The sequence below is a fragment of the Caloenas nicobarica genome, chromosome 4 (assembly GCF_036013445.1).
Source record: "Caloenas nicobarica isolate bCalNic1 chromosome 4, bCalNic1.hap1, whole genome shotgun sequence".
NCBI classification, from domain to species: Eukaryota; Metazoa; Chordata; class Aves; order Columbiformes; family Columbidae; genus Caloenas; species Caloenas nicobarica.
In genome coordinates this window covers 53,133,321-53,277,499 of record NC_088248.1, presented here as the reverse complement: position 1 = coordinate 53,277,499, position 144,179 = coordinate 53,133,321, and the positions used below count along the sequence as shown (strand labels likewise).

The 144,179-nt window shown below is 37.5% G+C and overlaps 1 protein-coding gene across 1 annotated transcript; it reads right to left on the bottom strand.

Annotated features, from left to right (window-relative positions):
- Window positions 1-33,202: 33,202 nt before the first annotated feature.
- On the bottom strand, window positions 33,203-126,210 carry KCTD8 (potassium channel tetramerization domain containing 8). Its single transcript, XM_065634466.1, has 2 exons — window positions 125,367-126,210; window positions 33,203-33,663 (listed from the first exon to the last, which is right to left on the bottom strand). The coding sequence occupies exons 1-2, from the start codon at window positions 126,208-126,210 to the stop codon at window positions 33,203-33,205; spliced, it is 1,305 nt and encodes a 434-aa protein (XP_065490538.1).
- Between the last annotated feature and the right edge of the window lie 17,969 nt (window positions 126,211-144,179).

Below are 144,179 nucleotides of genomic sequence, written 5' to 3'. Positions count from 1 at the left end.
GGCGGGACTGTAGAAACTCAGTTTTTACTGTTAAATATGTACAATTTAAACACAATTTTTAAGCTATAGAAATGGTTTATAAATAAACTGTCTTTTTCCACTTAAGCTATTGAAATTAATGGCTCCATGTATACCTGGAATATCTCAGTGTTAAGAAAATAAATACTTTAGTTTCTCAAACAAAGACATTCTGGAGTAAGTAAGAAGTGGATATATCCTGTTAACTTAGTCTCATGTTCCCAAATTAACTCAATCACTTTCATAAAGCTCAGGCTCAAAGAGACAGTGAACAACACAGAGACAGGAGCAAACTGAAATGGAAAAAAAATAATAGCCTAGAAGACTACTGCAGCTGAATGCTCCATTAGACCTGAAGTCCTCCAGAAACTCAAAGCAGCTGGGAAAGATTTAAGCCATGCAAAGGGTACTGGTAGGAAGACAATCAGAAAGTAGCCTAATTTCTGATAATGGAAGGTTCTGGTACACTTAATGCAGCTAGACAGATAATTGTGCATGTCAAACCAATTTTGCTGGAGATGGGATACTAGCATAGTAATGTCTGAAATGATTGATAGTTTACCTACTCTCCACTTTCAAATGGAGTGGTGGGCTTTGGTAGCGAAGTAAATGGCTTTCTTACAGCACTTGGTAAAAAGTATTATGTGGACATGATAAAAAGATAAGGTAAGTTTGTTCTCCTCATCCTCAAAATGCTTCTAAATAGTGCTCTTGCTTTCTCTTCTGAGCTGTTCTATGAGTATTTGACAAACAGAACATGTCAGGTAATAAAGTTGTGGAAAATTAGAGGATATTTTCCCAGAAAATTACTCTTTAAGGTTATTTTAAGTTTTAAATTATGTGACCCAATTTAAAATTATTATGATTTAAAAACTCTAGTCATAAGGCTACAATTAGCTGTATGAAGATAGAGATATGTGCCTATAGAAAAGCTGCTGGTAAGCACCTTCTGAAGATAATGAAAACTATTTCAGAGGTTTACAACTACTAAGTGGAAACCCTGATCTTCAGTTCTGTAGGCCATAACAGTTGTGTTACTCCGCTAAAACAGTAAAGGTTTGTGGCTAAATCTTCTAATGGAAAAATAAAAATGGTTATTTCTCAGATTAGACTAAGGGATGCGTTGTGCACTGCAGGTGTAGGAGAGATAGGGGACCATGTTCCGAGAAAAATTTCAGATTTATTCACTTAAGCTTGCTTTGAGTGCACAGCTAATCATACATGAGCTAAACACCAATACTGAGAGTCTTTCCTTGTTTCAAGAACTGGAAGATGCTGATTGTCATGTTCTTCTGAGCTTTGTCTTACTCTCATGCATTTTTTCTTTTCCAACCATCTTCCTGATCTTGATTCTTTGCTCTTTATCATCTCATTCATAGCGGATTTCCTATGCATCTAATAGACTCGGATCTCCATGTTAATGACATTGGTGACTGTCTTTTTATTTTAAACCAAAATAGGGTCAACATTAGACATGCTATAGAAACTAGATTTTTGTTTTTGTTTTTCTTCAAGTACAGTGGATTTGTTTGCTTCTGGCTAATAATATAACTTTTATAAACTCCTAACATTTCTTTAAAATAAAAGGGAAGAAAGGAAACTGTACTAAAATCAGCAAGCACAAGTATAAATCACCATGTTTCTGTGGAAACTTTAAAAAAGATTTTGTCTGTGCTGAAAGAGTAAATGTTAAAAAAAAAAAATAAAAACATCATCACAAGTTTCAAACATCCTACAAGACACACAAGAAGAATCTTTCATTCTCAAAACCAGCAGTTTTCTTCAACCATTTGAGCAAGTCCAAGATCAAAATTCGCTTACTTACTCAACTATAAAAATTTTTTATCTTTTTAACATCTTTTCAGAGTATGTTCTAAAAATTAAATTAGACTGACATAAAAAGCTTTTACAGCTCCATTTCAACAAATCTTCTTTCAAAAAATACCACACAGTAGTATTTTGGGAAGATAAGATTCACTTTTGCACTTTGAAAACAAACCTCATAGTGAAAAATAGAATATTGGATATAAATACACAATTGTTTATTTGTGACTATTTTAATTGATCAGTCAACAATTTAATATTTTTTGTTTCAATGTTGAATGGAAAATTTTTAAAAATTATGAAATTATGTGCAATAAAGAAATTCCTGTTTCTACAAAATAGTAATTTACTGGGTGTCAAGGTAATAGCTGAGTTGAAGCCATTTCGAAAAGGCCAGCATTTTCCAGAGGTAAAAAAAAAGTGTGTGTGGGGGGAGATATGGTGCCACAAGTGCATCTAGGAAAGGATGAAATTCAAGAAATCTTATTAAAAATATGGAAGAAAAAAAAAAAGAAAAAGCGGTAGAAGAAGGTATTTTGTATCACAGCTTTCAGTATGACTAATGAAGCTTGGTATACCTGTGTACTGAAAACAGAAGATTTTACTTTATGTAATATTTTCTGGTCTGGTAAATTTGGAGAATGATTTTTAACATAAAATTTTTAACATAAAATTTTTTAGTTCTCCCTATTTTTTTTTTAATCCAATGGTTAGTTCTCTTTTGGAAGGAAGAGGGCATGTGTCAGTTGAAGGGACATGGCCACTTAACCTTTCTTTTTCTAGCACCTTTTACCTTTGAAAGGAAATCTAATGCTGTAAGTTTATTTAAAAGCAAGCAGGTTTCTAGAAATAAAAATGGAAATGTGATCAGATCTATTTGTGTAAGTTGTATATACTTTACATTTTAAAAGACTATAATCCTCTGTGTACTATTGTTGTTTCCTGTATAAAAGTACAACTTGGTGCACAATTAAATCATGCAAAAATACATTAAAATCTCTAATGTTGCCTTGTATGGTCTGTGAAATAATGAACATGTTCTGCTCACAGCCTCAGCCATTATAATGTTGTTACACAGTCATTAAATTGAAGCTGTTATTCCACTGCTAAAACAACTGATCAATATCCATTACCATTCAGTGATGGTTGGAGCCAAAATGAGATTATATTGCAAATGAGCCACACACAAGGTAATGATCCCTCCACTTTGATATATTTAAAGGCATTCCCTAAAGCAGATAATTTCCTTAAGAGAGAATACAACTTTTCTATCACGTTTCCAATCTAGGCAAATAAAAATGTGCTTTAATTATGAAGAGCCTTATGTAGTATAGTTTATAATAAAATAATAGTGTCCTAGACAAAGATAACCACAGCTGGATCAATTAAATTGTTTCTAGTTTCTACCTATTGAGTTTTACATGTTCTTTAGTTATCAATGCTGTGTTACGTTGAGCCTGTGCCTTACCAAAGAAATGAGCTCACTGATGTTGGCTTGAGGTCACAATGCATCTTAGTGAGGTAAATTTTAAAGCTAGTCTAAAAATAAATAAATAGATAAGGTAGAGACCTCCTTAGAAGGATTTTAATGTCCCTTTCCCATGAGAGCCCATGATAACCTTGTTTTCCCCTTTCTTATAACTTACAAAATCTGGTCAAACCTCTTCCAAGATGTGCTTGAGTGGGTCCTTCAAGGCCCTGTCAGTCATTGACTTGAAGGATCCAGTTTTTGCCATAATCTCTGTTATTTCTGGCACATTAGCATATCTATTTGTTTATTATTTCATCACGATGTTTGTCTGTTTGGTTTTTTTTCATGTTAACCAGATATCCTCACAAGACAGATGTCCTTACACCCAGGTATTCACATCTTTACATTCCACATATCCTTCAAATATACACAACACACTTTCCAATTGCTCTACCTTGCATCTCTTTTCAGCTGTTACTGCAATTTCCCTATTGAAGCAAAAGGCTTCACAAGGACATTAAACAGATTTGGACAATTTACTAATATAATATATAGCATAGTAATATATTACTATATTATAATGTAGTAATGTAACATAGCTTACTACTATATCTCAAGTTCAGTTTCCCATTCCCACTTGTTTTTCTTCTATATTTGCCAGATTTCATTCATACTTTTTCCCAGAGTGGTGGTTGTTTTATCGTACTTGGACAAAATGCTCAGCTTCTTCCAAGTAGCCCTTTTGGAACTAGAACTTCTATTTCTTTTTCTTTTGAACTCAGTCTTCCATGATTTTGAATACACTTCTAGAATATTACTAACACTGTAGCTCTCATTCATGCAGACAAGCTCCAAAAATTTAGCTTTGCTTTTGACACTGCAGTGACTATTTGGAAGGAAAAATTATCAGTAATTATGATAGGATTGCATAAGCATTCATACAGTAAATATAAATACTTCCTATGGCAGAAAGAATTTTTCCAATACTAAAGTAAAAATATTGGAAGTTTAATATCTCCTTTTCACATGCCTACACTTGATATTCCTGTGAGTCTTACTTATTGTGATACTGTTCAATCTGATCTCTGCAGCAAGGGTCTGAAAATCTTTTGTCCAAAAATCAGTATTTCTGCAAGTGAGCAGAATAATAGAGGCAAAGCTCAGTTCCTCCATGGATATAAATTAGGCTATTCTCTTTGTAATCCTATGTGGCCATAAAAAAGCAGCAGTGACTTAATTATCTCCAAAATGGAAACATTGCCCACCTGAACTATTCAGCAGAAAAATCATGTTGGATATAGGCTGGGTTCTGATGGTAATATTTGCCATTGCTCTCTTCTTTCTCATGTAAAGCTAAGGACTCTTACACTTTTTGTGAAATTCATGTTTCTAACCCATTTCTTTGGACACGTCATCCTCAGCTTCTCATCTGGCTTGTTCTCAAAAGCTTTTCACTTTTACTGACTGTATTTGACATCTCTGTTTAGCAAGTAAAACTTGTTTTTCCTCACCATTGTCTCTGAGGTTTGAAAGGACTCTGCAAGAATAACCACTTCTCTGCAAAGCCGCCTCCTTTTCCCATAAAACCTCAGATAAAGGTGTTACTTGACAGGCGGCTGGTGCCCTAAGACCACTGTGCCTGTAATATTGGGCCTCACTTCTTCCTCCACTGCCTGCCTGCCTATCTCACTTTCACCTTGTCCTGCATCTTGTTTGTGATGCCGCTGCACAAGCCACAAGCACTAAGCTGCCCAGCTTGGCCACCACCACCATCACTGTGGTACTACTGATGGCAATGGGGGCAGCACAAGGCCACACAGAAATAAGATCTTAAGATCGTATCAGGAAGGGCCTGAGGCAGGCACAGTGCTGCTGGGGTGATTTCACTGCTGTTGTTAGCCACGCCAGAAGAGGTAAAGCTGACCCACTGTGCCACATCCCACCTCAGGTTGCCCTCTAAACATACTCTTGGTTATACATTCCTTGGCAGAACTGTGTGCAACAGCAAGAACAATTGGATCATAGTCCATGGCTCCTCCAAGGAATGATAATAATACCAACGATAAATAATAAACAACAGCAATAACCCTGCATCATCTGACAGCTCAAAGGCATAGTTAATCCAAAAATAAATAAATCATTGTTATGAAGAGACTATTACAGCCCCTTCTGTACTACTATATTCTGCTTCATTTAATGTAAAGTACATATCCCAGTCTGACAGCCCTGACAGCAGAACTGTCAGAAGATTTAGTGGAATTGTATGATTTTCTTTCTCTGATCAAACTGAGAACTGACTTGTCTTGGCAAATCTGTAATGAGGTTTTGAATGTTGACAGAAGAAGGGCATGTTGGAGAGAAGCGCAGGTTATAAGAGCTATCTAATCTATAGAATATTATAATTCTTAATGAGTTTTGTCTTGTTGATTTTTTCCTACACAGTTGTTCGTAGGCAGTCTTCTAGTCTTAGTTCATGTATTCTATATGAATACATTAATTACATCTTAGCTTTCAGAGATCTGAGGGTTGGCACTGGTAGCAAATCTAGATGCTCCTATTTATAACAACTGTTTGATCAATAATGCATTACAAATGCACAGCCCATAGTACGTTGTTACAAACATAAAAATGGGATACCATCCTACTGCACATGCTTGGGGTAGCTTGCTTGCAGTACCTAGCACTATACTACTCAAATAGAGGCCAATGAAAATCTTGCTGCTTAATTGCAGGTGGATTAGAACAATAAGGTTAAGTTATCACAGTTACTGATATTTAAATGGTAAATAAGCAAGGCCTGAACAGGAGAAAGGAAGTGGGATGCTATTTTTATTGCATGAAAGGAATAATTTTGCTGGAGTCATAAGGACACTTCTGTTGTTATTTGAGAGCTGCATTATTATTGGCTTTGGCTGAATATAACAAAAGCATGCAGAAAAAAATAATTTTAAAACATTGAAGTGAATTAATCCCCTTTTACTTACACTTGCTTCATCAAGACTTACTGCACTGAAGGAAAAGTGTAGGTAAACTGAATCTGGTGGATTGATTCTCTCTGTTATGACACAAATGCCAGCTGAACAATATCAGATTCTGTCTGTATTATTTCATTAAGTTCAGTGGGTACAAATAAGAATAATTTCCAGTGTAATGCAACTTAATATAGACAGCAGGCCTATTTCTATTTAGATTGGATGTTGTTATAATATAAAATGAAAATTACTGCATTCTATTCAACAAATAATAATAAAGATTAACTGTAGTCAATAAATGCCTCAGCTTATAAGAATGGCTTAAATGGCCCTAAGGTAGATACATATTAATGAAAATGTTTTTTCTTTCATAAATAAAAATTCAAAATGTTTTTTCCTACCCAAAATAATAACATTGTTCCAAAGAATAACCTGGCTTCATCATTACTTTGAGGGCTTAAATCAGTATTAAAGGTCTTTCTGTAGATGTTAATCTGTAACGTCCTGAGCTGGATGTAAGAACTGTCAGTTAAATTCTACTGCTTTGGTCACACGGAAAGATGTAACTGTGTCTTTTAGCTTTAAAAGCTAATAATATTACCTTTCATGACATTACATACATAAGCAGCACAATCAACAGCTGTGTGCTGATTAGTTGCCAGCTGGGGTTAAACCACGATGCATTTTTAAATTCTAAAGTGTGTTTGTCATCCAGTCAATTTTGTTATGTGTCTTATTATGCACTATCTTGTATGACTTCCATTGTCTTCACAAATTTTCAGCCATTTCATCAGAACTTTGCATAATCTGTTTTACTGGACAGATGGTAACTGAATGACCAATGGCCATTTTGGTGTTTGAGAATAATTTAGAAAAGAATTGTTTTCTGATTATTTTCAGGTATTTTAAAGTACACCAGATTATCAGATCTGTCTTATGAACTCTGAAAATTACGTCGGTAGTGCTAGTCACCCTTCTCAGGAAAGTCAATATATTAATGGCCAATGTCTGTTACATTCCATTTAACGTGTTCCTTTCAGAACCTTGAGTCACTCAGTTTCTATTACAACAAATACACCTTCTGCATTGGGGTATATAGAGTTTTTTCTATTATATACAAGCAAAATTTCATTGCCAACATCATTCTATAGACAAAATGTAAATTAAATTTTAATGCCTGGCTGCTAATCATAATTCTATCATATTAAACTTTAATTCTTTCAATACTGGTCTCATATTTTCCCTGTAAAATTATGTACCTTTATCCTTTTTTGTTTAATCCTGCTTTTTTCCTAAAAGGTCTTTTTATATGCTTGAGTTTAACAATAGAAATGATAGCTACATGGTGTTTTGTATCTCTGCATCACTTTAGTTTATAAACTGAAAAAAGCAGACAAACTGTATCAATTCATCTGGATCTTCCTGCCTTCTGAGCACATCACTGATGTGTGTAGTGTTGTCTGTGGGATAACATCAAGTGATTGATGGCACTTTTTTCCTATCTAAATACTGTGTTATAAATGTTTAGAATAAAATTAGTTATTCTAATGGAGTTTACTGGAGTATGAACATCACACGGGAGGGCACTAACAGAGTTTTTCAATGGTCCAATCCTTCTCCAGATGAAGTCATTGAAAAATGTCCATTAATTTTCAGAGAGGCAAGCTTAGGCTACAGGAAATTCAGGATGGAAAGTCATATGCATGAAGATAAAGCGGCTGGAATCCAGTATTCTTTATACCAAACTTTTACAGGTATAACTCCGTCAACATCACTGCATCTGCTCCCAAGTACTTTGGTATATAAAAGTAGAATTGGGTCCACTAATATTAGATTAAGGCTAAGATTTGAAGCAGTCACATGGAGCATTGTTTGATTCAGTAATTCTCAGTCATCAAAATATACAGTCAAATTTCTGCAGGACTACTTACATAGCCTAACAGATACAAAGCTTAAACCAAAGCACTAGGAGTCTACAGTTTTTTCTGTGTCATTGGTATAATCATAGTGGAAGAGACCACGTTATGGTTTTATGCATCCATATGTATATTTGACATGTCTCTGAGTAGCTGGATGTTTACTACTTTGACCCTAAGTAAAATGGCAATAATTCTTCCTTTTTTTTTTTAGGACCTTGATCCTCTGTAGTGCTGAGCACATTGTGGAAATGTCAAGGTCTTTGAATTGCCATTAAAGTCATAAGCTTGAAAGGCTGAGTCATATAGACATTTATTTTATAGCATTTCATAACCTTAGAAATTAATTCACTAATATACTATACATCTTAATTAGAAGCCGCATCTTCAATTAATTACTTTCCTCTATCATGACTCCAGTTCAATTTCATTCCTTTCCCTTGCAGCTTGCACAACAAAAGTGCAGGTTCTATGTAAGATATACAATTAATTTAATTGTTGTTTTCTTGTTTTCTTATGTGAAACTTGATGAGAAGAAAGAAGAACACTAAGTGATCTATGTTTAGCCCTCAGTAGACAAGCACAATTCTCCCTCATACTGGAAGACACATCAAAGAGAATACTCTCCAGTGCTTTTAGGAAAGTATTGAAGCTACCCTGGATTTTAGATGGCTAGCTCTTTTTAGTTTATACTTTCACTTCTTTAATTTATGTCATAGTTGATCTTGCCGTGTGTCCAATTACAATTAGAGCTTCAATATAGTGAAAAAAATAGAAAAGAAAGGGCTTCCTTTAAATAAAAATTTCAAAGCAAATCATGGATTAAAACATATCCCTCAACTTCTGAAAAAACAAAACCAAAACCAACCAACCAAACAGTATTGGGGGTGGGGGAAGGAGAGAAACAAACAAAACAACAAACAACAAACAGCAACCACTTCCCCCAGTGTATTCTAATTAATTGACTAAATCAATTCAGCTTTTTGGTCTTTGCATAGATTTCTTCATTTTTTCACTAATACTACGCATCTAACTACCACACTCACTTTAAACCACTTTCACACCTTACCACACCTACCTAATTCTGCCTTTACCCATCTCGTATTCAGGTTACATAAAGCAGCTTGCACGTAGCCGTTTTGAATACAATATAATCTCAGCTGTACATCTGGTCCACTGGAATATGGGGTCAGATTCCTCATGAACCCAGTTGTTTGAATTTATAAGAAATAGGAGACAGTGAGCTAGTCTTTCTCTGCTTGTAGGCAAGGAAAGATCTGTGCATAGACACTGAATTTGCTGTCAAAGGATCAGGCACCAGAATTTCCAGCCCCTCTAGAGTATGTGAATGTTACCTCTGACATGATATACCAAGAGACCAAGATTTAGACTCAGTATAAGGAAGAAATTCTTCACTATGAGGATGGTGAGGCACTGAAATATGTTGCCCCGAGAAGTTGTGGATGCCTCATCCCTGGAAATGTTCAAGGGATAAATACAGATCACTGTAAGAGTTGGTCTGAAGAACAGTATTTGCCTGAACATTGCCATCAGGGACTTGGAGAACAGATGCCCTGATAGAGAGAATTGTACAATGACTTGGAGAGAGGCCTGAGGAAAAGAATTGTGTTACAGGTCTGTCCGACCTGAGGGCTACAGGTAACAATAGCTGCTGTATGGATTTCAGCCAAACTTGCCTCCACCTCCTAAAAGGAAATGTGTTGTACAGGTCTCTCTGACCTGGGGGCTACAGGTAACAATAGCTGCTGTCCAGAAGATGGATTTCACCTGCTGCCTCAGCCAAACTTGCCCCCACCTCCTCCCTGTTACTAAGGCCAACGAAGAAGAGCATGCGTGGAGGCTCACCAAGGGTCTTGAGGTCACCCAAGGGACCAGAAAGAGGCCCCTGAATGCAAGGTGATGCAGGCGTGGACGGGTTCTGGCAAGTGAAGCGGGGACTCTTCGGGCCTGCACAGTTAAGCCTGGATTGTGAAACAAAGGCGGAGATTGGCCTCAATCCATGGGAGCGAGGAGGGGTGAAGAAGCATGAAAGACAATTCTGGACTGGACATTGTTGAGATCTCCCCATCAAAGGATCTTGGATCATGACAGAGGACCGGCAGGACTCTGCTTGCGGGACCTTAGACCAGAGGGACGCCTTGGGACTTCTTGGTGGTAGCCAATCCGTTTTCCCGTTTTCTGGGCTGCACTTCTTTCTCTCTATTTTGCAAAAGGAAGCGAAGGTCCCTAAATCAGGGCCATAGGTCCTGCTTCTAGGTGCCAACTTGACTTATCCAAGTTTGGAAATGTGTTGCTATGGGATGTTGTGGAACTAAACATACAAACAGGTTAACAGGCAGTCTTAGAGAACAGGTGCTTGAGAACCTGTTAAACTTCATGATCCTTCACATAAGTCAGGAAATCCCCCAGCTACTGACTTGGGGTTGTGGAGGGGTTTATGGGGACAAGGATGTTCTGTTTCCTACGTCATCTCCTGAGGTATCTGTTACTAATCACTTTCCAGTACCAGGCATCGGAGTGGATGGGTTTCGTTGTGATCCTGTAGGGTCGTTCGCACACAGTGTAGATGTTTAGACTAAGATATGTGTGGACTTAAGATGCTCAGGACGTCAGAATAAATTCAAATGAAGTGACAGTCATAGGTGTCTAAAAGGAGAATAGTCAGCACAGCGATATTAATTTGTGTCATAAATACTATCCTGGAGTAAAGGGGAGAATTAGTAGCGATGAGTTTTTTAGATGACAAGGTTTCTTCAGGACATAAAGTAATCTTTTTTGTCTCGGTGAACTGTACATTAAAAAGCTTAAGCTATTTGTATCAGAAATCTACAATAATGACAACTAAAGTTAAGCAAATGCACACACGTGTGTGTGTATTTCTGCAGATTAAAACTGTGAAAATATTAAGACATGAAGTGTTGATGCTGAGGATTTACAGCTAAAGCAAAAAAAAAAAAGAAGATAATACTCTTTAACAGTGGCTTTAATTATTTTTTGCCAATATTAGCAATTCTATAAATACACTGAGTCACTTTTATCCCATGAATCTTCCTAGAGTTGATGAGGTTTTTTTCCCCTCTGATCTGTTTTGCAGAAAACTGATAAAGTAAATCTACCCTCGTAACCTTCCAAAGACAGTTGCTTTCTTTACATTTTAACGACCTCAGTTCACACCAGACTACCATTGTTGCAATGTCAGAGCCATTCCAAAAAGGAGTGTATTCCCTGTAGCCATGTATCTCATTGCTCACAAATGCTAGGCCACTGATTTTTAAATAAATACGTTGTAGAAATAGTGTTTGGGGAATGTTCTTTTGATTCTTCACCTCTTGAGTCCCAGACTGCTAGATTTGTTCAAGCTAGTAAAATAAATGGGAAAAAAAATCCCTAGATTCACAAAAATATGTGCTTCACTTTTCAAATATCTACTTAGTGGAGAGTCCTCTACTGGAAGATTTCTAAATTATCTTTGGCAGGACAGACACAGACTCCCAGAAAGTAACAGGGCTATAATAACCATTCACCTGACTACAAGAAAAGATTATACATGGTTGAGTGAGCTTTCACCACCTGGATGAGAGCATCTGTCTTCCAGCTCCCAAACAGATCATTCTATGTGCCTTTTCAGCAAGTGGCTGAGGACATGGGAGGGAGGAGGTCCAAGCACATAGGTAGGCACATGGTGGTCATCCTAGGGGAGAATGACATGAAAAGGAAAGATAATTTGGAATTCCTGATATCAAACAGTAGCACTGTGAATGACCAAGGCATACTACTGACCAAAACAAAAGGAAATATATTTATATATATGTATATATATATTTCTAATTCAAATATATTCTCCAATGTCTTCCTTGGACTAGCCCTAAAAGAGGATTTGCAAGCTGCTCTCCTAGAAAATTAAAAGAAGTAGCATTATACTCTCTGCAGGGGGTGTGCAAAGGTCTGCCTGGATGACAAGGCAGTGTCCTGAGCAGCCAAAGCCCAAAACTGTCCTTCAAAGATGGCCTCAACAGAATTCTTTCTGGAAGACTTCTCTTTTACTCATTACAGGAGGTGGCCAAGTATAACACGATAATTTATTTCTCAGAACATCTCGTGCCCTCCTTGGGTCTGTTAGGTTCAAAATGGCATGTTGTTTCCTTCAAGAGCTCTTGACTTAAACAGATCACCATACCTGAACCTGCCTCTTGTTCTTTCTTGTCCCTATATTTCCTAGCAAAAACCTGAAGTAATAAAGCTGGTTCATTCTGCAACAGAACATCGCTCTGCTGAAATCTTGCTGTCCCTTGTACATCTCAGCCAGCTTCTGTGTTGGCACTGATTTCTCAGTTTTGTGCACAGAGGCAGAAGAATAACAGAGTATATCATCTCGGCATGTCAGCTTCTACAAATATAACAAGAAAGGTTTTTCTCTCAGTTCAGAGCTGCTGAGCACTCAAAAAATGCCATAGCTGAGAATGCATCCCCTTGTCCCTTCCTCTGTTTGAACACTTTTTAGAGGGCAAGGGTTGCTCTTTGTTCCTCACTAGGGCAGACCACGAAAGACTGTATCCGGCATCTCTACCACAACATCATTTGTTCACTGCATCCCATGCCTAGAGTAGTCCTACCAGTTGGAAACACTTCTGATTCAAACAGTCCAGCATCTCTGATCCAAGTAGCAGCAAGTTGCACTCCACTGGGTACTTGCAAATTAACGGTGCCCAGTCCTTCCTACAGGCTGCTATAGCATCTCACATGAAAAATCACTTTGATCTTGGAACTGAGAGCAGATGCTTGGGTATGTTAGCACAGATCTGGCTGATATTGACCCCTACTGCTCTCTGAATACCTTTAGACCATAAAGATGCTTTTCTTTCTTTAGAGTATCTTTTCATGTCATCCAATTCAGCCTGTTACGTTCTTCATATGTCTTATTTTTGGATGGTTATAGTCCATTTCTCTAAATTTTAGGTAGTCAAAACATTTGCTTTAAACCCATTTTTTATCAGTAAATTAAATGCTGCACCAGGGAACTCAGGCTCTTGGAGGTGATTTAGCCTCTTATCCTTTCTGAAGACATTAAAAATCACAAATAAAGACACAAAAACCAGGAGAAATTCAAGAGATAATCAAAAGCATCCAGGGAATTATATCCAGTACATTTCACGTGTTGTTACAGAAGAGAGAGAGATATATATGTATAAAAAGCTAGTGTCACAGGTTCCTCTGTTGCTATCCTACGAGAGAGCGAGTGCACCTGTGTATGATGGAGGGAGTGGGGAAAGTGGGAAAAAGCCACGGTTCAAGCTCAGGAGCAAGAAAGCTCCCCCCAAAAACAGATTTTCATTTCAAAATTTACAAAATATGGTCATGATGGATATTTGCTCAAAAATTAGGATTTGTGTATTTAGTTCCATGAATGTGACATCAGTCCTAAGAAAAAAAAAAACAAACAGTATGCCTCCAATAAGACTATCAAAGGTGTTTGTGTATTTTTTAAATACAAGGTGAAACCAACGTTTCCTAGATTTGCAAGGACCGACCTTGAAACTTTTACCAACATTTTTCCAATGCAACCACTTTGATGGATAAAGTAATAGGTGAGTTCTGTGGTGTGTCCTTAATAGACCTCTGGAACAGAGTTTTAAACTTATCTTTATTTGTTGCTATTTATTTACAATGTAATTGCTTTTACTAAAGACTACTCCCAGAGATCTCAAGTGAATTGATTGCATAAGATGGACTATTTTTAACACAAACTACCATCTCATTCTTCTTCCGGTCATATTGTTGCATTTCTCACCTTTCTCTTCTTCAGGTAGGTATAGTATTATACCTAAAGAATTATTATGCCAGCAATATATAAAATGAAAATTTTCATGAGAGGTCTTTCACAGAGAAATAATTTTATGCTTAAATACAATATCTGTATTAGAAAAAATGGTCCATACTAGAAAAATTATGATAAATGAATGAAATTCATATGTATGAATTGTTCACCATCTGTTTAAACTGGAGACCTCTTAACAATGATAATAAAAACTAACAGAATAATATAATAGAATATTATAGACAAAATAATCTAGACTAAAATCAGCCTTGTACCTAGATGCAAAGAATTTGCATCTCGTTTTACCTGCTTTAATTTTAGTGTCTTGTTATTTTTCTTCACCTTAAAAGCATTACTTAAAAAATGTTATTTTGAATTATTTTCTGTGGCTTTAAGCTTGAATAGAGTTTTCTCCTTCTACTGACAGATCATGAAACAGAAACTTTTTTGCTTCTGGCTCATAATAATCTCATTTTGCTAACATATCCATGATGAAACCATTATATCTTGATCCCATAAAGATAGGAACATAGGTGATTTCTAGTTTTGGCTCCCAAGCATGCAAGTTTTACATCAGAAATGGTTTCAAGCGTTAACCATTACATATCTGTTACCCCTTAATTTCCCCCCCCTCCTTTTTACTATAATGCTCATCTGTAATAATTTCATTCAGGTTAACAAAAACAAAGCTTTCCCTGCAGGACTTAAACTGAATTTTCCTAAGGCACTCTGGGCTCTGGATAAGTAAACATTTTATTTTTATCTCGTATAAGATGGCTGCCTAGGAAAAAAACAAAAACAAAACCAAAACAAACAAACAAAAACCCCAAAATGAAACCAAAAAACCCACCAATGAACAAGGTATTCTCAAGGTTTGCAGAAGTGCTTGGGCTTTAAGTGTTCAGTGATGCAATCTAAGCACCTTTCTGACATCCTAAGCAAATGATTTATGGAAGGTGGGGGGAGAAACTCTTATGGCGAAACAAATAACACCCAGGTCTGTGGCTGTTTGTGTCTACAGAAATACTGTTTGTTTGTTGCTGCATTGTTCCATCAAAATTTTACAGTGATTTAAAATCATTATAACTCACTTTTTTGTTTTCAACTTAAGTCTTTTCCAGCATTTAAAGAAGACAACACTTCTTAGCCTTTACAAATGTCTACAATCAAGAAAATTTCAATTTCTCAAATCTAAATGTATTTAAGTATCTGATACTGGAAATAGCTGACAACAGAGCAGATGCTCATCATGTGCAGTAGGACACTAGTTTTTCTTATATCATGGCAGATGGAAAATTTTTGATACTATTCAGTAGAGCTATCTGAGGTAAAAGAAATGTTTTCTTGTGCATCTCTGAGAAATAATAGATTATAATTAAATGCTTCTTATGAAATAAGCTCTGTCCTAGGACAGGAGGAAGAGAAGGCTCATACAGAAGGTGAAGAATTTCAAAAAGCTCGAACAATCAGGGGCCTCAATTCTTGAAGACTCCCAATTTCAGTAACTGACTTTTCAAATTATGAGTAGATGGAAATCAATAGAGCTAACAGGGGCCTGGTCACAGCCTTAGCTGTGAAGACCTGGCTAGTTTCCTAGCTGATTTGAGCCACCAGAACGAAAGCAGATCCACTGTACTAATAATTCTGTTATTCTGTTTTCAGAGTATACTTGCAGATATGAGTCCTGCAGATAAAATAAGAGCTCAAATACTGTCATATCAAATCAGGACACCAGTTGCAATCAGGCTTACTCCACACAGAATTAATAAAGAGAGAAACTCGGCTAGCTTTGTGTTGCAAGATATTGCCAAAGTAGAAGCTGAAGCTCCCCAGACTAAAGCTGTTGTTGTTTCCCCAGTACTTGTTACCTAAATCAGCCAAGTCTTGTTAGAAAACAAAGATCTGATCTAAAACCTACTAAAGTTACTCTGCATGTCCCCAGTAGTTTCAATTAGCAACAAGAAATTTCAACTTAGAAAGTATTGGGCTAAATTTGTAATTTGAAAGGGACAGAAGAATATTCCCAGGATCTCTGGGTCACATATGATGGCTAGAGGTCAGATTTCATTCCTAAAATTCTTAGTTTGAAATTGTAGTCTACGGCTTGCTTTTGGTAAATGGTTTTTACAAAGCTGTGTGTTTGGTTGTGGGTTTTTTTGTGGTTTTTGTTGTTGTTGTTTGGTTGGTTTTGTTTTTGTTTTTGTTTGTTTGTTTTCTTGTTTTGTTCATTGTTAATTTGTTCCACCAGAAATGATACAGAGTTTGCTTAGACTCATTATTGAAACTGGTGCTGTCTTAATAACCTTTCTCACATTTCTTCCTCGTTTTTTTCCTTACACTACAGAAAACAAATTTGCAAAGACAATGCCCCATTAATCAGATTGATTTTAAGTCATTAATGGCTGTTAATTACAAAGCAAGTATAACGAATGTACCCCCTCAACCATTTTGTTTCCTGCCCCAGACCCTTTTACAGTTTTTTGAAAGTTAGATCATTTCTAACATAAATATGCTCCATCTCATCAGAAATATAATTTTAATATAATATAATATGATTCCAGATCAAAGTTCTTATAAAACAATAACATTATTTTACTATGAGATATGGTTTGCATTTCTGCTCTAGTCATATTCTATTTCTTTTCTTCTGATTTTAATATGGGGCAAGCTACATAATTGTTCACTGAAACACAAATTGTTATTCCAGTCAGAGTGTCTGCTTGCCCTATACATCGAAACATTAAAATCTTTTAATTACTTGATGGAAACAGGCAGCTTCCTTTCCTCAGCACTTCCTGAATGCAACAACATAAAATCTTTATTTCATGCCAGTGTTTTGTATTACATTATTAGAAATCTGTCAAAGAAGTAAGGACATGTAATTTTGATGATGGTAAAACTGGCAAGTAAGAGAATCACCAAATTCAGATATTATTGCTAAAAAAGGGGGGAAACAATAACTTCCACACAAATATCTTAGATATCTGTCTGCCTATTACAGTCCCAGAGGTAATGAAAAACCAAGAAGACTCACAGTCAAAATATACTTGCCAAATTTGGTGATTCAGGATGGGCTCAGAGGAAAGTATATCCTTAATCCTTTTAAGAAATGGATAAAATAATTTGCATTGTAGGCTGCTTACATGTCTTCATTCATATGTCTACAGTCTAACTGAAAGGTTAGAAATTTATTGTCAGCGAATTAAGCGGGAATGGTCCCCAATCCTTGTCAGAGACTTTTAATAGCGCACTTTTCAATCTTTCCTCGCTTAGGAATAAGCAAGCAAAAGTAGAGAACTTCTGACTGCAGGTTACTGCTGTAACTGGAAAAGGTATTACTTAATGCTATCAAATATGCAAGTTGTTGGTTTTTTAATATGATGGATGGCAAAGAAGTGGATGTTTAATGACAGTGAACTAGTTTTCTGAAAAGTAAAATAAAAAACGCTGTAGGCTCTTGCATCAACAAATTCAAAAACTCATGCATGGATTTAAAAAAAAAACCCACACACCTGCATTTTTCATTTAAAATCATAGAAAAGAAAGCTGACAGGACCTATGATGTGGGAGGAAAAGAGTTATTGACTGTGAGATGAACATCACAGAGGGAGAGAGATGAAAGAAAAATTAAATGGAGAATTTCCCTTGATAGATTGGGTAGTTGTCTACATTTTATATATGCATAAATAAATTGTGTGTGAAAAGAAGTGGTAGTCTGAATTGTGCATCCCTGGTAGAGTGATACGTTATCTTTTGTTTTGAAATATTGCTTACTCCTAAGGATATAGTTCAAAGATTATTCAATCAAAGTTTCGTTAATGCATGATGGTAACTGCAAATAGAAAAAATAGGAGCAGAGAATGATAATTAAAGTATTTTGAAAAAATGCAATGTTCAAAATAAATAAAGAATGGTAGTCTTAGAGGGGCTGGATGGGGAGCAAAGTCTGTGTGGTGTTTATTTAGCAGAGCATGTCTGTTGTAAAGACTGATGTGAGCAGTGAACAGGAGGGAACTCCAATGTGTGGCAGTGAGACAGACAAGAAATTGTGGGCAATGGGAACCGAATTTAATTGCAGTACAGGTAACTGAAATCACACTGATTAACAATGTGTGACAGGAGAGCGGAGCGCAGTTCTGTGGAGAATGATATCTGCATGTCCTTGAACTCTAAAGGGTGAGTGCTACAGTATTTCAAGTATTGTGTCCCAGTCTAAACTACAGAGAGAAACCGGTGGGAAAGTAGAAGGGAATTAGATGCCACAGGTGGCACAGACAACTGTTTATAGATACAATGATATATATTTGCATTAAAACAATCCCCAAGATATATCCTTTCTGGGCAATATGAAAGAAAACATCTGTTGCAGAGAGCGCAGAGGCTTTGCATTCCGAAGATGTTAAATCTTTTATGTGCAATTTGGTCTTTTATGCATATTATGAGACATTTATAGTGGTGCCTCACATAAACTGTGTCTCCCTTGTGGAATCTCACATTGGGGTAGGTTATTGGAATCCAGTAGCCATTACAGTGGTAATTTGAGCTGGGACAGAGTAATGGCACCACATTATGAACCAATAATGGGATACTAATGTTTGTAGTGTGCTCTTGCAATGCATAATAATGAAGGGGCAGTATAAGTTTAAAATCAATCCTTAATTAGGTGGATGACTTTCTGATCCTGACAAACACAGAAATGTGCCCAGAACTTCAGTGCTGACTCACAGCGTTCGCAGTGTTTCTGCCTTAGCGTGCACAGGTCCCTACCAAGCAATACTTCAGGGCCTGTTTGCTTTAGCTTTTATTGAATAAAGCCACCTGAGCCCCTGAGTAGCTTTTCCAATCCTTTAGATTTGCATACACTTTTTTTCCTGTAGTGCAAGCGATCTTATGCTATTTGGCAGCACCCAGTGCTACAGTAAACACACTACAATTTCAGCAGAATGAGAAAGGCAACAAAAAGGGAAAACGCTGGCATTTCAGCAGCAGTCAGCTTGCATTTGATCAGTGTGAGGAAAAAGACACTTAGCTGTTGAAAGTTATTTCAGTAAATATCCTCCAACATCTTCGATGGCAATGGTTGTGAACCTTCCCAGCATGGCTCATGGCTGGCACAGGACACCTTACATCAGGAGGGCAGCAATTAAATCAACCTGTTGCGTTAGATCCAGTGGGAATGATGTCCACAGGGAACGTGTGGATGCAGCTCTTTTCGTCTCCTGAAAGACCTGAATATCGTGCGTTAGTCATATGTGGAGGAGGAATTGATAAAATAAACAAACATATGGCATGATTAAGTCTGCCTCAGTACTTACATGCTCGCCTAAATTCTCTTCTGGTGCATGATGACATCAGAGTTTATAGTCATGTAAATAGAGAGTGAAGTTAGCTCCTCAAAGCCGAACTACGGAGCTTCTTTTTTTTAATTTTTATGTTTGTGGTTCTGTTTTAATAAACTTTTTTTATTTAGGAACTGGGTTTTTTTTGAGAATAATGTGTAATGCTTCTGCATGTGCCCTCAGATTAAGCTGTACCAGCTTCATAGTCCGTTGAGTTAAACACCCCTGCCACTTTTGCTAATTTTACAGACATGGTGTAAGGGATAGGCAGCTTTGCTAAATACCTGGGAAACACATTAAAATCTGAAGAGCAGAGATAGTGTATATAGAGCATTTTCATCAATCCATGTCTTCAAACACCTGTGAAAGCTGACGGGTTTCTTTCCGGGTGCTCACAGCACAATGGAGGCAGGAGTTCAGTGAGGTAGGAAAACACAAAGAAAATTGCCCATTTGGCATCTGCTGCTTTAAATGCTTATATTGGGAACTCCTTCATTCAAAATATTATTTGAAGTCCCTCTGCTGAAGCCTTTGGATCTTCCTAGAAATGAATGGAAACATTTAAAATGGCAATCTTAATGGGCCAGGAATTATTATACAAATGAACTTTATTTTCCTATAGTCATGCATTCTTTTCCTCTCAGAATATACATTTGTTATCAGTCCCTCCTCAGTTAGTTACTTACTGCCTGCTCACAGGTCAGGTTGACCAATTCGATTTTTAATGTCCAATGAAGACTTTAGGTCATTTAATTTAGGGCAATTAAGTAAGTTGCTAGAATTTTCAGCACATTCCAGGTCAATTCATTAAGTTTTATAATTCTTCTGAAGTTTAAATTTAACACTTTTCTGCTGAACTACAAGTCAAATTAATTATCTTCTATGTTACACATCAAAAGGACTCTTCTTCTCCTGTCTTAACCTGCTAATAAATGGCAGTGTTTATGAAGAGGAGTGTGCCAGATTCTTTTTTGTACTTGGGCTCTTCACAAGAAACAACAGTAAAAGGGGCCTAAGAGGGGAGTAAGATGCTTTCTTTCCACTTTTAAAGACCTCTCTCTACTGATATAATGGACAGTTATTTTGACAGTGTCTAAGTAAGCAAAGATCTAAGATTTTGTCAGTGGAGAGGCAAATAGGGAAAGAATGACAAATGCTAGGATTTAGAACCCATTATATTTATATACACCATTTTTTGTTTGCTACACTGTTCATATATTACAACAGGAAGAGATCTTTTCTCAGTATCCCTAGGGACATGTCTAAATCTCTCCCTGTTGATAAGACTTCTTAACATTTGTATTTTTTCTTCTACCAGCTCCATTGTTTTTAAAAGTCAGTCTTAGCCGTTACATAAATTGAAGGGAGGGGACAGACAATGAGGTTATTTTTTCTGTTTCTCTGATAAACAGGCATGCTGACATTTCATCATTCTCTGGACTCTTTTGTTCTGGAAGAAGGGCTATATTTTGTGGGTGATTGCTTCCAATACACAGAGTTACTGCTTTATTCCTGTCCTGTATTAGTTTAAGCACATAACCTTTTTTTCATGAATGAAATTATCATGAGCTGTTTTGAATGCAAGGAAGGGGAAATGAGCAGTGAGCAGAACTGTCCAAGGCAGGTATTCGCACAGCTTCTATTCCTTGACCTGAAAAATACAGAAAAATTATGGGAAACTGATTGCTTTTAATCAACCACAATTGTAATACAACAGAGGCATTGTTGCCGTTCCTGCATTTTTGTAATTTTGGGGTTTTTTACTTTGATATTCCAGTCTTATTTTTTCTCCTAAGAATATGTCTATCTCAACAGCTCCTGTATGCATATCTGTTATCAGGGACCATGGGGTCTCCCTGGGGAACAGCAGGGCAGGGCCTGGCAGTGGGGCTGGTCCAACCAGCCCAGACTAGGAGTAAGGCAACCAGGGCACCAGGGGCAGCCTCGGCCCTCCTGAGCATGCGGATGGACAGGGGCCAGGACATCAGCTCATGGGTAGAGGTTCATAAAAAGGCAGATTGGCAGCTTTGCTTACAATCCAGGCATCCCAGACATTTGTTAAACTGTAACTCATCTGTTGCCTAAATCTCCAGGTATCTGCCCATCCATCATCACCTAACTACCCAAATGCCTGCAACCTGAGTACACACCAAATGGTTACACCCCAGGGCTTGTATCCAGGAACAGTCTCCAGCACATCCAGCAGAACATCTGGACAGCCACATCTGCTGCCTCCCAGAACCCCTTTGCTTTTCTGGATTTCCCCAGAAGTCTAATTTTTTTTAATGAGGTGAGTGACACACCTGTCATGCTGTTGGGAATGGCTCAGCTAGTGATGCTGGAGCTGAGCAGTCATTCACCATCACAGATCTGTGACCGAGACGCAGCACTGCTGCAATGCAATTGGTTGAAACGCAGCTGGTGAAAAAAGAGCCATGAGTAGATGGATAAGGAGAGGGAAGCAAAAGGCTGCACTGGGAGGCAGTTATCAGTTCAGTGAAAGGGTGGATTGATAAGAGAGAAAGTTTTCTGGGCCAGACAAGGCTGGCAGAACTCAGAAATGCCTCTCTTCATTTCCCTACTATTCAACCTTATTTCCTGCTGGAGGCAGGTTTCTACCCTCTGCAGCTTGCAAGGGAAGAAATTGCAGTTTGTTTCCCATTCCACCCTCATCATCCACCTATGGAGCAGTCACTGCTTATTTTCATGCCCTTGACTCGAGCCTCAATCCCTCTCACAGCCTCTTCCAAACAGCACAGAGGTGCTCTTGGCTTCCCCCCAGTGAATTTGCTGATGATTCCTGCCTCAGCCTAGGAAAATCACTCTCTCTGAGCACACTACACCTGCCTCTGCTCCCTCCAGGGCCACTTTCCCACCTGGGTGTCATGGCAGCACAAGGAGACCCCAGGTGCAGCTGGTGCAGGGGGCTGTAAGCTCTCTTCTCCTGCAGCTCTGCACCCTGCAAGTCCAGGAGAAGCTGAGATCAGCTTATTGCCATCACCACCTGGGCTCTGCTCAGCCAGAGGCCATGCATCTCCAGGTGCCTACCTATCTATATGGACATTGTTTAAGACTCCTTCTCTGGGGCAGGATGTCAGCATCTTGCTGTGGCTTGGGCAAATGTCATGTGGTTGATACAAGTAGCTGTGTGATCTTCCGCTGCCCTCTCTGCATTTCACACTAGCTCCATCTTATTTTTATTCAAGGAGAGACAAAGTTGGCTGAGGGCCCAGATTTGCAGCTGGTGTCTCTAGAAGAAAGCTTACAGAAGGGAAAAAAACATAGACCAATAAACAAAATAACCCAAATTCCATGCTGAATTCGCAGTCTATGCAGTTGGCATCATTCAGCCATGTAAGACATTGGAGACAGAGAAGGAGGTTAAGGCTGTAACTACTTTCTCCTCTGGCAGAGACAGTAGCAGTCATCTCTCTCTTCTAGTGGTGTCCAATAAACTGAAAATCTCAGGTGGGAGCAATGCTTTTAGTTACATGGCTCTGCTGTGCAGTCCAGGAGTTACAGCCTCAAAAAGGAGGAGGAAGAAAACAGGAATTTACTGTTGATGGCTTACAGAGAATACGCTATGCCACTGCCAGAAAATATCCCCACTGCCAGAAATAAATAGCTCTCTTTTTCAAAAAAGAAAAAAAAAAGGTCAAAAATGCAGCTTATTTTCCTACCTGGATGGTATACAAAACAGCAAAGCACAGAAAGTATAGGACGAGTGATTCCACAAGGAAGCAAACATACCTTTTCTACCATTCAGCTTAGTGTTTGGGTAATAGACATGAACTTGCAGATGTTAAGAGTTGCAACTGTTAAAGGCAGTGATGGGCCAAACACTTGTTTCAGACAAGTGCCTTCCACGGAGGCTGAGCAGCCTCTTTTCAAGTTTACCTTTGGGAAACTTTGGGTGGAAGGTCCTACACAGTGAGCAGAAAAATGCGCTTTGGCCACCTACCCCTATGCTTCTGCCTGGTGGAAGGGGTTACTTGGAGAATTCAGCTGTGCGTCATTAAGCTGAAGAGACCCTGCCCTGAGTCTCTGGCAGGTCTCCATTATTTCAGGTAACTGAGTTTGCAAAACTGATAAAAGTTAATGTTTTATCTGTTTAACCAGTTTTTCCGAGGAACATGATGTTCTTCCAGCTAACAGTCTTCGGTGAGGTAAGATCTCATGGCTGCGAGCGGCATCAGAATATTGCTCTGCACTGATAGGACTCGAGCAGATGGGAAGCTTAAAGACTCAATTTTGAGGCATTAATCCTGCAAATGGCAAGAACCCTCTTCATACCAACAGACTTTTGCCCTACCAGAGGGTCTTGCTTAAACATTAGGCTACATGATCAAGGCCTATGAAAAACCATCCTCATCCACTCAGGATCTTTCCTGCCTAGTGACATGTGATAAAACTTTTCAACTACGGCACACCACCAGAATGTTCAGTAAGGGAAAAGGTTGTACATAAGTGCTTTATGCCTCTATTTTGTATTTGCGTGACATGATTTCCAAGTTACTTCATCACACAGCTGATGAGCAAACAATAGAGAAAAGTAATTTGATAACTCTTAAAAATATGAAAGTGTCAAAGAGGAAGACAGGTAATTAGGAAGATTTGGTGTAGGAAAGTGTGGTCTAGACAGGACTTGATTTAGCTTATAAGGAGATTCATTGATTTAAAAGCAAAAGAGTATGAAGAGATTGTGATCTTACCCCACACTGTAATAAAGTTTAAACAGAAGATTTCTAAGGAATACTAATAGAAATTCCAGAGAACAAGCAATCTCTTTGCATTTATGTTACATTCATTTCAACAGTCCCAGTTCCTGTTTTGTCATTTTCAATTGTCTTGAGGCAGGAGACAAGTCTTGATGCTTAACTGTAAAGCACTAACCGTGCATTTCATGCAAAATAAATAAACAATGAATAATCATAGGCATTCCAGGATATTAAGTAAATCAGCACACACCTACTGCATCAATAATAATTCTTACTGAATATCTTTGGGTGACTGAGACACCAGCAGGGAAGAGGAAAAAGAAATAACACATCTTCAGAACTGGGAGGAAGCATCAACCAGATAATCACATAAGTAGGTATACAGCTTGAAAGTCTGGTATCTTACCAGCTGAAAATAATCCTTTAATAGTTGCAGTAAAAAGAAGACATGATAATTCTGGACACAGGTCTTGCATAATATTGCAGTTTTACTGAGATGCCCTGAAGTCAAGATCATGATGGGATATGGCACACATTGAAAAACATAATTCCTCAGAGTAGTATTTGGTGCTTGCACCATTTTTAAAGCATAATCTACTACCTCCGTGTTTTCCAAGATGGGGTATTGACAGTGCTTGGGAAATGAGGCCCATGATAGCTGCTATGAAGTCAAGCAGGATCTCAGCTCCTGAGCACAACCTAGGAACAATTCAATAATCTGGGAACCTCCCTCCACAGGATGTACCTCAGCAGACAATCAAGATAATAATGTGGAGAGGATGAATTTAAAGCACCTAAAGATCTCAGTGCTCCCCAAGTTCTTGGAGCCTGGAGATAACCACCTGAATCACTTTCAAAGCCATGGAGAAGCTTTTTGTCCTGTTCTCAGTCTTTTTTTTTTTTTTTTTTACCCTTTCTTTCCCTCCATGACAGCTTCACTGTGTGTAGACTTACAAAGGAACACAGAAATCTTCTGTAGATTTTCAGAAACACTGATGTACAACTAATTTATTAGAAGCTTGGATGCATAAGAGTTCTTCTCATTTCTGAACCCCACAGAGCAGCACCATTGCTTGCTTCCTGCTGAGATGCCTATCACAGGCTGGTTCAGGCAATTGCTGTTTACCACAGTGTGAGAATGAGACAGATTCACAAAGAGTATTAAAAAAATACCTCTTGTCAAATAAACTTGATTATTCTTTTCAGTAAGCACTACAGAATTAGTGGATGAAGGGAATGGGACAGTATAATAATTCCTCATTTCAATTTCAAGAAATCTTACTTGTAAAATTAATTCAAATTGACTTGGAGTGGAAGTAGAAAGCTACAGTTAAAGATGATTGACAGGTCCTAATGAAATGAGAGGAAGGGCATAAAGATCACTGTAGAGATATTACAAGTTTTTTAGAGACGGGAAAAAAAAAGTGCCCAAGTCTCAGTAAATGCCACAGGGAATTGGGAATCTCTCACCTGTGTGCCTTTGAAAGTCTCTCTCATGTTTTATTTGCCATCTTCTCTAATTATCTAAGCTAAAGTAAGTGGGATGTTCACGAAGTTTAGTTAAAAAAGGAAAAAAAAAGAAAAATAAAAAGAAAGACTCATGAGTAATTAGAAACATAGAGAATGGTAAAATGTGACTGAACTTTTGAAGAAAGTGGTCTGGTTAGAAATAATTGAAAATCTGTGCTGTGTAATTCCAAAAGGCCGAAGTAACCAGGGGAAGGAGATGTTAAAAAAACAAGTCAAGAGAAGTGATTTGGACCAGACATAAGTTTGCAATATAAGGAGGCAGCAAAAAAGAGCAGGTAATAATGAATTCTATATATGGAAACATCACAGTGCAGGAAGGGAACAACCTTTTTTCCTACCTCTGCCCTTCCATTACTGACCAAAACTAGAATATGTGCATACCTCTTTCCCAAAAGAGTATTGAACAGTTGGAAGAAGGTCAAGAAGAGTAACAAGACGTTCAAAAAGGCACACTTACACCCTGTATCAGCAGAGATACTTGCCAGGGAAGTTCCAGGCAATCATTCACATATATTTAGTGACTGTAGTCACAAAAACAGAAGCCAAGCCTCCTTTCTCTTCAAGGACCAAGAGGGCTCTACTTAATTTTTCCACAAGGACATTCTGGACTAGCATCAGAAAACCTGTGAAGGAGTAACTGCTTTTTTCCCAAAGACCAGGCTTAGTGAAATCAAGCTTTCCCTTGGGAAAGGGTAAACAAGGGCTTCCCATCCCTTCCTGTCTGGAGATGGTAGCACCACATGTCATGCCCTGGAGGTTTCTAAGCCTTTGGGATGCTTTCAAATTCAGACTGGCATGGAGGAGTATTTTTAACCCTGTCTTCTTTAAGCTCATTTCTCCAGAGTATAGCAGGTGTTCAAACATTCAGCAGTCATCTCAACAGCTGATGTCAGAAGCTTACTAATGTAAATTAAATTAAGGGTAGGTATAAATCAGAACAATTCAGGGCCAAAGTGTCAGTGACTGTTTTGTGCTGCATTGAATGTAATGCTACCTTTGACAGAAAAATGATATCACATGAAACACACAATTCACTAAAATACGAAGAGAAACAGAAAAAGAGCTTTATATGGTCATTGACTAATGGTTTCCACACTTTATCCTAGGCCAAACTAGCAATCTAGAAGGGATGACAAATATTCCATCAGGTGTTGCCTGCTGTCAAAATTTCCATTTAAGATGTACAGTATACATGTATGAAGAAAACAATCTTACAGAAATTTATCATGAGGAATCTAAGTGTTAGGCACATTATGAATTGATCAATATGAAACTAATTGCATAGATATTAAGCCGATAATATATAAAGTGATAGTATTTCATCATAAAGTGCTGCTTCAGAATCTGGAAAGATTATTTATTGCCTATTTGTGCTCTCCCTTTTACGTTAATTTAATTTACTTCTTGTTACTGGCGTTCATCTGTTCTGGGGTGACTTCTTGGTAAAAATGATACTGCATTTTAAGAAACATATAACATGCTCAATACTAGAATTCCATCTAATATGTGTATGAAAGATTATATGATCTAGGATCTCAGAACTAATCCCATCAAGCTATTTCTACAGTCCGTTTTCCTGTATATAAATGAACATAAAGTAACATTGTGAAGAAATACAGGAATTTAAAAGGCAATGCAACACAGAGACACAGAAATTCCCACTACTTCCATCTGGTCTATTATTGTTTTTCACAATCCCCTTTCCTTTCTTATTATCTGAGGAGAAAAGACGGCCCAACAGGAAGAGGAGGAGCCCTTAGGAGAGGAGAAAAATCCCAAGTAGTTATTCTCTTATATTTATCATTGACTGCACTCACTCCATTTATGCTTTTCCCCAACGTGTCTTATACAATCTAATGCCTGCAGCTGAGGATTGCTAGGGTGCCAGGCTGCAAACAGATGGGAGCACAGTCAGTGCTGAGTTTCTCTTCTGGGCACCATTTGTACTCTGTTTTCCCAGCATCCCATTTCACACTGTCACGAGCCCAGTTTCGAAGGAACAGTATGCTGTAGCAAAAGGGATCTTCTGCTGGGAATGTAAGGATGTCAGGTTTTGGTCCCACAGGACAGCTGTTTTCTGTGCAAACAGTGATGATCCAGCAGAGTAAAACAACCATCCCAGTTCAGATGCAGTGATGCAGGGCGTACCTCTGTAAAGGCAGGTAGCCACTGCAGCAGCCTGCAATAAGTAGTATGTCTCCATGAACAGACATACTGTGTGAGTAGTAGCTCCTACCTACACCAGCCTTGTGCAACCCAGCATGACCATATCTGAACTGGGGTGGCTGATTTAGCTGCAGTACCAACACACAGCAGGTGTGGAAGGCAAACTGGATGCTGGCAAGATCACTGGCTCATTTATCAGTGAATAATGTCTTTGTGGCTCACTTCACTGGGTGACTGGGCAGCGCTAAAGACATTTGATGCCTGACAGTCTGCAAGAGAGCACGAGCTGCAAGGTGGCGTGACTTTGCCTTCCAGCTTGTGCTTTATGATGTCTTCTGGCCAGCACTGCTGAGGTTATTCAAACCAGCAACACTCCCAGTGTGCCCAGCTTGCCTCATCATCTTCCAGTGTGAAGACTGCAGGAGACCATAGCAACAATGCAAAAAGAGAAGGGTAGAGCAGAAAACATGAAACAGGCTGAAAATTACTTCTAGATAACAGATCCTGGAAAAGAAGAAACTACTTTACAGCCTGAAACATATAAACCGAAGTGTGCATGCTATTTTTATGGTGGGCCATACCAGTAGTGTGATTATGGAAAAGCTAAAGGTTTCTTGAGAATTTCTGAGCACTCCAAAGAGCTTGGTTCAGGACATGAGACTCTCATAGAGGGAACCCAACATTGCCCTCTCGTTACCAAGTATACTAAATTGGATTTTCCACCTCTAGTAGGAAGCATATTTTTGAATATCATTGCTTGAACAAAGACAGAATTTGCAAGTCAAATGATTTTGCATAAGCACTTTTCTTTTAAAGAAGGCCATAAAATTATGCTTTTTATACAATTTAGTATTTTTTATTAGTTCAAAGTGAATCAAAATGAATTCTAAAATTCTATTTCAGAATTAATTTCAATTATTCTAAGACTTCTAAATTTCTGTTAGTGGAAGAAGGGCTCAGAAATGTTCCTTCGGCAATAGATTCTGATATTTCTTCACATATTTTAAAGGTGTGAACATCATTGTATGGCAAAACTGTATCTCTATTCCCCATCTGTTCAGTTAGAACAATAAAGTATATAAAAATTGGCACATATAACATCCATTGTGAGGTCCTAAAATTAACTTTCATAGTGAATAAACATGGGCAATGATAACAGTATTTTTGCAGCAGATTCTCATATGTTAATCCTGTGAAATATTAACCTAACTGGGAGACTGCTTGTGAAGGAAGATTTGTTTTGTTTTTATCAGTTCCAAATCTTTAAATATAGTCTAGAATATAGCTTTCTATATTGCTGAACGTATTAAAAATTAACAATTAAACTAAAGGCTGAAAAGCATATTGAATTCCCAATAAGACCATGATTTAAAGGATTGTGTTGATTTAGAAAAAAATTCTCAAAAATAAATAATTCATTTTTATAAGAATTACATTCCTTATAGAAATATGCTTAATTTACGTTATATTACTTCTTTGTGTTCTATTTTTTTAATAGATTTTATCAAAGCAATTGTCAGTTGCACTTTATAATAACAACTGCTGCCTAAAAACTACTTGGCCCTTAATGACACTAAACTAAATTTGTATCTGTTGCACGTGTTTTTAAAAAGGGTAGAAAACAGGACCCTGGGAAGCAGTGACCCGTCAGCCTCACCTCTATACCTGGGAAAATCATGAAACAGATCCTCCTAGAAGATACACTAAGACACATGGAGGACAGAGAATTCAGGTTCAGCCTGGAGAGCAGAAGGCTCCATGGAGACCTCATTGTGGCCTTTCCGTATTTAAAGAGGGCTTATAAGACAGATGGAAACAAACTGTTTCATAGAGCCTGTTGTGATAGGACAAGGGGCAACGGTTTTAAACTAAAACACGGTAGACTTAAATTAGATATAAGGAAGAAATTCTTCACCATGAGGATGATGAGGCACTGGAACAGGCTGCGCAGAGAGCCTGTGGCTGCCCCATCCCTGGAAGTGTTCAAGGCCAGCTGGACAGGGCTCTGAACAACCTGATCTTGTTGAAGATGTTACTGCTCATTGGAGAGGGGGTTGGACTAGGTGACCTTCAGGGGTTCCTTCCAATCTAAACTCTTCTATGTTCTGTCATAAACATGTCATAAATATAATAGTAAAACATAACTGTATAAAACTTAAGATAAAAATCATAATTGAAATATTGAAAGAAAAATACAAACTTTATTATTTACATTCCTTTTTTTTAATTTAAGATTGACAAATGTCGATATCTCAATCTTTCCTTTCCAGAAAAGCATTCTGTTTTAAAATAATAAAATTCTTATGGAGTGGAATTTTAATTAACTGACCACATCCACTGAAGTCCAACGAAAGGCACAGATTCCCATGGTAGACTATGCCTTTGTGTAACAAAGCGATTAGATGGAAAGAAGAGAAAAATGAGACTGAAATGGAAAAAAGAAAAAGCAGCTATCACAGAAAAATAAGAAAAACAGAGGAACGAAGGGTAACAATCAAACCCCCCAGCCTTTACCCTTTTCTGCCTCTAATACACAGTTCTCTTTTAACACCAGGGAATTTCTTACCAACCTTATCCATCCAACCATCCACAAGCTCTCCTCTTCCACCAAGTCTCTCGTTTTGCTTTCTACCTAATCAGAGGCCGCAATCTGAAAACCAGATTCATAACCATGTAGATAGGGTTGGAGCTCCCACTGGGCGAATTGGATGAAAAGTGCAATGGGAATTAGAGAACATGATCAAAGGATTCACAGGAGCCATTGTTTTCTCCCACTTTCTCTCTGACTATTACACATTCCAGTTTTTCACTCTGAAAGCAGAACAGCGTACACTGTGCAATTCCGAACCCAAAACACTTAAGAAACCAGTGTGGTTGCTAAGTGACAGCAATGTAGTTTATCTGTCACATCACTCACATGCCTCATGAACACATGGAAAGAGGTTAATATCATAAATTTTATGCTGCCCATGTAGTAAGATATGTATTAAGATAATATTCAGTTCTGCTCAAGAATAAATTAAAAATGATCTGAGAAATTTTAGGTAGTATGTTAAAAGAAAAAAATTAGGAAGCTCATAAAAACATCTATATACAGACAAATTAAAATAGATGGAGAGGTCAAACACCTAAGCGTACCGCAAACGGGTACTGCCTGGAGTACTAACTTAGAAGGCAAACTAATATCCAAACTCGTTGGCAAGGTTTTATGGGGAGGTTCAAGAGGCTGTCTGAACTTAAAAGGTATCATCCCAGATGGAAACCTAGCCTAAACAAAGGTAACAGAAAACAGCAGAAGGTGTGAGAAGTGCAGTGAAGACAGACTCAAAAGGCTAGGTGAAGACTCAGTGTGAGATTTTCAAGAGCTCTCAAAAATAGTCTAAATTTGGACTAAACAAAACACGATTTTATCCACTGTAACCATGACTTACTAACCTTAGTAACCTTGGTAAGTTATGGTTAAATAGTTGGAAATTTCATCAGGTAAAGACTAGGAAGCCAGAGATTAAAACAGAGAGAGAAATCAAATGCTAAATATGCCTAAGAAGCAAGGAACTTTCAAAAGAAGGAATGGGTCTTTTGGACCTCAGAGAAAGAAGCAAGCAGGAAACGTAAGGGTAGATCTGAGAAGGCAAATGATTTCATACTGAACTGCACCACTTATCCCAGACAGGATCTTTCAAATTATAAAATTGTTTGCAAAAGATGAAATGTTGGAGCCAACTGATTAACTGAATAGGAGAGTAACTAGCCCTAGATAGGTAAAAAAAAAAAAAAAAAGTGAATGAAGTTGCTGAGCTACTATCAAAAGTATGCAGTCTTTTCTTAAAGTGGCCTGTTCAAGGACTAAAAAGTAATACAGACATTAGGAATAACCCTGGAAATTACCACACAAGAAGTCCTCTTTAGCTAAACAATTAAAATTACCATCAGATGTAAAACATCTCTTCTGACACAATTGTACAGTTCGTGCTGTATAATACATACAGTGATGGACCCTTCTAAATGTGTGTGTGTGCACAGTAATAATTGCAAGTCTGTAAGAACTCAGCAGCTCTCTTGCAAACTACAGAGGTCCTTACCCATTCTAACTATGGCTGGCTGAACCACAGTTGTCTTTTTGGTGGTGTTGTAATGAGAAAGGTACTGATTTTCCTGTATCTGGGCTGCGAAAATAGGTTTGTCATATACAGTTGACTATTCATAGAAAACATTTCATTTGTAAATGTAGCACACTATGCTGTGATATTTTAAATCTTCCATTTCTAAGCTGATTTTTGTGAACTTGTCAAATTGGAACTGCTTTCAGCTCTGTTAGTAAAACCACTCAGGTTTTTAAGTTTTTTTAGTTCATTCCCTGCTGCTTCTTATTGAAACTCGCTTCCTCTTGGAAAGTCTGTATGGTGGTTCCAATTAAATGGCACTACCATAAATATTTTTCACCCACCCTTGAAACATGGTTGTTTTTTTTTTTCAGAAGAGTAGTCATGAAAACATTAAACAAAGTAAAAATTTGCTTGATTCTATTTTTAGAAAAGAGAGGAGATAACAGCCAAGAAAATCTACCAGATGGTTCTTTTAATAAATACATTAAAGTCTCTTTTATTTTTCTCCAATTTTAGTGACTAACATAACAGAAACTTTCAGACCATCAAACCAGTTTTCACAATCTGCCATAAGTTTGCATTTCACAGAAATAATCCTGACAAGCACTAATAGATGAACATTGTTGGTGCAATAATAAAACAGTATAAGGCATATTTACACCATCCTTACATACAGAACACTGTACACACAAAAAAATCACAGATCGAGAACATAGTAAATTCAATCCCTTAGACATTTTACATTTATAGGCTTGGCATCAAACAAATAATTCTCCAAGCAACAGACAACCTCTTGTTCTTGTGTGATTTGTTTGTAATATTGTGCTCATGCAAAATAGGTATTTGCTTTATTGCATTAACATTGAAAGAACCTTGGGAATTAGTTCTGAAACCAGTTCCATTGAATTTTAAACCCTGTTTCTCTTCATTCATAGAAAGTCTGAGTCATTTTTATTGGTGACATAAAACAAGGCATTAACTGATGATTGAGACTTTTATTTGGTAAGTTCCAAAACAACAATGAAGCTCAACAGACTACAGTTCGAAAACCATCTTTCTTGACCATGCACATTTTTCTATTAAGAGGTGGTTTAGATGAGACTCCTTTTGTATTTTTAAAGTTTCTATCTTTTTATATATATTTTTAAAGAAACCACTTACTATCCAACATCCACTGTTCACTGAAATAAATAAGCAGCAGAAATAGCTCTGGTGGCAGAGTTGGCCAGAAGGAGGACATCAGTAAGTTAGTGGTAACTTAATAAACATCAAATGCCCCAGAGATATGTCATGAAAGAGTTGATTACTATAACCCATATTTCTGTAAGAGTTCAGACTGCCAGGGACGTTTGCGCTCTGGAAAGTAATCTGGAATGTGGATTTTTTTAAAATCTTGGATACATTTTCTCATTTCTTCCTCAACACTTAGCTTCTCACATACCTTCTTTTTGGAAAGATTTGTTTCTCTGGACTTGCTAATGAGAGTTTGAAAGAGTTCACTGTTCCTGCGTTTATCTGGTGGTGGCATCCACTGCACTGGGGCTTTCTTAGATGGACGATCCAAAGTCAGAGTATTTGGCTGGTGGGCTGTGGATGGCTGAGTGCTGCTGGCATTTTCTTGGGGGGTGCTCGCTTCCGAGTGGCTGTCACAGCTCGAGGTGGACAACTCGTTACAGGAAGTCCCACTTTCACTGCCCTTGTCCAAGACTTTGTCATGCTTCCTTTCTTCATGGTCTTGCTTGGGGGAAACAGTTCGCTGGGGAGGCCCTAATACAAGGCAGGAAAGAAAAAGTATTAAGCAAGCACTGGTTTACACAGAAAATTGATCAGCTACTATTTAGAAAAAAGTGACTCAGTCTCAGATGGGATGAATTGATGATGTTGCCTTTCAGTCAAAACAACTATACCAGACTGGTACACGGTTTGAAGATTTGGTCCTACAGGTGTGTTCAATTGTCAGAATTCTCACTCCTAAAAATGTTTACGGCAAGAATAACTTTACTGCCTGTCTAAGAATCCAGATAATGAAACGCGCATAATGCTCACTGTATTGGGTTTATATGGCAAGGTTTTGGTAGCAGGGGAGACTACAGAGCTGGCTTCTGTGAGAAGCCGCCAGAAGATTCCTGTATATCCAACAAAACCGATGCCAGATGGCTCCAAGACGGACTTGCTGCTGGCCAAGGCTGAGCCCATCAGCGATGGTGGCAGTGCCTCTGGGATAATGCAGTTAAGAATGGGGAAAAGTTGCTCTGTAACAACAGCCAGGAGAGAGGAGTGAGAATACGTAAAAGAAAGAGCTCCATGGACACCAAGGTTGGTGAAGAACGAAGGCAGGAGGTTCTCCAGGCACCGGAGCAGAGATTCTCCTGCAGCCCAAGGTGCAGACCATGGTGTGGCCTGCTGTCCCCTGGCAGCCCATGGAGGTCCACAGCGGAGCTGAGATCCACCTGCAGCCTGGGGAAGACCCCACACCGGAGCAGGTAGATGTGACCAAAGGAGGCTGTGACCCCATGGGAAGCCTGTGCTGGAGCAGGCTCCTGGCAGGACCTGTGGCCCTGTGGAGAGAGGAGCCCCCACTGGAGCAGATTTGCTGGCAGGACTTATAACCCCATGTGGGACCCACACTGGAGCAGTCTGTTCCTGAAGGTCTGCACCCTGTGGAAGGGACCCACACTGGAGCAGTTTGTGAAGAAATGCAGCTCATGGGAGGGACTCACGTTGGAGAAGTTCATGGAGGAATGTCTTCCATGGGAGAGACCCCACAATGGAGCAGGGGAAGAGTGTGAGGAGTCCTCCCCCTGAGGAGGAAGGAGTGGCAGAGGCAATGTGTGATGAACTGACCACAGTCCCCATTCCTCATCCCCCTGTTCTGCTGGTGGGGAGGAGGCAGAGAAAATCAGGAGTGAAGTTGAGCCTCGGAAGAAGGGAGGAGTGGGCAGAAGGTGTTTTTAAGATTTGGTTTTATTTCTCATTATCCTACTCTGATTTGATTGGTAATAAATTAAACTAACATCTCCAAGTCAATTCTGTTTTGCCCATGGTGGTAATTGGTGAATGATTTTCCTGTCCTTATACTGACCCACGAATCTTTAGTTGTATTTTCTGTCACCTCTCCAGCTCAGGAGGTGAGTGATCAAGTGGCTTTGGTGGGCACCTGGCACAGAACCAGGGTCAACCCACCACACTCACAGATTATCTGTACCAGAAATCCCTGCATGCAAGTTCAAATGAGCTCATTTGCTGTTACAGCCCAAGAAGTTCGTTATGATAAATTAGATTTTGTAGCATTAGGAAAATACTACCATAAAATTTGCAAACTCTTTACTTAAATAGAAATATTCCAAGGGCTTCAGGTTTTTTTGGAAGCTCTTAATTCACCTTCCCAGAACAGTCTACTATCATGCTCTGCAGATGTCAACTCTGCAGAAGCCCTGGACAGAAAAAGGAGTATTAATCTGGGGATAACAGAGAGATTGCTCACTACTGACAGAGTCCAGGCTTTTTTTATTTTATCCCATAGTGATTTCACTACACTTCCTACTGTCAGTTATTATCCTACACTTTCCTCAGCACAAGCTCAGAATTCAGTTGTACATCTCTGACTGCACAAAGTGGCAGGGAGAAGAAGGTTATGAAGTTATCGGTAAAGAGGCTTTCTGCAATGGCAGGGAGAGAGCTCCAGTGGCCCATCAGCAGGCACTGCTCAGCACTTCACGCAACTGAAAATCGGATCTAGGCTGTTATTCTCTCCAGATATCACTTTTGCTTTGAAGTTTTAAGCAGAATATGAATGTGAAAATTAGGTGGTAGCTTCTAAATCTGTACAAGCATTTTCATTTCTGAAGCCTTATTTCAAAACTCCAGCTGGGAAGTGAAATGATGCTATGCTGGCATCATATAAACGTCACAATCTTAATTTAGGACACTATCTAAAGCTGACAGAAATATCTACAGAGTTCAAGAGGCACTGGATCAGACCAAAGAGAAAAATTTTAAAGATGTTTAAACACCAAAATGAAAATGAAGAGTGGAACTTCAGTGGCAGTTTTGTGTCTGCTACAAATCCTGAAAGAATCCAAAGAGTTTAGGTAACTAAATATCTTACAAAAACTAGATTACACTTACAGTTTACCCAAACACCACCAGCATCAAGTAACTGCCTTTGCAAGTGTCAAAACTCAGGGTATGACATCTCAGTCTTGAGTTACTGGGACAGATTTGCAAAGATATTTTTGAGCCACATAGTATTCTGTTTTTCGAAATTACAAATTAGAAATAGAATTACAATTATAAAGAATGCAGAAGCAATATGAACACTCTTAGTGTCTTTTTGACAGTACAGTTCTATGATTCAAAAGAATCTAAGAAGATTTCAATATTTTATATGAGGCACAGGGGGAAACAAAACAAAGGAAAACACAAAAGCCAATAAATAGTAATAGAACAACAGCAGCACTCAATAGTCTGCTTCTCTTTTTTTTAGCCAGCATCCCAGGATGCTGTGTCACATTCCTGTAGTCCACCTAGAGAAACCCATGAATAATCAAGATCTGAAGAGACAACAATTCGTCAGGACTTGTACTTACATTATTCTGAGTGAAAACCACAAGCAATTTTCTACTTCATTATATTGAACTCAAATATTTAGCGCATGGATGCAGCAACTTCCCTTCGCTTTCTTTTCCAGAAATATGTTCACCTTCTTAAATAGATTTATGTGAATTCCTTCGGTTGTTGTATCTGACATTTTGTGCCTCAAAATCATTGTATGATTATGCTAAATCTAGAGAGTCAGCTGGCATTAAGGAATTACTCTGGTTCTGCACTATGTGATTATAAAACCAGGTTGTTAATTAGTCTTGTTACTCTGATTTTCAATAACATGATTAACATCAATATCTAATCTAGTTTACAGTCTTAGCTTCAAATGTAACAATGCTATCTATGACTAAGAAACTGAAGTTTTCTGTTATCAACACCCTGTAGTCTTCAACTCTGTCCTGCCTATTTTTTGCTGTAACCTCATAAATCAAGACATTATTTCTAGTTGGTCTTTTTATACTTACTGCTTTATTGGTACTCCTTGCTTTCCACGGGCTCAAATCTGCAATGTGCTAAGTATCTATTTCAAAAAACCACTGAAATACAACTTCAATAATATAAAAAAATCCATTTCCTGCTACAAGACTATTCAGGAGTCTGACAATAGGCAGGTATTTAAATGATTTTTTGGATCAGAGCCCTTAGGTTCAGTACCTTACAGCACTGAACTCTGTATGCTTCACTGAATCGCCTAAATTCACAATGACTTTAATCCAAACACAGGTTTCTCCCACACCTCTCCTTTTAAAAATTAACAAATCCTCCCTCACAAAGAATTCTTTATATGCTCCTGCACTTCTCGCTCAATAGTGTGTTATTAACAGAAGTGGCAGTTCTGCTAGAGAGGTTTTTCTAGCAATATTTTCCGCCTGATGAAACCCAAAAGAACTTGTAAGAAAGAATCCTCAAAATATATTTGTTTAATTTTCAACATCGAGAATTATAAGATAAATTTAGCTACATCTCTAATTCAGAAAACATCTTATTACCCTCTATGCTGGCACACTCATCTGTGGCTGGGATTGTGTGATGGGATTCTGTGTCCACTGCACCTCCTCAGGCCTTCCAGAATAACACCAAATACCTTCAAATAGCTCAGTCTACCTGAAACTACTTATTCCCAGGAGTGCAGAACAATTCTTAAAAACCCAGAGAAAGTGTATTTGCTCCACTGTGCATGTAATGCTACAAAACTTCACTGACTTACTACCTGTCCCTCCTGCTCCTGTCCTTTCTAGGATCTCCCATCTGTTGCTGGTTCTCCAGCTTCTCCATGCAGTTCCAGTAGACACTGAATTTCCCAATTTTTCTTTTTCCTTTATTGCTTTTAAATGGCTTCCATTCTCCAAGAAAGCTAGAAAGTAATCTCTCCATTTAACTGGACTTACCACTTCTACCACAGTGGCTACTAGACTCCCAAGTCCAGCAGACCTGAGAGAGTATTTCAAACGCATTTATCTAATCTGGAAGCCATATTACATTTACTTTGACTATATTTAGTGCTCTCTGCACATATTTTAGCAAATATCATCTGCCAGAACTGACTGAAAAAAGAATCGGTTTCAAGCAATTACTACAAACTATTCATGGAAAATGAACTAGAAGCTTATAAACCTAATTCTCTGCAGGGAAAATCTGCTTCTACCAGTTACAGCAACCAAAACAGGAACCAGAAGAAGTCCACTCTGACTTCCATGTCAAAAAATAACGGAGCATCAGAGCTCCAGTCAGGAACAGAACACAACGAATACTACAGCAAACCATCCACTGGCCAGTAACTATTGGTTGAAAAGTGTAGCCATGAACTTCTGGAAGTCAAATAAACCTTAGATAAGACTAAATTGTTTGTGGATGTTCATAAAGTGCAATCTGAATAAGTACTTGAAGATTTCTTTAGCACTACCTCCTGCAACAGACAAAAATACCACACTGGAAACATTAAAAGCATAAAATAATGATATTCTGCTTATCTATATTGCAGTTATTGTATGTACTTATTTTCTTAAATATTAGTACAACAGGCTTAAAGTAAAGGAAATCGTATCCAAATCCAATTAACCTGCCTACTCTATTCTCCTCTCTCCATAGGTCAAATGTCCAGTTTATTGTATGTGCAGTGGCAGATGCACGAATTAACTTCTTCCTCACCCAGTTACTTCATTCCTACAGTGTCTCAAAGATCATTTGTTTTTATAAATCAGTTTATTTTTACTGCGGAATGTAAAATAACTTGTGAACATATGCTTAGATTGCTGAGGTTAGCTATTTTAATAACAAGTATATTGACATGAAGGATGGAAAATCTTAGCTTTGGAGTAAAACAGTTATAGCTGGATGTAAGACACATAGATAAGAGTTTAAGTTGATATAAAAATAGCCATTTAGAAACAAAACAAAACCAACATTTTAAATGTGTTTAATATACAGTACCTAAATCAGGAAGAATGGAATCTGTTGAAGAGTCGCTACTTTTTACTGTTGGTCCAGAAAGTACACATGAAAAAAGTGAAATTATTTGAGTTTTACCAGTCCCCTTACCACACTAAAAAATTAAGCCTGTTTATTGATTTAAATAAAAAACTAAACCATTAAAAAAGACAAACCAAACAAACCCAAAATCTTGACTTTTTCTATGGTGCAATTTTAGTGAAAACAAGGTTCTTGGGGGTATTTTATCTTCATAATTTTCTGTTTCTTCAAATGTATTTTTAATGGACTTACCCATCTTAAGTATCTAGGGTTTTTTATTACCTTTCACCAACTTTCAAATTATTAAACTAAATGGAATCCTTAGAGAGAAGTCACCTGTGAAATCTGATGACAGGTTATGGCTACTGTGGGAACATTTTCATTACCAGACTTTTGAGTACTTAATCATTTACCATTGAAGTGTGGTATTATCTTTTATGTCTAATTTCACTTTGATTTTATTTTCAAAAAGATTATTTTTAAGAGCTATAAAAGGATAGCTCTAAACCCCTGACGTTTTCTGTGGCATGTTAATGATATTTCCAGTTTTAGAAGCAAGATCCTGTTTGTAGACTACAGCTCAACACATACATTAAATACCTGAGACCAGCAAGGGATTCAGCTTGCCTCTTACCACTAGATCTGGAGGTTACAACCAGCCTTATGGGAGGCAAAGGATTTCCTGACCACTGCACTCTGTCTTCTTTAATGCACTGCAGAATCAAGCTAAATCCACTGCTTGGATTTAGTAGTAAGAATTTATGTAGGTTTTTTTTTTTAACTCCATATAGTTTGTCGAGGAAACTTTTGTCCTTATTTTAGGTATTGCAATTTACATCTAACTTAGTCCTGTTGGGAAAGTAGGGAGAGGGGAGGCCACGCTTCACCTAATTTCTATTTTAAGGCTAATAGGCAGGCCTACACAGGAATTAAGTGGTATGCAGTCCTGAGCTGCCCCTCTGCCTATGGATGACTTTTATCCATTCTGAACACCCCATGCAAACAATACTAATACTACCTTGAGAAATATCTAAGTGCTTTTGATAAGCTCTGAGCTTGACAGGTTGCATTTACAGGAAGAATTGAAGAGTTCACCACAGAAATTTCAGTGGAACAAAACTTTGTGTGGGAGTCTTTATGCTGTGTGATTTCCAATCACTTCAAGTAAAAAAAAAAATACATATATATATATATATATTTTTTTTTCGGTTTCCAGTTTGGGTCTCATCTGGTACAAAATTTCAAACCACTTTTCGGGTAAAAGGCCCTTAAGCTTAGTGTGTAATAGTGAAGCATTTTTCAGAAAGGAGGACTGAAACTCAGCATTTCCTACTTTCTTCATCCTTTCAGATGAGTAACAAATCGCTATGGATAGCTGAATGTTCACACTTCCATCTTCTTTGACCCAACACAGGCTTGGCTTTAGTCAATGCAAGGTAGAATAACTTCAATAAAGTGAAGAGAACATTACCTTCACCTTCAATTACTTCAGGGTAACATATTCATTTGGAAGAAGTGAGTTAACTTCCCTCAGGCACAAAAGAGAATTAGTATTCGGGAGGCTGTGATTTACTGGGCAAAAGGCCAGCACTGTTGACACATCAACTTCAGTAATTTGAGCAGAATCTGAATTTTATGTGACCTAAGAAAGCCAAGGAAGTCAGCTTGCAGATGAGACTGCCACAGAGACGTCTTGTGAACCTCAGCAGGGCTTCCCTAACATGAAGAACAGCACTTGGGTTACTCACATGTTATCAAAACAGTATTGCAAATACACCCTTTGCTCTGATAAAGCTTCTAATTCTTATCTACAGGCCATATAAACAGGTTTGGCTCTAACAAGCTGATTCTAAGCTGTGATTCTGGGTCCAAAACTGCTTTCATTTCAAAAAAAGGTTTTAGACTTAAATGTTGACCCCATTCAAGTCAAAGACAACACACTCTGAGACCTCCAGTTACAAAAACTTAATTCAAAAATAAAACCTGTTCTTTCTAGTGAGAATGCAAAAAAAAAGGTCTTAGAAGGAAAGCAATATAATAGTGAAAGCAGAAATGGTGGAAAAATACTGTCTCTTATTACAGGGGGAAAAAAAGGAAGTTAGAATGATTTCTATAACTTTTCAGGACTTTACTCAGAAAGCATATTTTTACTGGCATCCCTGGAAAATACATCTTTAGGTGAAACCAAACAAAATTATGGCAGATAATACTTTAGCCCCTAAATATTTGAGCAAGAACATGTGAAAATACTATGTTCTAAATAAAACCTCATCATCAACTTAATTATCATCTTTGCTAGAATATAGAACCAATAATAATAAGGTGTTCAATGAGTCATTGTAGAGAAACTAAAGAAATGATGAGAAATTTAAAAAAAATCATGGTGATTATGAGAGATGAAGGCAAAATATATTCCTTGATTATTCTGAAACATTTTGCTACATTAGGAAATGCAATTTTTCCCATAATATTTCCTGTCCTCTACTGCCAAGACCATGAGGCATCTTACATGCTCTGATTCCAACACAAAATTTCAAAGCAGGAACTGTATGCTGAAATCTTCTTGGAGTTTAGGAGTATTAAGACTGTGTAGTAGTATTAAGACTTTTAGGAGTGTTTATTTGGTATTTCATGGATATTTCAATAGGAAGAATATGTCTGTGATTGCACTCTTGACGAAGCCTTTTATTTAGGTCTCCTTACCTGCCACGGAAAGATAAAAAGACACTGTGTAGAGATTGCGGCTGTATTGGGCATAGCTCCCACAGGGGAAATTACCCTTTAATAGTGTTAAGCTCGATGGTGTGTGAATGGTTAAATGGTACTTGAAGTGAATGAACCAATTCATCTTTCAGATTAGGACCACATGCCTGAAAGTGATATGTTTTGTCTCAAAAACAAAACAACAAAACAAAACCAAAAACAAACAAACAACACAACATAAAAAATATTTTTCTGTCACATTTACTACCACCTGATGTTAAACTAACTTCCAGAAAGGGTACAGTAGAATGAATTGAATAAACCAATGAAGAAAATGTATTTGCTTATTTCCAGTTAGGCTGTATTTTGAATATTAAGATTATTCACAATATAAAAAGACTAATTAATATATAGAGAGGGAACTATTTTTTTTTTATTTGGAATGAGAGAAGATATGCAATAAACAGTCTTATGCCCCACTTGAATTCCTTAGGTACTTCACCCTAATCTTGTTTTGAACAAATAACAAAACCACACTACTTTCATTTGTTACTTTTCCAACTGGGTTTTGTGGTAGGCAACAGTACTTAAATAGGGGACAGCCAGTGAAATTCTGATACAGACAATTTGTTGCATTTCAGTAACACCAATGAAGAATCCACAGCTTTTTATTAAATATATTAGTCTGAAAAAACTGTCATCATTCTGAGAAGTGTCTTTTCTTGGCAGATAAGCTAAAGATAACAGGAAAGATTGTTATTTTTCCATGTCCAACTACAAACAAAGTCAAATATTGAAGAAGATATTTTTATTTTGTGCAGTTAGAAATGGCTACTGCATTGATGCTTTGTTGGAGATACAAGAATCAAATGAAATGTTTGGAATAGATAAGATACAAGCTGAATCAACATCCAAAGACTGAAAGTCAGAAAACCACCAATATCCATCCACTGTGTATAATGCATGGCAGATTTTGTCAATTTCAAGACTACAGTTCTAAGTCAATACTTTACAGCCAAAGATTATTCTTGAAGAGACCACTGTTTAGCAAACAGATTGCAAGACCTTTTGCAAAACCCCAGAAGCAAATTTTAACAAGTCTCCACAAGGTTCACAGCAAAAGGAATAATGTAAAGTTATCTGACAAGTTCCTAGCAGACAACACAAACTCCCAGAGTCAACCAGATGCTTCACATTTTGTATGTAAGCTAATTGGAGTAAGAGGACTCAATGAAGCAGTAAAGAATTTTCTTCCTGAAGGAAGCTCCAGATAAGTCATCAGATTTTTCCATGATGGTCACATGCTATATTAACCTCCACTAACAGGGGAGTAATAACAAAAAAAGACAAACATTATACCAGTAGCAGTAAGACTGCGCGTGATCCTGAGGTTGAAGGGTTTTGGATATTTTAAAAATGAATTATTTTGAAACAAATGCATTTTACATGTAGAATGGCAGGTTTGTTGTTTCTCCACCCATAGAAATATTTTACTCTTGCCCCAAATCTGAAAATGTCAGTACTTAAAATAATGTTGGTGCTTGAAGAAAATCTCAGGAATGGATGCACTAGTATACCTGACAAATGACAACAACTTTCATAAAAATCACCTCTTCCACAACTTTACTTCCTACAGTAAGCAGTTCAAACTGTTTGTATATCTCAGAAACATCTGGTATATAGGCTTGCCATTTATTTCCAAACTGTCAGGTAGGTTTGTGCTCAGCTCTGTGTGCTGATGTTATTTGATCTTTTTTGACTGGCTATTTTTTAGTGGCTATCAGTTAAGAGCTAAAATCTTTTATTCTGTCTGTGAAAAATGCTTATTAGTTGCTTATTAGATGCAATGTTTTCCCTTAATGAAATAGCTAATTGATATTAAAGTCCACCAAATTACTTTCAAAGTATTAATTTGGCATTTGAAAGTTAATAAGAGTTATCTAGAGGTATATTCTCAATTTACCACAAAAAGGAATCAGGAGAATAGTATCAAAAGCAGGACATTTTAACATGTTGCTCTTATAAACTCCCTTAAGACTTCAGTGTTTCTTTCCCCTAAGTGGTGCTGACAGAAAGTTTACTTCATTAATGCTGATCACTGGAAGGGTGACCCAGACCCCAGTCTTCAAGCTCCAACTCCAGTCCTTCTGGTTATAAGGACAAAGACATTCTTATTCTTTCAACACCACGATACCAGGCACTACAAGAGAATCTCAGGGTCAAGGATGCAAATGTATTTTAAGTTGTTCTTTCTTCAACATTTTCTTGAAGTTACCTCTAACACAGGATTAAGTTACAAGAAGAAAAAAAAAAAAGCCGACAACACACTTGCAAAAGCTTTATAAGTGCAGAAGTGACAGAAAAGAAAGATACTCACTCCATCGTCACACTGTAGAAACACATCCCTGATGCGTTTCCCTCCCAAACTCATAGGTCAAACTGTAAATGACTGCTTACCCTGTAGGTTTAGAGGCTCAGTTCTATTTCCTCTTTGGTGTCCTCTGACAGCAGTCAGAGGAAATAGCTGTTGGGCTGGGGAAGATCGCTGACTTTTAAATCCCTATTTATCCCTGATACAGCTTCCTGATCCTTGGGGCTCCTTCTACAGTTGCCAGATATTATCATTCCCCTTTCTTGTTCCCTTCCAGTTTCTTCTAAGGACATATTTATTTGAAAGTCAATCAGGAATTTCTGTCTGTTTTCAACCACCTTGCTGGCAGCTGCCTTCTGCTTTGTAAATATTAATACTGGTTGGGCATCTGCTCAGCTGTGAAATAGTCTTTTAGCCACCGGGTCTGTGTTTGGCAAAGCCCTAATCAGAGTTTTAGGCAATGTGAAGCTGAGTCTCTTTCCACTCAGATAAGCAGCATTATTCTTTGAATCACTCACATTTTGTTTGTCCTATATTAGTTTTAAGTTCTCAGCTGTCAGATGTGGCTCCGTGTGTGGCCACATAAATGCTTGTGCCAGAAAAAAGGCACCAGAGAGACAGGAAAGAATATTCAAGAGAAGGGACTGCACTTCTCAGTGATGGCTTATGGCAATCTGAAACATATGTGAAGCAATTACTTGCCTTCTTGCGACACACACATTAACTATATTGACTTAATAATGTCCTCATGAAAATATAGTTTACTTTCAATAAAAGTATACAGAAAACATTAAAAAAAGCCATATCAGATAAAGTCTATCAGTCAGAAGCTTATTTCAGTGGAACTTCAGGGATTTGCTCACTTCCAAAATCAGTGCTTCTCTCTTACATGCTCCAACATGAGTTTAAAGGAGAGGAAGAGTGATTAACAAAGCAATTTCAGTAATCTTTGTTTTGATATTTCCTTTTAAGAAAAGTTCATTCACAATTGATGGGTAAGAACTCTCTTATTTGGGGATTGTTGGTGTCCTTAGTCTAGGTTACATTGTTCTATCAGTATAAGCAACAGAAAAAAGCAAGTAATAAAAGGGGGCAGAATTGTCCTTCAACTTTGTGGCTTGCTTCCCCATTTGATTTCAGATACTAAAGCAAATTTTTTCATTGATAATTTCTATTTCTGTTTGTCTAGCGTCATCTCACATTGCTTTGTCAATTATGTTGTCAAATGCTTTACATAAAATGTGTAAACTTCATTTCTTCCTTCCGGCTCTTTCAATTTTACAGGTTTCTTTCCTACTGGCATGTAAAATAAATTAATGTTAATGTGAATTTACAGAATGCTAGCAGAAAGTCAAAAAAACATGCACTGGCTTTGGCAATAAAAAAAGTCTCACATTGAAGAAATATTTCAGACACCAGCAATCTTGTAGGCTTACATGATACTTCCAATCACACTTTAGGTGATAAGCAAGTGCAAAACAATGGGAAATGCACATGAAAATCAAGTCTGCATTTTTGATTACTGAGAATGGGCAGTGAATTAAATGAACCGGGTAAGAGTCCACAGTGAATCATCTTAGGTGTTCAAGAACTAAGAGGGCAGCAATTCAGAATATACTCAGATTATATTTGTATAGTTTTATGCCTTTCCTTACTGGTCCCCAGGGTAATTGAAATGTCTCAATCTGAAAGAATTCTGTGAAAAGACCAGGAATGTTTATGGAAAGCTTTCCCTAAGTAAAAGTGATGGTCATCTATGAGGTTTTTCTCACCCTACGTACACAGCATGAAGTACATTTCAGACTAACATTTCAACTGCAGCAGTGCCATTCATGTATTTTATAATTAAGGTCTGGTACACGAAAAATAAAGTAAAACAATATGAAATTAATGGATCATTGCATCCTAAAATATGTAAACACATGCTGATAATAACACACTATCTTTAGATCCAAATTCCCAGATTGGCCTTACGGAACATTCACGGCATTCACCCCAACTAAATAACTACAGAAAATATATGCAGAAACACAATTATATTTATATGGTATATATTTAAGTAAAATAGAAGTTATTGAATATGTAAAAGATAATGAATTCTCTCTGTACACATCTTGTCCTCTGAAAAAAAAAAGCAAAATAGTTTGCAAATCATTTGCATCTAAATATATTATATATCCATACTCACACAAACAAAATATTATGACTATATGACGTAAACCCAAAAACAGATGAAAAGACTGAAGGCTGAATTCATTAAAAGAATTATTCTTGGGAAACAGTGAAATGACATAGATTAAAACTACAGTGAAGACAATGTGAAGTTCTTAACAGAAATCCTGAGTATTTGCAGAAGAAGAAATTGTGGTTTTGACAACACAGATCTGACAGCATTTAAGGGGCAGGACTGCACTGGTCACACTTAAAAATTCAAACCATACAGCAATATTTGAAATATTGCAAAATTTCCTCATACACTTCTTAGATAATACTTGAGGATAAAAGTGATGTTATGTATCCTGAACTAACCTAAATGTTTTGTCATCATTTAATCCTATAAAAGTAACAAAAAGGAAAGTCTAAAAATTATTTACTGCTATTACTGAGGTGGTTGTTGTTATTAATATCAATTTTATTTTCCTTGCAGATTTGATGTTCTAGTAATGGGCTACACTGTGCATAATGTGGTTGGGCTGCATCATCATTAATTAATAGATGACCTTTGCCCTGAACAGGTTAAAACCTAAGCACAAGACAAGATACAACAGATGGGAAGAGACAGACAGATGGGAAAGTATCAAAAAATACAGTATTGGTCAGCACGATAGGCTGGTTTTCTCAGACCTCCTGTTGTCTCGTCTTTTGTCAAAATTTCTATGAGCAGCACAGAAACAGAGACTTTTAAGGAGGATTTAGAAGTAAAATAACACAATAATTTTGCAGATTCCAGTGATATTGTCTCCCTCAAGTCAGAGGCAGCATTAGAGATGACATGAATGTGAACAATAAAGTCACCATGATCTGCTTGGGGCTGTTATCACTGCAACAGCAAATGGTAGGGGCTGTGTGAGGAATGGCAACCAAAGGCCTTAAGTGTGAAGGACAGGCAACCCAAATCTGACACAAAACTGAGATATTTAATGTAGAGAGTGAGAAACAAAGACCAAGGCAATAAACTGCAAAAATGATTTTTTTTAAACAACACAAAGCAGATGCTCTGGCAGCAGATACAGTATTTTCCACAGCTAGATACTTAAAGCTGGGATGGGAGAGGTGGAAAACATGGAGTCTTACTTAGAAATATAATTTAATTCTTCATACTTCTAGGCAAGCCCATGTAAAGCTAAAAATCCATGTTGCTTTTAATATAAACAAAAGCATCCATAAGTAATTCCTATTGAAAATATAATTTGCAAGAAGACTCCTCTGTCCTTGGTTAAGCAGCTATTTAGGTCTATGAAGCAGACAGGTCCTGGGTGACTTTTCCATGCTCTCCTCAAGACTTTCTATAACACTTTCTTGCCTCATCTTAGATCTTCCTAATGAATTCCTCCCATCTCTTGCAGCAGAACTCAAGAACTCAAGAAGCACCAGGATTGTTTTGAACTTTAGGCTTGCAAATTCGCCCTGCAGAAACTATATAATTTGGTTACATGTTCAACATGATGTGTAATTTGTTAGTGGTGAAATCTTCCCTGAAATATTTATTTATTCCTTAAATCCCTCATTCCTTACAGAAATGTCTTCTGTGCAGTGACTGCTAGTTGCATCCAATAGTTGCATTAACATGCCAGACTTCCATTCCAGATTAAGTAAAAAAGGCTGTAATTCCTCACCCAGGTAAAACCAGCACTAGAAAGGGTAAGAAGAATTCATCCTCCTCTTATTCCAAATGTTTCAGATATCTATCAGGAAATGCATCACTGAGACATTTAGTCACTTGCTACAGTTTGCAGTGAATAAATTATGCCCATCTCAGTCTGAAATGTCTTTGTTTAAACTATTTTTTTCTTGAAATATTGACTATATTTGCAAAGTTTTTTAATAATAACAATGTTAAATAATAAAACATGGACTGATTTTCTACTATCCTGCAAATTGAATACCAAGTGAGTACAGAAGTCTATCTAAAGAAGGTGACAGTGTTCTTGAGTGAAAAATTAATTTCTTACATTATTCTTAGATTTTTAGAATAAAGATACCAAATCTTGAGATATTCACAAAACATTTCTTAGAAGTACCAGAAGATAGACAGTATTAATCAATATCTAATTTAGCCCTAATGGAGGCAAAGAAAACAACAAAAAAGTCCTACAAGAAAAAGCAACAGAATTTTAGAGGAGAAAGATGCATTTATTTATACATTTCATCACCGTCCTACATTCCAGTGAATTCTCTGAAAAATGTTTCAATTAGGAGCTTTTGTAGCTTTGCATAGTAACAAAAAGAATAACAACAGGAAGAAAAAATACATTAAAATTCATCTTGGGAGGGTAGACAGAAAGCGCTATTGAAAATTTTTACATCAAATTTAATTTGTCAAAAAACCCCGTTCATTTCATCATAGTAACCTACATTATAGTAAAAACATCATAGAGAAAGTAGTAACCTCACCCTGATTATCACTAATAGTTCTACCTCAGTTTGACCAAAGGCACAGCCAATAATGGTTTTACTAGAGTTTCGTTAAAGCTAAACTAATTTACTTTGCCTTATTTTATTTTCTCACTTTTGACTGGCTCAACAGAGGATTGACCAGCAGGTGGAAAAATTACTTTGGAATATTATCACAGAAGAAAAAGTCACTGAGTTAGAGAAGTAACATTCCATGCATTTTAGTAAGTGATCATTTATAATAAATATAATATTATTTGATAGTAATCGGCATTTTCATTGCATTCATGTAAGAGCTATCATATCTTAGTTGTACAAAAAACTAAACACACAAAATGTGAAAATTAAAAAACCCATGAATGGCAGGGATACGAAAACACATCTTTCTTCTAATAGCCATAAGGCTTGAGAATATTTACTCTTTCGGAATATAAGACCCATTTGAGGCCTTACAGAGGTCAACATGAGTCAATAATAACTGCTGCAGTTTTCTGCATTTGGACGTTTCCAACAGCAACCCAAACTGAAACCTGCTTCTGATGACAGCTGAGATGGCGCTTCTTTTCTGTGACCATCCAGAGCTGGCAGAAAAGACCAGTATATATACATAAGGACTATCAGGGGCCAATGATGTAACTTCAGTGACTCAGATTTCCAAGTGCAATCTGTACAGTTATTAATCAGGGAAAGGGCAATGTGTGCCCTTTCTTCTCACTTTTTGTTTTCCTCAGAAAGGAACCCAGGATCAAAATACTCCTCTGTTGTTACATTCATTGGTCTCAGGCTTCTTATAGTGAAATATTTTGCTTCCTACATACTTGTTTCTCTTACTATTACTATTTTGATTCCCTTATATGGTAGTGTAATTTATGCAAGCTTTACCAATGGTAGTATATCTTTCCTATTCGGCTGTATGTTGAGCTTTCAGGTACAACAAGGCAGTTACCCTGAACAAATTTGTTTTGTGCCTGAAAATGTAATTTTCTTCTGCTTCTCAACATCAATATGAAAATCAGGGTGCTTCTGCCTCAGTGCCTGAGTTTCTCCATCTGTGAAATGAGAGTCGTCCCTCCTGAAAAATGCTTCAACATCTACTGGTGAAAGTATTCTATGACAACTGGATAATAATAATACACTAGAACAAATCCCACTGATTTCTTACAAAAGATATTCCAAATTTATTTTGGGGTTACAAAATAAAGTACAGCTGGGCAAGAGAAAGTAAAATCAAGACTGTATACTAGATAAGAGGTTTATTTCATGAGAGTCTAGAAGAAGTCTCTCTTGTACATTCTTACTAGTGTCGCTGGTCTGCTGATGCATGGTATGTCACAGTAGTACTGTGGTTTGACAAATTTAGGAAAGAAAACGAAGTCAGAGGCCTTAGTGGAAAAGATGAATGAAGATCCAGTGATCGCAACATTGGTTCTTCTGGCTGGTTCTGGTTGACTTTGTCCGATTTTCATTCTGCAGCCAAAAGTTTACAAAATTATTCCTTCTTATTTGTTTTTTATTACTCTTAGAGACTATAAACAAATGTGGAAAAGAGGAAGAAAACTGTGCTGATATGGAATCCAACATTCCTCACACCAGATAACATACTTAAGATTCAGCTTTTGTGTTATCTGCAATGTGCATGAATGGCAGAGTTTTAGAGCTGCCTGTATCCCAGGAGAGGTCACAGATGGGAGATGAACACTGGCAGGGAATGTTATTGACAGAACAAAAACTTTTAGATTTCCTTTGAAAGAGACTGTCAATTTAAAACAAAACAGAACAAAGTAAGGATACGGGTAGAGTGAACTCGCTTTCCTGCTATGTCCTTCCATTTACCCACAACCACATCTTAGGGACTTAAGAAACTGGGAATGGTGACTGCAATACAGAGGTATTTCATTATCCTAGCTGGATATGTTCTTCCTAATTATGCTAACATGAAGCAAGAGGCACAATCTTGGCTATATGTTCTATTTCTTTAGTGAAAGTCTTTAAACCAGATTCTTTCAAACAGCCATGAAATGCTTTCCACCATTACTTGTATAAAAAACAAAATAAAACCCCATTCTTCACACTTCTTTGACTTTTCAACCTTCTGTCAATGATATTGTTTATAATTTATCCTCCTCAGCAGATCCTCATAATAAGAAAACAGAAAACACAGATATCTGTGATATCTAATCATAGTGTAGGTATTGCATTTTTAAAAATACATAAAGGTCTAGAATGGAATTACTTCTTGTCTTACTCAGGGTGGTTTTTGAATTTTGTCTCTTGCTCTAACACATAAGTTCTCTCATTTCAGCAAGTAGGATGCTTGTTGTATTTTTGTACAATAATGTAAAGAAAGCGGGGAAATCCACATAAGTAAAATAAAGAATTCAAAGTTATTAAATTAACTTCCAACACTTTTGGAAATAATCTGGTTTTCTTCTTAAAATTACTTTTTCTAGGAAAAAAAACCAACTTAAATCCATGTGCTTAAAATATTGTAGCTTTTGATAAAACCTGTATTTTTCACAATCAGTGCTATAAATACGTCCTATCTGTGACACAAGTGAACCAATAGTTCCGCAGATCACTTTTATGATATTTTTACTGAAGCTACTTAAGGTCTTCACATGAAAGAATAAATGGGAGAAAGGGACAAAGAATAAGAATAATTTTAACATGTATGGTAAAGTAATTAGAAGAAGAGTTATCTCCAGATTATGCAGTATCTACGGATAATGCAGATATATTACTAAAAATATAGACATATTATAGAAATACATTTCTACTAATGGCAAGACATTATATAATATATCCATATAACACAAAAAATGACACTTTTTTTCCTCAGCAGGTGGAGGCAAGCAATTATTTTACAATCATCTTCTCCTTTGCTTCCTACTTCTATTGTTGTTCTCAATAATAAGAATTTCAATTCTGGCACATTCATATGGATACATTTCCAATAGCATGGCTCAGATTATGAGCAGAGTTACACCGCTGTGAATCCACTTCACGTTCACAGTTCTGATGGAGTTGCTCTGGTCTTCCACCATGCTCACAACAGAAGAGCAATTAGGCTCAGTGAATGCATCTCCTTTATTCTCAGGCATTAATCTGAATATGTGCAAGGGAACCACACTCCTATATTCAGCAGTATTACAGTTGTACCTGCAGGTTCTCAGCTTCTCTTATTTTTAGTGTGTTCTAAAACCTTTTGATTTCCGAAAAATCATGAATATTTTAATTGCCATCATCAAACAGCACTGTTAGGATTATGTTCTGTATTGGAACCATTGTGTTGCTCTTGCAGTTAGTTTTTTATAGCTTGTGTATTCAGATATGTTTTTTAAAACATAGCTGCTAGTAAAGGATTCATCATTTTTAGATGATGAATTATTTTCTGCCTTGTGGAACAACCTCAGTAGGCAGTCCAGGCACATGTACATGGAAAGCTAAAAGACTGGAAAATGGGAAACTCTGCTGGAGATTGCAAGTGTTTCCTGAGCAAAATGACATCTGAGTCAGGTTTGCTAGGATGACATTGTGGACCTAGGTGTCTAAGTTCCAGCATATATACCTAAATCTTCTTTTTTTGATGCAGCTTTCAGTTTTCCAGTAGCTGGAACACAGTGTAGAGATATTTGCTACTCTCTTGCCATGTAAGCAATGAACAATTTCAAGGAGTTCCCCCATCCCGTTTCTTTGCTAAAGACTTCACTGAGCACATTGAGCATTTTAGTTTAACAAAAATACAAGTAAAAGCTTATGGCTGGGAAGTGAATGAGGGAAGGATGTTTGGAAATGGTAGTATATGCAGTAGCTGATCAGAAACAAAGCTAACAAAAGTAACATGGGATGAAATCCATCAAAGAAGCCTGCTCTTAACTGGGATGTAAGTATCCACAAGAATGCTCCATGTTCCTTTCCCATCCTGCCCATCACTGCAGGTTCCTAACGTCGTCTGCTGCTTGTCCAACCCTGCTTTGAAGCACCCACATAAAGAAAAAGTGCCTGCCTCCCACAGAGAGGTTCACTGCAGTGCTGACCACATGGACAGTGGGGCCAGTTCTGCTCAGCATGATCGACAGGCAGCTGGATGCCCTGATGCTCACCCAGCCCCACTGTCGAGGCAGGGTTACCCAAGGCAAGAGCCCTCTCAGGGCCGAGCTGGGAGCTAACGCTCTCTGAGGAGCAGCATTGGCGCTGACCTTCCAGACGTGCTGCAGACCTGCTTCCCACTCACTTTTGCTCAGGGACACAAGCTCGATAACCATTTCAGTTAAATCTATTGTTTTCACTTGAGCTTTTTTTTGAGAAATAAGTGAAATTCTTGCTTGCATCAAGGGACACCCTGAGAATAGGCTCAATTTATGGAGAGGCAAATATTGCCTGATGTGCACAATTTCAGACGTAAGAAACAGCGACAATCACTGAATGGCAGGCCACAGCATTAAACTAACCCCGCCGTGAGCAGCATGTCTTTTCAGGATTAACAATTTATGAAGTTAATGCACATCTAAGTATGCAGCTGTCCTTTTCTATTTTTAATAACCAAAAGGAAAATGTCACCAAGTAAAGGGGAAAAAGCTGCTTCTCAGTTGGGACTGTACATAAAACAGTGGTAGCATTATTCTCTGTGCTATAAAATGGTACCAACCAGTTTTGTCATGCAGCTGAAAAATACAAGATAGGTCTAAAAATTTAAACTCTTTTTTTTTTTTTTTTCCCCCTTCATGTTATTATTAAGGTGGTCTTCATATGAACTCATTTTAACTGAGATCATAAAACGAATTTGACCTCACGTGTGTGGCTTGGTATAAACAAGCATTAAACAAAGCTACTTGAGATATTCCAAGATTTCATTGAATTTTCTTACTGTTTTACACAAGATCTAATATAAACAATCCCTTAGGCATTTAAGTATGAAGAATCCTTAAGTGCTTTGTAAAATTATATACATGAAGGACAAACTTTCAGTGTTTAAATGCAGCAGTCCTCTGACTGGGCTTTGTGTAAATATACAGGGTTTTTTCTGCTTGCCATGGGTTTTTTGGCTTTTGGTGATGGGCATGGTATAAATACTTTGATAGGAATAGAATCGACAGCTGCATGAAAAGATTAATTCTGAGCAATAAGTATTTTGCTAAGACATCAGTACTTCTCGACTCATTTGAGGAGTATTGTGAAACTTGTGCAGCAATGATCAGCAAAAAGCCAGACAAGAAGAGGAGTGATACAGGAATACAGTGGTGGCTACAGACTTGAGTAAATGGGAAGTGAAGATGCACTGAAAATTGAATTGTTGAGCTAGAGAAAAGTGACGAGTGTTTTTTGGTAAGAGTTGTTCTTGAGATGCATTTCATTTAATATTTGTAGTAATGATCTCTGCACAAAAGCATGCTGCTAAAATGTGGTGGTGACACAAAGCTGGCAGATATTACTGTTAAGAGGGAAGACCAGGATATCATACTGGAGAAATGAATTGATGCTGAAGACCTAAATTAAAGAAACAGGATGAAAAATAATGGTATGAATGGTACATCTTACACATTATCAGCAAGAATTTCTTCTTTCAGCATCTGAGCAGAAACAAAAGGAGAGGAAAGAATTGGTTGTGCTAATTGATCACAGTTCCTCTGAACAAAGTAACACAGTTGTTAAAGAAGAGGTTGTATGCGATTCCAGAACATGACAGGTGAGGCATACCCAGAAGGAAATACTGTGCTGCTCTACAAGACCTGACCCAGAATACTGTGTTTAATTATGACTTCCAACACTTATGAAAGACAATTTCAAACTAAAGAAAGTGCTTCCAGTTTTTTCTTCTTTTTTCTTTTTTTTTTTTTTTAATTTGAAAGCCCAAAAGGGTAAATAAGCAATGCAAACAGAAATGACAGCATTGGTACAAAAATAAGTTGATTTTAACCAATTATTAATTCAGGAGATTTTTAACAAACAACACAACAAGGTTTTGCAGTTTAATGGGTTTTATAAACAGGATTATGTATGGTTGCTTGTGATAGTACAAATTCAGTAAACTGGGAATTGTCTTCCAGCCACATCTATGATGAGACCCCCAAATCAGCTACAGCTTTGGGATGGATCTGGCTAGATAATTTCCTTATAGGTACTTCTCAAAGGCTTTTGATAAATGAGAGGAGGAAAAAAAATACACAAATCCAGAAATCCAGGTTTTCCTTGAATTGCTAGTGCTGTGGGCTACCAATTTTTTTTTCTGGAAATTGCAGTTCTTGCAGTTTTGCAGACCTTTTCCACCCTCAGTTCAGCCAGTGAGGGCACCACGCGGAAACAATCTTTCCTCCCTTCTCCCAGCCTGTATAAAAGAGTGCAGTGTACCAACTTAAGGACAAATATTAATAAATGCAAGATGCATTTTGTCATGCCTCACAATGAAGCTGATCAGTTGTACACAAAATAAGTTTTATAAATCCTGCATTCTGCTCAGAAAAACTAACAAACAAACCAACCCATACCCAACAGGTCTTCCTGAGAACTTGCTCTGCAGTTGGCAGCAGCACACGTATTACATGAACGGTGCTATGAACAGGGTGATATCAGCCAAGATCTCAGTATAGCGTATGAGACCAAGATGGTGTGCCATCCCCGACAAGAAGGGGCTACAGAGTATTTTGAAGCCAGATGACAATAATAGTCTAAACCCAGAATGGAAAAAGTATTTCACAGTTCAAACTTCATACTGATAGAAGGCAGGATGAGATGGCATTAGAAGAGCTCCTGGATTCAACCAACTTTTACGATCTGTTTAAAACTATATACGCTGGTCTTGATCTTTTGGAAACTGTCTTAACAGTTTTGTTTCAGTGTGATGATAGTGGGTCCACCTTTCAGTGAAACCCTTTCATTATAATTGGTGAGTATGTATCCTACAAGCTGTTGATTTCATAAGACTTCATCACTTCCATGGCTGTCAGTCTCAGCACTCACAACATTATTCTTCTTCCACCCACACTCTAATTTCTTTTGCACAGGGCAGGCAGTGGAGCATGATATTTATGCTGCTATCTCTGCTGCTGTTGCTACTTCATCTAATGCATCTGTGATACAAGTTGTGAAATCATCATGAGAATAATAATAATAATGAGGCAGTATATTATATAAGAACTATTCAGTAATGGTATTTTTAATGTACATTTAATTTCCCATCATCATCACTGCAGTCTGCATAGAGCCAGCTATAGGTCTAGCACAAAACCAAATAATTGTATTCCAGTGTCATTAGTGATACAGGTTTTGAAGTAAATTTATAAACACATGTGAAAATCTTTCTTATAATTCAGTAAGGTAACTCTCTTGGGGTTATGTTAATTACCTGTACATTTCCCTAGTTTTTCTGCATTAGGTTTCAGTTACTGTGTTTCAAAAAAACCAGTATACTGTGTCCACTTCTGAGGCAAAATGTAAGCTATTTCACTACTTTGAAGGTCTCAGCAGCAGCTGAGCAGAATACAATATTCACTGCCACTGAACCCTAAATATCTGCTCATGGGAGAGGAACCTTAAAGGTTTCTTCCATATTCATCCTGAATACCCTAAGTTTATCCACCAGTGTTATGACTCCAGAGGGGAAACTTAGACTTCCCAATCTCTCTGAAAGCCAAAGCAATTTTTCTCTTCTTTGTAGTGTATTTGTAGGGCAGATAGCAGCATACATCAACACAAGTGGTATTCAACAGGGAGAGAATTCAAGGGACATACAAAAGTAGCAAGGACAGACATCCTCTGGTAGATCTTGCTGAAGAGGAACAGAAGATCTAAAGCTTAAACTCTCCTCTTGTTCTCTGTGCACTTCTGGAAGAGGTTATTGTTCCCTGAAACAGTAAAGAAAATAATCTGCTGGCACCTCAGCTGCCTCAGATTACAGCCCAATAATCAAATATATTAATAAAAACCAAATTCAGCATTGGTTTAAAGTAGTAATCACTGATATCTTTCTTGTTTGATTCCATCGTTGTACATCAGAGGTGTTCCTTGTATCACTGAGATACCATGTATTTCTAATGTAAACAACAGTCTGTTAACTCATTTTTTACAGGCTCAATAATCCTATAGTCTATAGATAACATTTCTGGTGAGTAAGTCTTCTGATAAGTAGCAAATATTTCACCCATAACAGTATGTATTTAATATAATGGCTTCATATTGTAACACTTACTGAAAATCAAGAGAAAATGTAGATAGGTATAGCAACTCATTAATTAGCATCACAGTGTGTGCAAAAAACCCCACATAATGCAAAATATTGTATATTATAGAAACATATTATGAAAATTATGTATTATGACTTGTATTGGGACACTAAATATTGGATAGTGCCTATGTAAAATAATTCAGTTTTACAGATATCAGCGCTGTTATAACTGTTTCTTACAGAAATCCATTTGGTCTTATTTTTTTCAAATTTGTATGTAGCCCTGTCCCACTTTTACTACTCTGCACAGACATTTCAGAGTTCATTTTCTTCACCCTATAACATAAATTAATGAAATACAATGAAATATTTGGATTGCAGCATAATGTTGAATTGTATAAAGAATGCCTCTACAGATAAATATAAGAAAACTTGGCTACTGGTCAAGGATTAGCCGGAGTGTATAACTGCTAGCAGTCTTCTTTGAACAGTTATACCCAATGCCAATGAGCTTTTTTCCAGACAATGTTTGGACATGGCTCTGGAAAAAGCATGGGTCAGAGTCTGTTCCCACTAGGTTGGTTGCACGTGGACACAATGGGTTTGGGTGAAGAGACTTTTGGTGTAAAAATAGGGATTTCTGGTCTCAGGCACAGTAATCACATTTTTTTTGTTGGTACGACGAGCACAGTACAGATATGCAAAATTGACTTAGCACTCAGTTTTTCTTTGTTTTCTTCCATTACTTTGCCGAGGAGCCTCAGAAATACTTCACAAGGGATCAAAACCATACAATCTAAATGGTGGTGTACACACACATCTTTCCGTATCTGTTTTGATGGTGTTTTTCTCTGATGACTAGCTGCAAAGACCATTAACAGGCCTTAAATAACGATACAGCAGCTCTGATACTCAGAACCATTGCTTTGGGTTAAGCTTCCCCTAACAGCTTCCTATGCCTGTAACACTGGAGCTTCCCACATAGTCACTCTTCTGAAGTCTAAAGATACCTACTAGTACAAGACACTCAGTATGAGAAGTGAAGGGACAGAGCTATACCCAAATGAAACAAGTATGCATTACAGTTTAGCAAGACATTACAGTTGAAATCATTCTAAGCTTCTTGTTGCAAAATGGTTTGGAAGAAAGAAAGTAATTCTAGCTTGAAAGGAGATTTGGCTACAGGAGCTTAATTTAACAAACTGTGGGATGTATTTTGGAAAGAGAGAGAATATAGGTGGAGAAAAAGAGTAGGATATTTAAGATGATTATGCCTTCCAGTTATATACATCTTCACAGCCTGTACACTTATCTTCTGACATGTAAAGCTTCTGTTTTCCAAATAAAAGCTTCAACACCTTAATTGAAAACAAATATGTTGAAAAACAGAGGAAGAAGCATTTCCTAATCCTATAAGGTAAAGTGATAAAAAGCCAGCTAACAGCATAATAAGATAAGGAATGCAGTCTAATTGGTGATAAAATGTCAATATTTCAATAGATGTATACCAGCAGTCCATTAGATTTAATTAGGTTCTCTCAGCAAGCAATAAATCATGTAAAAGATGAATTGAAAAGGAAATCAGCTGACTGCTGTGAAACACTCATGGGTTGGTTTACCAAAGCTAATCTTTGGGTAAATTAAGAACTAGCATAGACATGTTAAGCAGAGGATTTGAAAAAAAAGACCAACATCTAATATTAGTACAGGATTAAGAGATTACACATGAAAATCTAAAGGCACTGTTGATCTGCTCAGGTTTTAATTATGATCTCAATTATTGATATAATAAAAAAGTATTAAGATTCAAATGTAGGGAAGCACTAGACTGGAAAACTGGGCTGCTTACGCATAGCCCCGTTCTGGAAACTGATAATAATTAGTGTGCAACATGTGGCTGCTGGAGCTTCACCCTGTGTTCAGCAGAGCTCCATGTAGCTGCCTTTGTACACTCCATCAACTGGATTAAAATTTATAGCTCACAGGGCATGAATGGAAAATGAAATGCAAATGAATCAGTGGCCTCGTTTGCAGAATGAGGGCAGAAGAGTAGCAAGTGCAACACATACCGGCTGAACACACAAAACCAAGTAGACAGAGGGGATATGACTATGAGAAAATAAAAGCAGTATTTCTTGGATTACTGCAACACCGAAGAGTGAATAGCCCATAGAATTTAATACAGCCATCTGAGCTAAAATTACACTTTTAGGTTGAGAGCAAAGATGGGATTTCATACTTCCATGGTTCTTCTCAGCTCTTCATTAAAAAGATATCTGAAAAGAAGCACAAGATATTTTAAAAAGCTTTAAAAGCAAATAAAACACAGGCCTCAAGGAAGCAAAAGAAAGGGAGGTTTTCTGTTACTGATCGGTGGAGGCCAAGGTGTGATAGGAATAAGCGAATACAAAAAAAGCATACTTTCTGATCAAATCTGAAAATAAGAACTGATTTCTTTTTCTTTTGCAAACTGATCACAATAGTAGCCATTTCCACTTTATTTTAAGTGAATCTGATGAAATGGGATAGGAGAGAACTGACACTGAGTGCCATTTCCCACAAGCTAGACCTGCTCCAGTCATGTGCAAAGCACAATAAATAGTCTTCATTTATTCGAAAGTGATGCTATGGCAGTTTGCATTAAGCACTGAGACAAGCATTCAGTCTGCACATTACAAATAGGATGGGACTGGTGAGAGGGGGAAGTTGAAGATAAGTTTCTGTGGTTTTTTGCTCTCAGGAAAAGTTCTATATCTTTTTAAATTTCTGGTCCTAATCTGCCCTCTGTGAAATTATAGGGGGGACAGGAAGGGAGAGGCAAAGTTCTACAAGTGTTTGTGGATTTTACTATTACTTTGTCTTTGCCTTTTTTTAACTGTATATTAATATTCTATGAAATTAGCTCAGTGGTAAAAATACTAACTGGAACAGTGACTAGCAGTGAATAATGGAGAATAGCAGCAGCAAATAAGCTTTTCATTTGTAATCTTTTAAACTCCCAATTTGTGTCTCTCTGTGTGAGATTGCCTTAATATATAAAAAATATTTCAAACTGAAGGTTAATAATTTGTCTCTATTAACTTTCTTTAGCTGCTGTAAAAATAAGTTGAATATTTGCCTTTTTAACAGTTATGCTTGAGGTCTTCAGAAAATCAATTAAGGAAGAGAAATTTTGTACTCTGTTTTTGAATTCATTAACTGATCTTCATCTGTTTCCTGTTCCTGTTGAACATTAGTATGGTTTCCTCTGTGAAACTCTGACCTCTCAAGCCATATTTACCGAGAAAAAAGTGGTCCTAGAGAGTTTAGTATAGATGTAGATTGGGTATCCCATACATTGAGCAGGTCTGAACTGTTCATTCCGTGCTTTACAAAGTATGTGCTCTGGCTGCTCTAGAAGAACAGGTTCCTGTGGATGCTGGTTTTCCAGATGTGCTTCATTCCTTCGTATAGTGAGTGCTATACCTCAAACCCAGAAGTTAAAACCACACGGATCACTGAGTCTATAACACTACTTTAAGAACAAAAGCAGTGTTTAATGTAATGTGCTCTAGCCAGGAGTAGGGATTTATTTTCATAGCTTATGTACAAAACTCGTTCACCATTATAACCACTGGCTTCCATTTGAGACTATCCAAGTTTCTGACAGCTAACACATTACATGGAGAATTATCTCTGGCATATTTTCAGTGCTACACCTGAGCACCAGGGCAGTGTTAACATGCATCAAGTGTATCGCTTCTGGCACTGGACAAGCTTCATCAGCACTTGCCTGCAGATGTGCTCCACTGCACTGTGTAGACCTGTCCTATAGGAGAGAAAGTATCCAAGCTCCACTATGCTTTAGGCAGCTCATTCTTCTTCATTTTGTTTTTATTAATTTGGAGATGTCCTTTAGAGTTTCAATTTATAGAAATGGAACTATGTCCATGCAAGCTCTGCATGGTTACTACGTTTTATATGCATTACTATTATGTCAGCAACCAGTGTATCCACATAGAGTAGGAAAATTTGCTCAATGATTACTTCAGTATTGTACAGTTTTTGGAAGACTGTAGCTTGTCACCTGGCACTTTCTGATAAATCAGGTCTGCTAAACTTCTATTTTTCAATAAGGCTCCTGGTGAAGCTGGTGGTTTTTCCTATTGGATAAATATATGGGAAAGGTATAGATCTCCATGTAAGTTTATTTATTGGATTTTTTTATTATTACCCTTAAGAATGTAATTTAGATGTTAGAACATATCATTTTGGCAGTATTGAAGCACTTATCTATTCAAATTATTCAGTGAAACAACTCTGGGAAAATTCTTCAGTTAGGATCTGCAACCCACACATGCAGCCACTTCCTTAGACTCACTTAGAATATATATAAAGATAGGATATTTTTTATATTAACTTGAGGATGTAACTAGTTTTATTATCTAATTCCAATTCAGTAGAGAATAACTTCCTGATTTGACCTTGCTGTGATAGAGTGCTTTATATTTGTTCAGTTTAAAATTAGGTACAGTAGCTTAGGTTTGCTGATGTGTTTCCATTAGTGTTTTATTAAATCCTACTAATACTGACACATATTGTGAAATAAATAATTTGGTTTATAACTTTTGAGAGATAAAAGGACATTAAACTCTCATCTAAATTGGTCTTTGTTTCTCACAAATAACCTTGCACTGAACTTTTCTTGAAGAAGTTACAGAACAAGAATTAAGTATAATTTGATACTTGCAAAACATCCTGTACATTAATTAAATAATTTAATCATTACAAATTATTTGCCTAGTGGGAATCAACTACTTAAGGAAGAATTTGGCATTTAAATTCTGTTTCAAGCTGTTTCCATAGAAGAAAAAGATTAAAACAAACAGCACCATTAGATCTGATCAATACATGACAGAGTGACCCAGCTGAGGAAGCACTTTGGTGGTGGTTACTGAAAATTCTTCATACATTTCTGTTGATGCATATCTGGAGTCTTTTAATAACAATAGAAACTACCCCAAAAGAAAGTTTCTTTGGTGTTCTCTGAAACTGAGTCTCTATTCAGACAATGAACAGGAGATACCACCCAAATCACCTCTGGTGGCACCTCTGAAGCATTTGCTGGTAATGGAAGAAAAGCTATTTAGCCCATAAAAACTAAAGTCTGAATGTAAAGTGTGTCTGTATGATCCAGAGCTCTTTAGCTAACCCTTAGAGGTCACCTGGATAATCTTCAGTGAGACTAAAGTAAATTTACAGGAGTGCTGAGGTTGAAAGGGACCTCTGGGGATCATCTAGTCCAAACTCCTGCTCGAAACAAGGTCAACTACAGCAGGCTGCCCAGGGCCATGGCTAGTCAGGTTTTGAATATCTCCAGGATGGAGACTCCACAACCTCTCTGAGCAACCTGTACCACTGTTCAAACAAGGGTTTTTTCATATGTTGAAATGGAATTCCCTGTATTCCCTCCTGTGCTTGTTGCCCTTATCCCGTCACTGCGCACTACTTGGAAGGGTCTGGCTCCATCCTCTTTACTCTCTCGCACCAGGTATCTCAGACATCAATAAGATCCTCTCTGAGCCTTTTCTTTTCCAGGCTAAACAGTCCCAGGTCTCTCTGCCTCTTCTTATGTGACAGATGCTCTAAGCCTTTAATCATCTTTGCAGCTGGACTCTCTCCAGTAAGTCCATGTCTCTCTTGTACAGGGGAGCCCATCATAGGAGACAGCACTCCAGATGTGCGTCACCAGGGCTGAACAGCTGAGCAATGTTCAGTATGTATCCTGGGCAATAATGCATGAAAGAAGTTTGCTACTTGAGGATATTCTTGAATCTCTTGATATTAGATGTGACAATAGGTGGATCATGGGAGACCATGAAACTATGCTTAACATGGAAGTATGAAGATGCAGTCATTAGTAGACTTGACTATTAGTTTTATGCAGTTTGATTTAATTAATTTCAAACTAAATGGTTGAAAAGCATATGATATTGCTTTTACTTGTGTTACCAGAATTCTGTATCACACTGGCAGGAAACTTTAGATCCTCTGAACTGAGAAGTAAAGGCACAAGGGGGCACTACTTTTCTTACACAGAATGGGAATCATCTAAAAGTATCATGCAAACGACTTCTCATAATTGATAAATAACTTCTAATTACATTTTCTCTACCAAGAATTTTGCACAAGATCCTTATGGAGAGAACCATGTGGAAAACCAGAAGGAACTCAAGGAAGAGCTATCAAAGCCACCCAGGCACCACATGGAATACGCAATCCCAGTTAATGCTTCCCTATCAGCTCCTGGTTTGGAATGTGACTTACTGAAATTCTTAAAAAAGAGCCTTTTTGCTGTGAAAGAAGGGTGCACACTCCCCCTGCGTCTAGCCTGAACTTTTGAATCTGGTAACTTAATCTGAATCTTTTGAATCTGAAACTACAACTTAATAAATTGTCACAGTTACTGTGTTCGCTTGAAAGCTTTCTATTCCTCATCACCTATGCTTTCCTTAACCTGTATTTCAGATAAAGAAGTAAAATGCTTTGATATTTCTAAAAACTAATATTTATAAGAAAGGAAAAGTTCTGTCAAATTGTCATTTGTGTCAAAATAGTAAACCATATCTAACATCCATATCTGATAAATACAGAGATAAGGAACAGTGTGTGCATGTGGACAGCCTTCATACCTAGCATTATTTCTTTCAAAAGATGATGTATTTCTCTAACCTTACGTGTGTTCATCAGAAATGTGAGCTTCAGAAAAGAGTACAAAGTATCCTTTGTTTAGGTACCTTTTTTTGCTGCCTATGGCACCCATGCGTCACTAACACTGCTTACATGGCATCACTACTGTAATGTAAAGAGAGTGTTTTATTTACTAATAGAGGAACACAGGCAATAATAATCTATTTAGAAAATGGAAAATAAATGATTCTGAATTCAGTGCCTCTTGGAAGTATTTTGAATGTTCCACATAACAGTTCATTTCTTTTATTCATCGACTGTTCATCCAAATAATATGAATGTGTTCTAATAAAATTAAATTTAACGCCTATAAATATTCAGAAAGATAATGCTTTTCCTTTGAGGCATGTATTCATTCATTTGTTCTACCTAACAAGTATCAGCATCCAGACAAATTCCACAATAAGAAAATGATACTATCCATGTGTGGTGCAAAGTTTGTAATTTGTGACTGACTACAGTTTTTTGTAGATGAGGCATCAATTTCTCAGTAGTGATCCTTCTATAAGAAGCTGAAGAATTCTGAAGGTTAGTACTTTCTGAAGTTCTGAAGGTTTTAAAGCTTAAAGAAATTTTTAATAAGAAATTGCAAGGTAGAGGAAGCCTGAAGGAGGGTTTTTTTTTTGAGGCTGGATGACACGAAGTAGGCTGCAGACCATGACTTCAAAGTTACGTGTACAAAATAAAGAGTACTATTTTGAAATCTTTGAGGTTTGCTTTTTATACTTTCATTTTTTTAAACATTTTGAGTCACATAACCATATATGAAAAAAAAGGTTGATAGCTATACCCTTTGATGATAAATCATTATAGTCTGGGGATATTTTCATTTAATCTGTTCTTCAAATACAGACTTTATAAAAGTCTCAGTTTCTCATGTCTTTTAAATAAAAGAGAAAACATTAAGAATAAACATGTAATCCAGTACACAAACTCAATATATAGGTATATTTTCCTAGATCTAATAGACTGAATTCTATAGAGAAGATTACAAGTAAAAAGGGCAACAAGGTTAATGAGAAAATAGTTTTATAGAATCATAGAATCATTTAGGTTGGAAAAGACCTTTAAGATTATCAAGTCCAACCATAAATCTAGCACTGCCAACTCCAACACTAAACCATGTCCCCATGTCACACATCTACACATCTTTTAAACACCTCCAGGGATGGCGACTCAACCACTTCCCTGGGCAGCCTGTTCCAATGCCTGACAACCCTTCCTGTAAATAATTTTTTTCCTAATATCCAATCTAAACCTCCCCTGGTGCAACTTCCTCTCATCCTGTTGCTTATTACTTGGGAGATGAGACTGACACCCGCCTCACTACAACCTCCTTTCAGGTAGTTGCAAACAGCGGTACCATCTCCCCTCAGCCTCCCTTTCTCCAGGCTAAACAGTTCCAGTTCCCTCAGATGCTCCTCATAGGACTTGTTCTCTAGACCCTTCACCAGTATCATAGCTCTTCTCTGGACATGCAAAATATTTAAATTTCTAAACATTTAGAAAAATTTAAATATCCCCTTCTTGAAGGAAGAAGGTTATTTAGCAAAAATGTTCCAGTTTATAGAACTTACCCCAATGACTATAGACTGAAGGAGTCAAAGGACTAGGGTATAGACACTCTGATTTTTAGGACTTCAATCCAAATTTTATCAACAACTAGTGCAGAATAAATACCACAAAATGAGCACTGCTTTGGTGAAATGGGTGTTTATTCCCTCCTCACTAAGTATCCATAGACAGACTGACTGGCTTATTATTAACTCAATTGTGTGGAAAAATGTGAGCTGGAATTTCTCTGTTCTGGATAAACTTCTTTGTTTATTCAAAAAGCTAAAGACTTTGCTATATCAAAACTGTACAGGTTATGTTCTGCCTAAACATCCCAGCATTTGAAAAGTGAAAATGTAATACACAAAGATTGCTTATATGTATTTACAGAAAATTAATTATAATTGTTTATTGAGCCAGATGCCACCCTTTCCAATTGTGATGGGTAGGGCCATACTGCACATGTACTCCTTAGGTCTCTGCTGCAGTCTGTTTGCTCAAAAATCTGATGAACTGAGGAAAAAAGAAGCTTCCATCTCCTCAGTGGAGGCAAAGAAAAACTGATACTCCAAGATGATGTGTTAAAATCGTTTATTTGTTTGTATTTTTGTTGTTTGTTTTGGTTTTTTCAAACAAACCTTATTAATACCAATAACTAAGTCTCCCCTAAGGGGCTGATAAACTGTCTGCTAATAGAAACTTGTAGAAAGAATCCTACTTAAATTAATGAATTTTACAGTGAATACTATGAAAAAATCTAGTGTCTAGTAATAATAACCTGGTATCCTCCTCAGGAATTTTACAGTTACTGTGATTATATTCTGGATGCTGAAAATAGCAAAATAACATGATTTAATTGGACTGAAAGTCAAGAATGCTAAGTCCTTTATTATAACACCTGCATTCTGTAGCATGAGAAGCACCAGCTTATCCTAAAGACATATTTCGATAAAAAATATTTCCCTTTTATACAAAACAGAGCAATTAAAAATCATGTTCAAGTGATCTCACTTATACACACTCATCTACTTTATGCCTGCCACTAGATTGTGTCAGTAATCAGCAGCAGCAATCATACTTTCCTGTTTCCGTTCAGATGCAAAGGATTTTCAGCCTCTATGATGAGATTGTTTGAAATAGAACCTTTTTCTCGCCTGACAACCATGTCATCCAAACAGAGGTGAAGCTTTTTTGCCTTCTCAAGGAAAAAAAACATTATTTGGCCTTGAAAGCATATGGACACAAAAGGCTTTATTAATGAGGCATCAGAGAATACCAGCCACCTGCTAGCCTACAGCAGTGATCGGGAACTGAAGCACAATAATCTCAAGCTTTCTGCAGTCACTAAAATGCTTAATCCTAGATCCCCTGTTTCTCTCCACTATCTCACCAGTTGCCACAGGTGTCTCACCTGCAGCAGGTAAGCTAAGATGTCAGGAGACAAGAGCACAAATAGAGAGGGAAAAAAAAAAGAAGATTAAATGGATTGAGTACTGAGTCTCTTCCCAAACACTAGCTACAAGTGAGACCAAACGGTACTTTGCCTTCTTCAAAATCAGACAGTAAACATGGATCCTGAGAGAGAGTTTGAATTTGCTGCACATAGCTTCAAATTCTCAGTTCTCTGTTTTGTGAATCCCATGAACTCCAGGCATGGAACATTCCCTCCAGAATAGGAGAAAACACGCTTCCTTAACTATATTTGTAACTCTACATCCATCAGATCAAAAATATAAACAGCTTTCTACCTAATGTAACCTAATAGCAAACATGTGACCCAGATCAAGCTAACTGGGCTGACCCAAGCAACGCTGTGTAGTATATACTGATGATAAACACCGCAAGGGTATGGAAACGCCACCTTAGAGATCAATACAAAAGTCCATGGTGACTGCACTGTAGTGTAGAAGCACATAGTTTAGCTTCAGTTAACTTTAAGCTACTGAGATCATATTCTATGAGACATCTAATTACATTAGCACAGAGCTCAGCCCAGCCTCACATCAAAGAATTTATTCTGTTCCTTGAGCAATGCTGTGAACCTCACAGCTACAAACCCTGTATTGCGGTCAGGGCAAAGAACAGCAGAGTACAAAATAAATAAATCCTGTTCCTGGAAAAAGGCACTGAAGGTGTTAAGTTTACTAGAGAAATGAAGAGGTATATAAATCTTGCAGCATCATCTCAACATCTTCAGTTTGAGAGGCACGAAAAACTATTAACTCACCCTGAAATTCCTCCTGCTCTGCTTTCTGGTGCATAAGAGTCAACTTTTGACTTAATAGTGCTGATAAATGAATGAGCTCTTTGGTTGAGGTCTATGAACTTTCCAAAGTAAATTCCAACTTGTGTTGCTGTCAGAAGCAAAATAGCTGTCAGAGGGATTTAACTCTCAAGGAGCAGTGTTTGGTAGGAGTATGTGTTAAGTTTTGCATTCTTATCAAAACACAGTAATTCAAAACAGATTTACACTTTAGGAATGAAAATTGATGGATCAAGAATGTTTAAATCATCGTAAGTAAATAAAAAACATAAAAGAGGAGTAATTCACTTTCATGAATGCTTCAGGCTGTCCTTCTCTTGAGAATTGATTCAGGAAGGACAGTTATTTGTTCACTCCATCCCAGTACTACTGAAACTGGCTTTTGCTGCTCAAATAATAAGGAAGCACCCTCTCAGATCAGGCGGTATAATCAACTGTCTTATGAAATAAACGTATTTGATTAGTTTTAGCTTGACCGGCAGGTTTTGAAGAGCAGATGGCTAAACTTGAATGACACTTAGTAAGCAGACCTCCAGAAAAGTCAAAGCAGTATAAATCGCTAGATATAGAAATATAGTATTAGATATTGATTTCCAATGCACTATATGATTTTGCCTATTTTCTCATGTAAAGCATCCTTGCAAAAGATTGACAACCAGTAACGGTAAGACTGGCAGATTTCCTACTGAAGCACAGCTCACACAGACACCGCACTTGTCATCTGTGTTTTGAGCCAAAACCAGATGGGAAATGGTGGCGTGAGAGGAACAAATGTCCAAGATAATGAGCTTTGCTGAGACAGTGTGCATTTCTGTTAAACCAGACTCAGCATATGTTGCAATGCCAAATGCTGAGCAATGTTTGGATGGGAGCTTGCTCAGAACTTGGGCAGGTTTCATCTGCATCAGCCTGAAATCTACCACCTCTGGTCTAAGCAGGAAAATCACCTGGGAACAGAAACCACCTGCTATAGGGATGCACAGACTAGGGGCTTTTTAATGACTTCTGAAAATCAGCAACTCTACCTGGGCAATTTTCAGTATGAAGACACACACTGGTAAAGATACTTATGTCAAATCAGTTATGCAAGTATTTCTCCATAGAAGAAAAAGTCCAACTAAACAGCAGCAAAAGCTACAGAAGGAGCCCAAGATACTAACCCTAAAGTCTTCATATGTTTTATTTCACTCAAGTCTTAATATATTTAGTTTTATTTTATAAGAAGATTTATGAGGACCCTTGAAGAAACAATATCATTTTCTGATAAATTCTATCTTTATCTACTGGAACCAGAAGACAAATTAATTTTAGAATCCTAATTACAAGAGGAGAGATACAAGTCTAGACATAGAATCAAAACCAAAAAAGCAATATGGGCATATGGCCTGCAGTAAAGAATTATTTCACAGAGTGCAAAATCTCTTAATCCTTAAGACAGAAAAAAAAATCAGTTTCTAAAAGTATTTGGCCTAAAGAGTTATATTTTTAATGTGATAACTACTTCTGATGTTTTTCTTTACACCATGTCCAGTGTAGGCTGTAATGTATTTTCAAGTATTTACACACTAAATTGGGAGAACATTTTACTTAAAACATTTCTGCAGGATGAGGACTAACAATACTTCATTGTATTTAAAAAAACCCCAAGTCTGACAGCCTTTGTTAGAATTGCATTTCATTTTGGTAAGATATTCTATATAATTTCTTTTCATGTTCCTCCTTTTGGTGATGTAGCCTTACAATCATGAAGACAAGGCAAAATACATCCTTGAAAATTCAGGATTTTCCCTGGGAAATCTACACATTAGCTGACATAGGCAAAAGATAAAACAAGGCAGCAATTTTCTTTGTCCAGCTATAAGCTTGAGAAAGGCAACTGATCATCAACATAATGGAATACAACTGTGTAATATTTTTTTAAGAAAGCTATATGCTGCTTAAAAATCTTGACCTAAAGATTTTCAAGCTTTTCAATACCTACAGTTTGGCTCTGGATTTCAATAAACTTCCAAGAAAATTTTAGATTAATTCAAGTTCTGACCAGGGTCTGACAGCAAAATCCTCCTAAATGAACTCTAACTTTCAAATCCTGTTATACTAGCAATTAACAACTGCTTCCTCAGCTAGGAATAGATGTCCATTTCAGATGATCAGAGGGTTTAAGTACCTAAAAAAATGAATTGATCCTACAGCCTTAGTTATACGTCTTTGCAGGACTGAATCTAGCAGGTTTAGAAAAGACTGAGTTGAGTCCTACCACCATCGAATGGTAGGATTAGGTGGAAATGAATGCCTGGCAGAGATGTTTAGTTTTTTTGATCTTATTTCCTTAAACAGATATATATTTGAAATATATAATTCCTTCTAATTGCTATGATTACCTCAGCTTTTTAGCAGATAGAAGGTTCACTATTGGGCTCAGAAGCTGACTTCTTTGACCTTATTTTGCAGGGAACAATCCAGATGGTCTAACCTTGCTGTCGGCAGCATTAGAGATGAAGCTGATCTTAATTCCAGTTACAGCTTTGCCTGCTCTTTGATCACAATAAACAAGGTTGAATTTATTTTACCTGAAGGTGTACCTACCCTGTAAAACTCAAATGAGTAAGCACTACAAAGAAGCAATAGAAGGATTCATAATTTAAACGACAGCATGTTTTATACAAAGGACTGTCAAGGAATATGACAAGGCTGTGAAGTAAACTGAATAGAATTTAAGGAATCTAATGCAGTCAGTGGAGGTAAATGAGAAGGATTAAAATCCTAGGTGAAAGAAAGGGCAGTGGAAATTAAAGCAGTTAGAGATAGATGCAAAATCACTCTAGTGATTGCCTAGCACATTTTTAGTGTTTTACAAATCAAAAATAATTGCCAATTAGGAGAAAATGGTTAACAGTATAATAAAAAAAAGAGTATTGAAAGACAGAAACTAGAAGAAGCAGAAGACTTAGAAAATATGATGAGGCAGCCTGCAAACAAGATTTCAACTATAAGTTGAGGTTCTTGTACTGGGTGTTCTCTTAGTGATGAAAACACAGAGTGGGTGGGTTTGTGCAAATGTCAGCAAAAAATGAAGACATTGTGCAAGTGAAAATGGAGTAACATGAATTCTGATTTCTTCCGGATTTTTTGTGTGATACTATGGAACATTGTCTCAGGTGTTTTATTTCATCTGCTAATGGTAAATAAATCAAGCTGCTTTTCCTCTCTCCAATGCATGCACATGCACACAGCAGTCTTATAAAACATCAAAACAGCAAAAGAAATATCAAAATGCTGCAAAACTGTTTATCTAAATATAAAGCTTTATGCTCTAATTACCAGCAAACTGACAAGAGATGAAACTAAAGTAGGTGAAATGAGAAGAGCCGCTGAAATGTATGCAGAAGCACAGACATCCCAGGGATGGTTTCTATCTGTATCCATGTCCCTGACATGTTCTCATTTGCCTGGCAGTATCTCATTAAGATGAATGGGCCACTTCGTAACTCCTTGGAGAGTTTCTGAAAGGGCAGAGAGACATGAAAGAGAGAAATTATAGCACTTACCTTCTGCAACATTTAATGGGTATTTTCTGGCATGGGAATCAGGTGCCTCACATTTTAAAAAATAACAGAGGGAACCACTTAAGTTCTTTGAGATTTTTCACTTTTCTTGCCCAAAGTTTCAAAAAGCACTAATGAGGAGGTTTTTTGTTTTGCTTATTCTAATTAACCAGTTTCCTGTTTCAAATTCTAGGTGGCAACAACAGGAGAACTATATAAAGTTTTTATTAATATTAGTAACTCTCAAATATAGCTTCACGACCAGGAAGTGCTAACCTAAATACCTTCAATATGTATAAGTTTCTTTGAAAGCCCATTAAAGCAGCCCGCTGCCTATTTAGGACAGATGTACCTAGTGTACCTTCTCCAGCTGATCTGAAACTTTTAGTTTGTCTTCAGAGTTCATGCTAACTGAAATGCAAGCAATACTTAAAGCAGCAGGATAAACCTGCTATTAGACTAGTTGAACAGAAATTGCACTCTGCTTATTAAAAAAGAAATTATGGTAGGTAGAAAGAAACAGTGGTAGGTGAAATTTTTGTACAGCTCGAATCAGGCTGATGTAATTTGCCAGGGAGATGTAGGGGCTTAGAAAATTTCAAGTTGATCTCCTGTTCAAAATCAGCACAGATGGTACACTCGATCCACTGCATGGTGGAATATAACCATGCTCCCTCACCTCTGAACCAAACTGCTTGGATGAAGGTGAAGATTTCCTTGCTGCCTGGGACAACTGAATTTTTCCTGATGTAAAAAAGGACATCCCACAAAACCAGAATCACTACTGCAGCCTCTCCTAATTCTGTATGGATTCCTTCTCTGCCTTCCTACAAGTAATTATAAAAGTAAGTCATGGTGCTATGCCTTCACCGCTGGTCTGAGGAAAGGATTTTAGCAACGCCTGCCATCTTCTCCAACACCTGTAAAGGAGGAGAGGAGATTGATTGACCCCACAGCTATTTTAAGGTTAGGTTCACATGTGATAGAACAAAACTCCTCCTGATAGATAATGTAATAAGATGATGTAACTTGCAGCAACAGGTTGCAGTTTTGCAGGTTCAGGTTGCACATTAGGATGAACTTCTGCACCAGGAAGGCAATGCAACTTTGGCACGCATTGCTTGGAGAAGCTGTGAAACCCCTTCCTTTGCAGTTTTCAAGACTCAGACAATGCCAGGCTGATCTCATATGAGGTTGGTGACAGTCCTGCTTCAGGCAGCAGGTTGAGCTAGATGACCTTGAAAGGTTCCTTCTAACCAATACTTCTAACATTTTGTAAGCATTATAGACTTACAGAGGCCAAGCTGGATGCCTTAAGGCAACAAGTGGAACCACATTTGTAGAACTGTCAGATGGTATAGAGTCATTTGAGTCTGTCCCTTACCTGTGGGACCTTTGAGATTATGGATTTATTTCTAACTAGGTCTTTCAAGTATGTCCTGAAATTCATCAAACAGTCAAAATGGACTATCAAGTTTGTTAGCATAATAAAGCTTTAGCCTTAAGGAGTCTGAAAGTCCCTTGGTGAGTTTGAGAACATGAGATCTGCTTTCCTTTCTCATGTTTTAAAAATCATTGTCAATGACGGAGTGGTTTACAATGCAAAAAAAGTAACCGATTCTTTCTTGTAAACAAATTTTAAACTGATTTTTAGTGAAAGATGGTTTATGCAAACAAATTTCCAACTAAATCTATTCAAAATACCACTTACTTTTGCACACTTTTCAAGGCTTTTATGAAAAAAAATGCTACGTCCAAATCTGACAAGCCTACATTCCAACAGTTTCACAAATGAAAATGCACCCTAAGTGGACATAAACCCCAACAAAATATTTTAGGAAACATTTTTAAGTAGGTTTTACATAGAACTCTCTCAATAAGTGTTTCCTTTTTCTCCCCCCACCCCAATCTGATAACACGTTTGTAATACCTAAGTATCAATTTTCTATTAAAAATACATGTTACATGAAGAATGCTCAATAGATGTGTTCATTTTTCAGTCAATGCTTCTAATGTTCCCGTCTTTTCTGTTTAAGAACTGAAATGAAAAAATAAAAATATGCACTTTTAAAACAGTTGAGTCTAAGTCAAATTTGCGTGATTAACTGTTAGAATAGATAAATTAGCATGCTTGTAAGCAACTGAATAATCATTCAGTCTTCATGAAACAGAGCCACATATGTATTGGCATTAATTCTGTAATTAACACAAGCGACCATAACAAAGTAGACTAGCCAAAGGACACTTTACTAAAAGAGTTATTTTAATAACTCACAGATAAAAGAAGCAAAGTTGGGATTATCTCTTCTTCCCATCTTTTAAAAGTTCTAGTGAAAAGATCAGCTCATGTGGAGCCATTTAATTTTTCTTTTCCTATGTTGATGTCAGCTTTGCAGTTATACTTGGCATAACAGCTTTGATTAAACATTTTATATAATTGTAAGCTTCCTGAGGGGACTCAGAATGGAACTATCAGGTGCTTGGGTTACATTCCAGATGGCAAGAGATTTGCTCAGCTTCACACTCCTCTTCCCACTGATGATACCAAACCACAAGTGGAGTTCATTTGCAAGTAATTCCAGGAACCATGAGGTTGAATTTTAGAGATTTAAAAAAATCAGCAACTCCGCTTTTAAAACAAAGCAGATGATTTGCAATTGTTTTTTAAACAATTCCCAGGACGTCCCTTAAGTAATTTTTAAAGCTGTGTCTGAAAGCATTACACTCTAAAAGCACTGCTGTTGCATTAAGGTTACAAATGAACTGAAGTGGCCTTCTACAGTCAATCCTTTCCCACTCCCAATTTAACATGGAGCTAAATGGATACTAGAGTCAACAATATCTAGAAGCAGGTAGGTATGGTAAGGAATGTGGAGAAGGCAGCCCATAATCAGATTCATTTGGGCTATAATCATACCTGGCCAATATCTAGGTAAATTCTCTTTACCACAGAAAGTTAGCTTCTGCAAGAGAAGGGAAGCTAGGAGAGATCTAAGTTCACCCGCAGAAATAGCAATGCCCAGACAGAGGAGTTTGAAAATATATTTTTTTCCTGACCTGGAAACAAAATTGTAATGCGGAATGAGAACTGAACTAATAACAACAACTACAAGGAGGTTACTGGCTAGAAATAAAGGCTCATCGGAGTTACTGCTCTGTGTGGATTCACTCAGAGTTATTGCAATAGGTAACAGTAGAAGTGGTGACTACAGTGAAATTAATGCCTGGTAACCAGGATGGAGAACAACAAACACAAAAGGAATTTGTTCAGCCCGAATCCTTTTGTTCACTCTGTATTATCCACTTTTTTACTGATAACAAGAGAAGAAGGAAGAGCAAATACTTATATAAAATTCAGACTGACTTGATTCTCATGTCAAAAGCTATAGAGGGAACAACACACTCTGGAATGGACTTCACTGTTATGCCAGTAGACTGCAGTTTTCAACTGAAGATTCATCAAAATACTGTCTGACATAATTCATTATCCTCTGTAAAACAATCAAGGAATTTAACTGTGGGTAGTAAATTGAAAAATTAACATCAGTAATCTAATGTCAGACTGTCTTACCAATGTAAGATAAGACCGAGCAACTCTTGGATGTCAGGTTATTTCGGGACATTGCTATTTCAAACCCCAATTCAATCTGCATAAGCAGAAAAGAGAACCATTGCACTGGAGCATCTTAACATAATAACAGTATGAACATGAACAGATTAATTCTGTGAAAGACCTCTGTGTTCTTATCAGTACAGTTTGTAGATATTACCTTCGACTGGCAGGAGAAGAAAAAGTTAAAGCAGTATTTCACAATATGGGATTCTTTGAATCAAAGAATTAATGTTAAACACAGAGTAAAGGTCAGATGAATCTGACCTTGGAAGATCAGGATGATGAACCGCAACTCTTTACAGCTTCCAAAATCTCAAAAAGAAAGGTCAATAAAGGATTTAGTCAATTTGCTGATGAGTAACACTTTAATTAAAATAAATTTTATGTTCTGTCAGATTATTAAAATGTCATGCCTGAACTAAATTACAGATCTAGCAACATAAATGAGAATAAAAAAGAACATTCTTTCATCTCAAATATATATAATATTATAGGACATATATTAGAATTTTTAAACAGTAACGTATAAGTTTAAAGAGTTTTTCATAAAAATAATGCTTAGAAAATAACATGTAAAAATAAGAAAAGTCACATAAAGTGAAGTTTAAAAACAAATATGTATCCAAAAGGATATAACTTCAATTAAATTTTAACTCTGTTTTGAAATTACTATGATGGGTATTTAAATGTATTTGTATACAATAATGGCCTTTTTTGTGTACTTAGAGCTAAACTTTAGTCCTAATTCACCATTTTGGTTTTTTTAAAATATGAAAATACCAGTCCTGAATTTGAAGAAACTCTTTAGGACATAAGCATCAATTATAAGCCACTGTTCTGTCTGTCTTATTAATTAAAAAAAAAAAAATAGAAAAAACATTAAAGTAATAACTTAGTCTTATGGGACAGCAAGTAACCCAACAGACAGCATTACAAAAATGACTATTTTATGCCACTTTGGAGATTTGAACATGTACAAGATCCAGAATCCATCCAAGAAACAACTACTTGAATTTAATTAATAAAGGATTACCTCTTCTGTAGTTCTTACAGAAATCTTTGTTCAAGAGAAGAGTCAAAAATGGACAGAGCTCCTTTAGACTGGAAGAAAATCTGCAGGAACACTCTCAGGTTGGATGGTGGACTTTTCCAAGTGATGATTTTGCTTGCAATTCAGCTGATTTCAATTTATGAATTTTCTTTTATCTACTTAGAAAATTCTTTACAAGAGAAGTATTTTCAAAAATATCTCTGAAATTATTCTTTTTCCATAAATAAAACTGCCAATAAATATCTCATCCCTTCTAGAAAATGCTATGTAAGTATGCAACATCCAAAAGTTCAGAAAGTTAGATTGCAATGTAATTATTACTGAGACTTCATTTGAGGTCCATGAGCTTCTATTCTGTCAATAATATATTAGAAAAAGTAGCTATGATTACTCTGTTTATGTGAAATATTATTCTCTATTCCGATTAGAAGTATATAAAGCAGAGACAATAATCAAATCATTTTAAGCTACAGTAATTCTTCATATAAAGCTATTTTGGAACCTATGCATTATGTCTTTATTCATACTCATGTTTTGCCTGAGCGAAGACTTGTCAGAAACACCTAGGAGATTTCATAGTCTCAGCTCACCTCAGAGCAATCTTTATGTTTTATGAATTTGTGTGTAATCAGTCCTTCTGAAATGCTGTAATGGAACACAGTAGAAGTTTGCCTGTTGTTCTTGAATGGATAAGCCAATAGGTATTTGTAGAAATTTGAGGGCATATAAAATGCCAAGATGTTAGAGAGACAGGATAAAATTATTTGCAGCTGTAATGATGCTACCACACAGATGTCTACTCAAGAAACAGCTTTGTTATGCTAACCTCTTAACAGTACTTATTTAAATAATAAATATCTGAAACTCAATTAATTTTTGAAAACTTAGGCACCCATTGGGTATGTTCTGCATTTTCAATCTGGCAAGGTCTTCTCTGTCCAGTTTTATGACCTTTCTTTGCCTCTCAAGCAGAAAAGATGACTATTACATATAGTGAGACAAAATGTAAAGTCCCACGAAGAAAGTCTTCATCACACAAATAATTTCATAGATAGATATGAAAGATTCCTCCCATTTTAAGAATTGGGATCAATCTGAGGCCAAGGCTGCCTGCCTGACTTGCTAGTTTTTATAAATGATCAGAAAATTTGTGGGGAAAAATGTATTGATAATGAAAACATCTTATTGTTTATAGAGTTTTTTTTCTTTTAATGCAGATTTGTCTGTTGCTTTTAGATGTTTCAGGAAACATACATGAACATTTCAAATAAAAATGTGGCAGCTTCTTAGAAATTTATATTACATATATATTTCAAAGAGCAATTATGGGTCAGGTGGTGCTTGGCTTCTGTGAAGCTGCATAGAGCTGCAGAAAGGAAGAAAACCTCCGAATCTTCTCTTATGCACCCATCTGGAAAGAACATCAGCTCTGATACTGAATGAAATAGCTGTTCTTTCTGCTTTTTTACTCTGAGAGAAGTCTCTGGACTGCTTGGACAATCCTTGGGAAGGCAGAAGGAAGCAAATTTTCTGATCTCTTTTAACAGATGTTGCTTGGGGTACACATTATCTGCATGCTGTGCCTTTGGGAGGTCATTGAAAGGACATGGATTTTTCTGAAAGATTCAAAAAAGAAAGAGAAGTAAACTGGCATGCTGGGTTTGCTGAAATATCATTTCTTTTAATGGCCAAGTGTAAATACACCTGACATTCCCCCTTTCAGATGTTCCTCTGTAAAAGAATCTGGAGAAAAGTAAATCTCCAGCTACACTAAAAAAGAGGAAGGAAATTGAGAAGATAAGGAAAGTGGCAATTTTTTGTCCCATAACTAAGTGAAAGGACTACTCAACACTTGTCAATAAGCAACAAATATTAGCATAGTCTTTTACCACCAAGGCAAATGAGATAGCTCAGATTGACAATGAAAAGCCCAACAGCCACCAGTAAATACAGCTTCACCACTTTTAGGACAGAGGTTCTGGAACTGCCTACCCAAAAGGCCCATCAAAAATGTACTGAAGCTGGCAGTAGGGCAGCTTTTTTCCTCAAATAAGACTACAATGAAAACCCATAAATGCTAAAATCTTCTAAGAAAGCAACAATTTTCATTAATATTTTTCTGAATGGACTGTTGCATCTGTACCATCCTCTTATGTAAAAAATAATTTTGTGATAAGAAATTGAAAAATTAAGAGAAAGACTTTAAAGACAATAAGAAAACATAGCAAAGTATGTAATACAGCAAGCAAAGGGAGACCAAGTCACTTTAGGATGCTGATTTAGGGCAATGTTTTTATTAATTAAGCTCACAGTCACAGAGCATCTGTCAGCTATGGCACAGCATTGAGGAAGAATGAATGAAAGATTGCACTGTAGAAAAAAAAATAGTTCATAATGAGTACAAAATTATCTCCTGTAGACCCTCAGAAGAACAGGAGAGTGTATTGTATGAGAAACAAAGTAAACATATTCACACAGCCTGTGTTGGAAATGAACACAGCCACATCTGGCTGAGTCAAGGGAAAAAAGGTACCTTGTGTTTATATTCTCATGACCAGTGCAGATTGACTTTCTTGGGTGGCTGAAACCAGAGTTAGATGTTCATTAGAAAATAAATGCATTACAAATATAAGTAAGCCCTTTCTGAGACAATAAAGCATTTGTAGGTGTACTTTTTCCAAATGTCTTCATTTTTTCATGATTCAGACAGTTTAGCTAAGTATATTTTTACTGGAAAAAAAGTCATGAACAGCCTACCTGGACTGCTTTTATTCCTTATTTTTGGCGTATTTTTGGAATTACTTGTCAATAAAGAAAACAAGGAGCAGACAACAGAGAAATACCTACCAAAATGCACACATCCTGAGATAAAGGTTTAAGACATGCATTTTTCCCTGTACAAGCTTTGTATAGTGAATAACAGATACAAGTACTGTGATCTTAACGTTAATTTTAAGCAACTAGTAATCAAAAAACTTTAAGTCCCAAGAATTTGCACATGCTACTGGAAAGTGTGTGTGCAATCACAGATAATGAATATTTTGATGTATAAAACACAACAGTATAGCTTTAACTTTTATTCATGGACATGTTTTAAAATTTACTTATATCTCTAACCATATAACTATTCTTTTTGTATCCCAGAGCTCCCTATATAGCACCCTTTAATCATTTCTCATTTGTTATGAATTACAGGCAAGGTTAATGCTGCCCTTTCATATTCTGTGCACTTCTTTTGCCAGAATAGCCAGATAGCAATTTTCCTTCAGCTGACACCCTAGCCATATTTTTCAGTGATATGTGTATTCATAGTACTTTGCCAGGCAGGTTTCCACTGTCAGTTATATTGCAGACTGATGCTGTACCACTAAAATATACAGCACCACTGCTGACTGAAGAAGACAAGAAACTGAAAAGTTCCGATGCATTCTTAAAAAGCAGTTGCAGTAAAGCAGCTCTAAATCTGAGTAACTGCTATGTGGTTGCTGATACAACCACAAAAATTCTTACTTCCACAGACTAACCCTGCAGCAATATAGTTGTGAATTGGGACTGCAGAATTCACTCATCTTTTCCTTTCCACTCATTAAGAACATTTATTTCATTTTCATATTTCTACTCTGTATCTTTATCCTCTAATACAATTATACATTGGAGATCAAAACATGGGGAAAAATGTTTCCTTAACGACCTCAAATCAATTATTTAAACCGAAGTTGTTTTTATTGTCTTGGCCTCAAATACTTACAAAGCTTATGAATTTCCCCTAATTGTGCCCGAGGAATTTAAAAATGTGATGCTAATGTGCACTTCGGTTATTAACATGCTTTATCTAATGACACTGAAATTAAATATTTTGTGTGCATTTTATCTCTAAAAGTCAGGTTTATTTTTTATTTCCCAGGAAAAACCAATACTAGTTTTGCATTCCAATTAAAAGCCATCATTGTAGTGGAGAGTTTCCAATTGCATACTTCCTCCTTTGCCTAGGTGTTTACATGTCCCTTAGCATAAGTCTCTTTTCTTCTAGCAGCTCAACATTTGTCCAGCCACCAGTATAAGTCAAAGCAGGTTATCAAGTGCTGTGACTGAAGCTGTGAAGCCAAAGAAGTAAAAGAAGAGGAGGTTCTCATATGCCTTTAAATTTCTTCTTATTATATTACTTCCTTTCTATATTTCCTCTTTCCCATCTTACAAAATCATTATAAACTCAACAATCATCCTGGGCCCACAGATGCTAGTAAGCAGATACTAGCAAATCACCGTGTCTCAGGAGAGGCTGTGCCCAGAAACACGATCAGTGTGTTTGCCCAACAGGCCAACACTGCTCGGTACAAAATGCATCTTAGCCACATCTGCCAAGGGATAAAGCTATAAACAAAATGCCTCCCATGAGCTCTCATATAATATTCACTGAGATGCAGGACAAAATAAAAGAAGCCTGACTTAAAAATTACTCCTGCAAGCAACCTGTAAGTATATACAATGGTCTTCTCTCACTGAAACAAGCTTTTTATCCACATCTTTTTTTTCCTTACAGATGAAACATCTTGCAGTCCTGGCATGATTAATTTTTTGGAATAACATAATATATGTGATTAAAAGTTTAACGATGTTTTGATACAAAGGAACATTTGCATAATTACAACAGAAAGACATTAAGATATTATTAAGCATAAAATTTTGTCACTCACTCTATACATTAAATCTAGTTAAGCTTTCACAGAGCATCTGTAAAGGTTTCCTTGAACTCTCCCAGTGTTTGCTTTGGTGTGAACTGGGTTCACCCTTCTAAATTATGATAGCTGCCAGCAACCTTAAATTATTCACAGTTAATGAGGTATGGGAAAGCCTTCAGCACTCCTGAGGTTAGAAGCACAAATGGGGTGTCAGACTGTTATTCTGTCACCTGTGAAAGCATCATGCCTCTATGACCACTGAAACAGCATTAAATTGATAATATGCCACCACAGCACTGAATAGTAATGGCTCTGAAACCCAAAATTCAGGTTATACTGTCTGGGTATCTTGTAAACAGAGAAGTGGATATATTAATGGTTCCTGCTACAGAGTTAGCAATCTAGTATACTAATAAACTAACTGATAATTAAATGCAATGTTTTAAGAAATCTTATGACCAGTTTATGGCCTCAGTTATACTAGTACCAGTCTACTGTAACTACTCTGTAATTAATCAACAGTTTTTTCTACAAGGTTCTAGGGTAGGTATGAAATACATCTTTTTTTAGTGTGCTATATAAAAAAGAAAATACTATCATTCCTATTAATTTCTAATACAACTGTATACTTCCCTATCAAAACTGGTTTAAACAGAGTATAATCATTCATATATTTTGACTGACATATCCAGTTCAATCAGTTCAGTTTTCTGGATTCCAGGTTGCTAACAAGACTTCTAGACATCCATGACAGGAAAAAAAGTGCTCATTTATAGATGTGACAGCTCAGGTAACAAATACTTTATCTACCACATCATCTACTGGAGATAGCGATCAACCATAGCTGTGGGCTGCAGACCTAGTTATTCTAATTCATGTACAAACTTTGTATTATAACATAAGACTATGAAGATGCTATGATAATTATCTGCTCCCTGTGTGTTGTCTTTACTGAACTGTCTCTTAGTCATCTGCTGTTACCCAGCACTTGGGCACTCGTCTAGGACTTTTCCCACCTCTCCCCTTCTTCCCTTCCCAAACATGGTGACTTTCTACAATAGCTCTGTTCCAATAAAATGCTGAAATTGCACACTAAAGGAAAAGTCTCCTGAATGCAAGACACTACACGTTCACTGGATCTAGAAAAAGAAAAATGAACTCACTATCTGAAGAAAAAGAAAATTATTGTAGGTCATAGTGACAAGAAAGGGAAAAATCAACTCTTTTCCTTGATTCATTCTCATTGTCTCCACATGCATGGAGAAACAGCTGCTAAAATACATATATATGAAAGTACAAACAGACGGGATTGTTTTCAGTCTATTGTAAATGAATACAAATATTTGCAATGCATTCTAAAAAACTAAGAAAAAAACTATAAAGTGCATGTTATTTTATAGTTAATTCTTTTTTACAACACTTGAGATTTAATTCTATGCCACAGTCATCTCCCTATCAGATTGGGAACCTCTTAAGGAGGATCCTTAGTTTCCCACTTAGGATAACTGGACTATCTGAAACGGCCACAGACTTTGCTGTTTTCAATTAGGGTTGTTACAAGTTCTTTGCAGTATTTCTGTAGATCATGAAATTACAAGTATGCATTAGAAAAAGTGTGTCAGAAAGAACATACATTTTCCCATACACGGATCATTCCATTGAAACAGATTTTTGTTCAATTTGTAGGATGCAGAGCAAAGTTTAGTAATAACTAGCAGGTGTCTTCCAATGATAGAAAACCTATACATTAAGAAGAAGTTGGAAAAAACATATGCAATAGTACCAGCCAGTAATGCCTATCAAATTGTGCCCCACTGTCCCATTGTAGAATTCCTCAACACAAGCCAAACATTTTGTTGATAGTTACAAAAGACAAGTCTCATATATCTTTTAATCTTATTATACTTACTGTTATTATTAACATCATTGTATGATAATACAGCCATTTCCTTTTGCTATAATTTTTCTAAAGAAGTAAATCGTGCTTCTTTATGATACATTAAAGCAGATACATACATTCATTATGCTAATATTTCATTCTGAAACAAATCCCAAAGGTCTGCTATCAGTGGATAGTAGATGGAACAGATGAATGCATGAGGAGGGCCAACTTTACTCTTTTTCTTGGCTAGAAAACTTCCCAAAGCAATATATGTCTTGCTTACATATGTACTCATCACTCATTTCTGATGTACTCTGAGTATTTCTCAAGTTAGAAACAAAGCTATGCAGAAATGGAATTGAATATATTCCTTTTCCAGGAAAGATTTGTTCTTCCAAAAGGTTCAAAAGAAGCTTTAGGACGACTCATTCAGCACTGCTGAATGATGCCGGTGTGGATGTGAACTTCTTTGACTTTGTGGAAAGTCAGTGACTATGGAGATATTCAGGACTTTGACGCTAAAACTGACCTTTGATAGTTAGAAGAAGGGAAAAAAAGCAATCTATTACATGCATGAATAACCTTATCTTAATTGCCAGCAAATGAAACCAGCCTTTTTTTTAATGCCTCAGACTTACACATATTCACCATAAAAAGTTATATTTGTGGTACTTCCAGGCAACTGAGACTCAGGAGAGCCAATTAAGATGACTAGAGCCAAATGGACACATTTTGACACAGGCAAGGGCAAGACTGTGAAAGAGTAAATGCTTTGATCTGAACCCCAACCCAAGTACGAGGGCACATTAATGAAACCTCATTACAAAGCACTGAATCTGGCATTTAACAGTTGTCGAGAAAAAGGGACTGGGTTCCATCCAACTTGGTAAAAATGTGAGGAAAAGCACTGTAGCAGTTCAAGATTTTTTCACCTCTATCTTTAGAATGAAGTGAGCTCATATTCTGACATTAATGGAATAATCAAAGAAATTTTACTAAAATTGAAAAAGCCCTCCTTTAACTTCAGAAGCTGATAACTTCAGAAGCTGCTGGTTTTACTGCAAATTTCACTCATCAGGGGAGTTCACAATGACTTGTTTTTCTCTGTGCTCTTTTATAATGCAATGGCCTTTATCTTAAGTAGGGTTTCTGGAATGGCTTATTTTCAGTTTCAGATTTCCTTCTCAACAACTTTTTTTTATACCATTTTTCTTTCTTAGTGTATGTATCCAGTCCTGCTTCCATGTGTACACAAGTCTTCTTGAAACCCCAGTTTCAGAAGCCATATGAATATGGTTGCTTTTCAAGCAAGTCTCAGTTCAGTAATAATTACAGAATTTCACAGCTGGGTTTGCTGTTTCAGCTTGGGCCAGGCTGCTTGAAGTTTCTGATATTTGCCTTCTGGACAAATAACAAAACACAATTAGAGTAACATGCCCTCAGTGAGTGAAATCCAGAAGTTAAAAGAGAAGGAAGAGAAATAAAAGAAAACAAGATGCCTGCAGGTATGTTTTGCCTGCATCTGAACAAACACACTGGAGCAACTCAGCACAGTGGGCAGCAGGTAGCTGATACCACTTAGAGCTCACCACATGGCCAAAAAAAGGCGATGAGGCTGAAAGTCACAGAACTGCCGCACCCAGAAAGGTTATTTACGTGATAGTTTTTTGGAAACAATGAAAACACAGTTGTGAGTTATTATGACTCTTTTTACAATTTAATGCAGAGTTTGTCAATCCTGCAGAAAGAGTCGTGATTAAATACATAACACGAAACATATACCTTCTTACTAGTTCTACTAGTCTGAAAGCGTCTTTATCCCTAAAAGTGTATTTACTCCCTGAAAATTATTGTTCTTCCACAGTAGTGTAACCATTTTGGATTATGAAAACATTATGGAATATTTCAGTTCTCCATACACAGTCCATAGGTAATGGAGTTATCTTGGTATATTTTAACAGATAAACTTACTCAATAGGTGAACTTTTAGGTTCTGTCTTATCTATGAGACACTAAGAGGACATAAGTTCACAAAACTGAACTGTACTTGGCAATCAGGTAATGACTAGTCTCTGTAGACAAAGGATTTTTAAACAAATGATACGAATTCATAAAAGCATAGAATCATAGAACATCTGAAGTTGGAAGAGATCTATAAGGATCATCAAGTCCAAATCCCTGCTTCTCACAGGATTATCTAAAACTAAACCATATGACTGTGTTGTCCAGATGCTCCTTCAACTCTGACTGGATTGGTGCCATGACCACTTCCCTGGGGAGCCTGTTCCAGTGACTGACCATCCTCTCAGTGAAAAATTAGAATTTGAATTCCAGGTATCCAAATTCAAAAGCTAAGTCTACAGTCACAACATTGGCTTCAAAGTCTTGAGAGGAAGAAAGGAATAGGATTTTACTTCTTTTTTTCATCCCACTGAAGTGTGCTTGACAATCGTTGTACAAAAGCCAGTGCTCATTTTAAAATATAATAAATAAGGCTTAAATTCTGAGTAATCAGATTAATCCAGGAGCTTGGTTTTGATTTTTGGAGGAACAGGACCAAAATGGGAGGGAGGGGAGTGTGTCTTGGTAAATCAATCGTGGGACATGTCACAATATCTCAGGTGGCTAAAATGTTACTTTTTATTAATAAAAAGATGTATATTCATGAATGTTATACTGATAGAGTACTAACTGTATGTCGCTCTTTATGACATTGATTTATAAATAGATGTTAAATCACTTAATGAAAGCAATCAGAATCCATACAACTACTCTACAGATGGGACAAAAACTACTGAAATAACTTCACAAAAGGACCATCTAGAAGCACGCTCATATTGACTTTATATCTCAAAAATCCCACAGAAGTATTCCTTACCCAATACTGTCCCAAAAGAGGCATCTCTGCACTTATGGATTTTACTGATAAACTGCTCAAGTTAAATAAAAGGCAGCTTGTTATTATGAGTAGTATCTTGCCGTTTACTTTACATTTTTTCTAAACATCTTGTTTCAATGTTTAGCATAACCACTTGATAAGAATAATTTTCTCCAAGCTTCAGACCTGATCTAAATATAAATACCTGTTCATATTGTCTTTCTGATTTTGGATCACTTTCAGGACTTAAATCAGAGTGAAAACACAACCGAACAAATTCTAATATCTTTGTGTTTCTTCAACACTCAAAAAATTAAGTAAGGGCAAAGTATAAAAAGAGAAGGGAAAAGTACAAAGGATAATTTCAAGGTAATGATTAGATTCATTAGATTCAGAGTAAAACTTTAAATCATCAGAAGACCCAGACATAGAACATTTGTTGCTAGTTTAGCAACGTGATACACTATGGTTTCATTGTCTTTGCCCTAAGCAATGGAAAAAATCAAGGGGTGGCATAACACTGAAGTTTATTCAAGTAGAGTAAACAAGTAAACAAGTAAAACACTTTGTTGGTATTTAGTGTAAATATTTGGTAATCAGCATCTAAATGTTATGACATAATCCTGAGAAGATTTATGTGTAAGCTTAAATTTACTCAAATGCTTAAAGTTACTGTGCATAAAACTTTGGAGTCATGTCTGAGTCATGCATTTAATCCTTCTGATATAAAACAATGTGTCACTATATAAAGTAATGTATCACCGTCATTAGTTTTGGAATGGGAATTTTGTCTTGGAAGCTCACTTTGACCACATGTGCTGATGAGGCAACATTTCCAAAGTCACACAAGAACACATCACGCAGGAAAAGCTGGACTTTAGAATAATCAGAATTTTCAGAATTGCAGCTCAAGGTTTACAAATCTCAGAGATTTGGAAATATAAAATGACTTGGCTGATCGTTTACAGGTTATAACTCTTGCCTAGCTATGACCTGTCACATATGAGAAGAGGTTATGTTCTGAAAGTGAAAAAACATTTTAATGGAAACATGGCCCTAAAGAAACCACCATAAAGAAACCATAAAAATCAGCTCATACTTGTAAAGACTCATCCATACTTTAAAAAGACAGTTTTCACACACAGCTTCCGTTCATTATGGAGCATGTTTCTAATTTGCTACTGCTGACTCACAGCAATTAGGCTAGGAAACATAGATAGAAAGACTCTGGCAGACAATTCACCATTGGCAGATAAGCTTATTCAGAATGGTGAATTTGGCTCTCGGGGTTAGAAATGGGGTGTCATGAAATCCTACAAAAGGAAAGTTTTCATGTGCTTTAATTTGCAAATTACAGAAAATGGAAGGAGGTGTATGGAATAATTATGCTGACAACACCGTGCTTTTAGTTATAGGAGGCAAAGCCATAAAAAAACCCAAGCAGCTGAAAAAAGAAAGAAGGTATATATAGCATTGTGTTTCTTTCCATCCTCAACTCTTCTTTAATGATGGAATAATCTCTGTCACCTACAGCAAAGAAAAGGTTTGGGTTAAAGAGTGCATTGTTCTGCCAGTAATAAAGCAGCATATGCAAACAAACAAGCAAGCAAACGAAGCATACAATTGCAATGGAGCAAGGCGCCATAGGATTCAAGTCATAAGTGGGGCTTTTGCACATGATCTCATGAGAAAAATACTCAGAGAAATCAAGTTTTCAATAGCTGGACAAATACCCACAGAAGCTCAGACCTAGCTGTGGTGCGTTACAGAAATGCAGAGGTCCCAACAGTGAGCTGGGACAACACATCCCTACCATCTTCATCACACTCATAAACATGACCTTGATAAGAATAGGAGGAAAAGCCGCTTCACCTTTTTCAGCCATCTACCCTAAAGGAAATTTTTAACATCTTTACCTGTGTCTGCAAAGAAAACAATTGCAATTTTATGTTTTAGATACATTCATTTTTTTTCCAAGGCAAATTTATCTCAGAAAAACTCTTTAAACAGGGAGTTCTAGCTGAAAAAATTTTTGCTACCCAGTGTTAAAGCCCAAATTTTTAATCCTTTTTAATCGTACTTGGTTTTTAATCTAGTAAAGAATTTATACAGCTTTCAGAAATCAGTTCTCTCAAAAACTGCAACAACAGGTGTTACTTGGGGTTTGTTTATACTGCTCTGCGTTTAATACCTTGTCAGTTGAATCAAGTTGTGAAGGTATTCATTTTTCCTGGACAAATGTTTTCTAAACTGTGAGAGGGAAAACCATGCAAAATGTGCTTCATACAACTAATTTTTTACAAGTCACTTTGTCCATTACTTCTTCCGTTTCAAAAGCTGGGTTTTTCAAAATACATTTAGTTTTTAAGTGCACTTCAACAAAGGAACTGATATTTCAGGTCACCAGTAATACAGGGTATTTGGTGTTGTAAGAGCACACATGTTAGTTTATGTTAGAAATGTTTCTTGCAGGAGGTGTTACTGTAATCACCATCAAGGTATAAAGTGCAAACTGTTGGTTTGGGCAAGCCTTCCAGCACAGGTGGGCTGCCCCTGAAGTCAGAGATTTTCAACTATCTGAAGCAAGAAACAGTTATTTCCCACTTTGCCCCTGAGTATTTAGAGCAAAACAAATAAACAAAATAAATCTCTCATTGGTAGTGAAAAAAGAAATCCTCAGTGCTAGTGGAAACACTGCATAGAAACAAACAATATGTGCCTAAGTAAAAGTAGGTGTTTGAAAAAAAAAAAAGGATACATACCATTTAAATATATATGTAAGGCTAGAGAGCTTACAAATATTTTTACAATCAAATTCAGAAGGGGGTATAATTTTTTTTTCTTATGCAGACTATGTTAATATCCTTCACCATCTTATTGCCATTTAAAACTTTCAAGCACATAGCAATATTATTTTGAACCAGGAGACTATTTATCATTCTCAAGGTCAGATACTTATCTACAACAAACTAGACTTTAATCAGTGCCACTGCTCCATGCAAACAAATGTCTCAGACTGTGGATTCTGTTTCATACTATGAAGAAAACACCAAGGTGGGAAATTCCGTCTCTCCTGAATTCTAGAAAAGCACTTGTATTTCCCTGTTACTGGTCTCTATTATTTGATTATATATTTTTTCTTCTATAATGTTGTCATTGATCCCATAACAAACCTGTTCTAAGTTTATAAACATCTACGCTTAACACTATTTTTCTCTGTCACAAACATTATAATGTTTACTCATGTTTAGGGGAAAAGATATATTCTGTTTTTAATAAACATTCTGCAATGAAAAATTTCAATATCATTTGTCATGGACCTCAGAACTCCAGACAGGATATCACAGAGACATCTGAAGTCTGAGATGTTAATATCTACCAAAAAATCATTATTTATTCTCATTTCTACTAGAAGGGTGGTATACGGAGTTACAGCTAAGGGACAAAAATAGCCTACCAGTCCACACATGGCAGGCATTTGTAAGTTCAATGACTCTTTAAAAAAAAAAACTATGGACTAAAAATTATGAACTTAACTTAAAACTAACCCAGTTCTCAACATCTAAAAATTTGATACTGGGAAACTGTTCTATATGAAATATTCGTGAAGGAGGGGAAAAAAAAAAAATCCTGCATATAAATTATTAATTATTTTCTCAGCTCTTTTCAGGACACCAGGTGATGTGCTTTGGTGTCTCAAAGTTTTCTCTGCTTTAAACATAAAACATTATCATATTTTAAAATTTAATGAAAAAGTCATAAAGACATTACAAAGAATCTGTGAACAACAGTTACATCAAAAGTATTTTAGGAAGATAAAATTTAATGTTGGTTTTAAAATAAGTAGTTTATCATTTCCCAACAAAATCCTTTACCTTTTGTTGGTGAGACATTTTCCTTTGGGCAGGATGCATTAAATTATATGGAAAATGCATAGTTTGCAAAATTATTTCTCAAAATGTACCCAGACATCTATTTTCAGGCCTCATGCTTTGGTGTGTCAGCATCTACATTACAAATATTAACAGCAAAATATTTTTATATCTTTATATATAACATAGAGGAAGTATCACTAGAGGATCACCAGTACTCATGCACTTCTCTGGGCATTTGCTATTTGACATTGATCTTACCTGTTCTCATGCCTCTTTCTAACTAAATACCATTGCCATGCACATGCCTCTCTGATTAAGTACCCTCTCCATCCCCAAAATGGGGATTGTACTTCCTTTTCCTACATGACACTTTCCGCCAGCAGATCTCTCTTTTAATACTTCTAATCTCTATTTCTTCTGAATGGCTAAACAGCTCATTTTATATTACAACATTATGATTAGTTTCATATCACCTCTTAAAAATATTTAAGACTTATTGATATTTTGTTTCAGTTTTGTTGAGATGAAGTTTTACACCTGAAAGCAAAAACTTACTCCCAGTTGAATTGAAACAAACACTAAAGGAGGTAATTTCATTATCTCAAAGTAGACATGCAACTTCAATCCTTCCAGCATCCTCTGGAGGTATCTCTCTCCATCGACTATAAAAAAATAGCATAGGTGCTTTAAACCTTACCTAGGGTGGATAATTAAACGTAGTCTACAGTGTGAAGATTCACCATGAGCACATTCAAGCCAAAAGCATGTCTTTGACCTTTGCTCCAATAGAGTTGTTGGTATTTATAATAAAGATATTCAGCTTCTAATGGCCTGAAAAGGAATCTAAAAGGAACAATATCATAGCATCAAAGCAATCAATTCTAACTAGCAAGCCTTTATTTCAGATAATTTAAATTATATCTATGTACCTAAAAAACAAAATACTGGCATGTGGTTAAAAAATTGCTTCTTGATAAATATTTTAGATATTAATAATATATTATAACTGTTGTTTAAATTTTGTATGTTATGCTATCCACTACTTTTTCTTAATTATGTTGCAGCACCAGCAAGTAATTAATTTTCATCATACTTTTCTACTTGAAAGACTCCAAAAACCTAAAGGCATTCTGTGAAAGCTTTGAACTTTCAATTACCTTTGTACTTTCCATTTGCCTCCCTATTCTGTTAGTTCACACTTACATATTGAAAGTTATAGCAAAAAGGTCACAAGTAAAAAAGACAGCTCTAGCAGCACTAAAAACAATACAGTGTTGGAGTAAACAGACTGAAAAGTAGATCTTCAAAAACATATTTCATGAAGGCAACAGAGACCATTGTTGAAACAATTTAGTAAATTGTTCTTTAGTGACACTGTTGTCACTAAAGCTTACATCTCCAAAGCTACTAAACTATATGTTCTTGGCATTCCATTTTTCTAAACTATATGAGTCAAATTAATTTTCAAGTGGACTTAAATTACTGAGCCTTGATGTTTTGCAAGTCTCTCCAAGAATCCCATACTTTTCATATGAGAACTTTTCCTTTTATTAATTATGGACCTCTTGGAAACACCACCCTTTACCTATTCCTAACTAGGACTTTAATTTTGTATATAAACAACTAAAATCACCCATGTTTCTTAAATTTTACAGTATTCTAAAAGGAAAAAGCTACTAAGTTTATTTCAGAGCATTTCCAAACAGCCATGACTACATAATATGGAATGTGGAATAATCAGCTTTCTGTTGCAACAGTGCAACAAAGCACATCTAACATCTTCCAGAAACGTTTTTTAGGAACAGAGTGTAGTTTTCAAACACCAGTAGCAAGACTTGACATCTGCATACTTTACTGTGGATCACTGTTGGTGATATACTTATGGTGACGTAGTGTATTATCTTATCTATATTTTGTGTATTGTTTAATTTAATAATGTTACTTTTAATGTAAAGCATGTTCCCAGCTCTAGTAATGATTTACTGCTCTTGTTAGCTAACCATTAAAAAAAAAGGAGAGTCAGTAATATTAACAGCACTAATACAATTTTTTTCATGAATTTATTAAAAAAACCAGTCAAGTTTCAAAGAATTACAAAAGGCAATTAGTAAGCAGCAAATATATCTATCACAAATAATTTGCTGTTTTCAGTGCCAATCAAGACATGACATATGGACACAACAAAACAGGCTGCTAGCTGGCAACTGGGTAAGTCAACAATAAAGAGGACAACGTTTTAACAACCCAAGTCAGCGTTTGCCATGTCAGGCTGTTGATGGGTTCCTGAAGAGATGCAAGGACTAAAGAAGGAAAGGTGAAGAGAAATCTAGGTATTGATAAACGCAATAGCAATACTGGAAATGTTGGACTTGATTTCCTCTCTGAAAAAGACAGCAGGCTCCTACACAGACAGTGAAATAAAAGCAGGAGGCAGAAAATGTGATGTATGAATAAAAGGCCACTTTAAATTATTTGAGGGATGAATATCCAGATGAGATGCCACTGCTCTGGCCTATGAGGAAATAACACCACGCACAGCTCCTCTCTGTGAAGGTTCAGCTGCTGTGGTTTTGTTCATATTGCTAACCACAAAAAGTCATAGTTATTTGCTGCTGTCTTCTTCTGCAAGATGTATCCCGCTCCACAAACACAACCCTGGGGCTCTGACAGGAAGGGTAGAATCCTGTGGAGGAATGAGAACGACCAGGAGGAGTGTGGTGCTGCTCCTCAGAGATGGAAGCTGTGCTCCTGAGGGCAAGCAGGCAGCACTCACAGCACAAAGGGCTGCTGCAGTCACTGGCATAGTGTGCCTGCCCGGATCAGCACAACTGGGATGCATTGAGAAACTCAATATAAGAGCTTCTGCATCATGGGATTTTGTTTCAGAACTCTCTGAATTCAGAATAATTTTGAAACAACAAAGATTATTCCCAAACCAAAATATGCTGTTCTTTCAACTGCCCATGTTCTCCATTATAGGCGCTTATTGTGCCTGCTGTGCTGAAGAACAAGGTATTAGATGACATCATAGCCGGTTACATTCCTGTCTACATCATCTGACATTGACTGGATATTTCAATTGCATAAATTCAGCAAACTGATGAGGGTACTGCTGCCTCCACCACTCAGCTCTGATGAACCTCTGAATGCTATAACATTGGCCATTCTTTCAACTGCGTGTTGTGAAATCTCTGCTTTATCTAAGCAGTCCTTCATCACCATCCTTGTGATGCACCGCTGCAACATGCTGCCACGTCATGCCATTCTACCTGTAGCAAGTCTGGATATTCACTTCGCTCCTTGGCCAACCAAGTTCCAGAAATGATCACCACATATCCACCACCAGAACATATTCTCTCTGAATGTTAAGGGGAAAAACTGTGAAAAATTATTCAGAAGGAAAAAAATCACATCGCTATTCTTGAAGAAGATTGTTGAGCAATCTTAGCCATGTTGCAGCACATCCAAAACGTCTTAAAGCATATCCAGAAGGAAGTGATAAATGAGTGTATCGCTAGACAGATTATTCTGCGTGGCATGCGAGATGCCATCCAAGAAGCTGTTGTCTCAGATCTAGGTTGATGCCCCTGTGTTTTTCAAAAAAGAACCCCCAGCCTGTGGCAGACTCTTACTTAAAATGAGTCAAGATCACAAACACCTACTGTAGCAGCTTCTTCCTTGTCAGGTGTGACTAATGAGTTACCAGGTCCTGTCATATCCAGCAACGGACCTGCATTTCTAATGATTTGAGGACTTTGCCAAAAGCTTCACTCATTTAAGATATCACCATGAAACGATCAGGCTGAATAAATGGTGCAGAGGGTTAAAAGTGCCTTATAAAGAACTTCTGAGGGAAACTGGCCAAAAGGCTTCTCAGATCCCGCACCCACAGCAGCTCGTGTCCACAGCTGGACAAGGACAATCTCTGAGCAGCAGTGCTACAAGGCAGACTCCAGCTGTATTGCTGTTAAATGTACGGGGGTTTATTCCACCACTGAGCAGACCTGATTCACAGCCTGACTTTCCTTATTCTTCTTACTCTACTCAAGGGACACATTGCTGCTGTGCTTGGGGTACATGGAGAGTTGCAGTTTCCCCAGAAACATGCTCAGTTGAAGGAGGTAGAAGTATTGTAGATATGTGCTGTATGTCCACGTTGCAGAGCTAGGTATTTCATATAAAGAGGAGGAATATTTATGTACAAGAGAGACTATAATTTTGGTTGATAGAATGAAAGTTTACACAGCATGTAGAGAGACAATAAAAATGCAGATGGAAGTGGTAAAACTGGATTTAAAGATTGTCCTAGAAACCGAGATTGATTAGGCAGTAGATGCAGGAAACGGGAAGTTATACATATCTAGTATGTACAGTTTTGCTTGCTGTGGGCAATTGTGCAACTGCTGGCCACGTCGGTGGTGGTGTAGAGTAGTCTATGTATGGAATTAACCTGTGCAGATGTTTGAGCTTCATCACATGTGGGTTAATCACCAAGTCGCTCTAGTAAAGCAGCTCTGTGAATCTGCAGTGGAGCCACTCCTGTCAGGAATGGCCAAGGTCCTGGCTAAGATACGAGAGACTAGAGATGGGGAGGTTTCATTCACACTACTGTAGGAAACTGTTAGTGTCTGCATCACAGGTTTCAAAGAATCTGGGAACACAGGACAAAAATTTAGAAAACAGAGGTTGTGATTCTTTCTGGTTTAGAGGAACCAAAGACTGTCCAGATCATTTATACTCTTCTTCTGTGCTTATGGTGTTGAGCATGGGAATACTTGGGGCAAGTGAGGAGAGAATGCTATCTCTTTCAATTCCCATCCACTTTTTCTTTCAGTAAGTGGCCTCTGCCCAACTTGCACTGATGAGAGATACACACATTTCAGCCCCATAAAGTTTCAGAGTCAGAAGGGATGAGTAGAGTATAATGCATGCCTCTCTACCAGCTGTTGGTAGGCAGGAGATCATTTCAGGAATAGGTTTGTTTTGTGTGCACTTTACAGGCTCGTAGATGCTTGTGCATTTTGGTGAGCCTAAAGGAAGTGGTACTATTTGAGGTGGATGACTGGGTCTCTCAAGTACATCTTGTGTGTCATGAAACCAGCCCATCTAGTATGAAGCAGCTGCATAATGATCAAATGTAGCCACTTAGCTTCTGTGAGGTGTGTCATTGCATCTTAGCTAATTTCCCATCTCTCTGTCTTTGGACTGAAGCAACTTAGATCTTCTTAAAATCAACATAGAGGAACTCTTATAACACACAGTCAACAAAGAGTTGCAAATACTCATGCTGGGTGGGTACTGTTGAGGACAGTGATAGTAGATTGACCTTAATGGGAGGCAAGGGCACAGGAAAGTGTAAAATGTAGTAAAACAATGATTTTTACTCACAGTTCATGGGAAGGCTGAGGTTTGAAGAGCAGTCACTAATTCTGACAGGCTGTAAGTAGGGATGGAAAAGGCAGATTAAACAAATGGGCATAGATGAAAGGCAGCTGGTTATGGTTGGGAAGGACGATGATTCAAAGACTGAGAGTTCCTCAGCAAGACACAATCTTTGTGAATACACGGCTCAAATAAACTTATTATTTGTACAAAAGTTGCTTGAGACAAACGTGCAAAAATAGGTCACAACTGCAACAGTCCAAAGTAGCATGGGAAAGACAAGCAGAGCACGTTCTGCTGAGACACAGGGAGTCAGAAGTCTAAAATCTGAGCAGATGTATGAGTGTGAATTACTAGAGAAGTGTTCTCATAACAGAAATGAGTATACATATCCTCCCTTCATTCTTCTTTTATATATAATCATTTACTAAGATTACAATGAAAGTGTCTGGGAAATTGAACACAAACCGTTCATTTTAAGAGCAAAAACTTTACTGACTGTACTGGTGGTTGTGTGCTGGCGATGAAGAACCCTGAAAACTACACTTTAAATATGAAACACCTTCTTATCTTTATTGCCATATATTCCAAAACCAAATGCTACCTGTGGTCTTCCTAGCAACATCAAAGCTTTTGAAATTTTTGTGGAAGTCTTACATTTTCCATTTCGCTCTAAGACACAAAGGCTCTTCAAAGTCTTTGGGAATATATCACAAGCAGTTACATATATTAATAAGAAAATGGCCTGGCCTTGTAACAAAAAGAGCAGCTTACACATTATAGCCAAGTCCAGAGGGACATATGCAGGTGGGTTGAATTACAGGTGGGTTGCATTACAGGTAGACTAATAGGCAAAAATACTGATACCAGCTTATTTCCAGTTAAGCAGGAGCCTGATATTACATATTAGTTGAAAAAGTTGGAAATCTTTCAAAGAAAAATTTGCTTGGTATTTTAAAAGTAACTATTATTTTAGCATATTATGTGGAACTGAAGGCCAGAGGAAAAGATTACTATTCAAAATGCTCTTTTTTTTTCTTACTCAGATACTCCCTGGCAGAAATGGTGAAAATGTAGATTTTAACCTTTCAGATATCTACTTCACATGATTTCCCTGAGTATAATATTGCACTGTCATATTTCTTTGTGAGGCAGTTGATGATGCTGATGAAACAAATGGCATCTTATGATTACAGAGGTAATACCACCGATTGACCAAGAATTCAGTTATAGACATTTCACAGAGAGAATCTGAAAGATTTCTAAGTTTTAACCTGGTTGGTAAAGTCATCCTGGGCAGAGTGTTTTTCCATCATGTAGTAGTATCCCCCAATGACTGTGTCTAATATAGTCCATAAATAGAAAGCCAGCTGGCAAGACACAGATTGGACTTCATGGTTGAGAATCAATGGGCCTGACAATGCCAATGATGCCTTCTGTTAGAATAAAATATAGTTCACAGCCAAAAATGACATATGTGAATATATGTGTATAACTGTCACTCTAAAACACATGGCATGTTATGGCAAAGAAGTGAAAACAACCGATGTGAATTTTAAACTTCCGAACGTAGATGTGAATACACCATAAAGTGGAAATTAATTAATACTTATTGTGAAAAGGATCTGAAATAAAACCATATGAAATTGAAATCTCATGCTACTTCCTGTTTATTGTACAGTACGTCTACTCTACACGAAATTCTGAAGTGGGTGGTCTTATCAATTTCATGCAGAAGAATTACATTGCAGGAACAGCTTAAATTCACTTTGCACCAAAAGCCCAAGCTGAGCAAAATGTCTAAGTTAGTAGTAGGAATGTCTTTTTGCCAGTAGAAGAGATAATGAATCCTATTACTAAAAAGCAGCAGTAAGCCTAATTTTTAAGTCACATATAAGTTATAACTTTAAAATTAACATTTTTAATTTTATTCCTACTTTTAATATGGTTTCCTAGCAAATTGGTTCATAAAAAATATAAAGAGAAAACAGCAGGCAACAATCGACTCTTGATTATACGCTCAGACTCTGAAAGGGTTGGATAACCTGGATAAGCCAAAACCACACATACTACAAGATACACGTGAAATTTGGCCATATGAACACACAGCAAGGGTGCAGTGGGAAAAGGGCAGCTGATTGTGGAGCAGGGAGATCCCCCAGCTGGCGTCCGGCAAGCAATCAGTACTGTGCTGTGGGCTCAGCCTGGGCATGCCAGCACTCATCCTGGACTGGAGCCAGCTCATGCAGAGCCAGCTCCTGTGTGTCCTCATCAGCAGCACACTTAGCCCCGAGATTCAATAACTCATCCCTTGGATAATCAAGAGTTGACTGTATCTGGATGATCTGAGTCCATCTATTAAATGCCACCAGTAATGTGGCTACAACATGCAAAAGGAAGTTTTCCTTTGCCATATGCTGTCTGTTGAACAGGGTTCAAATATTCAGATCTTCAGAGCATTAGCTGCTTATTCAATTTAAAGACTAAGTTAACATTTCACATAACAAACTTTCATCCAGTATTATGGATGTCGCTTCAGTCTGCCATTTTGCTACTATTAGATATTAATTTTTTACCTAAGCTCAGCATGAAGTAGTTTGCACTGAATTGACAAAAAGTATTTTCTTTCTATTCTCATTTTCTTCCTTTCTATTTCAAATACTTACATTTATTCATTTAATTCCTCACCATAGTTTTAATTCTGCAATCTCTAGTTACTCATATGCTTGTGTAGCCCTTATATATACCTTCCAGATTCATATTTTCTTTGATTGCATTACACTATATTTAAAAGAAATGGTAATCCCATATGTCCTAGCAGTAAATGTGACCAGTAAATCATATATTTAAAGTGCACTAAAATCTCTAGGTGACAGGGACTACAGAAGTTTAAAATATTATTACAAATACTCACCAAGGTACATAAGACTAATTGCTGTTATAACTCCGCCTAATATTATACTGCCTTTGTCTCTGGTGGAGAACAAACTGTGCTGGCAAACCATTTGTTTACCTTCAGTTAAAGATCTAGAAACATTTTTACTATAAACTTTGCGAGCAGCTATCAAACATACCATATGACTGAAGGGTGCTGCTGAAGTTACTGCCTAGTTGACTGAATATTGCTTTAATGTTACTTTTTATTTACTCCTGCAAATTGTAGAATTCTGGCAGAATACAACCAAGAATGCTCTTTTGACTCTTGCACATGCTAAATTTGTAACTTCTCCTTAAAATTACTAGTATGTAAAAATTTATACAATTAGTACTATACTGTAACACCCACTACATATATATATATATACACTTTGCTTTTAAAACATTGAAGTGCTTAAGAATTCTATGCAGCAAATTTTCTTGAATGCCTACGTTAAAGTTCAGTAACAATAAGATTGAAAAACAAGGCAACAAGCTACTTTGTAAAAATTTACAAACATATTTTAAAAACATGATAATTTAGGGCCAAAAGTGCAATGTAAAGTCATTTTAACACTAATGTATGTAGCTGTATGGTACCATAGTTAGTAGCACAGTTAAAAATGTAATTAGACCAATACTTTTGTACAAAGAAATATGCTGTTATTATCTCTGTGGGAGACAACCCTGGCCTTTAACTTGAAATAACTCAGCAAGTTACCTTCCTGATAAACAATACAATATTAATATCACAGTTGGGAGGAGTTCTCTGAACACTCACAGCAGGTATCAAATTTGTTGCTCAATTTTTGTTGAAAATATAACATTCCTTTCTAATGGGTATCTTTTGCTTCAAATAAGAGGAACAAGTGGAGTTCAAGATACAATTAAAGTAATTTTATATTAAGCTAAAGGACAAACAATCCACAGAGCAGCAAATATTAAATTGCAAAAAAGCATAAATGTTGCAAATTATTCAAGCCACATGTAATGGTATGATGCAAGATTCTTAGTTATCAGTAATACACAAATAAGCATATAAAAATTGGAGAGGGGAAAAAAAGGCAAAAAATCCAAAAAATAATGCTTGAGTATGAGTTCTCTATAAAAATATATATCACTGACAATCTTAGGCACTTTCTGGATTTTTTAAGTCCAAGAAACAATGCTGTTTTGAGTAGGAAAGCATGTCTGACACAGCTATTTCTTCCACTTTTGAACATCATTGATCCTGACATGACCACTCTACACCTTTTAGTACACAACAAGATAAGAAGTTTTCTTTGTGACAATGCATATTATTTGATAACAGACTGAAAATCAAATGTAACGCAGATGCATAGTAGACCTCTCTGCTCAATTTCTAGATTACTCCCAATTATATAAACAAGGATTTCTCTTGTAAAAACAATAAAGTATATTTATCATGAGATTTCCATATCTAACATGATTTTCAGTTGGCAAGTTGCTATAAATGTCACTAAATGTTGTGCTGTTCTTTTACTCTCAGCCTAATTTTACCCATAGCTCATTTTGGCATTCATCATGACTCCCCTTCTATTAACATCTGAGATCAAGATCAGGGGTTTAGTGTACTGAAAAAAATGGAAAATTATGTTTCCTGAGAAAAACCAAAACTGCACTCAGACCTTGAAAACTGCCGATTTTGTCTCTGATGTTTATGATGATCATATTGTAAGGAATTTTGTTTTACAGTATTTAGATTTTTTTAAAGTGCCTTCTACATTGTTTCTAAAGTATCTTTGGCAATTTCAAAGGCAGAGATTCCATAGCTACAGAGTGCTCAGCAGTTTATGCACCAGAGCAGTCAAAAAGAAACTTCTGAAATCCCACAGTCAGCAGCTCTTATCTACAGTTGCTTTTAATTCTACATAAAGTGAGATTAATTAGAATGTCAGCTGTTCTGCCTGTCAGTATTATTTGCTGATGGAATAAACACACCACAGAAAGTAGAGCCTGTGTATTGTAACGTATTGATGTTTTGCTGCACAACAAAGAAACCCACAGCCAGTGATTTTGTGTTGCCTTTTATAGAATCCTTCCTCCCAAAATTCCTTTTGTAATCTTAGCATGCGTTGAGATCAGCTAGATATTTAAAACATTTCCAAAACCTATTATTAAAGGCCTCTATTCCCCAATTTATTCCCTACATTTTTCAAAAATGTCTGGTTTATATTCTTATAAAAATAATGCCAAGAAACCAATGAAGACTGTCAAAGCATCTGCACAGTATGACAAACAAGACTGGATTTAAAGCAATATGTAAGTAACCACTAGAACTAGAAAGAAATACTTTCTAGAAAGGATTAAAAAAAAAAAATTAGCTGTGCATTCGTTCTGGCCATTCTATCCTGGATTTCCAGGTTGTGAATGCTGTAGTGTGTTTGCAACATGGTTGCAAAAAGACACAAGAGCTTCTAAACAAAAAAGGAAAAAAAAAAAAAGCAGAAACAGATCAAGAAAAACCTTCCAGTCAATAGAGGCTGAAGTAGTGTGAAATGTAATGGGGAGACATGTTATACTACCAAGTAAAGTGATTGCTAGGCTAATGACAAGAAATTTCTCAGTTGGAGACAACAAAGGAAAAGATATGACTCTCTCACTCTGGTAAACTAATGTCTGCATGATATCGCTTTGTGACAATAACGAATGTTATCCTAAAATGTGTAAATGTCACAGCAATGATAAAATCTCATCAAATGTACTCTATACTATTCTATCTTTCTTCAAAAATTGTACAGTTAAACAGGATCAGATGCAGAAAATAAAGCTACTAGAAATATCAGAGGAATGACAACATTATCAAATAACAGTACATTACAAAATCATATCTTGTTCATCCTAGCAAGCCTCCACACAGAAAAATATGATTGTCCTTTATAATGGAAGAAGACCTATTTAAACTAAAGTGGTATCAACACATAACAAAATAATAAATTGACTATGACTAGAGCTAAAGCTGGACATTTTAAAGTGGTTTCTAACCAACAAAAGTAGTGATAGAGTGACGGGTTTTAAATTGATACGGATGTATTAATAGAATGATGTACATTTGCTTATGAAGGCAAAGGACTAGTTCTGATCATGTGGAGTGTCACTCTCAGGCTTACGTCCTACTTTCCTAAAAGCCAACCAGTACGGCTGAAAGTTGCACAGACAGAGCAATAAAACAGAAAGCTTAAGGTGCCTCTTGGTTACTAGAGGAAATCTCTTATTTTATCTTAAGATACAAAATGTATTCCTAAATGAAGACTGAGAGAACAAATAATCAGCTTCATCCAATTCTTTGTGATATTTGATTACTAATTACATTTTTTTTCTTTAATGAAATGTTTGGCTAATATTTGGGTGACCTTACCTTTCCTACGAAAGGAGATGCAGGATTACATACTAAAAGTTAAGGTTCACTACTAACCCATGGGAAGGAAAACTGATCCTGCGACAAGAGGAAATAAAGGCACTATCACCCCACTCCCACACAGCTGCACTAGAAAGAACTGAGAATCTCTAATCTCTGCAGACCATATCATAATAAGTGTGATCAACAGTATTTCTTGTATCCCATGTATGATTATTGTATCCCGTCAACTTACAAACACTTTAAAGTATGTAAAAAATGCATCAGACTGCAACTGATTCCTCCTCAGACCTCAGTTGGATCCAACCCTTCACACTGCTTCACAGCAGAACTACTTCAGCAATTACAAATCTGCAGGTTTGGGGCCCACTGCTGTCTTTCCAGGAATTACAGCAGCTCGTGACGGATGCACTGCTCCTGTTTGAACTAACTGAATTTTGGTCCAGGCAGATGCTCAGCAAGTAGTCCTAATCTAAATTAATCCTATCGTGTGAGGCTATCAGTGAGAATTCAGCACCAACGCCCCCCCCCAAAAAAAATGATTCGGCTGAAGACTGGGCTGATAAGCAGCCAAAACTGCATTAACACAGTAGAAAATCTGACTACAAGTCAACCATAAATAACTGCAGCCACCAGGGCCAGTTGAGCTCTCCCTCCATAGCAGGTGGCTGCGTGGTAGTGATCTTCCCTTGAGCAGGGACCCCTCTCAAGGCTACCCCGCAAGGCTGAGGGATCCCTTACCTGACACCAGACATCCATGGGTTGCCAAGTGACATTTTTGCATGCATGTAACGTTTAAGATACTTATAGTAAGCTTAAGCAATAATCTTTGTATGCCATACTAACGTTAAGTGTACTAAATAGTTGGACCACCAATCCAACTCTACTTATTGAATATTTTACATACATAAATTTACTGAATAAAACTCAATAAACTAACTACTACATCAGATCTCTCTGAGTGATCTCTGACTCTTCTCCTGCAGTGCAGCCCCACAGGTATTACTTTTCAGAGATTCACTCCCAGAGAACCGAACAAGAAAGTATACCCTTATGTCACCAAACAGGCAACATGTATTGGCAATGTTGAAACATAAAGACATGTAACACCAATAATTAAGGAAAAAGAAATAGGATTTAAACCTTATATACTATGCTACATTTTTCATAAGGAGTCTGTAACAAAACGAAGCTAAAGGTTGCAGCTTTCTTCACTAGGGTCTGAAATATAGTAGATGAACAGAAGTTTTATGACCATGAGAAGTTGAATTGTCTGTACAGACTGACACTGAACACTAGTGCCTTCATCTGCACATCACACAGATTGCTGTTTATATTGCCATGATGAGTCAGAACCCAGTAAAATGTGAAGCAAAACTCATTATGCCAAACTGATCTATTCATACCAGACAACAGAACCATGTAATAAAATCAATTTTTTCCAAATATTCTATAGGTGTTACTATGGAAACCTAATAAGCAGTTCCTTTGTTTCTTTTCAGACAGTCCATTTTCATTTTCCAGAAAACTGTATTTTGAAGTCCTTCAGGAAGATCCAAAATCTTTTGTAAGCTGGAAGGATGAGTGAGGTAACATTTTGGATTTCCTTTTGCTAAAAACCATCATACTTGGAAATAAGTTCCACCCTCCAGTCAGAGAAAGGAGAATTACAAACTCAGAGTACAAGTTCAGCAACCTCTGCCTAAAGATTTTTGGTTAAATACTTCAAATAAAAATTAACATCTCCTCTGGCCCAAATCAAAAAATGTAAACAGAAAACGGAAAAATATATGATACATGGTTTGCAAATGGAAGGAAAACTGGTGTCATTTGGAAAGAACATGCAGAAATTAGGATTTTGTCACTTCATTGTGTCAAACAAAAATCTGTAGCTGTTTTGAGGGATTTTCAGTTGGTCTCTCTGATACAGTAAATAGTGATTAGTACTAAAAAGTATGGATTGGAGCTAACAGAGTGGAAAGTTTTAGGGTGGATGTTTCATTTTGTGAGATTTAATTCAACTGATACTTTAAATATCAAATAGCAAACCAAGTACACTAAGATCTGAAATGATAAAATATTAAGCACATCCATCAAATCCAACAGGAATATACATGTAAATACATTGTTTTCCAGAGTTTGTACTACCAGTCAATCAATTAAATCACCTTTAGTTACTTAGAAAAGAGCTTTCTCTCATCTTGCCTTGCTCTTGTTTTCAGTCTCTTATGTCCGCTCTGAATTTTTATCTCTAAAAAGTACCTCAGCTGCCTTCCTGCAAACACGAGGCTCACTTTGCCCATGCCAGCCCCAGGAGAAGCAGTCTTGCCACAAGCTGCCCATCATTATTTGGATGTCAGAAATGAAGGAGCAGTGGTGAGGTGTGAGCTGCGCAGCCAATGACACCACTCAGCATCCCAAACTGGAGACCATCAGTAATGAGCATCCAAAGTAGGAAAAAGAATAATTTTAGTAGTGGTAACTGAGTCCACAGAACCAGCAATTTTGTATATTTAAATTCAAATGCCAGTTCTGGTTTTGCCTCCTGTCTGCACAGTGCTGTGATCATTCCAGATTTTGTTGTTGAGTTCTTCAGAAATGGTGTGATTAAACATGATGTTCCCTTCCCGCTCAAAGAATTCCTCTTGAATTTTAATACTTCATGATTCTCTTGACATCTTCATAGAGAACAGTATTTTCCATAAACACTCACTTTAATATTAAATTTCACAAAGTTAAAATGACAGTGAGGAAATGCTAAAATTACACACCTAAAAATGGAAAATCAAATCTAGAGAATACAGTATGGGGAATAAAAATAGTTGATGGACATTAATTTTTAGGATAGCTTTTTCTGGTTTTTTTAATAAAATAATTTTCAAGTTGAGTGAAATCAGAAATTTTCCCCTTAATTTCTTAGAGACTTCTTTAAAGAAAAGAAAATTCATTACATAATTACGTAGTAATATTAGCGCAGAAATTATTGCATTTCAGTTTTATAAGCTATTGCTTCTAACAGTGCGAAGGACATAAATATGCCCCACTACCTTTGCTGCTACTATTATATAGTGCATTTACATAAATTGTGGTTCATCTCTGAAATGAGGCAGAAAGATTAAAAACTGCAACAACAAAATGGACAAAAATATATACTTTAAAATTTTTCTAGCTGTTATTTCATCTTTTTGCCCTGTCTTGGGAAATAAAAATGCATAAAGCTTTACTACTTGTGTGCTGTAAGAGCAGTCACAATTTTAGCATGTGTACCAGCCTTTGAGCAGCATGTCCTATAAGCGCTCAGGTCTTCACACAGAAAGGTGACATAACTACTTTCCATCTGAAGGAAACAGTCATTTGCTAAATAAAGAAAGGACACGTAAATGTGGCTTTCTGAATGACGGGAGTAGTCACAGCAAGCATGGGACCTCAAAAGGCCTAACACTCTCCTTGCTGGACCTGCTGCCGACATCTGCCTATACAGTGAGAAAACATTCACTGGGGAGCTGGGTTGGTGGCAATTTAGGCATCTTGAGCAGTCTTGCTGCCCATCAGCTCCTTTCTTCAATGTTATAGAAAAGAGGTTGCATCCCATGAGAAATTGTCCTTGTGCACACAGTGAGGGACCTGCACATGTCACTGACTAATTGTACTGGTTCTATGTTCAGTTCAGATGATGATAGTGTGAAAAATGCTCATTTGGCTGTTGTTACAGATCCCTCCGGTAGAATATGTAGGCCAGCCAGCCAGGATAACAACACTGATGAGTTATTCTTTAAGGGACTAAGGGAAGCATCTAAATCATCTGCCCTTTTCCTTACGAGGGACTTCAACTTGCCAGATGTTAACTGGGAATATCACACGGCTGGTACAAACAGGTCAAGAAGATTCCTAAACCATGTGGGCGATAACTTCTTGGTACAGGTACTAAGGGAACTGACCAGGAAAGGTGCTTTCCTTGATTTGCTGCTCACTAACACAGAGGGTCTCGTGGGTGAAGTGGCGATTGGTGGCTGCCTGGGCCACAGTGACCATGAGGCAGTCAGGTTTAAAATCTATGCTAACAAGAGGAAAACTGACAGCGAGACCTCAACTCTGGATACGAAGAGAGCATAATTCTGGTTGCTCAGAGAACTACTTCGTCAGGTCCCCTGGGAAGAAGCTTTTGAAAGTGCTGGGGTCCCTCAGTGTTGGTCGCTTTTTAAATACCACCTACTATAAAAGCACAGGACCAGGCAATTCCAAAATATTGAAAGTCAAGCAGGCAAGGCGAAAAGCCAGCTTGGTTAAGCAGGGATCTTCTTCTTGAATTACAGTGTAAAAAGAAAGTATATGGTCAGTGGAAGCAAGGCCAGGCATCACAGGAGGACTACAGACATGTTGCTCGCCACTGTAGGGAGGAAATTCGTGTGGCCAAAGCTCAATTAGAATCGAAGCTGGCCAGTACTGTGAGGGACAATAAAAAGGACTTTATAAAATATGTTAATGGCAAAAGGCAAGCCAGAAAAAACATTGGCCCTTTACTCGATGAGCATGGTCACATCATAAACAAGGACATAAACAAAGCCAAGATGTTGAATGCTTTCTTCAACTTGGTCTTCAACACAGAAGGTCAGCTCGGGGACCTGCAGAACCCTGGTCTAGAGAACCATGGCTGTGAGAATGACAAACTCCCAATCAATCCAGAACGTGTAGAGGATTTGCTAATCCAGCTAGGTGCCTACAAGCCAGTGGGGCCTGATGGGAATCATAAAAGGGTGCTTTAAAGCGCTGACTGATGTCATAGTGAGGCCTCTCTCTGTGATTTTTCAGCACTCCTGGGAATCTGGAGAGGTCTCGGTTGACTGGAAGCTGGCAAATGTTGTTCTAATCTTCAAGAACAGCAACAGGGATGACCCTGGCAGATATAGGCCTGCCAATCTCACTTCTGTGCCTGGCAAAATTATGCAGATTATTCTGGGAGTTATTGAAAAACATCTGAATGACAATGCAGTCATTGGTCCTAGCCAGCATGAGATCATGAGGGGAAATTCCTGCTGGACCAACTTAATTTCTTTCTATGACAAGGTAACCCACCTAGTTGATCAAGAGAAGCCTGTCGATGCAATCTTTTTGGACTTCAGTAAAGCCTTTGATACTGTCTCTCACAAGTATCCTCCTGGACAAGATGTCCAGCATACAGCTGGGGAAACACACAATGCAGTGGGTGAGCAATTGGCTGACGGGCCAGTCTCAAAGGGTTCTAGTAAATGGGGTTATGTCAGGCTGGCGACCAGTCACTAGCAGGGTTCCACAGGGATCCATCCTAGGGCCGGCACTTTCAATGCCTTTATAAATGACTTAGACACAGGACTTGAGGGAATACTAAGTAAGTTCACCAATGAAAAAAATTGGGAGAAGTTGTCGACACTTTTGAGGGCAGAGAGGTCCTGCAGAGGGATCTGGACAAATTGGAGAACTGGGCAATCACCAACCGCGTGAAGTTCAATATGGGCAAGTGCCGGGTTTTACGCCTGGGACACAGCAACCCTGGCTGTACATACAGGCTGGGGGATGAGATGCTGGAAAGCAGCTCTGTGGAGAGCAATCTGGGAGTTCTGGTCAATGACAAGTTGAACATGAGCCAACAGTGTCCTGGCAGCCAAGAAGGCCAACTGTGTCCTGGGTGCATCTAGCCCAGCATTGCCAGCCGGGCAGGGAGGTGATTGTCCCGCTCTGCTCTGCACTGGTGCGGCCTCACCTGGAGCACTGTGTGCGGTTCTGGGTGCCACAGGATAAAAAGGATTTAAAGCTACTGGAGAGTGTCCAGAAGAGGGCTACAAAGTTGGTGAAGAGTGTTAAAGTCACTTGGTTTGTTCGGCCTGGAGAAGAGGAGACCTCATCGCAGTCTACAGCTTCCTCACAGGGGGAGGAGGAAGGGCAGGTGCCAAACTCTTTTCTTTGGTGACCAATGACAGAACCCAAGGGAATGGCAAGAAGATGTGCCAGGGGAGGTTTATGTTGGACGTTAGGAAAAGGTTCTTCAGCCAGAGGGTGGTGGAACACTGGAACAAGCTCCCCAAAGAGACAGTCATGGCCCCAAGCCTGGCAGTATTCAGGAAGCAATTGGACAACACCCTCAGACACATGGTTTGAACTGTGGGGTTGTCATATGCAGGGACAGGAGTTGGACAGGATGATCCTTATGGGTCCCTTCCAACTCAGGACATTCTATGATTCTATGTTCACAGAAGCTCTACAGACTACAGCAGAAGTTTCTCACTTCTCCACTTGAATCTGAACCAACTTTGCTTTTCAGCTGGACTGAGGGTTTGAATCTACAGCAACAACCAAAAGTAGTAAACGGAAGTGAAGGGTTTTGAGTATGTTGCAGAATTCTACTTATGAATGCAGTAAAATGAGAAAGAGTTAAAGAGTGAAATCATGTATTTCAGCCACTATTTTAAAACACATGAATTGAAAGAAAAATAAAAAATAATTTAAAAAAAATAAGCTCAGCACTTTATAAAGAAAATACCAATATCTTATTTCTATTATGCCACCCAAAGAACTTTCAGTGATTTGGAGCAGCATGTGACCATAGGAAGTAATAGTTAAGGAATGGAAACAAGGGAACCAGCTGTTTTCCATATGTCTGGCAGGATGGAGATGAGAAAACAAAGACAATTAAGAAACAACCAAAGCTGCTGTCTTTTAAAGGTTTTAACTTTGCCAGAAATGAAATGAAATGAGATAGCATAGACTTCATTTATAAGCCACTGTATAAGGAAACAGATTTTTAAATTTAAAAACAACAACAACAAAACTTAAAAGGTAATTAAAGAAATGGAAAAAAAGGAGTAAGGACAAAACACTGGTGAAAATTTATAGCAACAGAAAAAAAAATGAGCACAAAAATCAAAACTGAGAGAAGAAAGGTAAAAGAAAAATTGTATCACAGTAGAAAGGATAATGAATTCATTTATAAGCCTCTCAAGAGAAAGATGATAACAAAAGGAGAAAAAAAATATATAGGTCCAAGTAAGGAAGAGCCAGAAATTGAGAGAACAACAGGAGTGCTTAATGAGTATTTTGCAAGAGTGTTTATGACAAGAAAAGTCAATCAAAATTGAATTTAAGAGGGGATGCTTTTTCCAAGTCCAATGAGTCAGAAGGGTTTCTTCCAGATGACAGAGTAATTCAAGCACAATCCACAAAACCTGACTAATAAGTGATTGGATGGTACAAAAGCTGCAACGAGGAATGCTAACATTAATTTAGCAAGAGTAGCAACTCTCGTGCTCCTGTTGTGGAGATGACATTTCAGAATCAGAAGGAGGCAAGCAAAATAGTGGGAAGGAGAAGCAGTAGTACAAACCCATAAGCAAGTCTTTGTCTAAAGATAACACCTTGAATATTTTCTTCCTGAATGCCAGAGTTTCCAAACTGGACAGACTTGGTATTTTATTTGGTTTTGTTTTTCAAAAACACAGCCACCGTAAACCCAAGAAAATAGTCTGGAAGAGTATATTGCTTTTTTGAGGAAATAAAAGCTTGAATTATGGGTGTTAACATTTAACAAACAAGGGTAGTTCTTATGTTAACAAAGCCTGATTCTTGAAGGAAATCTACTGCTTACAATTAAATCATGGATATGAGTAAAGACAAATTATTTGGGTGGTTTGAAGCATCCTGTCATTCATTTGTTCTTCAGACATAATCAGAATTGTCGTGTGAGCAAGATAAAAATCTCCTAATAGAGCGAGTTGCTCTTGGCTTGCATGAACAAAAACAAGAGGTTTCCTGTTGCTTCCCAAAGTGCTGTGCATGGTTGTTAAAAAAAGTGAAAATGGCAACAGAATTACTGATGACATAATCAGTTTTTAATGAGACTCTCCAATTATTTTTAAAATATAGATGTCATATTCCCTCAGTACTTACATTAAAAGTTTACAAATTACCTTTCATTTTTTTAACTGGAATTTGATCTGCATACTACGCAGATTGATTAGAGGAGTCTCTGAAATGCTATTACGTTAATGATAAAGAAATTCTAGCACTAAGGTACCCAATGGGACCCTATCTCTGAATACTGTACGTCATCCAGGCTGTGTAACCGTGTGCTCAGACTGAAACTCTGGAAGGAATTCATTTACTATCCATATAACTTCCTTTTCTCAAACTTTCCAAAGATCTGCACAAAGGGAAAATCCTCGTTTATCATCCGACCACAACATGAAAGAGAAACAAACCAAGACATAACATAAAAACATCCTCTCCGAATCCAAAAACAAACCTCCTCAAGTTCAAATTTCTGCATAATATTGTTCATATAAATACTCATTTTTTCTCAAGACACCTCATACAACTCTGTGTCACACTTCCCATTGATGCAAAGAAGCCTAATTGGAAAGCACGCTTCTGTTTTATGCAAACCTTCAAGGCAAGATATTTATATTCAAATTCAGAAAGAAAAAAATTGTTGTTGCAAAATGAATAGGTATTTCCCTTGACAACCTAACCTGGTGATTAGAAAATTCATCTGGGAGGTGGGAAGTCATTCTTTCTCTGTGATTTAAAGAACTGGCAACTTCTACCTCTCACTTAACTGCCCCAAGCATAACGCTCACTCTCTACTGCCAATTTCCTGACAAATTCTAACTTATCACTGTTTGCTGCTTCCCGTAGCTAACAAGGAATCATCTGAGTGGTACTATCAAATATAATTTGCATTGAGTTTCTATAGCAAGCCATCTGTATCTTCTGCTCTGGCAGAATTATGTGATAAATTATAGCCAGGACTATCAATTTCTGTGATATGCAAAAAATGACATCAAATAACAGCAGCATATTTTGCAAAAAGATTTCATTTCTGTGAATGTTGTGGTATAAGACAGGCAAACATTCCTTCGGCCTGCTTTCCTTCCAGCAGTATTAATGAAATTTCAGCTACTATTGCAGGTCCAGTAAAACGAGTGAGAAAAAATTTGTTTTCCTGTATTTCAATTTGGTTTTATTCAGCTCATTCAGTAGGGATGTAGCAAAAAATAAAATAAAACTGAATAACTAAGGCAGAAGCTGCATGCAGTGAAGTCCCAGGAGACACCATGTTTAGTTAAATTTTTTTTAAGAAAGTGTATTCACGGCTGTGTTCTTCCCAGCCTCAGGCAAGAGTTTTCTGGATTTAAAATTTTTTAACTCCAGTAAGTAAGATAAAGGTGTTGCATCAAATATACATCCTTTTAAGTATAAATTGGACTGAAACTTAAAGCAATCATCTTATTTTTGAGCAAACGCTACCATGAAGAGACTCTTGAATTTTACATAGAGGAAGTTATTTCTTTGGCAGCTCTTGTCTTCCTGACATCATTTTTGTTGTTTTTTGGGGGTTTTTTTGGGTTTTGGTTTTGGTTTTTTTTTTTTCAGGCTCTATTATACCTTCTTTCTTTCAGCTGTTTCTCATACAATCAGTTGTTCCTGTGTCAGGCTTCTATATTTTTTTCCTACTGTTACTTTCCTTTTAGGCATTTAATTTCTCCTGATAATGTTATGTGGTGATTTCATTTATTTTAACTACAGAGTCTATTGACATTTGCTGGTTTTCAAACTCCTGTTGCCTTTCACAGGATGAGATGGAGGTTTTCTTTCAAGTTTGTATACACAAGATTGAAAACACAAACACTAGAGATTCCAAAAAAAAAAAAAAAAACACCAAATGACAAAGGATTTTTTTTTTGCTTGCTTTAATAACCCTGTGTTTTTAACGAACTCATCCATAAATTTCAACTATTGTATCTTAACTTCAAGTTGAAGTTCAAAACCAAGCTTTTAGTTTTCACTTGTTATTGCCACATTTACACTTCCAGAGCCCATTTGTTTCTAATTGTGATCTCCCCCCAGTCCTCACCAGCGTTACACAGACTTGTTGGCTAGTCAAAATATTTCAAGTTAGTAAACTTCCAGTCTTTCACCTAACATGCAATCCAGGAGTGTGTCCCCGCTCACAGGTGTGTGTTTGTGCCCTGGCTGTCTTCTAGCTCTAACACAGTAATATCTAGGTGCACCCCATCATCTCTCAGCTTCCCATCCCCACTTCTCCAGTACCCGGTTTTCTTGGAAAGAGAAGGAAGCTATGTTTTTCTCTCACTGACTTCTCAGTATAGACAACATATGGCTCAAAACTGTGAGACAATCTGCTCATAGTCTGGATGCACTCTCAGCTCTAACACAATACAGTGTTCCGTGTGAAGTTTCTATGAAAGCAATTCTTTAGGGATAGCACAGAGAGATAGCCCCAGTTCATCTCACCTACGGCCAATGCAAGCCTGGTTCAATCAGCTTGAATAGATTTTCAGTGCTACAAAGGAAGAGGAGAAGTAATTTGCATTTTCTTTTGCCCATCCATATGCAGCTAATCCTAACCTATCTGCAATTCTTTGAGCTATGTATATAAAAGAAAACATGAAACAGAAGGATTTCTTCCCACCTGGACAAATTAAATCAATTCCCCTATCATGCACTAATGCTAAGGCATTGCCATCTAGTGTGGAAAATCAATATAACAAAGAAAGAGGGAAAAAAAAAGAAAATAATAAAAAAAAAAGTAATGTGGAAGATGAAATTGTGTCGGCTTTCATCAAATGTTTTGAGCACCTACACATCATATTCATAACATTAGTCATTCTACTTTATGAAAACACACTTAAGCCCTCCCTTTTACAGGAAACTCCCCGACTTGATAGACTGCAGTGGCTTCCTTGTACTTGTATTGTGTCATGTCAGACAAGTTCTGCAGAGCCCTTAGTCCCAGTAACCTCATCTGGAGCACATCTGTGCACTGTACATAAAATTGTACAGTGTTTAAAGCATTTGGAATACAAGCTATATCGATGACTCTGAAAGACCACATAGCAATATGGTCATTCTTGTCTCCAATAATGCTGGAGAAACACTGCTTAATCTGGAGAACAAAACAGTAAAGAGAAAGTAGCTCTCTGTGGTAGTCTACAAATAAGGGCGGAAAGAGTGCACTGAAAAGATGGTGTACCATATTTCATGTGGACGAAAAGGGACAGACTTGTTAACACCATCAAGAGATCTGAACCTTCTCTAAGAGGATGCAGGTGAGCTCACCAATCTGCCCAATCCCTCTATCACCATGAATGCCAGTGGAAATACACTATTTCTTCACAACACATGCCTTGCCCAGGAGGATAACTTTAGAGAAGAAAACACATTATCAGGCATAACTGACATAATTTCATGGACATCAAAAGTCTTTTGACAACATAAAACTGACATAAGACCTGCCTTAAGTTCTTTCTATTATGCTTTCTCCCTATGACGTGTATTTATCTATTAGGTGTCAACGAATGCAAGCAATACTTTTGGTTTAGTTTGTTGTCATAAGAGGATTTTTAACAGTGTCTCCAGCCACATCGCTTCTGCAATCTTGTCAGTAACGTGGGAGAAGCAAGAGGAACATCCAACATTTTTTGTATAATCCTAGTTATTAGTGCCACATGTTCTATTCTTACATTAAAATTTGAAGAAGAAAAAATCCCAAATTGTTTGAATATCCTAATAATTAATTACCTTGCTGTTACATTCTGCATTCATTCAGCATTGAATTACTATAAAGTAATTCAGCGTTGTTCGTGTTTGCTTTATGATTTTTTTTTTTTTTTTTTTACATTTTCCAGGCTACCAAAAAAATCCTGGTCAGCATTTTTGCAGTTGCTACATAAATTGATTCAAGCTATGCTAGGGGTAAAACAGAGCCTGACAAGCTCAAGAAAAAAAAAAAAAAAAAGTCACATTAAAGAAACTCAATACTGATGAAAAAATATCAAAATGTGTAGAGAGAGAGAAAAAAAAAAAAAAGAAAAATAATTCCAAGGTAGTCTGACACCTTTGTGAGAGATAGCACCTATAGAATCTATCTAAAGAATAACAATGGTTAGAGGTTCAAATAACAGTGATTTGTTATTTTTTTGAGATTTCTTTCTCCAGATAATGTGATCAACAACAACAGCACTACCCAAAATTAATTTTGAACGTTTTTTCAGATCATTTCTTATCTGTGGCCTATTTTACATTCTATGGTTTTGAATTTGGACTAGAAAGTCCTGTAAGAAACTTTCTCCTTAAGCATTTGTTTCAATTCTGAATACAAGTAGGACACATAAAAGTAAGTAAAAAGATAACATAAAGTTAAGGCTTTGAAGCTTGTGATTTTCAGAATAATCAGAGTTTTTAGCTCTCTAGCATCTACTTCATTTACTTGCAGCAGTTTACTCTTCCTTTCCTGAGAAGCGATATCAAATAGCCAATGCCAAGCTAAATCACATCAGAGAAGAGAATCACGGGATAATTTAGGAGGTCTCTAGTCCAATCTCCTGCTCAAATGGATGGTCAGCTATGAGGTCAGATCAGGTTATAGGTGCTTGATCCAGATGAGTCTTGAAAAGCTCCAAAGATGCACAATGTGCACAGCATCACTGCACAGCCTGTTCCAATGCCTGACTGCCTTAATGGGGGAAATGTTTTTCCTTTTATCAAGGAACTCGTAAACCTATTAAGATTGAAAGCTGAGAACATCATATACTACCACACGTAACATTTAGTAGTCTTAGTGATCCACAGTCTAACACCACATGTCTTCTTACATAGAAATCATGGCAATCCACCGTGAACTAGCTGTAATTATCCAGTAACTTGCAATACTCTTGCTATATGATTCCTTGATAATATAGTAAACAGCCTTAACCACGGTTGTTTTCACTGTTATAAACTGACTTAATTGGACAAGTTAATGACTGAGAGATAACCACTGCTAGAAATCAAGGTGGACTTCAGTAAAATGTCAATTTCTGTATTGCTAGAACTCTAATATAACCACAGGATAAGGAAGATGCTAAACAAGTGCAGTTTATTGCCAGTCACAGAGATGATAAGAAGAACTGAATTTTCCAAACCAGCAGCCTAAATTTAAATGTGTTTATCCCTGCTGCTTGCCTGGTACTCAAAGTGCAGATGGAAATTCTCACTGAACTTGTCTGGCTTTTCTGAAAATACATTCAAGATTGCAAGCATTGATTTGGAGGTCAATTTTAGACCCATATAATTCTCAAATGTGATTCGTTACATGGTTCACTAAAATGCATAACTACTTTTGCTAGTAGCCTCACTGTTGATGATAGAGCACAACCCTGATTCCAAACACATGTATTTAAATGGTTAAAAAAAAAAAAAAAAAAAAAAGAAGCATCTTCTCAAACTTCAGAATATTTTTACCATTTTCAGGAAGTGCAGCTAAGCAACCCCCCAAGTTCCTTTGTATATTTTATGCATCATAGACATGACAGTATGGAAAGGCCTGAATATAGTCAGATCATTAATATTAATTATAAATAAGACATTTTTACATAGTCTAAAAAGCAAATCATTTTTTCCAGTGTATTTCCTTCCAGGTTACCAATTGCTCATAACAGGTGCATTTTTCCCCTCCGTATTTTGCAGCCAAATGTAAAGAATATCCAGATTAACTGTATTAAATTGAAGATTACTATTAAGTTTACACCGCTTCAGCAGCATCGTCACAGAAACACAAATAGCATGTGTGGCACTGAATAAATATTAGTTAGATGCAGCTCTTGCCTTACTCGTATCTTTGACCAGGAACCTCTTGCTTTTCCTGGATAAAAATTACTCAAGGCATTATTTCTCATGTATTTTATTTTACAAGAATTAATGAAATTTTGGAAAACCACTGCACTGTGAATTATTGCCCTGGTATTTTGAGGCCCTGACACAGACCTGTGATTATGGTGCCTGGTCAATAGGGTCCTTGAAGGACGCAGCTCTTGGCTTACTTGCTGGTACTCACAGAAAGCAGATGCAGCCACCACAGTGCCAAGCCCCAAGGGGACATCAGCAGCCATACTGGCCCTGACCCACCCCTTGGGCACCTTCAACCCTGCCCAGGACCCCATTTCAGCCCATTCCCTCTAGGGTCAGCCATTCCCTGAAGATGTGGACTCACACAGGCTGTGCAGCTTTTATTCATCACATCCACAGCAATGGGATTTAAGAAGAAAGCACTGCCAGAAGTCAGTCACCAGGGATCTGATTAGACAGGCAGCATTTAACCTAATCTCCTCTACCACAAGCACATTCTTCTTCCTGTAATTAAATGTGATCACAGACGCAATTATTTAGGGGCATAATTCCACCAATTTAGGCACCGAACTGCTTCAGCTGCAGGTGGAAAAGATAAATAGTGAAAAGACAGGAATGAAAATGTGAGTGTTGTTATGACTGGAGACTAGATTACGAGGCAGCTGAAAGTCATAGGAAGATATAAACTTAACAGGTTATGAGATAAAACTTTAAAAATTTCAATAGTCCTCAAAATATCACATAGCGAATAACAAACATTTCTGTGAAGTTTGTCTCTGCTATCCTAAATAATTACAGGATTATTTTGAAGCCAAAAGATGTTGCTATCTGTTACTCCAGATGTTTTTTGGGTAGCAAAAACACATAGATTTTGTCTATTTCTGTCTGTGACATTTAGAAACATTACGTTCATTTATCACATCCCCAGAGACAAACAGTGTGAAGAAACGTCATGGGAAAAAGAAAATTATCAGAACTTTATATTTGCAAGCTATGACAACATTAAAAAAGGTAAATATGCACAGGTTTCTGAGGGATTGCTAAAAGAGAAAATTAAAGTCTATGGGTGCTGGGAAAGTAAAAATTCCAAGCAGGATTGTGAATTACAGTGGTCTTAGTTATATTTCTCATGAAATTTTGGTTTACACTTTTTAATATGATAAATCTTATCTACACATACAGATGCTGACAGTTCCTGCTCTGAAGAATTGGTACTTCAAATGGGTGAGTCACTGGGAAAGGCAGGTGTGGGATTTGAAGCCAAACTTTTGGAAGAGAGGACAGACACAACCTTACTTGAACAATGGTCCCACTCTATCTTGGATCATAAATAGTTGAATTATTTTGATTTTTTTTTACCTAAAGTCTACATAGCTTCAGCAATATTGATCACACTTTTATAAGGCAGTGTATTGGTATTTTTAGGAGGACAGAATGAGTGATATTTATATTCCCAAGTACTGGAAAGTGACAAAAATAGGTGGAAATGCAAGAGTAGCCATGCCTCTGCTTTGTTTCAGATCAGCTCAAAAGCCACAGTACGCATTAACAACATAAATAGTAACAGCTGTCTGAAGAGAACAATACTGAGAAGTGACTGGCTATAAATGGGTGACTATAAAAGAAAGGGAAAGAAAAAGTGTTTATTAAGAAAAACTAGCAAAAACAGTTGTTTAGTTTTTGTCTTTCTCCACTATATTATCTACATGTTACTCTGATTAAATTGTTGGCATTCTATCTTATTGACTTATTTTATCTGCCTTCTAACCCTTGTGTAGTTTATTTTTATATTATTTTGTATTCATGAGTTTCAATGAGAATAAAAGAACTGTCGATTAAGAAGCAGAAGCATTAGAGAGTACTTCTGCATACACAAAATACATATTTGTCATTACCCTTGCAGTTTTCCAGATATGGTGGTTTTAATGGGGATTTGAGTAATAGACAGGAAAAAAATCTGGTTTAATTAAACTGCTAGTACAAGGTTATGAAAGTAACTGTTTTGCACACAATTTATTTATATAATCATGTATATATGCAATTTGTGGCTTTTTTCTTCCTACTATTTAAAAACTATAAAGAGCTTCACAGATACCTCAGAAATGTATATAATATTCACTGATAAAAAGCCTTCAGAAAGATGGTACACTTTTTAAAACTTCTGTGGAATACTCTGACATAGTTGTAATCCTTATAGGAACCTCTAAACATCTACTTTAAATAAAATATAAAGGAGTTTCACTAGTAACTCAAGTTGCAGGAGACTGTTTACAACAAAATGTGTCAGGAGTCCCTGAGCAGCAACTCAACTCTCTTTGGGAATATTTGTTAATATTACTAAAGGGAAAAACTCAGTAAGGATGAAACAGAAAAGATAAAGATGCATCTCGAGGTTATTGCTGTTTATTTATATAAAAAATAAAATATACTGACCAATTTCATTTCTGAATCATCTCTTTCTTCTAAGGCAAAGAGAACATCTCTGTATGTATTAAGTGTAATACAACTGAACGTATGCTAAGGGAAGACCTGGAATATTTAATTTCATTAATAAAAGTCAATGATGGTGTTGATTTCTCTCCTCGGTTTCTCAGCCCACACCTTCCCCCCCACAAAGACATGTAGAGCATATCTACTTCGATGCATTATTTTTGCCATGTGTACTTGCACTTGTGACTGAGTTGTCTCTGGATTGAGTTACTCACAGTATTTTTTTAAAAGGTGTTGTAGTATTCCCTTCTGAAAAAGTACTATTTTTTTTTTCTTATTCCATAAGCTACTCTAGTTTTCTTTATTCACTAAGTGCATGTCATTGGAGCAGAAAACAGATCAGGCACAAGGTGCATGGCTTGAGCAGTGCAGAGCAAACCTGACACACACAGCCTGGAGGCGGTGGCAGCAGCCTCTCGCTCTGCTCCCCCTTTGCTCAGAACCCCTGCTACAGGGTTCAGGTACACAGGAAGCAATGAGGAAGGGAACAACTAAATTTTGACTCAGCTGCAAAATGTTGATGAAGGAACCATTGCCCCAGCTGTAACTGGGAGCAGTCCTGATGCTGCTTACAGCCAGGCAAGCCCCATGGGGCAAAGAATGAGTAAACATGCTGCTCCTTAGCTCTAAATCCTGTCTTGAGCAACTTTGAGGAAGACAGTATCAAGATAGAAGTCATTCCACAAAGAAGAAATAATATTTGCATAAATGTTTTTAAAGCATCGTATTGATCTTTTTGCCGGAAATGTGAAACTCTCATCAACAGCACTGGAATTTTTACATATGCATGGTGAAGTCCTGAAAATATTTAGAGATGCGATGATACAAATGGAGTGACACCTTGCAGTAAGATGCGTTCTTCAATTTAAATGTCTTCTAAAGCTAAGTTGTCAAAATGTTACAAAAGTTTTGTTACCATCATCTGATACAATGTAACCAAAGTGGAATGCCATTAGTTTCCACAAGTGTCATGAAAATTAACAAAACATCACTGCTTACCTCCTGCCAGGATTATCTGTATTAATACTGTTAATAGAAACAATTAGGACACCAAATAGGCAGTCATGTAGTTCGAAGTTCACTTTTATGTGAAAGACTAGCCCAAGACTATTTGCTGCTTCAGCCCCAGTGAAGGTCTGTCTTGCAGCTGGGAATAGGACTTGAGTGCTTCACACACTGTTAGTTCCTATTTATATGATTAATTCCATATAGGTCGATTTAAAAAAAATCACTAAGTAGCCCTGAATTTATATGAGGCTAAAGCTAAATGTGCAATGGACATTACTGGTTTAAAAATAAAAAATACAAATCATACAAAACATTTTAAGAAAAGTACTTAAAGTCTACTGAGAATGATAATTTCATTTTAGACATAGCACTTTTTTCTCCTAACATTTAGTCAATATATGAATTTTAAGTACAGTATAAATTACCTCTTCTCAAAAAGAACATGCAGTTTTATCAACCTCCCTAGGAAATCCATCATGAAGCATTTGATTTGCTAAAGCAAAATGAAATTTGCCTGGTAATTTTTTTAAGGGTTTTCCACTGGGCTTCCAGTGGCTCAGTTTATCAAAGAGCCATGATTTGAGAGTGCCATTAGTACTGCACCTGCTTTAAGAAACAAAGGCCTTGTGAGCAGAAATGTAATAAAATCATCCTAGGATATAAAAATAACATCTGCTTGCCAGGTTAGAATGTTAGCTGGTATGGTGACTTCAACAATTTTTCAACACTTATGTCTATTCAACCAACTACCAACCTAATAATCAGTCTGTGGAGTGAAAAAGCCCTGCAGACGTGACCTTGGTCAACCTAACTCTGTAACAGACTTCTTACACAACTCTGGCAGAAGAGCAATCCAAAACTAGAGAAAGAAAATCAGAGGGGAAGTCCAGAGCATGATGGTGCTATTCGCTTCTCCTGCAGTGACACCCAGGATATGCCCAGTTGCTGGGACAACATTGGGCAATGCTGAGCTGGCTGCAGGCTACATGGTGCACCACAGTGATTTCAAGCAGCCCAGGACCACAGAGGTATGAAATGGATGCACATCACCTTACACACTTTCCTTCTTTGCCCAGCTAGGTATCTGCCTCACCAAAGATGTCGCCCTTAAACTAATAACACACCAGAGGGTGGTGGAGCACTGGAACAAGCTCCGCAGGGAGGTGTCACAGCCCCAGGCCTGACAGTGTTCAAGAGGAACTGGACAACATCCTCAGACACACGGTGTGAACTGTGGGGTTGTCATATGCAGTCACAGGAGCTGGACTTGATGATCCTTGTGGGTCCCTTCCAACTCAGGACATTCTATGATTAATTCTATGATTCTGTGATCACTTTGTTCGGGCCATGCTGGTGTTGAGGTCAACCAAGAAGAGTTTCTGCCACTTCATAACATATGCCATAGCACATTACTTCTGACATCTGTGAGAGCTGCCTGAGCAGTGCTTCATTTCTGGAGATCTACATTCAAAGGTGGAACAGTGGCAGAAAGAGGATAATGTGAGAATCGATGAACTCCCTCTCAGTGCAATGCTTAGTCAATTTTTGCTGGCCACTCAAGTTCTCCTCACAGTATAACAAATTTGGTATTTGCTGCAAAGGAGAAAGGCATCAATGAAACACTCCATATCATACTGAGAAAGCAAATACATTGCAAAGTGTATTTTATTAGCAGTAACATTTTAATTTTAAATCATGTGCTTGGAATTATATTTTATGGAGAACTTTTTGCACATAAATTCTGTGCTTTAACAGTAGATAACTGGAAGTTCATGTTGACAATAAAGAAAAAATAAAATATGATTTGCTTATCTTACTGTGGAAAAGTAAATATTTCCCTGTGACTACTGTCATAAATCCATGGAAATGTACAAAGTGATCTGACACCAAGGAGCAGTTTTTCTGCAAAATATTAAAAATCCAGCAAAGTCAGCTTCTCCAACACTGTTACTTAATTTCCAAGTAATCCACAAGAACTACAAGTCTGGGATAATATCAAAACTAGTGTGTTTCCATTTCTCAACATCAGAACTAACAGATGTCTGTATCAAGGTGCTTATTGCTTATCTAATATTGATCTTGGTAGATAATACCCAGACTAGTTGATTTTTTCAGTTAATCTCTAATTTTACTTGTAAAACAATGTACAACAGTTCCAGTCCCCAGCTGCAAATATTAAAGTGGCTCTACAGTAGTTAAAAATATTAAAATATGATCACAAATCATTGTACTGAGTCTTGCATATTTCTATTGAAGTGTCATAAAAACATCAAAAGGTTCCTGGCACAGTTTTTTACTGCAGCAGTGTCTTTACACCAGCTGTAGAAGAATGCAAGTTATTTTCCTTATTTATTTATTTAAAAGCCTAATTTGTCCAAACTTCTTTTTACTCTTACATTTTAAAATCTTTATCAAATAGAATCCTTTTGTTGAAATAATGACTAAAATTAGAATACCAGTTTCATCACACATTATGTCAAGTGGTGGCGTAAGAAAGATATTCTCATATTAGTAATTTATGACTGTGCAGTTTGATTCATCCCTTTATGTTCAGGGACATATATTTTGGAAAAATGACAAGATAAAGAGTAGTTTATTATTTATTTATTTTTAAACTGGTTTAGAGTTGAATTGGAATCATAAGGCAGAATATCCTGAAGTTTTATGTCAGTTGTCCAAAGTCACAGGACTGCCTACAGCATCTCTCTTTAAGGGTCTTTCCTCAATAGTCCTGCCAGAAACAACATTCCTAGATCTTGATACTATCAGAAATCTGAAGCTTTTCTACATTCTACTTGTGATATTGATTTAATCCTTCGTATCTGCCTGTACCACCAAAAATCTGTACTCTAATCTTTGAGGCTCTGGTTCAGGCTCAAAATAAATTGTCTAGCTTTACATTAATGTGGCACAGAGAAGCAATACCCTTGTTTTACTTGTGTCTTAGTCTCCTTTCTCTCCTCATCCTAGCATTTTTCAGATATATTTGTTCCACATTAAAAAAAAAAAGCACAGACACACTTCATTTAGCAAAAAATCCACCAAATAAGCAGTGATGGCATTCACAGAGTAACTAACACCTCAAAGTATTTTACATACATGTTCGTTCCCCGTGTTTCAGGTGTAACCTTCTGTTTTATTCTCCTTTTTATTGCAAAGACACAAACAATGTCAGCTTTCGTTGTTGTTGTTATGGATGGGGTTTTTTAAGGGCTTGGTGGTGTGATTTTGTTTAGGTTCAGGTTTTCGGTTTGTTTTTTTTTGGTGGTGTTTTGTTTGATTGTTTTTCAAAATACTATATTAATTCCTTGAAGTTCATTGCCTCCAACTGCTTATTCCCCACTGATTACAAAATTATTATCACTTGTTTATGACAATTTCCACAGCAACCAATATAATCTCAGAGTGCTGTGACTTCAAGTGGAAAATAAGCACCATAAATTCATGAAAATGCCACCTGTTACAAACAAAAACAAGAGACAAGGAAACAGAAATTGTCACATGTGAAACAGGAGTGTTGAAATAGAATACATGTCAAAGTTTTTTCATTAAATATTGCTGCATTCTTCTTACGATAAACATGTCAGTTCAGCACAGAAAGCTTCCAGCTGAGCACCATGGTCTCAACACCCGTAAGTCAGATTGCGTAGCAGATGTTAAATGTAAAATCCATTAAGACCAATTAGATTCTGCATAAGAAAAAAAAATAGGAATAGCATGCACAGGCAATCCTGCATTACACAACAGAACTGAGAGATACAGTGAACCACAAGAAAAAGGCAAAAGGTGTAAATTGCACCCTTTCCTCACAAAGAGACCAGCTAGCTAACAGAAGGTCTGTTGCGTTGCCTGCAGCCACACAAAGCAAGGTCCGCTGGTTTCTCGTCTCCTGTCTCCAACTAGAAGCAACTTCTGTGAAGACTGTCATCTATTGCACACTAACAGATGTTAATCAGTGGTGCTCTGTGGTGGCTTGAAACCAAGCAGCAAAAGAGTTTGAGCCTCTTTTCCAAACTGCATATTCATTTCATGCTGTATTATCTGACCCAAGTCATCCTTACGTGTACTAAGGTGAGAGCTTCAACAGCACAGAGCCAAGCTATTGGGAAAAAAAAGAAGAGTTTGTGGTACACTCTGGTAGGGACTCTTCACTGCCATATAAAAAGTGACTCCTTTTATTGATGATTAAGTGACAGGATTTGCAATGGACACATGGAACAGATCTGTGAGCGCTGTTCAGGACTAAGCTACCAATGCAAGGTGCAAATTAAATTCTGGCTGTGTAGTAATTGTGTAGACAAATGAACCTGTCATTGCATACATGATAGCTTGCACACCACTACGGGCAAATAACCTAATGTTTTTAATAGGAATTACACACACAAAGAAGGAAAGTCTCTCTCTGTACTTGTCAGAACATGTTGCCAAAGGCTGAAGCATAATTTCCTGGTAAGCAGTTTCATGCAACTTCTGGGTCTTCAATCAGAATTAGTCTGCATCAGCTAATCTATCCCTAGATATTAAGCAATTCATAAATTAATTAAATTTATTTGTAGTATACAAGGTGAATTTCATCTGCCTAAATGTTTAAGAATATGAAGTAATTTCCATTTTTTTTAAAGCGATAGATGGTAATTTCAACTCAAAATATCTACTAAAGTTTGAGAGATAGTAGAAACATACTTGAAATCTGTTCCACAAACCATAGATTAAACCCTTAGCCTTCCAACATTCCTCAATAGCTCTCAGTGAGAAACTCATTCAGCTACTCATGACCTAAGGAAATGGGCAGAATGTATAAATCCTTATATATTTTTCCAATCACTTTGCTATCTACCATTACTAGAAAACAGAGCCGTTCACAGGTCCTCAGAAGAAATGGTGAAAGAGAAGTTTATGTGGCTGCTATGGAATTACAGACCAACAATTAATACAGTTGCTGGTTGGAGATGTTCATGTTGTGAACAAATGCAAATGCAGCTAGGGCTTTTTCCAGTGGAATGTAAAACTAGGCTTCTTCTCCACTTGCACTTAATCAATCTCAGGTGCTGGCCGAAAATCCCAAAGTTTTTTTGTCTGTAAGGTACAGTCCAGTCCAGAGTTGGACATACTTCTTGAGAGCTCTTAAAATCAGCAACCCCTCAACCCAAACTGCCTCCTTTCTGGGGTTCATGGGGACATGTGGCAAGGAATAAATTGAAAAGTGACTGTTCTACTGTATTAAGCTCTGTTTGTGAGTGAGAAAGGAACACGGTCCTGGCTAATGCCAGTGGAGAGCCCACTTTGACCACTCTTCTCACCCCTTGTGCAGAACACTAAGGCTTCCAAGGTTTGCTCTCCCCTCGATGGATTCTTGTGCAGCAGTCCAGCAAAGTAACAGCAAGCACCCAATTCATCCAGGGCATTTAATAATAATAAGGAATTGTTTTATCAATGGTTTCCATCAATTAGATATTTATTCAGGTTAAAAAAAAACCCAAACAAACAAACAAGCAGACACACAAAAAAAGAACTCAAAAATCTAAAGCATTACTTCAGGCATTGTGTTTTGCTTGTTTCTCTTCCCATTTCGCTGATTTTTGAAGTTTTGTCTTCATGTTGCTATATTTCAGAAAAATCCATCTAGTCATACTCAAATGTATAAAATTGTTAAACAAAAAGTTGCTAAATGCATAACAAGTCCAAAATTAAAATATGCTCCCCATCTTTCCAGCCTACTTTTATCTCAGCCATTTTTTGCACCCAGGAAAAAACCAAAAAAAACCACACAAAAAACCCAAAACAAACCAACAAAACCAAAAAAACACCCCCCCCAAAATAGGCAAAACCATAAATTTTCGGTTAACTGTAGCAATCTAAGTAATTAACTGTTTTACTTTTCACAACATCATAAACTGAAAGACTGAAAATCAAACCAAAAATCTTTATGTACAGCATCCAATCCATCCCTGGCATTATTCCATGTAAATCAGTGGTATTACACCAGAGATTAATTTGGAACACTGATCTGAATTAGAGCACTGTTCTATACAGCAACCTCACCATAACACATTAAAAAAAAAATTATGAGCATCTTATAAGCATCACATATGCACACAAATAATTATGCACCTAAAAATCTATTTCTGAGCAAAGAGAACAGGCTACTTCACAGTCTTGATAATAAAAATAAAAATTTGTACTATTTTGAAAATCATTACATCCATTTTTTTCTGAAAGGAGATTTAATAGTCATGTTAAAATACTTGATAAAGGTCCACCCAGAAGAACGTAGAGCTTCTCTACACCTCAGTTTTTACATTTCCTAATGAAATATGACCAGCAATAGGTTATGCAATGAGTCTTCAAAAGCTGGTTTAATATAGTTTTGAAGATTGATTTGAAGTACTTAAGCCTGCTCAGCAAAGGGTGGTCACCACCTATATAATATACACCAACGTAAACTATTTAATTAATTTCTCCTTTGAGAAGAAAACCATTCACATTTCCCTCTTCTATTAAATACTGTACCTAGGTCCAGTTTTGTGTGCAAAACAGGTTGTTTCTGTGCAGCTGGTGAAGTTAGTTGGAGGCTGCATCTCCCACCTCACCACAGAGGCAGGCAGATGCTCTACCGGAGCATCCCTCCTGCGCTCAGGGAGCGTGAGACCACGCAGAAGCGAATGGAAAACATTTTTCTCTTCCACAGGCTTACTCAACTCTCACACATATCTGTAACATTTAAGGCTGCCTCTGCCTTTCAAAGACAGCTTTCTGTCAAGGGCTGGTGTTCTCCCTCCAGCTGCAGATTCATTACCCGAAACCAGTGCCCAGCCAGTGCCCTACATAGCAGTACATACTTTGCCAGATTGAAACTCATTCGTCATTGCTCAATTTTCCTGTTTGTGCATGACCTAAAACCCTTAAGGCTATCCACAGCCAACTAGTGGAGTCGCTTATGAGCTGTGTACTGGCTAGGGAGTGGTTTCTTTTTTTTTTTTTTTTCCTTGGAACTAGACTCTTTTTTGCTCCCCGGGAAGTTGACTGTGCCCTCGCTGCCCCTTCCCTCACAGAGACCGTGCCCAGGTGCAGTGCATTCACTTCGGAAGGAAACGCAGCGATAAAATATTGAAACCCTTCCTCGCTCCGGGCTCCGCCGTTGCAATCTCCGCACCGCCTCGCTGAGAGGGAGCGCCGCAACCCTGCGCGGCGGAGCCAGCGCGGCGCCCGCACCCCCCGCCCGCCCAGCGGGCTGGGACACCCGCCCGCCGCAGCCCCGCGCTCCGGCACCGGTGCGACGTCCCCCTGGGAGACCCCGACACGGGGCAGCGGGGGAGGCGGGGGGCTGGTTCTTCCCGGGGCACACTCGGCAGCAAAAGGTGGCACCAGCCCCGATTGCTCCAAGGAGTGCGGGGAGTTGCTCTCCCGCAGCGCTCCGGACGGGGCATTAGGCAACCCTGTCTCGCAATGCACAAAATACAATTTGAATTGTGGCGGTGACAGCGCCGAATGAGAGGGAAACGGGGGTAGCCCCAGTTTCTCTCGAGCTACATGTTGCTTTGGGACACCAAGGGTTGGAGTGTCGGGGGTGCAGATGTACTTTTAAGTGCACACTGCCATGCTCTCCCCGGGGATGGGGAGGGCGGCAGGGGCACGGGCAGCACTTACTGAAGAAGATGTACTCGGTGTAGCTGCTCCAGATCTTGTCGTCCCTGTACTGGTTGATGAAGGCGGCGGTGCCGGTGGAGTTGCAAGCCACCATGTGGAAGCCCGCCTCAGAGAGCCGGTCGAAAGCTTGCTCCAGGTAGGTGAATTTGAGGTAGAAGCGGGAGGTGTACTTTTCGGGGGGGCGGTCAGGGTCGCGGCTCTCGTTGAGGGTCTCGCCGAAGACCTCCTTGGCCAGGGCGATCCTGCCGCACACCATGATGCGGGCGACGCGGCGGAACTTGGCGTCCGCCTGGTTGTCCCGCACCGTGGTGTAGGAGCCGCGGTAGCCCACGGTGAGGAAGCCCGAGCGCTTGTCCAGCGCCGCCCGCTGCAGCCGGTCGCTGCTGCCCTGCGAGTTGCTGTCCTCCAGGTCGCTCTGGCAGCCCTCGTCGTTGAGCGAGCTCTGCTTGGTGACCTTGGGCGAGAGCAGTTTCACCAGGTCGCCCAACTGGAAGTACTCGGCCTCCCGCAGGAGCCGCTCCTTCTCGGGGAAGTGCTCGGGCAGCGCCAGCTGCTTGTCCCGCAAGTAATCCAGCACATACCTGAAGAGGAAGCCGTCGCGGTCGATGAAGAAACGCGCCCGGCTGTCCCTGGGCAGCTGCCGGGCTGCCGCCGGGCCGCCCCGGCCGGGGGAGAACATGGTGGCCAGCGTGCTGTCCGGGACGCTGAGCAGCGTGGAGTGCCTCGTCACGTACACCTGGCCCCCCACGTTCAGCTCCACCACCTCGGGAAACGGCGAGCTCGACGGCCCCGACACCATGTCGCTGATGGGCAGGATGCTGCCGCCCGCCTCCTTCAAAGCCATGGCTGCGAGCGGGCGGCAGCGAAGGAGGGTTTCCCTCCTAAAAAAGGCGGCCTCCCTCCCTTCTACCCACCCCACCCCTCCTTCTCCTCCTCCTCCTTCCACCGCCGCCCGGCGCCCCCGGAAGCGCCCGGACGGAGCCGCTGCTCCCACCACCCTCCGGCACGGCGGCGGGCGGCGCGGCCCCGGGACGCGGCGCCGGCGCCCACCTGCCCCGCGGCGCCCTGTCGCTGTCCGGGCAGCGGGACGGGCTGCGCTGAGCGGGGGGCTATGGGTTGGGTTGGGTTGGGCTGAACCGGTCCGACCCCACCCGGACCAAGCGCTGTCCCTGCCTCGCTCGCCCAGCTCCGCCAAGCTGCGTTGCGGGGGGGGGCGCGGGGGCCCGCAGCCGCGCTGGCCTCAAGGCCGAGCGGCCGCCGGAGCCGGCTGCCACTTGGCAAAGCGCTGCCGCGCTGCCAGCCTCGGACCAGGGGAGAGCCAAGCCCCTACCGCGGCTCCTCCCCTCGTCTCGGCTGGGTGGCTGTTTTGGTTCGCTTTGGATTCCCGCCCCCCCCCCACACTTTAAAAACCTGCCAGCCTCCCCCAAGTCCTTCTGCCTCCTTCATACTATCGCTCTGATCAGCGCTTGCAGAGCGCTAGAATGGTGGTCATCCTGCCAGGAGTAGCATCCGGCAGGATGCATATGACAGCATTTTTCATCATCTTCCCTATATCAGCATGCCTTTACCATGAGGGAACGAGGGGGATTTAATTTAACTAGTGTTCAGCTGTGGCGGTGGTACAAATCTAACAGGCCCTGATGGGACACAAGTGCTGTATGTGATGTCCTGCTGCTTCGCTGGGGCACAGCACACTGGGCTCTTGATTTTCAGAGAAGCTCAATGTGCTCTCTAGCTTGACAAAGGAATTGGGGTGATTCAGAGCAGAAAAGAATGTCAGCTGCCATTAGGATGCAGATGCCAGACATAGATTTTTATTTGGAACATGTTAGTACCTGGATTCTTGGCTATGGAGCAACTGCATTTGTACTCTAAGCAGTATATTTTTAAATTGTTATTTATTTGTTTTTAGACAGAGCTGCAAGTAACCTGCATCCAGATTTCTGATGCACGTAGTTTCAGGCTGTGCTGCTGGAATGTGTTAGAGCACAGACTTGTGCCCATGTGTTGGAAGAGAGATGTACAATTGCTCTTGCCAGTAGAACTCGTGGTTTCAACCTGGCTGCACTTCTCCGACTACCAATTCCGGATCTAAGTGTGACTCTGTTGTGCTGATGGTTCATGCATGGGAACACTTCAGCTTTCGTTTTTATGATCCCTTAAAGTTAAGGTTTAAACCCTTAATTGTGCTACATAGAGGCAGGAGCCAGACTTGTTTTTCATTTAAACAATGTTACTTCATGCCTGGGGGTAAAAGACATCAGTTTGCAGGCAAGTACTGTTACAGTGTTACCTCCTCACTAGTGTGCAGTGATTAGGAAAGTTTCCTTCACCAGACATCCAAAGCTTAGTCAGGTTCTTTAAAGTACTCATGTAGGCTTCTCACTTTCAAAGCAGCCTGGAGAAGAGACGGCTCTGGGGACACCTTATTGCAGCCTTTCAGGATTAAAAAGAGCCTATAAGAAAGATGGGAACAGACTTTTTAGAAGGGTGTGTTACAACAGGACAAGGGGTAATGGTTTTGAACTAAAGGAGGGGAGATTCAGGCTGGACATGAGGAAGAAATTTTTTACAATGGGGGTGGTAAAATACTGAAACTTTACCCAGACACGTGGTGGATGCCCCATTCCTGGAGACATTCAAGGCCAGGCTGGGCAGGGCTCTGAGCAACCTGATCTAGTTGAAGATGTCCCTGACCATTGCATTCCAACCCAAAATATTCTGTGATTCTATGAAAGCAGTAACACAGACATCTCTACTGCACTTCATCCCACCTATCTTAGACACCTCTTTCAAGGTGGGATGAATCTGTCTATGGTGCTGCCTTTCTCCCTCTGTTTGCTATAGACAAACTCTAAATCTATGTTTAGAGAGAACTCCTAGCTTTTACATGGCCAATGCTAGGGGAAGAATATCCACCACCCACCCATTGGGCAGGGAGTGTTGGAAAGAATGAGCAAAGACTCCTAGAAAACTAGATATGTTGTGCTTCAAACACAAGAATTTTATTGAAGTGAAAGGACTTATAACAGTAAACAAATGTGCAGAAAACATTTCTGCAGTGCCCCTTCTTGACCACTTACTGAAACTGATTAATAGTTTTGAAAATCAGGATGCGTGTAAGAAACCAAGCAAAATTCTCTCTTTTTCCTTGGTTATTTTGTTTGAAATGGTCTTAAAGGTCAGAAAAACTATTCAAACTGCTGGGCACCAAGAAAGCAGTTGTTTATTGGCCATTGTGTCATATACTTCTTTAGGCTCAAATCCTTAAGGGACAAGAGGAAACAGTATTCATTGTCTTGTTCTTGGCTGTAGGGAATATTGTTTCTCCTGAGGATTCAGTTGAAATATTTCTGCTGATTTCTAAGAGGACATATTTCACATCCGCACTCTTCTGTGTAATACAGAATAATAGTTTGCCCAAGTCTAAGACAACTCATGCCAAAGCACTGCATCGCTGTGACACTGCAGCACCGCACTGATGAGCAGTACTGAGCTTCTGCCATCCCCAGTGCACTGTCATTAGTAAGAGGACAATTGCATTTCTTTCTCAATTTCAGAAGCCCACGGCTACAGCAGAACTGTATATTTATGTAAAACCTTCTCTCTAGTGACTTGTGTTTGTAAGGATATGTAATCTAAGGATATGTAGCTTGATGAATGTTAGAGTGAGGTCATTTACCATATAGGATTGCTCAAGTTTGGCAGGTTGCACAGAAGTCATGCATAAAATAAGTGTTAACTTATTATTCAGGGAAAGAAGGAATTTCTTCTCAGGATTATCAGGGAAAGAAGGGAGAATCAGTGCTTCATTCTTTCTAGGCTCAACAGGCATTGCCTGAAGCACTTGAAAAATACTTATACCAAATGCTTGCAGTCAATTCTGTATTAAGCCCCTGTATACTGCTTCTTATTTGGCCAGCTCATGGTTTCCTCTGTGAATAAATATATGCCAGGCCAAACAATATCTTTGTTTGAGTTGATGAAAAAAGCTCACGTAAACTCCAAAGGTAAGTCTTCATGAGAACAGGCAGAGAGAACGTTTTTGTGTTCTGTGGGGTAAGAAGCATCTTCTTATATGCTTACATTATGTGTAGTGCAACAGCATCCTACAGTGCTATTTGAGTGAAGTCTAAGGCCAGTACAATGGAAAAAAGTAAATCTGCAAGTACATCAGTAAATATCCTTAAGCTTCAGATGTGTTAGGGCTTCTGATGCTTAAAGCGGAGAAAAAAAATGCAAGTGAAAATCTGCCATGATCTGTTTCTTCATCTGTGGGAATGTTTTGGGATACAGCTGAAGACTTCATGTAAGGGAGAATTTCTTTTGGAGATTCCCTTAGGTAGGCACACTGGTGCAAGCAGCAGGCAACAATTCCCACCAGCCCCCTTGGAAAGCAGCCTGGAGGGGCACAAGCAGGACATGTTCCTCAGCAAAAAAACTTCTTTTCACTGTAGTCCTTCTTGTCCTGGAGTTATTCAGTGTGCTGGTCTGACCAGGCTACACGATGGATCTAGATTGATCTGAGAAGATCACACTGAGGAAGGGGAAACAGCAGAAAAGAAGGTCAGGAAGATCATCCAGCCCACATCATGTAGATCAACCAGGTCATCCTTATGAAAAATTCATGTAGATAAAAGTACGCATTTACTGCTTCTCAGACTGACCAGTTCTGAAATTAAAATTAGGACATCGGGAATTAAAAACATTTACTTGGCTTATTGCTCAGTCAGGGTTTGAACTGATATACCTGGCAAAAACTAACTTTTTTACATTTTAAAAATGTTTAATTAATCTTTTGTGAAATCACATTTGGTAAAACCTGTTAAATAAAACATTTAGGGTTTCTGAGAAGCGGAGAGGTGGAAGTGAGAGTTTCCTTCACAAGAGACTTGTTTTAAAGACATACTTCAGCACTACTTTAAAAAAAAAAAAAAAAAAAAAAAGTGGTCACTAACACAATCCAAGGTAATTCCTGCCATTACAGGTTATTGTTTAATGTCATTGGATAACATGAAATGAAGGATACATAACTACCTTTCAAATTAAATTGTAAAATACTTCTTATTTCCCTACTGAAAATGATAAAGTAGAGGATAATGTGCAGGAGAAAAAAAACCCCAACACTGAAAGTGGACACTTAATTGGAACTTCTCAGAGAATGATGAAAATTCAGTAATCCTGGCAAGTGAATAAATTAGGTGAACTTTTATAGTAAGGAAAAGATTCTTCTGGCAGAATCCCAGTGAAGTCAAAGGGAATTGTTCCTTTGTCCTGAATTGCAGGATCAGGCAGCAAGAGTACTTCATCATGCAGAAGAAGTTCCAGGTGATTACTATGAGCAGGTCTGCAATTATTACAGAAATCACCTAGTAAGCATTTAAGATGATTATGTTGTCTTTCAAAAAGTCATTAGCCCAAAAAATGACATTAAAATTGTAGACAAGAGTGTGACAAACTGCCAGCAGAATCATATTTCTAACACTGCTGTACTCTGGTTCAATAAGCCAGTCTTGGCCACTTTCATGACTTTCTCCTCCTTATGCTTGTCATTTTTGTCATTTTCTCATTTGTAACATTTTCCTGTTAAGAATTCTTAGATCTTACTTGTTCCTTTACATCTTATTCTCAGTTGGCAACAAAGCATCATTCCAAATAAGTGGCTTTTCTAGAGACTCTAGTTTGTCAATTTTCCATCCACCTAACAATGGTTATTTCAATATATATGTTATGTTTGTTCCATATTAGCTCTTCTCCATACACTTTCCTTCTAGTCCTCAAATTCATCTTTTTTCAACCTCTAAAGGTATTTATATGTAACATTGCACTATTCCAAAATGATTGGAACTCTGTCCTACAAGAATTTAGAAATGTTTTTATTTATGTAATTAATTAATTCTCAGAGTCAAACAGAAGCACTCATACATGTAAAGTTAATGCTGTGGGAATTTGTATATTCAAGACCTAAGCAACATTTCACACATTTAGATGAGTATTATAGATTATTTAGTTGCACTGCTGGGGCTGAAATGAGAAGAAACTAGTCTGCATGCTTGATATTGAGAATGTGGGAACTTTCTTCTTTACAGTGCACGGTAATTCATTGCTCTAATTGAAGTTGCATTTGAAACATAGCAAGTAGTTATTAAGGTTTCAAAAGTGATGCATTTTCAGGAAAAAAGGGTTTGGTGAGAAGTTTTGTCAGTCGAGTTAATCAAGAAATAGTTTAGCAAGTTTCACTTCCCAAGGACTGGAAGTTTTGGTCCCTAATAGCTAATGTATACATTTTCTGACAGTATTTCAGGAAGTTACCACTGTGAAGTCAGCTCCGTCATACTGTGGCTGAAGCGATTTCTTTGAATTGTTCAAAGCAACAGCTGCATTAGCTTTACCCGATGAGTTCTTTGGGTCCAAAGTCATTCATGAAAGTTAAAATAAAGCCTGCTCTTTCATATTGTAGCTGTTTGGCATATTCCCTACACTATGCTACAATACTGAAGCAAAACCAAAATAACAACTGCAGGAATTATAAGATGGTCTAGCTTTATTAAAACATTTCACTTATATTATTTTATTCAAACGTGCATAAGAATAATTTGATATTTTATGCTGTTGGATTTGTTCCATGAAGAATGCATGATTTCGTTTTCATAATTAAGATTAGCACTCAGAATTAGCATGCCCAAAGTACTTAGGCTCAGAGTTCATTTTCAGGGCAGAAATGCATCTTTTATGTGAATTTACACTAACCTAAATCTAACTAAATTCTAGCTTCAGTGTAGCAAACTCTACATTTAGCACATCCTGCATATTAACACCCCCATAGCAAGAATCTGTTAGCTTGCTCTTAATTGGGCCTAATAGTCTGAACAGTTATGCAAGTGTATCCTGAATATGACAATGACATTTTTCTCACTTTTCTCAGTGTAGGCTGCACTTAGCATTTGAATGTACTATTTTTTCCTTCTTCATTCATTTATCTTTTTAAAAAACATCTTTTAAATGTGGATCAATGTGAAGTGATCTCCATAGAAGTGCTGCACATTGATGTTCCGCTCAGCTGCTCGTTTCTTTTTTATTCTCAAGCAGCAATTTCCCAGAGCCTGCTAAAATCAGCAGCCCAACAGAATAAGCATATATATCTGGTACCATATTGTTTCTTTATAGTGAAGTTAGGTTACATTTCATTAACACCTGGCTCTTGAAAGTTAAGAATGTAATACGATCGCTTGCTATAGCAACAGATTCCATGAAACTATGCTCCTTTTTGTTGTCACTGGAACTGGGAATCTGTTGCTATCTCTCGCCATGGCTTCTTTATGAACCCAAGTTGAATCAAATGCAGAAACATCAGGTACAGCTAGCACATCCGTGTGGTCGTATGCACATGTGCTGGAGCAGCTACAGTCTGACTGTAACTGTTCTGTCAATAAAGATTTTGATTTTTACTGTATTTTGATAGAGTCTATGTAATCACAGCTCCCTTTGGCTTCAGGTTGTGTTTGTGGTATTCAGGAGTTCTGATAAGTAGGCATTTAATATCCGAGTGAGTATATATCTACAGTCTAGCACATAGAAATTAATGCAGCAGTGTTTATTTCAGGAACTCCCTACAGTAGTACAAATTATGGCTCCACTAAACTCAGTATAGATTTTTCCTGTTTGCTGTAGTTTATCTAATATTGGAATGGACTATCATATAGATCTTTTCCTTCTTCATTAAGGGAGAAAATATCAAAGAAATCATAATACACAATATTTTTTTTTCTGTATAAGATTACACTTGAGTCTTTCAATGCACAAAACCAAGAAATGTTGTGTTTCTGGTAATATCCTAACATGCTATATTGTACATCTACATTTCTGTTGGCTAAGTGAAAAAGGAAGAGGAAATGTCGGGCACGGCTCTGCTTCTGCAGAACACTTAAGGCCAGATCTATAATAGGATATATAATACAAGAACCTAACCTGATTCACTGAAATTAATATGAGTGGAATGCCTAAACAGGAGGTAAGTGCTTCAATACCATTTTGGCACTGGATGCATAAACACTTCTGCAGTCTTTGAAGAGCCCCATTGGGTATGATAAGAGTACTGATCAATGTAAAAGTATTCACATGCAATGCAGGATCAGAGATTATACTAAGTCTTTGCTTCTGTGTCAGTCATATTGATGTTTCATTAGTATGAAGCAATATTTATACAGAGCATAAAATAATAATTCACAATGCTTTAGAGCTTACTGTCTACCCATTTCATTCTGCAAGAGACAAAATAGCATAGTGAAATATGAATGTTTGTTTGTAATTTCCATATACTTTTTCTTCTTTCTTTGTGTACTTGATATTTTCTTCCTGATGTTCCACTGAAGAACCAAATCTGAATGTAAAGACAGAATTTCCTGGTCATGCAGGGTCTGCATTCACAAAAGAAAGCTGCAGAAGGTATTATAATGATAAATTAATGATAGCTTTAAAAGAAAAAATTATGAAAATTGCAAGGCTCCAAAGAATAGCACAGTAAATTAACACACGTGAATGCAAAAGTCAGTATTAAGTACTGATAACAATCTGCATTTGATTTTGCAGCCAATCAAATTGTTGCCACCATGAAAACAGTATTAATAAAACCTATAAAGGAAAAAAGAATAAAGTAAAATTTGTAGTGGTGGACTGCCCAGGATTTACTAAAGGCTGCCTCCCACGTTGAGAAGACAATTTAAAAAAAGTCAGTCTTTTCACAGCTGCTAGAGGAAAATAGACAAAAACAAGCACATGAACACACACGTATAAGGGGATGATAACACTGTAAAAGGCATATTTCAGTTGAAACACTGTACCATGTTTTTTTCCTTGCTGTCATGTTGATTGTTCTATGTTGTGATTGACAAACTAAGGATCAGCCATATTAACAGGCATATATTTATAAATATATACATTAGTTATATTAAAGTATGTGATGTAAAATACTGTTGATGACCTGTAAATAACTACTTCACTTTTCCAAGGATTTTATATCAAAGTAGGCAATTATGTTATATATATATATTTAAGAGATTAAAAGTCACTCAACCGCCCTGTATATTGTGAATTGCTCCTTCAATTCCTTCTGACCCTTTTTGATTTAACATATTGAATAAGGGAGGAAAGAATTCTAGAAATTATCTGTGTGCACCAGTAACTCAGGGGGTTTTTTTGTATTCTACCGTTAGATGTACATCTGATGATCAATAAGGTAGTATCTTATAGTCAGCTGAACTGATTCAAGCAAACCCAAATCTTTCCTGAATGTGGCTTCTCTAACAAATACGTACATAGAGAAGATGAAAACAAAAAAAGATAGAGTAAATGCTAACAGCGAAATGTATTTTTATGGTGGAAATGTGCTATAGAAGAGATTAATGGGAAATTTATAGACATTAAAATACAATAATGTAAGCTCAATAATAAAAGGCTTACAATATCTATATAAAAATGGAAAGAAGTCTAACAAAGCAGGTAGGAAAATGAGAGAGGTAGTCATATGAAGAAAAGTAGGATATTATGGGCCTAACTTAAGTCTGGCTTGAATATTACTTTAACTGGGCTATTAACAATAAAAGATATAGATTAGATGAAGCTAGCAGAAATGTGGAACAGAAAGTCTGTGAAATGGAAAACCTGTGCCTTCCTTATAAGCAACAGACCTTAGGAATGAGATTACTTTATCCCCTTTTATTTGGGGCAGAGAACCTGGAGAAAGGTAAAAAATGTTGTAATACCAGCTTAAATCAGCCAGCAAATTCAATATGGAGAGGAGATGTTTGAGTTTTCCTTCCAACTGGTCTACTCCATGCTATGAGAAAAGGCAGAGGGGAGTCAAAGGGTTCCCTTCCGGATGCTTTCCCACAGCAGATGTTTGTACAGGCATCGATTTACTTGTTCCTTGAGCAAAGAACAGTGGCAACCTGGTCATTCCTAAGGCTGCAGTGTCATTCAGGGTCAAATTTGAATCAGTCCCAAAGAATAAATTAGTTAAAAGAATATTCTCTACTGACCCTTCTCCAGAAGCAACAGCTCAAGTGTGAAATGACTGAGTAAATGAAAAGGCATACGGAAAGGTCAAGAAAGTTGTAGGAGTAATGGGAGATTTTCTTAACCTAGTCATAGATTTGAGATAATCAAGTGGAAGAAATGAAGCTGGTGGTATATATATATGCTATTTTCTAAATAATAAGTTTCAAAATAATTCCAGCACAACTACTGCTGAGAATGACAAAACCCACAAATATGAAGAAGTAAGTATGGAGGATGTCAAGCATAAACCTGAAATTAAAAGAAAAAAAGAGGTAAAACAGAGGTATATCCTGTTAAACATCAAACAAGCATGTTTCAGGAACTTATAATTACAATCCAATGGGTTGAGGTACTAGGGAATATAAAGAGATTTCAATATAATTGTTGAACACACTAAAAGTACTTTGTGCTTCAAGAAGGTAATAAATGTAATATAAATACCTGTACACAAAGTACTAATAAAATATTAACACAGAATTAAGAACATGGCCGACTAATTTTGGATTTGACTAATAAACCTTATCATAACATCGGTTTCAGTTTTATGAAGTGCACTTCGTATTGTAAACCATGAAACATCACAGGTGTTGCTTATTTTTCCATCTGCTGGAAATCAGGAATTGAAGGATCATATTCCTAAAATCCACAAAACATTAAAATCTTCAAACAGACTTTTTAAAATGCTTTATTTATTTATTCTTTATGTATTTTGCAAATGCATGTTAGACCTGTATTTGGCATCCTGTGCTCTGTCAGCTCTTGGGGTCAACAAAAGATGTTTAAGGTAAGCAGAATTAATGCTATGAGGTTGAAGTTTACTACATGGTGGTTCATGCCCTCTTGCAGGGGATGTTAATAAAAAAAAGTTGAAATCACTATCTTAGCTGAATATAAGATTTATCATCTTCCACACAAGAGGTGTAAGTGGCCTATTTTTATCATCTCAGAGCTTTTTATAATGTAAAATTATCAAGAAAGGTCCTCAGTTCTACTGTGGGATGTTTGCACCACTTGGGTAACGAAAGGTACTGTACCAACAACTGTGGCAACTCTATGCATAATTCAAAGTAGTCCAGAGGCTGCTTAAAATCATGTGGTTTCCTACATTAACCTAAAACTAACTTTGGTTCTCATGTGGTTTAGTGTTGTGCAACAAATTACTACAAACACCTTTTGCAAACGGAGTGGAAGCAGAAAAAACGAGTATAATTTTGTGGATTAGTTTTTCAGACTGTGACCTACATGAATACTTACATGCTTTTTCTTGGTTTAATTCCTATCTGCCAAGCTGATGACAGCTTTTGCTGGCACACACAAGAGCAACTTCACCTTTCCAAAGTGAATATCTTATTTCTAAGATGCATGATAGAAAAAGAGAATTGTGCTAAGGCACAATATAATAAAGAAGCATATTCTAAATATTTAGCCCAGAGAGACTGCATTGCATGTTAATCAGAGGAGAATTTGGCCTACGGGATCACGTTTATCTCTGGGAGAAAATGCATACCTTTTTCAGTAATGTTAAACAAGGAACGAGTGTGGCCAAACTTTGCACATGTGGAAGGAATATGGTCTCAACTGGTTTATTCATTCTTTAGGCATTATGCTGTAACATATAATTAGATTTCTGCTACACAGCTAATCATAGAAGTTGGTTTTAGATGAAGTAGAAAGGCTGGCTGATATCCATGCATTTTTACTGCATTAGAAGAAAATTTGTTGATAGTGTCAAATTCATATTCATAATATCTCTGGTTGAGAGTGTCCTACCTAGGAGCACATAAATCTACATTTTAATAGTGTCATGACCAAAGGACCAACACCTTTAAATTTTTCTATTTGGAAAGAGGCAAAGGCGAAATACCTTTGGTCTTCTTGAAAGTTTCCCAGTTCAGTTTTCTCATGCTTATGCTTAGTGTTACCTCTATTAGTTTAGTGATAATAGGCTCATGACATAGATCAGAACAGACACTGGCCAGAGGAGCCTACTCTTGAGGATAGGTAATAAATTACGTGGTGGACCATATGCATTCCTAATAGAGCAGTGCATCAGATACATTTTTATACTGATGGGTAATAATGCTTCCTAAATAGCTGATTGAGACTATCTGGTCATTGGGAGGTTTATTTCTAGGGAAGAAAGTGATTGCTTTCAATAGCATGGAAGTCACCTTGGAAAGACGCACCTCTGTGTTCCACTGATCTATGAGAATAACCATGTGGAGACAGAAAAGGAGAATGCAGCAGAATAGGACAGCAGAACAGAGATTTATCTCTCAGAGACTTGAAAAGCAAAGAAATTGAATGAAAAACTAGCCTCCCTGAAATCATCTGCAAATCTCTCATTTAACCTGATAGGGTTTTGCCTAAGAAATCTAGAGTGTAACTCAACTCAAACTCTGATTAGAAGAAAAAAAAATCTAAGTAGAAAAAAATCATAGTTCTTATAATGTAGAATAATAATCTGAAGACTTTAACCCTGATATGAACTAACTTGCTTTTCCATTCTCAGCCTTTTCTAGACCAATGCTGGCTTGAGGGGATTTGTTACACTTGAATGAAATATGTGAGACAAAAAGTTCAATGAATCATGCAAAAAAGCAGTGAAAGTGCTAGGAGGTGTAGAGGGAAAGATTGTCTGTTAGAGAATTAAATAGAAGGGAGAAAGGAAAGGAATCATTTTTTGAACACATAAAAATATCACCTAAAACAAAAACTTCAAGCTCTACAAAATACACCCTAGTGACACTAGGGAAAACCGATTTTAAATGCTGTCTTTCCATGTTTTGGTTTTATAGAGGTTTATATCTGATCCGTAGTTATTAATGATGAAATCCTCCCATGTTAAGAACAAGTACTGGGCCTATCTACTCCTTAAATCTCCTTAAATATCTCCTACTCCTTAAATAATGCCATAGAGCACATTTTCTAGTTTTCATAATGAGATTGAAATGCAAGTCATTTTTTCTTCAAACGAGCAGAGAAATACTCACAACATGGGTCAACAATGACCCATTGTTTTGTTATCACCTGCATAATTTAGGCAAATATTTCATTTCATATTCAGTTGCTATACTGCATGGCTTGTTATATAGAGAGTTGTCTGAGTTAGGTTACATTTATATTCAAATGACAAGTCATGATTCATTTTTTAAAAGATCCTTTGATAGCGCTAAATAGCCTGATTAGAAATATATCATTATGGTACATTATGTCAACCAAATCTTTATGAGGCAGCATTCAGACTGCCTTTAATGTTTATCTCCAGTGACGTCCAGAAACGGAGATTGAAGCCAAGCATGGTCATGCTGAGAATGGAAATTTGAGGAGTCTTTTTCATTGGTAATAAACACACCCAGCTGGGAGCACAGCTGCTAACCAAGGAACCAAAGCTCTAGCTTCCTGCTACCTGGCAGGGTCTAATTACAAAAAACACCTAGACTGGCTCTCAAAACTACAAACGCGGGGTCAGGATTAATCTAGGCATGGTCCAGAATGCTATCAACAGAAGCCATCTAAAACAACAGCATACCACCAAGCAGTGGGGATATTTTATACAGTAATATAAATCCAAAGAGCAATTAAATGAAACAAAAGTAATGTACTTCCAGGGGTATTTAACTTCAAAATCCTATTTGACCCAGTTTGCTTGATCTCTTTTTACAAAGCCCTTTAGGGGAAAAAAAAAAAGAAAAAAAAAGAAAAAAAGGAGAAAAAAAAATAAAAAGAAGAAGAAAGAGAAGAAGAAAAAGAAAAAGAAGACACCAAGCCAATCTACATTCTCTTCATAAAAGTGGAACCGTGGAACTTCAACATTTATACAGAGAAATAGCCCTTTTCAGTCAACTTATTTAGCAGATTTAATTAAATGGCAATCTAGAAAATCAGATAAAAAGTACTACAGATGGGTCCATCTTCCTTATTCTTGTTATAAAAACAAATGTTATGATAAACTAGGAAGCAAAATTGTCTTAGCTATATTTAGATATTCTTGTAAGTGCAGTGCAATTTCCTGAATTTTGAGAGATTTTAAGATAGCATAGGAAAAAGATGTTATAAAAAATACAGCCTGGATATAATTAGACTTCAAAAGGTTTCCTTTGCTTTGTGTGCATCAATAACTATTTCTTTATTCATCTACCAGAAATGGCCAGACTCTGCCACCTGCTTTCCTCCACAGAAATGTGAACATTATATCAATCAGGTATACTTTGTCAACAAATTTTGCCATCAGGCTTTCTATCTGGCAATTAAATCTGTATTTTGGTTGGCATTTGTCCTCCAGGTTTGTTGAGTAAATCATTCCAATTTATGTTTCCTCTTTCTGTCCATTTCTTCTTATCTTTTTAAATTTTTCCTAGTGCAAGATACAACTTGCTGTAAACACGTAAAATAAAAAGTGTAATTATTATACATATATTGTAGTGTATGAAAGAGAATGGGCAAATGAACCAAAGTCCAAACATGGCACTTAGAGATAATAATACAAACTGAATATATTCTATCCAATGAGTAGATCCTGCATGCATACTTAGTATATCAGTAAAGTAAATAATTAATTAGCAAGTGATGAATGAAGGTTGAAAGATTGTAACCAACAGGAGGATGCATGATATAATGCATAAGATCTTTTCTGCATTTTCTCTGATTCCTGCCTCACCTGTTCTCTCATTCCACACCTTTGTCTCCTGTCCCTACCCCTTACTGTTTGACCCTCTTTAAGTTTCCCACTTTTCTCTGGGAGTGTTAGGAGACCTTCTGTAGGAGCAACAAGTGAAAATGCTATTTTTCCTGCTTCTTTGCTTCAAGAATTGGAGGAAATGTTTGTAAGAAGGGCAAATCCTTCCTCTTCCTCAGTCTCCCCCCCTCCTTTTGGACCTGCCTAGCAGGAGGAACCACAAAAGGACAGACAGTTTTCCTAGAAGAAGAAATTAATAAACCCCTCTTAGCACAGACTATTGCTTCACAACATATGCATAGGAAGTCTGAGATGCCAAAAACCTCCACGGAAACCTCCCAATGCTCTTACTTTGGGATCACTTTGTCTGGCACTTCACCAAACAGTGAAGCATGCAAAATTTCATGAGAGGTGGGGAGATTTCTACTTTCTTTATCTCTTGAAGCATTTTGATCACTCTTGACTTCTTTAGCTTCAACAGTCTGTGGATTCATGGCTATGTGACAGAAATCTTGTAGGACTTCATGAAGCACTGTTCCCCACAATGGCAAGCCACCACATGACATGTTGCAATGTGTATCTTGTGCACTCTGTTCTTGTGCAGCTGCAGAAGGACATCACATTCAGACAAACTAAGGCAACGCATGCATGCATGCCAGAGATCTGTTTCAAGGAGATTCGGGTACCCCCAATAACTACAAATCACATCCAAAGGATAGGTTAAGCCACATCGATTTTTGGTATGGGGATTTATGGTCACCAGGGTTTTGAAAAATGGACAGTACTAGGATAATATGTCTAAAGCGCTTATAGTATTTTCCTTCATGTACCATCATAAGGTCATGGCAAACAGCAGCAACAGTTCAGGCATCTATCTTTCAGACAATTTAAAACCTTCACCATAACTATCACTCTTACCCTCTCCAATCACTTACAATTTCATTTTCATTCAAAATCAAAGTTGAAGTCCAGATATTTTTCAGTTTCATGCATCTGTCATTAAATGATACGATTCTTTCTTGCAATCTGCTCCTCAGTGTGTTTTTTCTTCATTACAGTAAGTAAGAAAATAATTTTCTCAATCACTGTATTAACTGCAGTTTTGTCCGGTCTTCCCATTCTTGCAGACACCCTCAGCGCATTCTGGTGTGTGTTCCTGCAGCTGCCTCCACCGTTCGTCATGGGGACTCTTGGAGGGCTGGTCTGAACATGACCCTGAAGAACATGTAGGGAAGCACCTGCAGACTTGAGCAGCTCCGATGGACAGGCTGAAAGTGAAAGGGAAACAGTTAAATGGAGAAGAACATTATTTGCCCTTTCTAGTTTTCTACCATTAGACTATGTCACAAGAGGGTTCAGCACTCAGGAATAGATGCTGATTTGTGAGAACACAAGGCACAGACTGTATATGCATCTGCAAGTGTGTTGTGTAGGATCAGAGGATAAAAGCAAGCCTAATCATTTTTATTAATTAATCAGCTGCAAAACTGTTTCTTAGAAGTGCATGAGGATTCTATTATCTTCTTTCTAGGCATGAGCTTTCTACTCATATTAACGAGAATTATGTGAGCTTAGTTATGATGATGCTAATTTAGTTATCAAAAATATTTTTCTGTTCTGAGCAATCTAACTGTAATTTTCTAGGACATACTTGTACCTTTTTTCATCAATAGATGTGCCTGTGGTTTGCACTAACACTTGCTAAATACAATATGATATTTATTTCAACATACAATATGGACTATCCTTAGTTCCTTGTTATTCTTATCACTTGGAACAGCTTGATTATGTGATACACCTGTACCTCATTGGAATTATCTCATATCGAAAATTTCCTCCCGTAGGAAACAAATTACAGATGCAAAGTGTTCTTTTAGTGACTTATCTATTTCTACTGATTTTGAAAACTCTGTATCAAATTTTATTACCCAGAGTTATAACTCCCAAATCACACTTCGTAACTGTGTTGTCCTAAAATTCTGCTAATGTAGGAGCTCCGGTTCTTCTGTAGATGGGAGGATAACTGTGCAAATTGCTCAACAGGCTCTCAGATAAGTTTCTACCATATGTTACCAGTATAGTAATGGTATGGGCAAAGGAAGTCAGGATTCCACCAAACGCAAACCTTCCAAGCATTTCTTGCTTATTTAACACAGGAAATAACATCTCCATTAAATCCGTTTTGTACTCGCAGTCAGCTGAGATCTTCCTGGTGCAATTGGTCCCTCCTTAATGCAGGCACATATATGACAATCTTCCATCTCGTTTTTAATCAGAGGCAACCTCGGACAAAAAATGCAAGATGAAAATCTACTTTAATCTACTACAGATATTAAATGGTGAACATATAGTTAATGGTACTTTGTTACATTTGAGGAAGGTTGTTACAGCAGCCAAAAGACACACACCTATATATCACAGCGCAGTGCAACATCTAGCAAAAAACGCTTCATGCTGCCAGCTTCCTGGTAAAAATCCCTCTTAAATCACAATAAAAGACTCAATCCCAGCATAATACTTTCTGAAAAGAAAAATATGGCCTGCCAGTATCCTGCTTTAGCTGGGAGGTAGGGAAGATTTCATTCACTGTTTATCAGTGTTTATGTTCATGCCCTTTCTGTACAGATGGAAATGTAGTGAAGCAGAAGCTATTTGGGGAATATAAGCAGGCTGGCAAAGACTTACAGCAAGATATGAAAATAAAAGGCTCAGTCCTATGTGTTAGAAATCATAATGCAAACTAACTCCAAATCTGGGATGAATCCTTCACTTTTACAAATGCTCTTAGTTTTATTTCTGCAGTTTCTAGTCTTTATTTTCTTTTAATAAGAGTTCTTAATAAAAAGATTGTTTTATACTTCAGTTACATAGAGATGAATAGCTGACCAAGGAGGAAGAAAAATATGATGTCGGATTACTGTGTCTGAAGGTTTGTTGGACTTTCATGAGAGTGTTTAATGTGCCAGTGTCAGTGGTGTCTTCCATCATGCATTTATCTGGTTCCAGTACTAATAAATGAGCTTGAGGTCTCCTGTGGGATTGACAGTGTATGACCTTGGATGAGAGAGGATATTTATGGCATATCTCTGCAGTCTTTCAGAAGTGTGGGTTTCAAAGTATTGGAAAAAAGAATTTAAATCGTTAAATACACATATCCAAACATACATAGGTACTTTTTCTTGAAGGCTAGACAAATCGTGGATCTGCAAAACAAAAGCAAGAAGAAACCCCTCAGACCCCTCTACACAGGTCTACAGTCTTGAAGTTGTTGCTTGGCACATGCAGCTAAGCTTAACAACAGGCAAGCAAGGAAGGACAGAAATTTATGGATGTGCCACAGTCCCCAAGGTATTAACTTCTCTGGGCTCTGCCTTAATCTTTGACTCTGACCTTCCTCCACCTCGGGTGTGTTGCCAGAAGGCTCATCCATGTGCAGTGCACTGTAGCGCTGATCCAGGACTTAGACTGCTCTTTTCCTGAGGAGAGCCCACTTAAGAGTGGCTACCTCTACCCCGGCATGAAACTCTTCTCATCTGCTTAGAAAAAGTAAACGGTTGAGCTGAAGTAGCTAAAGTAGGCGTCATTATTTATTATAATTTAAAACATGATGAAATACAAAATAAACACCGAGAGTGAAATGTCTGTCTTAGGACAGAGTACCTCTGGAGCCCCTTAAGCCCCTTGCAATTAAAACACCATGATACATTTTAGTGTTTTGGAATCAGTCCCTTTCCCTTAGTGCTTCCACAAAAACCTTGAAGTTTGATATAAGGAAGTTTTTAGGTCGTCTAGTATGTCCCATGCCAGGCTTGGATTATGTTCACTGGTATTATGCCAGTTTTCTAGCCACCTCCAGAGCAGCAGCTTTTTTTTTTTTTTTCTCTTTGTCAAGGATAATGTTTTACTGGCAAGAATAATATGAAAAAAAATACTGCAGTACTTTCTATGGAGGCCAGCCAAAAAAAATATATATGGGAGTAAGGGAAAGAGACTGAGAAGAGAGACAAAGTAGGAAATAATGAAATAGAAAAGGAGGAAAGAAATATGGCAAGAGCACAGGAGAATAAATAAGACATTAG

What these genes read in the sequence shown, in the direction of transcription:
- KCTD8 (XM_065634466.1), bottom strand. Translation starts at nt 126,210, where the DNA reads ATGGCTTTGAAGGAGGCGGGCGGCAGCATCCTGCCCATCAGCGACATG. An exon ending in CACCGAGTACATCTTCTTCA is followed by an intron (nt 33,664 to 125,366) that starts GTAAGTGCTGCC and finishes GCCTTGTATTAG; the next exon opens with GGCCTCCCCAGCGAACTGTT.